At 39.1% G+C, this 144,179-nt stretch overlaps 2 protein-coding genes across 3 annotated transcripts; one reads left to right on the forward strand and one right to left on the reverse strand.

Moving 5' to 3' along the window:
- Positions 1 to 49,568: 49,568 nt before the first annotated feature.
- Positions 49,569 to 54,773, forward strand: CD180 (CD180 molecule). The gene is made up of 3 exons (XM_053457942.1): positions 49,569 to 49,686; positions 51,666 to 51,832; positions 52,862 to 54,773. The coding sequence occupies exons 1-3, from the start codon at positions 49,594 to 49,596 to the stop codon at positions 54,591 to 54,593; spliced, it is 1,992 nt and encodes a 663-aa protein (XP_053313917.1). The 5' UTR covers positions 49,569 to 49,593; the 3' UTR covers positions 54,594 to 54,773.
- Positions 54,774 to 58,720: 3,947 nt separating this feature from the next.
- On the reverse strand, positions 58,721 to 120,241 carry MAST4 (microtubule associated serine/threonine kinase family member 4). Of its 2 annotated transcripts, XM_053448003.1 has the most exons (26): positions 119,991 to 120,241; positions 104,805 to 104,893; positions 100,332 to 100,401; positions 98,791 to 98,869; positions 91,233 to 91,387; positions 90,399 to 90,474; positions 89,610 to 89,819; positions 87,575 to 87,676; positions 86,472 to 86,604; positions 84,765 to 84,832; positions 84,241 to 84,326; positions 79,704 to 79,912; positions 79,202 to 79,340; positions 76,461 to 76,593; positions 75,048 to 75,213; positions 71,509 to 71,610; positions 69,482 to 69,604; positions 69,259 to 69,371; positions 68,950 to 69,077; positions 68,340 to 68,557; positions 66,602 to 66,802; positions 64,874 to 65,100; positions 64,239 to 64,361; positions 63,980 to 64,116; positions 62,966 to 63,147; positions 58,721 to 62,536 (listed from the first exon to the last, which is right to left on the reverse strand). In XM_053448003.1, exons 1-26 carry the CDS (start codon positions 120,074 to 120,076, stop codon positions 59,148 to 59,150), a joined length of 6,744 nt encoding a protein of 2,247 aa, XP_053303978.1. In that variant the 5' UTR covers positions 120,077 to 120,241; the 3' UTR covers positions 58,721 to 59,147. The 2 variants fall into 2 exon arrangements, with proteins under 2 accessions (XP_053303978.1, XP_053303979.1); XM_053448004.1 differs by lacking the exon at positions 66,602 to 66,802 and having other exon boundaries at positions 58,722 to 62,536; positions 119,991 to 120,240.
- Between the last annotated feature and the right edge of the window lie 23,938 nt (positions 120,242 to 144,179).

Genomic DNA, 144,179 nt, shown 5'->3' on the forward strand with positions numbered 1-144,179 from the left:
TCTACTCATGTACTATATGACGAAAGTTTGTGGGCGCCTGACCATCATATATGAGATTGTTGGAGATCCCATACCAAAACCATGGGCATTAATATGGAGTTAGCACCCACTTGGCTATAACAACCTCAACTGTGCGCTCCCCCTCCTGTATATCATTTTGCTGTACATATTTGCAGGCTCTGACCAAACCTTAGGTTTGAGAAGCCCCTGCAGCCACACAGGCGACTTATTAATAGTGTCCAGAGAAGGTTTTAAATTGCATGAGAGTCTCATTAGGTTAAAAATGCAATGCAGTCCCACTGATTCAGCTCCTTGATAAGCAATATAGCCATGAAAAATTAGATAGGACACACCAAATTTGAGATTATTTGACATGGTGGTGGGCTAATTAATATATGACCATATAGCATGACAGAATCCCCAAAATGTGTCTTAGATGGGTGTTTTTAAATAGTATTCTTTGGGTATGAGCTTTATTTAAGGGTAAATCAAGTGTTTGTTTTTCAGGCAGCAAGGGATACAAAAAGGTAAAATGGGTAGAACGGGCAAAAGAAAGGGGAATACAAAATCCAGTTAAACAGTATGACATATCGAAAAGACATATCAGTGATACTGGTGTATATACAACATTAGAAACAAAGTACCATCCGCAATAGCAGGGACCTCTTCAGCAACATGACATTTTGAGCAGGGCATTGACAAGTTAGGGTCGTGTATCACACCGGAGGAAAGATGGGAGAAGAGAAAAAAAAACGGGGGGAGTCGGGATACTGCAAAGGAGAACACAGGATCCATCAATCCCAAGAGAATCAGGTAGGCACATTGGACAGTAAGGGTCAAACCTGAGAACCAGAGGCGAATGCAAGCCATAAAGGACTGTATGCATATGTGTATAGCAGACCAAAAGGGGACTATTCGGGGGCAGTGCCACCATAAGTGAAAGAGAGAGCCTGGGGACTCCCCACATCTTCTGCATTCATCAGGCATGCCAGGCCTATAACGTGATAGCACTGCAGGGGGTCTGTACCATTGGGCCAGCAGTTTATATGACATTACCTAATCCTTTTTACTTAAAGAACAGCGATGAGACAAGATACATATCTTCTCCCATTGTTCCTCCATGAGGACGACCTGCAGCGTTGTCTCCCATTTTCCCATAGATGCCGGGGGTACATGGGTTAGGGTGGATATCAGTAAACCATATAATTTGGATAAACTATGGGTTAGTCGAGTCTCAAAAACAGAGAGGTCTTGCAGCACATTGTGTCTCTGCACTAACGAGCAATAATAATTATGTAAGAGCCACTGATACAGTCACATGACATAGTCACATGACTGAAGCCAATCCTTCAGGCTTCCATAAAGCTGAGACAGACAAAGTGCCCTCTTCACAACTGAAGCAGACATGATGTAGTTATCACACTTTTATTCTGTGACATATTCACTTATTCATGGCTCCTGGCTTTCAGTTACTCGCTTGTTTTTGGGTAACTATTATATTGCTGCTGAACAAACTAGTATTGTAGCATCATTTCCCTAATAAGGGTATTTGTAATGAGAGAGGGTTTTTTTTTTTTTTTTTAATATGCTTGTTGACATTTTCCTCTCCCAAGAGCATGTTCAAAGGAGAACTGTCACCAGCACAGCTTTTAGCATCATCAATTTATTTACTAAAACTACCTATAGCTTGTGTTTTTTGTGTGTCAATTAGTGCAATAGCTTTGGAAACATCTAATTTAGAATTCAGTTAATAAAAGCTAAGAACGACAACATTACCTGACCAATTTCCTGTCACTAAGAACGACAACATTACCTGACCAATTTCCTGTCACTAAGAACGACAACATTACCTGACCAATTTCCTGTCACTGCAGTTCTTTCCCTTCTCTGTTCACCCCTCTTTAAAAAGCTTTCTAACCAATCAACAACAATCAGCAACTGTGTGATTTTGGAAAATGTGCACATCCACTTTGAAGTTATATGGACTTTTAAGATTTGGTTTGTTTGGGTACAGAAAAACAAACACTGTGGCATTTTTCCCCCAATATTTCAATATGGGGTGCCATTTATTGATATGTGATTTGTGGTATGTTTGGCCAGGTGATCACATGATTATTGCTAAATAAAACCCTGCCTTTCCTTAATCAACAAAATCTATTTGATGAAACAGTGTAAGAACCAAGGCAAGAACAACATTTTGCAAAAAGAGTTATACTGAAATATTTTTTTTTTAATTTGCAAACCGATAGCAAAATGTCCATTTATGCCTGGTTAGTTTGGCCAAATGTGGACACCACTTGTAAAAATAGGGAGGAACTATTTATGTAAGGACTTATTGGAAAGGGAGTGCATTTGAAATCTTTATTTCCAAAAGTTGTATCAAAATAAAATACAAATGATGCTACCAGTTCCACCTCCTAGATGGAAGGCTGACTGATGTTCACGAAGGTACTCACTGAACCTATAAAAAGACTTTGATAAATTAGAGGAAATACAAACACACAAGGATATTTAGCTAAAAAACCCCAGAAAACTATGCTTTCACTAAATATGGTGCTTGTGTTAACCTAACACAGTTTTGACCTCCAAAGTCAGGGGGATACATACTTCAATTAAAGAGTGATTCAGCAAGCTTTCACAAATTACTGATACATTAGAGTGGGTTCAAAACAGAAATGTTACTCCTTAAACAGCTTGATAAATGTCACTTCCAGGTATGAAGGACTAGTTCATTAAGTGCTGAGCCACACGAGAGTATAGTAGAAGCATTCATGGAGGCCAGGAATGTTTGCAGCAAGTGAAGTGCATGTTAATTGAGGCATAAGTGCCGCACAATATTTAGAGCGACAGAAACTTTCCTTGATCATGTGCAAGAGATACTGTGTTCTGTACTCGGCAAACACTGGCTGTTTCATTGAAAGATTCTTAACCATTTTTCAAGTATGAAATGAATAGTGTTGGAGGATTGTTTAAATGCTCAGTTTATTATTGCAGAAATTCAGTTACTCACTACTTCAGGAAATCCTATTCCATGCACATTTTAAATCACTACATTATTATGACCTTGGATGATGAATGTTATTCTCTCTATAGAAATATGAAGTCTGTAGCAAGCCATTAACGGTTCGCAAATGCAATCTATCTCTTTGCAGGTTAGCGTCACGTTTCCATTGTTAGCCCTTGTCCTTCTAAGGATATACTGATATATATATCTATTAAAATTATTATTGTTTCTAATTGATTATTTAAGTTTAGGAAACTAATACAGCAATAGGTCGCTGGGCTACAGGGACAGCCTTTTGATCTTGAGTAATCAGCAGAGTGACATTTAGCTCTGTCCTTCCACTAGTTGCAACTTATTGCCCTTTTCACCACTTTTACCTTAAATCCACTGCTAATCTCACCTCACCTGATCCAGGTTTGCTTTCTTTTAGCTCTCATAGAGAAAGGGACTATTATATTATTATAATCAAACTTAAGTTACAAAAATTGGCCACATCTTTTTTAAAAAAAAACTATTTGTTGTAGTTCCTCATTTTAGGGCATCTTGCTCTATACAACTGCAGTTAATCCCACTAGGTACATTCATTATTTCTTAATTTGTGTTTACATATAAATGAACGGTCGGTGATCCCCATAGCATTACCAGGAACCTGCTGCTTAGCAGTTAGATGACAGAAAAACACACAGAGATGGAGACCATAGAAGGAAAGTGAGTAACATGGAGACAGATAAGTGTTACATTTGTGTCAGTGATATCCAGAGCAGAGCATAAGGCAAGAACAGAAAATTGTGCCCCCCACTATATTTTATAGTGTTTATTTTGAGGAAAATAAATAAATAGCAAGGGAATCAATGATATTAGATCTGCAGAGAATTTTTTAAAAATAATAGTACACAAAATTTCACTAAACCCAGGGATTTATTTACATTTTGTGCTGGTCGTGGACTGAGCAAGTATTTTTTATTAGCTCAATGATAGAGGCTGTGTACCTTAATCCCCATTATGCAGGTATTATAGCCCTCATCAGTATACAGTTAGCCAGGCATAAATATGTTACAGTGTAGCTCATATATATATGAACTACATTATATAGTGATCCAGACACAGATGGTGGTAAATCATGACCCCTATCATTATATAGTGATCCAGATACCTGCGGCGATACAGCATAACTCCAATCATTATATACGGAACCAGGCACTCATGGCGTTAGAGCATGACTCCTATAACTATATAGTGAGCCAGACATTGACGGTGGTACAGCATAACTCCCATCTCCTATCATCAGGATTGGGCCCCAGCCCTGCAGACTGCCAGGCATGGCCGCCCCTTTAAGAAGTCTGCCTGGAATTGTCTGTATTTTATGTACCTTTGCCCTCTTTCCCTTATTCATTTGAGGATCTCGGTTCTTCTCTCCTCTCTTCGTGTCCCAGTTGAGATATCCTATACTTGCTTAAAGGAGAACTCCATCCCCCTGTGTTCCTTGCCTTGTTCCCTGTCCTTTGTGGCATCCTGTACCATGTATGTCTTGTCTGGTTATGTTTAGAATCTGTGCTCTGTTTATTTATGTTCAGATGTGTTACCTTTTTAACCCAGGCTGCCTATTGGATTTACCCTTTTTGCTTGCTAGCTGTCCCAGACCCTCACAGTGCTGTTTAAATAGAAAAGAAGGGACACTTTCTCAAGAAATACAGAAGACAAAAACACAGTCACAGATACAGAGAACGGCTGATAGAAATGGAAAAGGGGCTCAAAGTGAGAAGAAAGACAAAGAAACATAAAGAAAATCATACAACAGAAACAGAGAGTGAGTGATGCAGTGCTGTATGATTCCATATTGCCCTTCTCATGGATGGGAGCATCCTACTGATCTAGCTTGGAGTGCTGTTGTCTTGGCTTTAGTTTGCATATTCATCCTGACAACATTTACATTTTATTGTAATTGACTGGATACAATTAAACCTCTCTAACCAGCCAATTGTGCCATGATGAATCAGGGGGTAGTCAATGTCCTCATATAGGTTATCTGTCTCTATCCTGGAGTGAGAATTACATTTAAACTAAATTCTTTTACTGTTCTAAAACTTAAAAAACTCATTATGCCCTCTGTTCCCATCATCGTGCCCCCAGCTCTTGTGAGATGTGTACAATTTGATGACTTAAGGAAAGTTATTTGGTTGGCGCTTCAGTGGTGTAATTATTTAATATTTCTGGAGACGAGGTCCTCGTGTGAGCATTGAAATCCATATGTGAATAAACCACTGATCTGTGACTCATCCCTTTTCACCACCTACAGCATATCTTTATTTCCAATGAGAACTTTATTGTTAGCTATTAAGAGTTCTCAGTAGTTTGTCTGTACCATTTTCCAATTATGACATTCACCCCAGGCGCATCAAGGTTTTCCAATAATTTCTTGTGTGAGCCTATGTTCCCAAATTGCTGTGTTATGCAATGAGCTGGGTGGGTGCGTGTGATGTCCATGTTGACCCATGCAGACTGAGGTCAGGCACAAAACTCATGGAAAAAATGTTCTTTAGCCTACGGGGTCATCATCCTCGGCTGACTGTGCTTAAAATTAACTCTGAAAGAACTATTTTCTACTATAACTGAGCCAGTTATTGCAGGTTTTTCCTAATTCCTATTTTTCCTTCTAGTTGCACAATATGTTTGCATCTAAAAATCTTTAGCATGAGCGTATTATTAATATATTTCACGGTATACATCCCTGTTCTGTTTATACGATAGATGGAGAAGTGAAATCAAGCAAAGTTTTTTTCTGTTTAGATTGGAAGATTTCACAGAGTGTGATTCTGGCTGGGAAATGCTGGTATGTTTGCTTAGTGGTTTTGGAGATTGATAGTTCCAGCAGTTCTAGTGTATTGGCAGGCATGTTGCATGGAATGTGTTAGCTTTGTTTAGGGGTGTGTGCTAAGAGAAAGCCAAAAAGATCATGAGGTTCTCTCATATTGCACACAGGGATCCAAATATGAACTTAAGCAAAACTAGGTCAGGGGAAGAGATAGTGTGATATATACCAGCATCATTTTATAATTTCATCCAAGAAATTGACCCCTGAGACATTTCATAGCAGTGGAAGATTTCATGCAGCATAGGTGTGCATGGTGTTTTGTCAACTATGTTATATATATATATATATATATGTACATATATTTACATAGAGATATGTGGATAGATAGAAATAATTTCATTTTACCCCATTCTTTTGCTTAAGTGTGAGAGATCTCTGCACAGTACAAGACATGTAAGGAAACAGTCTCAGCTCTGACAGTGCACTTTCAATATTTTTGTTTTAAGGTGTATGGTTTACCTTATAGATCTATGGTATATGTCTCCTAGCCACCTTCAACAGCCACCAGCACAGACCTGTCTACTAGCAAGTTTCCCTTTACTATGGACCACTTGATGCAGTGTGGCAGCCTATGAGTTATTATTATCTTGGAGCCCCGTGTTCGTTTAATTATATTTAATGAACTCAGTGTGAAATGACTAATACTTTGTTTTCCTCTGTGCATTATTTTTACTTCTCAAATTCTCACTGGAGAAAAGTATAGTTAAAATGATACAATTTATTTGCTAACTGAGAGTTTAATTGCAAGCTTTCGAGACCAAGTTGTTAGGTACCTTCCTCAGGCAAATTCTCACTGCGCATTACACCATAAAACTAAAAAAAAACAAAAAATTCTCACCCCAATATAATTCTCGGTCTACCTTAGGCATACCAAAGTTCTTAGTAGTTTTTAGCCTAGAAATTTCATTAGCTTGCAGGGAGGATACCACCACGGGCATCGGGGCCTCTCTGGGTATGAATACAAAGTCTCGAAATATTGTGTGCAGGCTATAAACAGCAGAAATATGTATCTGTAGAAACGATCACGCATGCCAATATTAAACATGAATTTTCTACAAAGACCTTAGGCTGGATTTTTGCTTGTAATTCTTACAGAATGAAAATTGAGAACATACAGGCATAGGACAAACCCCCTGCAACGTCAGTTACATAACAGTTTAAGTGAAGTTATAGAGTGGTTTAAAATAGCAATTGAGACATGTGGTTGAAGGACTCCAACCACTTAGGTTAAATGGTGAAAATCAATTCAACAGATCCATTGTTAGTGAATGGAATGGTAAGAAGTGAACACAGCTGATCGGGCCATTGTAGCCCCAGATGTTTAATAGATCATCTTTCATGTTTCTAGCTCTCCAGAAATGTGCAGATGTAGACTGGCAGGCATACGCTAACTTCTCGAAACAAGGCTAAAAGTTATACATCTGGAAAGCATTACATTGAAATATTTTATGCTTCAGATGGTTCCAGTAATTCATCGTACACTGAATGCAAAGAACAAGACCTATTAACGCATGGACCTATAAACAGAAGAAGCACTGTATCTGTTTCATGCCGTGATTCTTATCAAAATCATATGAGCTGGGTTTTTTTTGGTATCATTTTAACCACAGCGAATACTTAAAAAAAGGACTTGTAATAAAGATGGAGAGAGGAGGGAGCTGGAAGAAAAAGCAAAGGCTCCACTGCTGAGAGAATTTTGGCTCATTACCAGGGAACAAAATGTTCTTGGACTAGATCCAGTGCATGAGTTAACTTGAGAGCAAAGCAATCCATTCAAGAGAAAGACAGGCCTCTGCTCAGCAGAGTTGTATACTAGGGTCACGCACTGCTTATTATGTGCAGAAATCTAAGAATTTTACATTGCTTTTTTTAATTCTTTCAATGCAGAGCTTTGCCTTCTCTCCAGAACAAAAGGCGTTTAGATTATGGTAGGTAATAGTTTGAGCATAAAACATTAATTGCAGGCCTGGGGCTATTGCATGGTACACGGTGTCAGAAAACACACAACGATGCACATTTACATTTACATTTATATTTATATACACGGAATGTTAACTGTGGTCTTAAAACCCACGTAGTAACTGAGGCAGGCAAAGGTAACCAATTGTGCATCTGGAGATTCCAAATCCCACATTGTTTAGCTAGAAAATATGTCCACAGCAGCTTGAGTTGGACAAGATGCCATGTACATTTTATACTTTTGAAGGAAGATTTTAGTTAATGTTTTCCGTGAAATCAATACAACAATGTCTTAGATTAACTATTTACCCTTTTTAGCGTTGAAAAATGAAATCTCATATATATATATATATATATATATATATATATATAGTTACATCTCCGACTCCACGGAGGAGAGGAAGATCTCCATCTAACTCCCATTTGTCACAGCCACCACCGCAGACACGAGGGAGACCATCCTCCAACTCCTACCAACCTCACAGCAGCAGAGCAGCCGCCAAGGAGGAGAGGGAGACCTCCATCCAGTAAGCAACAGCCGCCATGAAGAAGGAGACCCCCATCCAACAGTCTGCAACCTCAGCATGGTAGAGTGTGCCCTCTAGTGTGTGCCCTCTAGTGGTGCCTTTATATACTCCTACTGCTTATATCAGTAGGTTAAGGTCTTAGAAGCAGATGGAGGTGGAGTGACCCCACACCATTTTGGTGCCAAAACTCCTGCACTTCATAAATACCTTTAGAGCCCACTTAGAAATTGCTCTCTAATGTTTGTGCGTATACTTAATGTGCCTTTGCCTCAAGTGTGTGTTTTGTTATTGGATCCCTTTGTTTGACCCTGGTTTGTTATTTGGTTATTCTGATATCTGGCTCCCTGACCTTGGCTTGGACTTGATCATCCTGAAATCCGGTGCCCTGACCTCGGATAGACTTTTGCCGTTGTTTATATATACCTACCTTGTATGTGTATGAAGTCTCCACCTCACACTGTACGTGACATATGTGTGTATATATGTATTATTTATTGTTTTATATAGCGACATCAAGTTCCGTAGCGCTGTACAATGGGTAGACGGCACATAACAAGTAGTATATAACATAACAATTTGACTTACAGAAACAACAGGTGAGGAGGGCCCTGCTCAAACGAGCTTACACACATATATATATATATATATATATATATACAGTATACATATATATATCATGCATTAACAAGCTGCCATGTTAAATCACAGAATCCTGGGAGGCATTACTGAGGGTTCAAGGCATTAAGTATAAGGAAGTAGACCGCAGTGACTGGAAAATATTCATCTGGCAAAAATGCTGTCACTTAAACAGATGGCTGGGGCATCCTGTTCCGTTCCAATGCCAACCTTCCAAGTTGCACAAAGGCAATAGTGTGTGAGATACAAAGTAAGCTTTAGTATAAGAAAATATACACTTTTTTCCTATGCATAGTCTACATTTCAAGCACTTTTAAAAGACTGGAACGTTGATGCAATAACAATATTTTTTTAGTGCCTTAGGAAGGTATCACACTTATTTAAATGCATCCTATATCCGTTTCACTGTCGATCTTGGCACCTTTAGAGTTTTCATGCGAAATAAGTTTAAAAAATAGGTTGGTTCAAATATATGAAAATTACAAGGCCAGTAATTCTATGTGTAACCCTGCCAATGCAGACTTTTATTTGTAATCACAGTTTGGATGTCTAACCCAATGAAATATGGCCTAACACATGGAAATTAAATGGCTTTTATAGGAACAATTATGTGTACAGTAATGAGTGCAAAACTGTGACATGCTGTGGAGATCTTATGAGTGTTGAGAATACGAGAGAGAGAGAGAGAGAGAGAGAGAGAGAGAGAGAGAGAGAGAGAGAGAGAGAGAAGATAATACTGGAACTGGCTGCAAAATTAGTTCATTATAATTATGTATTGTTTTATATAGCCCAGTCATATGCCCTGTATAGCACTGTACAATGGGCAAATTGAACATGACAAGTAGTATATAACATAACAATTAGACTTACAGAAACAATATATATATGTGTAATGTGCAAGCTATTCGCCTACTTAAACGAACTTTAAACACTCATTAAAAAACATCTACTTGAAGCACACAGCCCATCCTTTCAATAGCCAACAATCTAGATTTTAAAAATAGTCTATTGATTCTTCCGATATTCAAGATCTACAGGTAACAGATTTCTCCATGAAACTTTTGCTATTCATCTTTATCCAAGCAGTTCCTTACCTGTAGACTGAAATCTGACATGATCAGGGCCCTCTTCTCCTCCTGTCGCAGTATGATTTAATGTGTGTTCGTGTTATTGTTGATTTTGTGTGCAGTTAATGCACTTTAATCTGTGCAAAATGAGCTCCTGTGTGCATTTTACTTTGTTGATATTTTATTATTACCTTTTATTTATTAAGCGCAAACAAATTACGCAGTGCTTTACCAATGAAATGAGGGAGTTAAAACGTATATAACACATATACATTAATACATACAGACACATTAAGAGTTGAGAACTCTGCCCATGAGCTTGCCATCTAGCCTTGTGGTACTTTATACAAAGTTCCTGGCAGGAATGGTGGGCTTATGAAGGCCCCGCTTGTCAGTTTACAATCTAAGGAAGTAGTATGGGTAACCGAAAGAAAGGAAGGGGTGAAAAGAGGGATTAGTAGCTCACTTTTAGCAATAATTAGGGCTAAGTGGTTCAGGATGCAAAAAAGGATGTATAAATAAAATAAAAAGAGAGGTGGGTTGGGTTAGTGCTAGATTTCAGATGGTGGTCATCAGAGGGCTTGGAATGAAAGCTACAAGAGAGGAAAGGGAGTGATGAATAAGAAAAGATTTTAGAAAAGTGGCAGGGTTATGGTTGTAGGATGCCAGAGGGAGAGGGAATTAAGATACACATTTGGCTAAAAAAGAAACAATGTCCCCAAAATACATTTTTGGTACAAATGCAGGAGAAACTTGCTTGCATTACTGGCAAATGTGGTTGAATACCTTTTTGATTGTTGCAAGGGCCTCTCTTGAGATGGTGGTTTGCAGAGGGCTTGGGGTGTGCCAGCAAAGCTTGTGTTTCTGTAGGGGTTTATTCACCAAACCCTAAGTAGTTCCAAGTATCTCAATCTTACAGCTTTAATCCAAACACACCAACACGACTATGCGGTCATATTATACTTTTTATGTTCTGTATGTGTTATATGAGCCCATGTAGAGAAGTAACTGAGATGTTTAAGAAGGGGAGTACGATAGAACAGAGTTGAGATGCAAGATAGAAGAGCTCAGTGCATCTTTACAGTTGGGTTTGAGTGTTGGCAGGTGCTGTTTAAAAACCTTGAAAGGGCACAGAATTTTAAATTCTTCATTTAACCGATTCCATATTCTTCAGCTTCAAATTTGCTATGAAAAGCCAATAATCATAATAAAAATACCACTTGTTTCCAAAGAAAACTAGCTACCCCTGCTCAATGAGAGCATTCATCTAGCAGTAGGTCTAAAAGTGTGCGGGAAAACTTTTTCAATGCCGGAATTTGGCAACTCTACTAGTGAAGCCAATTCCACGCAGAATCCTTAGGCTTGGTACTACGACTTGCTCTTGTCTTAGCATTGCTTAAAGCATTGCTTAAAGGCATAGCAGTGTGTTGTGACTAAGCCTGACCAAATGAACCTTCTGAGTGAGTTCATGAAATTCTGACTATCGTGGAGATCCGTGAAGGACAGACTTCCAGAATCCACGTACAGTGTAAGATTTTCACACACTGAGTCGTTCAACAAGCAAAAGTATTTAAATTAGAATTTGTATTTTTCAAAACTTGCAGTTACATGTATTTGTCCTGTTCGTAAATGTCAAACCTTTAACTGGATTTAACATATGCCAACTTGAACAGGATTATAAAGCATTATTATAGAGCATTCCTCAGTAAATGTGGAATTTGATGTGTAGACGGAGGATTTAATTCCATTGCATCAATTTAACTGAAATTCTGGTTGCATGACAGCTTGACATATACTCCTGTAATATAAATCACTTTGCTAACTTAGAAAATAGTAAATCCAGCGTGAAGGGGGCAGCCTGAGCACAACAAAAATAAAACACCATGCCGCTGTATACATAGCTTTCCTATTAGAATGTATTGTAAATATTTTATGCTAGCTAGATCGGGATTTTAGTAGAAAGAGTAGCAAATAGACCTTCAAGGGAACCAAATAAAGAAACAATTTAAGCATACCTGCCAACAGTCCCAAATTTTCCAGGACAGTCCTGTTTTTTGGGTCCTTTCCCCATCAAATTCGGGTCTATCCTAGCTTAAAAATACTTTCTATGCACAATGCATTGCATTGTGCACAAAGAGCCTAAACACTGGTAAATGAGTTCCAGATGCCCAGGGACATAGAGGGTGGGACTTAAAGTGGGTGGAGTCATTTTGCATAGCATAACTTTCCCTACTTTAGGCTCTGCCCCTTTATAGGTGTCTGGAGCAAAAGTTGGCAGGTATCGTTTTAGACATACCTCTTCCTGGAGGTACAATAAAGTTCTAAAACTGAGAGGTAAGTATGCTTTTAGTTATCCACATTGGCATTTTTCTATTCATTTGTTTCTAGAAACACTTCTGAAAGTTGTAAACCTTTATGAACGTTCACAAAATAATTTACCTACAATACTGCAAGCAAAAGCATATCCTGTGGTAAAATAAGCCCAAATTCCAGTCTTCCCTTCATCCATTGAGGAATGTAAGCCACAACGTCTGACGTGTATTTAATGCTGTTTTACAACGTAATGAGCTTATAAATAGTGTTATCGCAGCTTCAATGTACCATTAGGATTACTTTATATCTACGCTGGGAAAATGACTGCATGCATGTACTTATATTATCTTCCTCTTGACTTGTTATTTCTCTGGAGGAATTGCCATTCATGGGAATGTTCTGGGTCCCTTTATTTTTTCTCCAGGCAAGTGAGCAGCATGTTATGCCTGCTCCTTGTCCACCTTTCGACCCATGAAAGGCGCTCCGGGGCTAGCCCTGTGCCCAAACAAAGCCAGAAGAGGGAGAGCTGCAGGTAGCCTTTGCCTGGGATGTTTCCTCGAATGGACATTTCTCCCTGTACCACATATCCCAATGTACAGGCTTACAATATTCATGCTTGGAGAAGGCATAGCCAGGCTACATAGGTGGGGGCTAGCTTCACGCAAGCAAATGGATACATCTGGATGAGCAGTTAAGGGAATGGAGTGAGTAAAGCCAAGCATCAACCACCATGCCTGCGAATTAAAGGTTCTGTCAGGATTGGTTTTGGAGCGTAAGAGCAAAGGATAGTCCAAAACGATGTCAGGCACAGCCCAATAGGTCAGGGGCAGGCGGCGATCAGAGAAAACGGTAATCCAAGCTAGGGTCAGGAAACAGGGTAGTCCAGTATAAAAGCCAAAGGTCAAGTAATGTAGAATCCAATAGAGGGTCTGTAGCAAGGTGAGCAGAGAAGAACAGGAATCTCGAGTCCAAAAACACACAGAAACCAAAGTTCTGGAAAACAGGAGTAAAGTGGTAACAGTCTGAGGGGTTAGTCTATAGTGCTGCATGTATAAACATCATTGGTGTATAGCTGATGGTGGAGGTCCCCAGGTGTACAACATTATGCTAAGGTCTGGGCAACACCTGGGAGTATTCTGCTGTGACTTTAGGCTGTGGTTTTAGCCTACCGTGCTACCGCGATCACAGGTAGATGCCGCTACTATAGTCTGCGGCTTCGGTGGAGCTTTTAAGAGGCCTGCAGCGACGGGGGACAGCTGGGGAGAACAGGTAAGGGTGAGGGGGCATGACAGGTTCACCTAGTCCCTTTCAAGTCAGATCCCAGACCCACAGATATTGTTACCATTTTCTTTATCAGCTACTATGAAAGTAATTAAAGAGTTCTCAAGGAGAAAAATAGAGTTTGTGACTATTTATGTGCCAAAATCCAATCTGTATTTGATTACTTACTCCCACGGCACTTGGACCCATGATGTGTAGGGGTCTGTGAGAAAATATAGTCTTCCAATTCACAAATAACTGCCAGTGGACAAATTGTAAGTTCATGACCTATCAGCCTTCGCCTTTTTTCTCCAGCCCCTTTTCTTTCCAAATTACGCTACACTTGAACATCTTGGATCACTGAAATAACATATTTGTACAAATTAAAACACTTTGCTTCAAAAATAACTTCTTTGTTCCTTTCACAGTGTTTGCCCATTCACCAAAATACATATACTTGATGTTTTATTATGGCTAAAACACATACACTCTTAAGTTTTTAAGCTCTGCTTACATCCATCTTTTATACAGTGCTCTATTTGTGTTTATTACACGAATAGTCATTTTCCCTAATTTATTCAGCTTTGATGAGGGTGTTTAAGAAATTCTTGGACCAGCTGCATCATCAGTGACTGAAACTATTTGATATGCAGGGTAGGCAGCTGTTTTGGCCCAAGTGCTACATCTGAACTGGAAATCTTTATGAAGAGAACCATAGTTCTATGGAGCTAAATATAAAGTCACTCTATTACACCACGATCAAATAGAGCAAGTCTTGTCCTAGCCCAGCTATGGGGACAGGCGACAAAAACACAAGACAAGTATGTAATCCATCCATGTCAGACCTTAGGCCTTAAATGCAGGATTTAAGGATTTCTTTGCATGAGTGCGGTGATTTGTGCCAGAATTATAGAAATCAATGAACACCCAACATAAAGCTGGTGTTTCCATCCCTTTCGTCCTTAAATTGTAAGGTAAAGTACCACTTCCACATTTATGGATCAATTGGTCTTTGACCTGATGATTGAGTCTTTGAAATTTAAAACTGCCACAATAAATAAGTAAAATTGTTAAAAAGTATCCCAGTACACCTTTCCTTTTCAAAATGTACAATGCTTTCCCACTTTAAATTTATTACATCAGTGGATTCTAGTTTTCATATTCCCAATGTATGGTAAATACACAAGCAGTTACTGTATCCAGCAGATGCATACTCTCTTCAGAAACAGAAAGACCTCCACTATAATGAATGTGCAGGTGGTCTGTTTTCATGACTGAGGATTGTGTGTGCGGTTGCCAGATTTGCTTGATAAATCCACAATTCATATATTCTCTGGCATTCGGTACTAACATGTGCTCTCCAGAGCTGTGTACACAATGTATCCTATATTGCTTGAACACTCACCTCTTGCCTAAGGGTCTAGCTTAATAAAAGAGGAATGGAAAAGTTTTACACACGTTCAATGTAACAAATTTGCTACAGACCTTCCATTTTGTCGAATCATTGGGAGATATGCTTGCATAGTGCCCGGATGACCACTATTCATTGTAAAATGAGCTAAATCAAATTTCATTTTATAAGCTGTTACATGTACACAATACAGAATAAATGATTACTGATCAGTATATGAATTGTGCTATTACATCGTTATTTAAACGAAACTTGATTTAATGATGTATATTTATAGCTTTATTATGTACATATATATAAAACTTATATAAAACTTATATAAAACTTATATATATATATATATATATATATATATATATATATATATAAGATACGAAATACAGATAATCTCACGGCACAATAAAAGAACCATATTGGTGTATAAGAAATGTTCACTCACACTTTTTAGAGCAGCTTACTGCTCATTTGTGTTGCTCCTGGAGCCTTTGGCCACCATTATTGCTTCCTCCCAAACAGTAGCTCCGATAGGAGATGAACCAGAAATTAAAAAGTAATATTTTTAATTCAATATAAATTTTTTAAAAAAATTCTTACATAAAAGTTTGTGTTCGCAGTCCCACATTACCATCAATATTCTGGTTAAAATTTAAAAGTTCAATCCCATCCTCAACTCTTTCAAAAGGAAAAAAAGGAATGCATATTAAAGTACTTTATTGAGCATGCGCATGACAAGTAACCACAGAGTGGTGGGGCTGGAGTACTGCATGAGGGGCCTGGGCGCCCGTGGACACTGGGCCCCTTACATACTGTATCGGCTTTACCCCACTGATCGCAGCCCTGCTGGCTAGGAACTGTTAGCTGGCCAGTATGCTCCCGTGTTTAGGCGATCGTGATTAGTCATTGTTTTATTTCCCCACAAACAAGCATATGTTGTATCAAGAAGAAAAACTATTTACAGACAGTATTTGGCTGCCATAGGCTCTACCTACAGTTATTCACATCATCCTTCTGTTTAGGACCTGATCTCAAGTTACATCATGCCAGACAAAGAGAATCCGATAACCCCCTGGTTGTTTGGGGGTTTGATTACTAAAAGTATTTTTCCCCAAATATCCTTGGTGACTGTTCTATATTATTACCAGAGAATAACTGTCTTAGAATTTGAGTGTTTTTTTTAATAATTTATAACATTACTATATGTAGCTTAATTCTAAAAGCTTGAAGAGCTTCTGTTTTGTAGGCATCCTTTCTGATATCATAATCTATGTATGTGTGATTGGCAAAACTGGAAACTTGCTACCCATTGCCTAACCATGCTGAATGTGGCCAGGACTGCCAATCCTGTCCCATTTAAAGGGAAAGTGCGCAGGGAGTGGGGCATTTATGGACCCTGCTCTCATGATGCAGAGGTTGGGTGTCGAACTGGAGAACCATCAAATCTCCTGGAGTCTCGGGGCGAAACCCAGAGAGTTCCCAGTTTGGTGATTGGGTGGCACAGGGCAAGAAGTAGGAGGAGTCAGTCACCATGAAGGACAATAATCAACTACCAGTCGACTGAGAGATTACCCAGAACATATGGTTTTCATATTGATTAAACATGCTGTGTTTTATCTTTTGTTTTTATCACTTTATCTTTATGAGCTCTATAAAATGTTATTGCATACATAATACTTATACTAGAGTTTTGTCACTTACTGAACATACAATAACATAGCTGCCTTTCAAAATGACAAATATATTTTTTTCACATAGTAATCTTATGACATGAACATTATGCTATCAGCATGTTCCAATATGGGGGACAAACCCAAGTGCAATATTTTGCAGTAGAAAATCCATTAGTTGCTGGTAATTGTATTCTTTTTATTCATTACATTAAACAGAGTGCAGGTGGGAAATATATTTCTACAGTGGAGACATGCTACAAGAAGCGGTCATAGTCTCAAGCTGGAAAGTCAGAACCATCATGTAATAAAAGAATATTCACTGAGACAGAAGAGGTAGAAGTAGATACAGTCAGGAAATTTAAAGTGTACCTAATACTTTCACTAAATATTACATTTAAAGAACAATATCCTACACATAATTGAAAATGTTTTTAGCTTATTTTTACCATATAATAAATATTAATTTATTTGCGAAAAGCATGAACATCACCTGTAAGTATGAGAGAGTGCTAAAAAGATTTCTGCCATGTTGTGAAAGCTGTCTAGCTGCCTCATAGTTATACCTGGGAACTCTCCAGGTTTCGCCTACAACAACAGGTTCTTCTTGTGTGTATGGCTAGCCCCGCACACTACATCAACTGGACCACCGACTGACGTCAGCAGGACTACCCACCTGCATGCCACAAGAGGAGGGCTCCGGGTAGCCGGATGTGCAGAATAATTTATGGTGATGACCAATGACAATACCACACAAAATATTTGAACCACTTGAAAACAATTGAGGTACCAGGCACATCACGGAAATACATCACCATAATGAAAATTGATGTGCCTGGCACATCGTGGGGTTAAATGAGCGTAGAAAGCAACCAATGATTGCTTTTTCACTGGCTTGGTGTTGCTGCAATTCCTCAACATCCGAGACATCCAACACCAAAAGAAAATGTGGAGGCCCCTTTGATTCACTAAATTGAAAGCTTTGGAGCCGATCAAAGTTCAACATTGAAAAATGGCCACCTACCAAATGAGGCCCTTTAGCTCCCAAACAGCAAGGGAAACCTATGTACTCAGGAGATGATGCTGAACACATATTGGGCTATTGTTTGACAGTGACATATTGTCAGAACCCACGGCGGGGTCCCCGCCGGCATTACTTACCCGCTCCGGGTAGACGGTCCCGCGCCGCGGCTGTCCCGTCCTCCTCAGCCGGCCGTGTGGTTTGTTCTAAGCGCACGCTCCCTCATAAAACTTTGTGTTCCCCATCACAGCCGACGGGGAACGCGCACAAGTGACGTCACGTCTATGGGTGTGGCGATCACTAGCAGGAAGTTAAAAAACTGAGCACTGAGACTCTGGTTACCAGTCCCTGGCTATTCCTGACGTGCCGTCTGGTGTACCAGTCCCTGGCTATTCCTGACGGGCCTTCTCGTGTACCAGTCCCTGGCTATTCCTGACGTGCCTTCTTGTGTACCAGTCCCTGGCTATTCCTGACGTGCCGTCTGGTGTACCAGACCCTGGCTATTCCTGACATGCCGCCTGGTGTACCAGTCCCTGGCTATTCCTGACGTGCCGTCTGGTGTACCAGTCCCTGGCTATTCCTGACGTGCCGTCTCATGTATCAGACCTGGGCTTTTCCTACGCAGCCAATATTGGTGGTGTGCTCCAGCTGTTACCTGCATACCGGGTTTCCACCTGTATTTTCTGACACCTTTCCTACCGCCTCACACATATACCAGGAGCTGTGTATTCATACTACAAACTATGACAAAGGCTGGTAGTAGAAGTAGTGCATGGAAAGAGTTAAAATACTAGCATTTGAAAAACCCTGGGGTTTCTAGTTTTCAAACACATATGTTTTAATGAGGTAAATTGAACTGACCGCTTCAAAGGTGTCCCAAACATAGAACATGGGGGCAGAATGACTAGGGCACGCGGCAGAATGACCAGATGTCAAAATGCCAACTTGAAAAACTGAATTGCGCATTTCTCAAATGTGGCCTTTTACTTCACAAACAACTAGACAAACCCATGTATAGTTTACTGTACTCAGGCGATGTTGCTGAACACATACTGTTGTTTGACAGTGACGCATACCAGAAGCTTTAAATTCATACCAAAAGTACAATGTGTGTGGGGAGAAAATGCGATAAAAAAAATACTATCACAAAGTTTGACAAAAGCTGATAGTAGCATTAGTGCATGGAAATAGATAAAATACTAACATTTGAAAAACCCTGGGGTGTCTAGTTTTCAAAAATATGTGGGTAAATTGAACAGACAGCTTCAAATGTGTCCCAAACATAACACATGGGGGCAGAATGACTAGTTTTGAAAAAAATGGTTTTGAAATAGCACTTGTACTTATTGCCCTATACCTTGCAAAAAAATTGCAAAAAACATAAAAACTCAGGACAAATAGTAGAATCTATTCAGTAGGTATTTTCATTAGCTTTTGTAGATGAGTAAAATATTTTTCAAATTAAAGTGAGAAAAGGTTTTTTTTTCAATTTTTCATCACATCTTTTATCATGTTTTTCATCACATATTTTTTAATGGTAAATTAGATGATATGATCAAAATAATATTATCTAAAGAAAGCTCTTCTTGTCCTGAAAGAACTAAATATAACTTGTGTGGGTACACTAAATGAGAAAGAAGAATTTTACGGTTAAAAGGAGCACCTCAGAAATGTTATAACGGCTATTGTCACAAAGGGCACAAGAAATAAAATCAGCCATTGTCACGAAGGGGTTAAAGAAAAGAGGCATACTGAAAGTGTTAAATCACACATATAAAACATTCTGTCATCTTTATATGTTCCAAGACTGTGCTTGTAAAATTGCATTATTTCTCATATAAGAAAAGGAACAATGATTCAGAACTCGGTGAACTTCCTACAGAGTTCTTATGTTTACTTCACCCTTAAAGTTTGACCTTGTAAAGAAAAAGTTAGTGCTACTGTTTTATTGAACAATCATGTCTTGTTTGAAAAAATAAGCACCATAAATTTACTTTTAGGTCCTGTAAAATTAACACCAAAGTCAAGCTCTACCAGGTCATCCATAATAGTGGGCAACAAATAAGCAGAATAATGACAGAAGCTACAAATAATTTTCCTATGTGTATTACTTAGACCACATTGTCTCTTTCAAAGTGCTGTTCCAACCATTCTCATATCGGTCCTGCCGATGTCAGTGCGTAATCCCGCTGGGGTCGGTGTGCGGTCCCGCCGTTATCAGAGGGGAAGTGGGCGGGGAGTGGGACTTGCTGCAACCCCCCTCCTGCGACATGGAATTTCCTCGCAGTGAATCCAAAGAAGCAGCGCTTTACCCAGAGACTCAGGGTGAGTTCCCAGGTATGCTCACTCTGCTGAATTTAACAATTTGTTAAACACAGCATTCCAACATCATTCCTAGTGCTATTTTAGCCATTGGAGACAATTGAGCCATCCAGCAACACTTCCTGCTGCATCTGATCTGATTAGATATGACAGCAGCCGTGAGCAAACGTGTTACTGAAATGCCTTAATATCAAGGCATTCATCGACACTGAAAACCCACAATGACCGGTCCAGGGAGTGGCCACAAGCAACATAGCTGCTGTTGCCTCTCACAAGATGTCATTGCCCACTAACAAAAAACCTTGAGCTCCCCTACAGGTTGAATACAGGTACTGCATTCAACCATGCAAGTCAATGGAGGCTCATGTACTAATTGACGCGTACTCATTGCTCGCATACTCATGTAAAAATACTTCTCGGGTTTTGTCACCATCAGGGGAACCATCCAGTTAAAACAAAATGTAAAAATAAGTAAAATATATATATATATATATATATAAAAAAAGAAAACCGAAATACTGGCATTTGAAATACCCATAGAGTGTCTAGTTTATAAAAATATATTATTTCATGGGGTAAACTGAATTGGCCTGGTTGACAAGATGTCAAATTGAAAAAGCCTGCAAACAACCTGACAAACCTATGCATGGGGGTTTCACTGTACACTGTACACATATTGGCGGAAATTGTTCAGCTGTACCATATACCAGGAGCTGTAAATTCATACCTGAAATACAATGTGCTAGACAAGAAACACAAAAAAATACTACCACAAACTTTGTCAACGGCTGGTAGAAGAATTGGTGCATGGAAAGTGTTAAAATACTAGCATTTAAAATTCCCTGGGGTGTCTCGTTTTCAAACATATATGTGTGAAGGAGGTAAATTGAATTGGCCGGCTTCAAACATGTCCCAAATAGGACATGCAGGCAAAATGACCAGATATAAAAAATGGTTTTGAAATAGTAAAATGCTTCTTGTACTTATTGCCCAATAACTTGCAAAAACTCAGGACAAATATTCTAATCTATTTAGCATTAGGTTTTTTATGGTAAAAAAAGCAGATGATATAATCAAAATAATGGGATCTAAAGAAACAATATATAACTTACAGTTAAACACCAGCACTGCAGAAATATTAAAAGAGCGATTGTCACAAAGGGTACAAAAAATAAAAAAACAGCTCTGTCCTTAAGCCCACATCTGCAGAAAATAAAATGTAATTTCTAATTGTTCTGTCCTGTAAGGATTTGGCAGCTGATCTGGCTAACTGATTTTTGTTATGCAAGGGCTTTGCAATATTAGAGAAACAGAGTATTTTTAATGGTGTGGTCTGACATATAACCATGCAATATAACCTGCAAGCCCACAATTACTATGTTTTTAATCATATAGGTGTTATATATATATATATATATATATATATATATATAGATATAGATATATATATATATAGATACATACTGTGACAGTGTGAACCCCAGGGAGATGATTAGCATGGCATCTGAGTACAGCTGCTATGCAGATTATACATATGGGTCCCTGGGGTGGAGCAATTGGAGAGCAGGGTGGGCCAATGCTCCATTCCCCCATTCTGTGGAAACTCCATGCCGGGTTTTCCAGGAGGCAAGAAATCTGCAGGATCCGGTCCGGGATTTCTATGAGGCCGGCATCAGGCCCAGGTGCTGGGCATTAAAAACCCCTGGAGCCTGATACTCAGGGAGACTGTTGGGGGGAGAGGAAGTTCCCTGTGCTCCCAGGGCAAGGAGAGGCCCTGAAGAAGACAATCCCTGAGCCAAGTGAGGCAATACCTGCCTGGACCTTTTGTGTGCTCTCTGGGGGAGGTTTTCCAGAGCCTGGCCTAGCTGGGTCTGGCTGGGAGGTTGAGGTAGTGGGTGATTAGGCTGGTCAGTCTGGACCAGCGTAGTTTAGTTAGAGAGGGCTCCAATTGGGAGCTCGGTTTTATTTTTATGATTTGGTTTTTGGGGTTTAAGCGGTTAAAATAAAGTGCTGTTTTGTTCAAAGCTTAGGACCCCTAAAAGTGACATGTATGGCCCTCATGCTATAGGGTTTGTCACAATACATATACATATATACACTCACATAGAATGTCTCTGCATCACAACTGGCTTGATTGTATCTTACTTCCTGGTCATAATTAAAATGATGTCCCTAAACTCTCTAGCAGCACATTTAGGATATAAGCTTTGAAGCCAGTCAACCTAAGCTGTTAAATTTGGCTTATTTATGGATGCAACCTTTTCTAGAAAAACATATTTCTATATAAAAGGTTTTTATAAAAGTACAGGAGGGAATCTTATTTCAAAGATGAAGAAATGTGTGAACAACATGACATAGTTGTCAGATGTTTTGATTTAATGGGAAAGCCTCTAATCATATGTGGAAGAGGCTTATATAGAGGCTTATTTAAACATATATGAGATAGGCATAAACCTATCCCGAATCTACGACAATAGCAAAGTTTTACTTGGCAGACAAGATGGACCAAAAGGTTCTTATCGATCTGTAAAATTTTATATATAAACAATTTTATCCGTGGCCTGCCAGAAAGATGTAGGGATGGTGGGAACCCTACCTAGGACCATCTGTATATTTCATTGGAATATTTCCCTGTGCCTGTCCAAGGACAACACCTCTCCCTATTCAACTTCCCCACTTCCAAATACCACATATCAGTCCTCCTATTCTGAGCCCTCCTTATACCGTATTTGCTCGATTATAAGACGAGGTTTTTTCCAGAGCAAATGCTCTGAAAAATAACCCTCGTCTTATAATCAAGGTCGTCTTATAATCAGACCTCAAATAGGTCTGATTATGAGACTAAGATCCAGATCCCCCGCAGCGATGCAGGGGACCTGGATCCTCCTGTGTTAACCCCCGACCCAATTTACCGGTGCATCTGAGTCCCCGGTGCTTAGACCGGGCTGTGTGTAGAGCTCTACGCGATTCGCGTGGAGCTCTACATGCTGTCCGGACTAAGCACCTGGGGCTCAGATGCAGGGGACCTGGACCCTCCTGTGTTATGCGACCCCCCCAACTCAGAAGCACCGGTAAGTTTGGAGGAGGGAGGGGGAGTGTTAAATGGGGGGTGTAAGGCATTTCTGGAGGCAGAGTGCTCTGTGAAATGCCTTTTAACCCCTTTAATGCCACTCTGCCTCCTGAAATGCCTTAAACCTCCCTATATGCCACTCTTCCCCATAATATGCCTTTTAACCCTCTAAGTGCCAGAGTGGCATATAGGGTTAAAAGGCATATCATGGGGCACAGTGGCATATAGGGTTAAAAGGCATATCATTGGGCACAGTGGCATTTAGAGGGTTAAAAGGCATTTCATGGGGCACAGTGGCATATAGGGGGTATAAGGCACTTCTGGTGCAGATATGCATAACTGGGGGGCAGGTTGGAAAATAGAAGGAAATAAAACCAAAATATTTTTCTCAAGCATAGCTTTTATTAAAAAAAATTGTTTAAATGAATTAACATTTACTGGTAAAACTTTTGTCCTATAGGGTCGTCTTATATTCAGGCTTTTTCTTTTTTTCCTAAATTAATATTAAGATTTGGGGGTCGTCTTATAATCAGGGTCGTCTTATAATCGAGCAAATACGGTATTTAATGTGACTTTATATGATGGTCCATGAGAAGGTCACAAATCTTCACTCCCTCGCAAGCAAACTGGCAGATGGACTGTTGGCCCTCTGGTGGTTAAATGCTTAGTCAACCAAATTAAATCGCCGTCTAAGCCCCATGTGGTGTATACAAGCTTGTAACACTACAATTCCATTTTTATTGCTACCCCAGGTAAGTGATGACATATGGGATGGAGTTTTTCCAACAGAGATTTTACATGAGGATTAGTATCTTCAATACCTGTATTCCTTTATTTTTTCTGAGCTCTTGATACAAAATAGTGTGTACCTCAAAATACCTTTTTAAACTCACTTACATGCTGTAGGACTCTCAACATGCATTTTAAAATTATTAAAACAGTGCAGGTTTTAAGAATAATCCCTGCTTGCCTTAAGGACCGCGGTTTAATGTGCCTGGGCCAATCAATACTACACCTATCCAATTCCATAGATACCCTTATCTATTGGTGATCAAGTACATAAAACACTGCAAACTACAGTACATGGTATGGTAATTAAAAATGATTATAATTAACTATATTTCACTTAACATGCAGGCAGTAAGGTGAATACATATGATAAAGAGTCAAGGGAAGACTGTAGAAACTACACTTGCTCTAATACAGTACTTCATAATGAATTTAATCCAAAAAAATGTGAAAAGTGCAGATCTTATACACTCAAACTTATATCCAATGAAAATATTTATCTATTCAACAACTCATCTAAATTGTATTTTACAAAATTCGCCTTTGGTGTTTGAAGGCATAGTGCATGCTGCGAAACATTGGCACTTCAAAACAGGTTATGAAAAGAAAAACTATTTCAGTAATGTAGGCAGCTTCTATATAACCTGATATGAAGAGCAACAAGATGTCCCCAGTAAAAATAACATTTTAAAATGTTCTTGGGTGATGTCATGCTTCTTGTATATATTACATGGATTATTCGGGTGGCACAAAGAGACCCCTTTGAAATATATGGATGCAAATGGATTACAAACCATCCATGTCAAATCAAGACATAAACCTGCTAAATCTGTAGCGATCACAAAGAGATTTTAATAGTCAAATGCCTATCCCTTTAAGTTCCTTATTGTATTAACCTCTTCCCTTTCTGCTACAATGCTGTTCCATTTACCTACCACCACATCCGTAAAAAAAAAATTCTGAGACTACAAGCTCCTTTCCTAATGTTTCTCTTGCTTCGAAACATGCTTTTCTCTTGTAGTTTGTTGAATCCCTTTGTGTATTTAAATGCTTCCATCATAACCAATCCTCCACGCTATACATATTAAGGTTCTTTAGTCTCCTGGATGTTTATTCTTCTAGCCATTCAACATTTTAGTTACCATCCTGTGAACACTTGTATCCTTCTGGAGATGGGGTCTCCAGAACCGTATGCAATATTTAAGGAAAGGTCTGTCTATGGATCCCCTGTCATTGTTGAACACATGTAAATGAATCGATATTCTGCCTGTGCTTTATTTCAATGTATTGCTGAGTTTATTCCAGTAGTTAAAGAGACACTTTGTTGACAGTTGATCACCTCTTGATTCAGATTCTTTTATAAATCTTCCAAACAGATCTTCTTCTGCTACATGGTTACTGTGTTCATATGTTTTACATTTCGTGCCTTAGGCCTACAGATTGCTTCTTATCCCTATACTCAAATGTTTATTAAAATACTTATCCTTTTCCTAGATTGTGTGTAATATTTTTCATGCTTATCTATGTGTATCCAATAGTACTGCATTCCTAAATTTACTGTCTCTGTGGGAAAATAACTATTTGAAACTTCTGGTGAAAGGCAAAGCAATATTTTATAGTTTGTCTTCAGTTATAGTTGCGTGACAATCTTATAGACAGATAATTTTTTACCTTTGGAAACATGTATTTTTTCCAGAACAAGTTAAACTATTGTTAGATACCTAATGTTGGGCTACCTACAGGGCTGGTTGGGCTGGTTGGGGAGGTCACAGTTGTCTCTCTAACTGGTCAAAAATTAAGGGAATATGGGGTATATGCGTCCTTTCAGGCCTGTGCTTCAGTTCCACCTAGCACTACAGGTGGTGCGCTTAATTATGCTTTGGCCAATTTATATAACCAAAAACTCTCATTTATATTATGTTTATATATTTGTTGCCAACTTTATCAGGATGAGAAGAGCAGACAGTTTTTGATATATATATATATATATATATATATATATATATATATTGGTTCATCAAAGTATTGTTTAATGTTTTGTCTTTTGTTAGGTATTGGATATGCATACTGTATGTATATCCCTCTTTGCAGCTTTAACTGCTTCCACTCTTCACACAAGATTTTGGAGAGTTTCTGTGGGAATTTTTGCCCATTCATCCAGTAGAGCATTTGTGAGGTTGGGCACTGATGTTGAACAAGAAGGCCTGGCTCACAATTTCCATTCCAGTTCATCCCAAAGGTGTTCGATGGGGTTGAGGCCGGTCAAGTTCTTCCACATCAAACTCATCCAATCCATTCAGGACTTTGCTTTATGCACTGGGGCGTAGTCATACTGGAATAGAAAAGGCTCTACCCCAAACTGTTCCCACAAAGTCGGAACGCATAGCATTGTCCAAAAATGTCATGGTATGTTGAAGGGGACATACCAAGACATTTTGACCAATGCAATGCTTCCAACTATAATGTGTGTAAATCAAGAGAGCTATCTGAGGATTTGTGTTGCAAAGCTAAAATCTATGTCTTGTAACGTAGAGGTATTGTAAGAAGGAGTCTTTCTTGGCCTGGGCCTTTCCTTCATGGCACTTTCTCAGGAAACATAGAAACTGCTGGCAGATAAGACCCTTTGGCTCATCTAGTCTGCCTGTTTTTCCTGCTATAGATAATCAGACCTTTATCAGTCATTATCTTAGATTCAGGAGCCATAAGCCTATTCCATGCGTGTTTTAATTCCCTCACTGTATTCGCCTCTATCACTTCTCTTAGGAGTCCGTTCCACTTATCTACTACCCACTCAAGAGGGAAGAAGCCATGGATGTGTGAAAAAAATCTCACCATTGCAGGCCTCAGTGTAAACATGATTGTAGCTTTTTATTTTATGTTTTTAATCATTTTATTAGATTCATTTTTATTAAAATTTTAAGCAAATGTTTGGTCTGCCACATGAAGTGTGCTTTGACAGAATAATTTATTAATTTAATAATTAATTAGTTACTTGGATGTATTAAATGTATACATTTAGTAGTTATTCTTAAATTGGCGCAAGTGGACAATCTTGACCCTGCATGCAGTTGCCATTTTTGCTATTGGCAGAGATTATCATGGGGTGAAGCATTAACAGGAAGGGATGGGTATAGTATGGAAGGGGAGGAGAATACACAGGAAGGGGTGGGGACAGAAGCGTAGGCCATCACATGAGGCCACGATTAATGTTATAACCATGCCTCCCAATAGGGCCGCCGAGGAAATCCTGCACCCAGGTGCCATCGACCCTGGGCTAACCCCTACCAAATATTAAAAGTATAGAAAGTATCTAATTTACAACCTGGTAAATTCATCCAGTGGTTGATCTTAGCAATATTTTTGTGAGTGCAATATCATCCCCTCCTCTGAATTTCGAATTTGATTGGGTAATCTGCACTACATTGGTTGTGTTTTTCTTTTTTGTATAAGCCCCCATTGTGTATTTGTTAGATCCTGAGAATAGGCATATAGGATAGCTGTTCCCATGGTATACGCATAATGTGTGTGTGTTTTATGGGTTTTTTTGTGAACAATTACATATGTTTATTCAGTGTGTATAGCGGTACAAAACGGAATTTAATGCTAAAAAATTCACTGTAATTGAATTAAACGAATAATGATAATAATGTAATAGTGTGTGCTGTTTTCCATGGCAAATTACAAGCATGTATTTTTTATCAACAAATCTTATTTTTACAAACCCAAGCAGTTAGTTGTGTCCAACATGCAATACGATCACAGATAGGGTTAACACAATCAAGCAGTGCCAACAGATGTTGTGTTCTAGACATATCACAGAGCAAGACGGATGGATGTTTCCATTATAAATGTGTTCTCCACAGAAGTTACTAAACAAGGGGTTCATATTGCCTGGTATTCAGTATGTCAAAACACATTAGGCTTTCATTCACCCAATGGACTTAGAAAAGGATTACTTTTGATGGATTTGCAGTTAACCAGATACTCCTGGAATGTTGCTCAACCCATTGTCCCATGAATTCAAACACATGAATTGTCCAAAACCCACCTGTGCTAGATCCACTTTTTTATCAGAGCCATTATTAAATAAATGTTCTATGCCATTATACTGAAAAGTGATTTTTGTTTTGTTTTAGTTCCTTTTAATAGACATACAAACCATATTTAAAACTCTTATGCCATAATCTCACTTAATCAACAATCAACCTTACTTCTGTCTGCAACTATGCCACAACAATGTAGGAATAAGAACAGAACTTCCCTGCAGCCATAATCAGAAATTATTGCCTTAATAATAAATATCTTTGGGAGGGATCTGTATGTTTTCATGTCGTAACACGTCATTCAGTGTTCCATCCATATGGTTATCCTATCGTGGGATACCCATCATTTCACATTGTGGATTCATTATGAATCTATTAAATGTAGCTAGAAACATAGTTGGCAAAAAAATAGTCTGCCAATTTTCCTAATGTAAACACTCAAACCTTAACCCCTTCTGTCCCAGGGGTTTTTGGTACCTCAAGTCCCGGAGCAATTTTGCCATTTTTGCGCTATGTCGGTTCAGTGATTATTCTCTTTTCCTGTGAATAGTGTACCCATGTAAACTATATATTGCTTTTTCAAAGAGAGATAGAGCTTTCTTTTGATACCATAGTTAGATGATTATCTGAAAATTTAGGATAAGAAATTTAGTAAAAACTAGCGAAAATTAGAAAAAAACACCTATTTTTTTTTAAATGTTTGCTCTGAATCCTCACAAAATTAGGTCAAGTGATGGAAAATCCTCTCCAAGTTTATCAATTCAGGTGTCCTGATTTCAGAAATACCTAATTTATGTAGATTTCCCAGCACTTATAGGGAACATACTATAAGGTGTACATTATTCATAGATTTTTTATGCTTTTGGTGTAACGGGTTTGGGGGTTGTGAATGGGGCAGGAGGGTTATACTTTTTAGATGTTGTGTTAGGGCAATGAGATGTAAGGGTTTTTTTCTTTTTTTATTATTATTATCGTTTTTATATATTTTTTCAAAAAAATTTATTTTATTTTTGTGTATTTTTTATAGGGACCTCTTGAACATGTTATTAATGCCAGTGATGTCACAATAAGGTAAGATAAATTCGAGTTTTGTTGCTTTACAAATGTTTTGCAAATATATGTGTGTATGTATATAATATGTTTATAAATACGGCATGCGCAGTGACCACTCCCAAACCGACTCCATTGCTATCACATCTGCTGTGGGCTCTAGCCCCGGATCTTTTGGAGACCTAGCAACACCCCTGGTGGATGATATAAAATAAATGCAATTGTGGCTGATATACTTCAGAGCATTGAAGCAATATCAACAAAGTGCAAATTGAACAATTCTTTTTAGAAGTGCTAAATTTGAAATCGTTACGAGAAACATTTCTTACAGATTTATCTTGACCGCTGCTTGGAGGAAGTGACAAAATAATAGCAGGTATGTTTTGGAACGATCAACAGTCGGCATGCCAACAATAATCAGTAAACTATGTACTCAAGGCAGGTTCTAAAAAATACACATTTAGAATCAATAATACAGATCTGCTGTGCTGGTTAAAAATAGGGGTGTGGGAAGAACATTCTTTACACAATAGCCCACAACAAGAGGGGTTTGCTTGGGACCTAAGGACATCCAAACTTTATTTACAAAGCATTTAACAGCAACATAGAGTAGTTGAAAATCAATACCAATCTGTTTAAAAAAAAAAGAGCCAGGTGCACAAGGAGGGACATCTACCCCTTTCTCCCAATACTGAGATTTAGGACCCCTAGGGTATAAAAAAAATAATTTTGCTGTTTTTCCCTCATGTACTTCATGTTAAAGGGGCAGCATAATAATAATTACTTTAGTGTACATTGTATACTATATACAATAAAATAAAGGCCTTAGCTACAACCAAACACATAAAACAGTCCAACCAGATTAATTCCGGCAGGAGCACTGTTTTAAGTTTCAGATCAAGGAGGGGGTGGGGAGCTACTGCTCTGGAGCTGAAGCTTCCACCTAAGGTAAGCTTTATTTTTTTTTTTACTTTTTCAATAATAAAAGGTACTCAGAAAGTACTTTAAAATGCATTATTCTTTAGAATAGCTTCCCAGGAAATTATACTGTGCCTTTAATGGTTGTATAATAATGTACACTCTGTAAAAACAGATATTTGCATATTGTGTGTGTTAGATAATATATGTACGTATCGGTATAAACGAGTGAAAAAGTGTGTCAAAGTCTGTCTCCATAAATCATAATGCAAATTAGGAACGCATATGCAGATTTGATCAATTATTTCTTGATATAGCACATCTTGTTCTTCAATCAAGAATACTTAAAATTCTAGAGTACACCATGAACCACACTGACGTATTTAGCATAGACAAAAGTAAAAGACACAAGTAGTTGCATCAGACTATTTCTTGTGCCTGTGATGGCAAAACTGAGCCAAGCAAACAATGTTAATCTGTTTATATAGTTTATGTGAAGCCCTTTTCTTTGTAGGTTTATGGCTTTAAAATGACTAGTACGCAGGTCAAATTATACAGATCAAGTATTTACAGTAAAAGCTCAGCTGACATATGGAGCCTCATTCTCCATGGAACAATTCAAGCAGACTCTTTGCAAAATGTTTTTATTCTACATTTCAAGCTATTAAAAAAATTCACATTTATTCTAGAAGAATAAAAGTATCTTAAAAAAGCACATCATCTCCTGCTTTTCTCACTCACCGCTTCAAAAATATTATATGATATGAAATTAAAAAATTCAATAGGAAGTTGTTTCATAGCTGGGTTAAGAAAAAAAAACTGAAGAAATTGTATCTGAAGCAAGAATTCAGGATTATAATATTTATAAGGCATAAATATTGGGGATTCCGTCACACTATATGGCAATATATTGCTTAGCCTGTCACTTTGTCAAAGTACTGCAAGTTTGGCGAGTCCTATAATTTGCACAGCTATATTGCTCAAGCAATTGAAAGCCTTCTCTGGACACCATTAATGAGGCACCTATGTGGCAGGTGGGTGCTCAACCCTATGGTTTTGTCAGAACACATATGGACAGCACCAAAAATAATAACTATAGGAGCGTACAAACTAAAAAGTGCACTCCCCTACACACACACACAAACATATCCATGGTGCAAATACACTAATATGCACACTTTAACACACACTTACACAATCATGCTAAAACATACATTCATATATACACTCATGCTAATACAGACCCTTACACACACTCACATATACTCATGCATGCACATCCACATATACAAACTCATGCTCACACACAATTGGTAAGTCGGGGGGGTGCAGAGTGACATATCTAGGTAGCAGAGTGGCATATCAGGAGGCAGAGTGGCATATCAGGAGGCAGAGTGGCATATCAGGGGAGCAGATTGGCATATGTATAAGTAAGATGCATTATGAATGAAGGGGAGGAGGACCTTAAAATGGCTATTGGTTTTTCAAATGTATGTTTGTATATAATCTATGCTGACTATGCTGCATAATCGATACCACAAATGTTAAGATAAATGTATTCCTGTTCATTAGATAAAATACTATTTTACCATTCCACTCATGTGTATTTTTTCTCTAAAAAAAATAAATTTTTCTTTAAAATGGCACCTATATTCAAGCCAATATGGTATATAGATTCTGTTTGTTATCCTACAACCACTTACCTCTGATTACTCCATCAGATTGTAAGCTTACTCGCAGGGACCTCAGAAGCCCATCTTTCTTGCCAGAAATTTTGTATAAAAGAGCCATAAGGCTAGATGTCAAGCTAGGATAGGGCCTTCAACTTCTGTTGTATCTGTTTGTGTAAATGTGTCTTTGTGAACTATCCCATGTTAAATTGTACAGTGGTACAGAATTTGTTTGACATATAGATAAAGAATAACAATAATAATAACTTACTTGATTTTGCAGCACTACGGGAAGGTTCGTTATTAAAATAATGACATCAAATGCATTATTTAGCATTTTTCTATCTTGAAACACATGTTCCATTCTCCCATTTTGTCTAAATCTCTCTATAGTAAGAAGACATCTGTTTCTGATTCAATTACCTTACCTTAATTTTATGTCATCCACAAATAATTCTATTTTGCTTTAAGTGCCCTGTTCCAGATCATTGATGAATTAAAGGGGCCAACGACAGACTCTTGGGGTATATACGGAAATGGAAAACGTTGCATTGTCAGCAACGCTCTCTATTTTTTCAAACAAGTGATAAGTGATTACGATCTGCCAATAATTTAGATGGGGGGTTGGACAGAAAAAATGTTTTGAGACGAGAAAAAAAACATTTCTACATAGGAGCCCCGCATAGGACAGGAGAAACCAGAACTCATACCGTTTACCATGCTGCAGCAAGGAATAACTAAGTATGGCTGATCACTTCATCTCAGAGCCTCACCTAATTATGTTTCCACTGTGTCCCAGAGTTGGGACATTTTTACATTATTTTATTTATGATTCCAACAAGTTAAAGGCAAATGTGTAGAAGGTATACACTGTATTTTGTGAAGTGAAAAAGTATTCACAATAAAGCGGTGTAATCTATAATAAATTTGTTTACCTTGACATTTTGGAGGTTTTTGGCAGCGTCAAATAGAGAATAGGGACGCTACTCTCAATTAAAGATGGTGCACTGAACACAGACACCTATAGTCACCCTGATCTATATTTTTATGGCCCAACACTAAAAGACATAGCCCAAAAATCTGGACTGTGCTACTTGAATAGGGCGAGTTATGAGGTATGGGTTAATGTTTAAGCAAATACGTAAAAAGTATTCCGTGGATAATGGCAAAAATGCTGGTTTTCTAATAAAATAAAAACTAAGCTAGTCTGTTTGATCTCATGTCTGTTTAACGATTCTACCAGTCTGGAATGTTGACTGTATAATGTTAGAAATATGTGGTCGGTGACAAGTTGGAGGTCGTTTCTCTTCTTTGTTGTAGTTTGTAATAAGTGGTTAAACGAGTCACAGAATAGGTGAAACTAGACTTAACAGCTTGTCAGTTCCACTTCTTCCATCTCATTCCCCCCCTAAAAGATTGTAAACTTGCAAGTGCATTGTAATCATTTTAAATTATTTATTGTCAATTGTAATGTTAACTTTTACTGTCTTTCTATTGTAATAATGCTACAGAATGTGCTGGAGGTATATATAGAATTTAGGGCTATAAATAGAATAACATTAATATTTTAGAGCTTCTTGATCCAAGAAAAAATCCGATTGCCTCTTGGAGTCAAGAAGGATTTCTTTTCCCCTGATGGCAGAATTCGAAGTAGCTTAATTAGGGGTTTTTTTTGCCTTCTTTTGGATCAAGAATAGGGAGGTTAGGTAGAAGGGTTGAACTTGATGGACTTAGGTCTTTTTTCAACTTTATTTACTATATAACTATGTAACTATATAAGTCAATGTATTGTAATATACTGTATAGTCCTCTATATGTTTCTATAGCTCTGTATTGAGGGATTATCAGAGTGTTTGTACAAAGAAATGAGTGTCTGTAGTGAAGCTTGTTGAAGTCATTGATTCCAAGTAAGCATTTAGCCAAATGTCCACCTCAAAGCATGTTTCTTTGTACCCCTCTATAACCTACTAGGGCAGATCAATAGGATTGACCAGTGTTGAAGTGGCAATGACGAAACCCTTTAACACCAATGGCTGCCTGATGACAAAAGTGCAGCTGACCGCTGGATATGCACCACACGCGATGCAGTACCCAATCATTTGCCATGTGTGGAAGATGGATAGTCTGGGCCTGGATATCAGGTAAAATCAAATTATTGACATAGTTCAGAATGATTTGCAAGTCTTGACAGTATACCAATGGATTACCCCAACATTTCACGTGGTCAATGAGGGAAACTTGTTCAGGGGTGCAGCTGGAGGCATGGGTAAGGTATATGATGTAAACAAGACATTTTAGTTGACTTCTCCATCTATTGCAAGTTACCGTATTTGCTCGATTATAAGACGAGGTTTTTTTCAGAGCAAATGCTCTGAAAAATACCCCTCGTCTTCTAATCGGGGTCGTCTTCTAATCAGACCTCAAATAGAGGTCTGATTAGGAGACTAAGATCCAGATCCCCCGCACCGCTGCAGGGGACCTGGATCCTCCTGTCTCACCCGACCCCCCCCCATCATACACACACTTACCGGTGCTTCCTGCTGTGTTGCCGGGGCAGCGGGTTGACGTCTACGCGATCCGCGTAGACAACGTCCGCTGCAGCCGGAAGGAGGTGTGGCTAGCAGCGGGGGTTGTCTGCGTCCGTTGCATAGACCTTCCCCGACTGTCAGAGATCAGGGAACTCTGTTCTCTGACAGCCGGGGAAAGTATACGACGGACGCATACAAACCCCCGCTGCTAGCCACACCTCCTTCCGGCTGCAGCAGAAGGCGACGTCAACCCGCTGCCCCGACTGGAAGCACCGGTAAGAGAGGGGGGAGAGCGGGGGAAGGGGGGTGAGAGAGGGGGGAGAGCGGGGGAAGGGGGGGAAGAGGGGGAGAGCGGGGGAAGGGGGGTGAGAGAGGGGGAGAGCGGGGGAAGGGGGGTGAGAGAGGGGGGAGAGAGAGTGTGTGTGTGTGTGTGTGTGTGTTAGTTAAATGGGGGTATAGGGTGTGTGTTAAATGGGGGCATAGGGCATTTCTGGAGTGGCGTTAAGGGGGCATTTAATAGAGCACTCTGCCTCCTGAAATGCCTTATACCTCCCTATATGCCACTCTGCCCCATAATATGCCTTTTAACCCCCTAAATGGCAGAGTGGCATATAGGGGTATAAGGCATTTCTGGAGGAAGAGTGCTCTATACAATGCCTTTTAACTCCCTTAATGCCACTCTGCCTCCTGAAATGCCTTTTACCTCCCTATATGCCACTCTGCCCCATAATATGCATTTTAACCCCCTAAATGCCAGAATGGGATATAGGGGTAAAAGGCATTTCTGGAGGCAGAGTGGCACATAGGGGGTCAAAAGGCATACCATGGGGCACAGTGGCATATAGAGGGTTAAAAGGCATATCATGGGCCACAGTGCCATATTGGAGTGGCAAGCCTGGGGGCAGATGTGCGTAACTGGGGGACAGGTTGGAAAATACAAGAAATAAAAACAAAAAAAAATATTTTTCTCAATCATAGCTTTTATTAAAAAAATTAGTTTACATGAATTAACATTTACTGGTAAAACTTTTTTCCTTTGGGGTCGTCTTATATTCAGGCTTTTTCTTTTTTTCCTATGTTAATATTCAGATTTTGGGGGGTCGTCTTATAATCAGGGTCGTCTTATAATCGAGCAAATACGGTATATGTTAAGGCCATTCATTTAGGTTAAGAATAACATATTTTAAATGTAACACATTCCTTCAATTTAAAGAGACGTGGCCGTGAGTTTCTGTGATACACTCATATGAGACTCTCATTCGCAGCTCATATAAAAAAGCAAAGAGAGACATTTGGTCCCAAAATAGAAAACTAGGGAAGCATGCCAAAGACCACCAGGGGTTGTGTTAAACCATAACAAAAAGAAATGTATGCTGTGATATTGGCGATGGATGGATAAATGTTATAATGTTAATGAGGTAAATGCGGCATGTGCTATACTAGTCAGTCTTCTCACCCAACAAACCTTCACCAACCTCTAGAGACTTGAGGATTAGTACAATTTAATACATTTAACCCTTGCAATACTGGCAGATTGTGTAATGTATTGGTTTGCACAACCCCCCCATGGCTATGCCTCTTAGACTTCTACAGATCACAGTCTTTAATTTGTTTGACAAGCTGGGAAGCCAAATTGTGTCACTTTTTTTTATTTTCAAGCACTGTAAGGATTACGCAGATATGTTTATGTATGATTTGCAACAATATTTGCCCTTGCATCGTTTAGGGTTCAGTCTCTATTGGATTTTCGCAGAATATATCCTGATCTATTAATGCAACTTCATTATCGCACTGTTTTTGCTGACATGTATTTTTCCTGTTGATGATATGTGCAACAGTGCGATGCTGTTCAGCAATCTTCACTAGGTCATCTTCTAGGTTAGCACCGGTCGCAGCAACGACTCTGACTTCACTAAAGGGTTAAGCCACAGAAGCTTTTGCAAAGAATCTTTTAGATCCTCCTTAGAAATGAGACCATCTGCCCCACCTCCCAAACCAGCCAATCGGAGGCAAGCAGGAAATCAGACAGACACAAGGCATGCATAGCATGAAAGTCTCTGCATGATAAAGTTTATCATGGAACAAATAGATACTCTGTGTATAGGAGATATTAACAACTCATAGCAATGTCAATATTACATCAGCTAAACACTATACAGGGATTGAACTTGTCATGTGAACACAATGCAGAGCCTTTTTTTATTGCTTTAACCCTTTAAGAGTTGAAGCGCCTCACTCTCCTTTCTGGCATTTAAATCGTTAAACCAATTGTAGAATTATTCGGGGTTTTTAATATAGTATTATACTATTCGATTTAACATAGCTTTCTAATATTTGAGCAAAAGCACATAGATAATCTAAAAAAAACTGAACAGCCTGGTTTTTATTTTGGAAAGTGTTTTGGAAAGTGTTTTTTTTTTAATTAAAAAAATCAATGTTACTGAAATAAGTTTTTATTTGCTTAAAATGAAATGTTGAAAACCTTAGCCACTCTTTCCCATTGATTAGTGTGTTGCGCAAATTGCTGTGGCGATTTGATCACATCAAATAGCAAAGCTTACATCACTCTCTCCAGGGAATGAAAATCAATGTGTCCTGAATGTTCTAATAATTAAATACGAATAATACCACTCCCTAGTTTCAACAATGTTTTTCTAGGAAACTGAGTATCGCAAAAAAAAAATATCACATTAGTGGTTAAAAAGTGAATATTTATATTAAGGCATCTGTAATATTTGGTGGATTTGTTCCAAATAAAACAGCAAATCAAGGGTCATGCGAAGATCATCTTGTTGAAAAAGCATCCTAAGAGCACCACCTTGTGAAATTATTAGGTATAGCCTCATAGAATAATAATTTTAAACTTTAAATCATTAACTTGAAGGAGCTTTTGTCTCAACATGTAAAAATACTTCATCATGTTTAAAAGAATAAACTAAGAGTCGAGACATGCAAAAGATATTTTTATGTGGATATGCAATTCCATGGGATTGTTGTATATACCTAGTGTAAAATATACAGCTGGATGCCAGACAGCGAGACATTTTATTACAAACAAAAAAAAACGGAATAAAGAATATATGTGGGAACCTTTAATTTGAGTCGAGTCTTTTTCTTATTAAGAAATGCACATGTTATAATACGGAATTTTTTACACAATATTTTTCTGTAAAACAGATCTGTCACTTTTCCTGAACCTTATCTATAATTCAGTGCCCTAAGTAAACAAATAAAATGGTGTTTACGGATAAAATAAAATTAACAAAATATGCACTGGCCACCTTAACAATTTGCATGATTATTCCTTCCCGTTAAGTTATCTCTCCTCCGTAAAGTTTCTGATTTCTCTGATTTGGTTCAGCCAGCCTCTGAAGGGATGGGATGAGAAGATGTCAGCAAAGGAAATTGATATACTAGTCTGGCTTCCCTGGAGTAAAATAGTCCCTCCACAACAATTACATTGAGCAACACAAAACACAGAGGTTATTGGTAGATTTAATTTAATGTGCTAAAAGCCACAAAGATAACAGTTCCTCATTAGTGATAACTTCCAGGGCATGGCTGATAACTTTTATCCAGAGGGCATATCCAGCCAAGTAGCCCAAAACACATTTGGGAGTCCATACACTTACTGTGCACTATCCCGTACTATAAAACACACATTCCATGAGAAGAACCTGAGAAGAAAGCAAGAAAGGATCCCATCAGAGTGTAAATTCTTTTTTAGAGGATTTCATGGGCTATGCACCCCAGTGGCTATAGGTGGAATTGCAAGAAGAACACAAAGGCTTCAGGCAGTGACCCAAAATCTTCAGATTATCCAATGGGGCAATTGCCCCACTACCTGCCTACCCTGCACTCCCCTGCCAGCGTTGTCCTTCTTTTATACGCACTAAAGTTGATAGGCCCCATCTGCTTAATTTTTACATGTCTGAATATCAAGATCATCTTTGATGGCCATAGCTTTCATTTAAATGGATGCAGTTCATAAAACGCATTTATGTTTCCCATATGTCCATGTTGTGCCTTCAGCTTCCATATCTACATCACAAGTCTTTATACTTTTACTGTATGTATTGTCCTCAACTGCAATGGAAAAGCTATGGTAATAACAAATGTGAAGAGCGAACCTTTACTGTCAAAGAATAAATCATACCCGAGTTTTCATATCATCTCTGGGTCTTGTGTAAAGGTTCAGATGATCAGTATTACACAAATAACTCCTTCATATTGTACCCTGATTTTTTAAACAAATTGACTAAACACAATGTATTTGATAATTATTGTAAAGATTTAAGCAATAAAGAAAAGCAAATATAGATTTGTTGGAGATGAATATTGAAGCATCGGTACCCTGTTGAAGACAATATCAAGTTACCGTACTATGATTGAACAGTAATAATGAACCTTACAGTACATGACAAAATATACTGCCGGTTACATTTTACTCTGTTACCAGACTGCTAATCCAGTCCAAAGCTGACACTAACTATGTGCTATCTTTTTTATTTTCTCGTATTAAATGTATCTATGTTTTGTAGGGTACACAAACATGGATATGTAGCTGCGCATGTGTTTTTTCTGTTCATTTTTCTAAAGCAATTTTTGTGAGTTCATGGTACAGTGCAAAGGAACACGATGTTCTTTGTAGGCACATGTAGTTCTTTAAAAACAATCCTTTGTCCTCCTTCGGGACAGAGGAAATGTCACTTTAGTCTGTCCCTAACACCTATATCTATGTTTTCAGGTCACTGTACAAGTAAACCAATCTAAGTAACTCACTTAAATATTATAACAGCTATTTGGCCAGTCATATTTGTAAAGCATGGAATGATTTATGGTATCATTACTCAGTACTTTGCACTTTCTCTTGTTTCTTATCTTGGCATATTTACAGTGTTTAATGTACATATAACACACTGACAAAAAAAGCACCTACACACCCAACTAAAGAAAAGCAAGGAATACATTCGTGGTTCCGTCAAAGTACTGTGAAAAAGTATTTGCCTCCTTACAGATTTCTCTGCTTTTGCTTATTTGTCACATTTAAAGGTTTTAGATCATGCATCTGATCAATCATCATAACAAAGACAAAAGTAATTGCCCCCTAAACCTAGTAACTGGTTGTCCCCCCCTTGACAAGAGGTCATAAACCAGATGGTCAGGTTTCCATACAATGTAAAGACGTTTTACTTTACTGAAGGAGCGGTAGACAAATTAAAAAGCCTCAGAAGAGGTAGAGGCTAATAAAGAAAGGAAATTTAAACCTATCCTGATTCTATAACAGGATTAAGGGCTGATTATTTCATCAGGAAAAATGGGCAGCCTTGATGGGCTGAATGGTTCTTAGCTGCCGTCAACTTATATGTTTCTATGTTTCATCTGCAGTGGGAATCAAATTCAGACTTCAAAAAAGAAAGAACCTGGCATCAACACAGTGGTGTTTGCATTGGTGTATTTATCTTGGGTACTGACAGTGTCCCCCGCCATCCCCTCCCCGCCGTTAAGACACTGAGCGCCAGGATATAACTCATTCACAGAAGAGAATAAATAAAAGATACAGTTGCAGTGCAATAATCATGGGATTTCGGTACGAGAATTGCAACATATTTGTCATTACATATATATATATTAACCATGCTTAGTAGTGATGTCGTTGCCCTTAGTGGGTCATAATCAGGAGATTACAGTAGCTATTAGACTTGTGCATTCAGATTCTTACAAATTGCAAATTTACACAATTTTGGCAAATTTGGTGATTCATACGAAGGCCCCCCACAAACTGAAAAATGTGTCTGAATCGTTTTTGGCCCCATTGGACATATCTAGTAACTATCACCATTAAAGAGCAGGAAGTAAGAGGAAGGGGGAAGGCAATTAGAATAGAGGGGTATAGAGAAGGAAGGGCCAGGGGCAGAAAGAGGAGAGAGAAGAGGAACAAGACAACGAGGAGTGTAGAGTCAATAACATTAAATGATCTGCATGCAGAGTTCATGCTCGGCTATATTCAGCAACAGCCTCTATTGTCTAATTTATAAACATTTCCGTATATGACAGAAAACATTGGAAGGTTTCACGTTAAGTGTAAATTTTGAGGTTTTGACCCACTTTCCTCCATCCGCATACTTGATAACAATCCCAAATTTCCCAGGACAGCCTAGTTTTCCCCCCAGTCCTGTCCCGCCAAATTGGGGTTGTAGGTGAGTATGCCGTTGTAGGTATGTTGCAAATGTTAGGCAAGTATGTCAAATTGGTCACAAATTCCCTATGCAACAACTTCTACACATTCATTTATTGATTTCATCAATGTTTCACGGGATTTCCATGGCAACCAGCAGAAAAAAACAAATACGAAGAATGTATAAGAATGCAAAGATTTTTTGGTTGCCGAAGACGAGCGCAAAGAAGAACACAGATACTTCCCTGGCACCAGGTCTAGTATTTAATTTATTTCTTGTACCTGTGGTTTGCAGAATAAGAAGCCTGTCATGATTGTTAACACCAACCTAGGAGGACGCCCTGTTTGCAAAGAGTTAATGAAATACAAGCAAGTAAATGTGAACACAAAGGTCTCATACATATGTTCACCAAAATAGATATTCCCAATTGCTCATACAAGAGAGGGCCAAAAGTGCCTAGGTTTTCAGGAGAGCCACATTAATCCCCTTTCAGGCTCTCCTATATTACTTCTTGTCAACAATTATTCTAGCTTCCCAGATGGAGCTTCAGCACACAGGTAATATCTTCTAGTTTGGATGCCCTGTGAATAGGTTAACTATCGCCTATCCTGTCCCCCCACAGTACTGAAGACCCACCCCCAAAATACCCTGATGTCCTAGTCTTTAAAAACACTTCTTCGGGTTCAGACATGAATACACATGCCACTAACATCACAGCCATGAAAGCAGTGGCCCCCATGGAGGTTATGAATCTTTACTGTACACAGTGAGTTAGGTACTGTTCACAACCCTTAGGGGGCAGGTTTCTTAGACTTCAGGAGGAAGCTCGTGTCTCATATCATGTTCCCATTTTATCAGATATTGCTATTTTTAACTATGTCACTGCCTAATCAATCTTTTTATACCAGAATACTTCCTATGACATATTACAGAGCTGACGTATTAATGTATATAAATGTGTATATTGAATGCTGATAGGGTGACCACATCAGTAGGGGTAGCATGCATCGTTTCAATAAATGTATTCCATCAAGTGGAATCAGAATATTTTGCAAATGGTCACGTCAGCAGTTGAAATGCATGACAATGTACAGTAACAGTGCAAACACTGACATCAGTTTACTAGCAATGAATACATTGGTTTTCTAAATATAGTAGAGAACCTAGTTGCCCTTAGTGTAAGGCCAGACTTGCTTACAAGGCATGGCAATTTTCATCTGCTTGTATGAGTGAAACGACTCCTTTTGGGATTTCCAACTTTGTACAATATACACGATATGACCAAATGTATGTGGACACCTGGCCATCACACCTGTATGAGCTTCTTTTGAATTCTGTAGTCAGCGATGCTACGGAAGACAGGTGATTTTTACTCGCTCACTATGAAAGTGTGTGTGTGTGGTTAACCGCTTCATGGCTGAGCCTTTGTGACACCTAGACATATCTACTTCACAAACATAGCGTTTATAGCGGACCTGGGGAGATCTAGCAGGGCAGAAATTTCACAAACTGCCTTGTGGCAAAGATGGCATCCTATGACAGTGCCACGTTTACAGTAACTGAGCTTTATGGCACGACACATTCTACTGCCAATGTTTGTGGAGATGGCTGCCTATATGCTTGATTTTAAACACCTGTTAGCTATGAGTGTGGCAGAAACTAGGAGAAACTAGATTCAGTGTAGCTTTCATAGGTGTAGCTGACTGCAGTTTGGTAACTGAACACTAGGTGGCAATAAAATATTTCAAATGAAAACCAACTTGATTTTTGAGCACTACTCTTTAAAATGTGTTTTGTAAAAAAAGAAAAAAAGCTTTTGTTTAATGCTGCAAAATCAGCAGATTGCTGTGGCCCCACGATTTAGTGCAATACAATGGCATTGTTGGATTACCCAAAATATTAAAATCAAATTAAACATTTTGTCCTAGACTAAAATATTTATAAACGTTTATTTATATTGAACATTGTATACATTTAAATCAAGCTTAGTCAAATGATGAAATTAAATTGCATTATTCAATATTATTTATTCCTTATTCTGGTCAATTATAATTAAAATTTGGCATTTGTGGATAATTTTGTTATCTTTTTTTCAGGTAGAAATTAAGCAAAATGGGTACATCAAGTATCCCTTCCTCAGTGAAATCTGAACATCTAGAATCTTCACAAATGTACACAGGCATTAAGAGTGCTAAATCCCACCGTTCCAATTAATTCTCCCCTTGCAGCTGTTATTACTGTTGCTGTTATGATTTGTTTATATGGCACCGGCACATTCTATACAATGAGGGGAGAATACTAATTCAACAATAACAATAAAATGAAAAATATATAAATATTTACGATAACATGAACACGCATGTGACATACTGGCGTACCCATAGTAATAGAGAACATGTGCTACGTGCCCTGCAGAGGGTTTAAAATAAAAAAAACCTCTGACTTGATATTGCTTTTGAAAAAAAAGACAAAAAACACTTGGAAGTACACGTCTAGATAAACAGGGCCAAACTAGACATGGCTAGATAGCCCTGACACTTTAAGGCCAGTGGTCTCTGGCTGGATATATATAAAGGTGACTATGGGACATCTCAAAAAACAAGCAGACCATTGCCCTATTGCATCCCACCTACCTAAAGCCTCCTCCTACTGCCCTCTGTTCATTACTGAATTTAAAATAAATCTAGTCCAGAAAAGCTTTTGAGTCCCATTAAGTTAGGCAGAATCGTATATTTTTCTCTCCAATCACATTACATTTAATTTTGCCCAGCTCCCATTCACTGTGTATACAAATAATTAAAAGCATCTGTATAAAATTATTTATTAACGATCACAAAACTAGTGAAGTATAAAATGAAGGGAAATGAGGTGAAGCATTTGATGGGTTTGTTGAGTAATTGTGCTAGTGTTAATGTGACACAGTCAATTAAAAGGATTAAGTACACAATACTTCTGTAATTTTGTTTATTGTAACTCAGTAAATTCAAGTGTTTCAATGCTAAGTGTTGCAACCTCTGAATAACTCATACAGTTTACAACGTATTGTGTTTCCAGACACACCGGATTGTGTTTCCAGACACACCCTTTCAGGACTTTTATGTATTCCAAGGGACTGTGCGGATACACAGTGCATAGCGGCAAAGAAGACTTCATTCTTTCTGGCGGTGTCCATTTGGGAGCTATAGAGCTTGAGCGTTAGGACTCCGTTGAGAGAAAGTACCTCTTGTTTCCCTGGAACAGACAGAGAAGGTGCCTAATACGCTGTGTAGAGCAAGCTTGGGGTTCACAAGGAATCACCTGAGGAGGGGACAGATTAAAGCGCGAGACTCCTGTAGGCAAATCCGCAGCTTGCTCAGGGACTATTCTCTGGACAGCCTAGAGGAGGATGATCTGTTCCCATTCCTCTCTTGGCCCTCTCAACTTTTCGAGCTCCTTATTCACCCCACCACACAATAAAATACTAAATCCAAAGGTCAGCAAGACAAATAGTGTGTTTGATGCTCACTTATGGCAATGTGTGGTACTTCACGGCAAAATACTGCTAAATTGCTGTACCAGAGGCTGCAACCTGTCTCATGGAGAGCGACCTGACAGGGCCTACCAAAGGATGTGCAAAATGGAGCCCTGTTCGGATGCACATGACATGATGGAAGGCTAGCCTGCTAAACAGGCTAGTGGTGCCAAGCTAAAAGGTGCCAGGTCAATTGGCTCTGTAGAGTATTTCTCACAGAAACACCCCGCAGAGTAATCAGAGGCTGAAGGTTTAGTACCATGGAATGCTTGTCATAAATAATAACACTGATAATATAAAACACAAACATAAGAAAAGCATGATTTTAGTATGTGCAGTGAAGGAGTATGTTTATAGCATCTCTTCAGCTAATGTTTCCGTATAGCCTCCTTGATTGTCCTCTAAGTATCAGCTTGATAGACCTTGGGGTTGTAGCTACCTGTTGGCCAATCTGTGTGTTTTTTAGTTGTTTCCCTGTAAAATCACATTGTTTTATCTGTTTTCTAATTACCTTTTTTCTTTCATTCTCATTTATTACAACGTAGGTATCAAGGGTGGGCTGGCACCATTCATGCCAGGAGACAAGCCGAAGCTTTAGGCCCAATAATAGTGCCCCAGACCATTAGGCTAAGGGTGGCAAGGGGAGGATATGTTCAGCGCACACAATCCAGTCAACTCTTATATAAATGTACCAATATTTACTGCGTAAAAGGTTACAAACATCAGGAAAAAACTGCAGGGAAAGCACAGAAAATGCTTCTGGCAATCACCCCAAATCTCCTTTGGTCCCCTATACCCTTTGCCAGACTTCCATTGATAATACCACATCAGAAACTACTGCATAAAGATCTATGTAAAAGTAAAATTGGAAAACAATTAGACTTTTAAAAACATATTTTATAAAGCATAATTATCAGTCAAGTTTGAAAAAAAACCCTATTTAATAAAAGGTCCCCACATTACATTTACAAAATATTTAATATTATAATATAAAGTTATTATAACTTGCAACATTTTTTTGCAATGAACATACAATTGTTCATTACATATGACATGTAAGATTAAAAAAGAATACCATTTCATTTTTGAGATGATAGATACGTAACAAAGTAATAGTGTATAAACAACAAAAGAGGTTACTGCTGTAAAAAATGTAACTGTAAATATTTATAAAATTCTCCATTTCACAGATTTATTTGCTGCATCATAGTGGAAAAATCCATTAGACCCCCATTTAATGTTTTTTTTAATTTTTATTATATTTTAGATTATGTAGAAACTACATAAGTAATATATTACAGATAATAAAATAAAATAATTTATTGAAATATACACATCTTTTTTAGTAATTAGTTATTGTCTATTGTCGATATTTACCTGATTTTTTTGTACACAGATGGTTGTGGGATGCTGTAATCCCCATGGCTAAGTGTTAATGCGTCTTGTACGTGACAGGTACACAGGCAGAACTGACCAGCAATGATTGATTATTACAGTCCATGGTCAATATTCAGCAATGCGTGTTCAAAGTCCTATCTGTTCTCCTGACAGCTCAGCTAATCCTATTTATTATTCCTTCCAATACATAATAGTAGCTTACTTTTAATGTCAATTTTATATTGACACTTTTACATTTTAAGTAAAACTCCAGATGTGTGTTTTATTTAGATCAGTTAATATAAAGTATTTTCTTTAAATCATTTTTGTTCAGTGTCATTCTCAGGCCAGCTGCTTGGATAACAGGATAGGGAGAAACCGTGTGGCTGTTTGTATGTATGTACAGTATGTATTTATGTATGCATGTGTAAGCGTGTATCTATGTATGTGTGTGTCACGGTCTGCCCAGGCTGCGGAGCTGCATATCTGTCCTGCTGTAGTTTCTCTGCTTTGCTTTGATCCATTCCTGGATTTCCTTTTGCTTTGTTCTATTTTCCATTCCTTGCTTCTGCTCCGGCTCTTTGCTTCAGCTCTGCTTCCTTTATTAGGTGTGCCCCACCTGTGTTCTGTTTGTCTCAGTCTAAGGTATGTCTCTGTGCTGTGTTTGGTTTCCATGTGTGGTTTGTTTTGTATCTTTGTCTGCAGGGATTAGCGTTAGGACCCACCGTCATTGGAGTACTTTGGCGTAGTGGTGGGCTAAGCATACTATGGCCATATCATGTGACGGAATCTCCAATAGTTATCTTGTAGTCCTAGGCTAGTTTCTGTATTCATGTTTGTGTGTCTTTTATGTACCTTTGCCCTTCTTCCTTGAATCATCTGAGGATTCCGGTTCCTCTCTCCTCTCCCCATGTCCCAGTTAATATGTCCTATCCTTGCTTATAGGAGAAGCGTCCAAGGGTTCCGGCTCCTCACTCCTTCCCCTGTGTTCCTTGCCTTCTTCCCTGTCCTTTGTTGTGCCCTGTAACATGTATGTCTTGTCTGGTTATGTTTATTCCTTGTCTTGTGCCTGTTTATATCTTTCGCTATTCATGTCATGTTTCTAGCCACTTCTCGTGTATATCCTATATCATGTTTCTTGCCTGGTCTCCCTTTCCCTTGCTTGTTATGCGTCTGCTACATTAACCCTTTGCTTAGCCTTCATTCTCCCAGCCTGCAGCATCCTGCTCGTGATCCATGTGATATGCTTCATGCCTGCTCCAGGGTGCCTGCAGGATTCGTTTTGTTCTGGACTTCATCTGCTGCCATATCAGGGCGCTGGTGTTTGGCTGCACTACCCTAGGTGCTCAACGCCTGGGCGAGTGTGGTCACCCTGCACCAGGCCCTGCCCCAGACTCCGCTACTGCATCGAGACTCCTGCAAACAACCATCGGGCGCGCACAGTCCGTGACAGTGTGTGTGTCTGTGTTAGTGTATAGGGTCAGGTTTAAAGGATATACTGGAACGTCTAAAGGGTACCGAACGGGTTAATGTACATAGTAAGATTCCTTCTAGTTTTGTCTGGTTGAAGAAGCAAGGCAAGGAATAACTGGCAAGGAATAACCTTCATTGAAATCAATGGGAACACTAAATGCACACACAAACTGCTGGTCACTTTAGACCCCCTGGACATTTGGCAGAAGACAGTTAAGGATCAGCACACTGATGCCTGTGATGGAACACATCTCCTACAAGTCAACCAGCTGGGAGTGAGGAAACAATGGAAATACATAGGCACTTTAATGTCACTTAAAATATAAGCTAACATAGTCATCATTTGAATTAAAGAGAATAACTGGTTTATAACCCCTATGCAGGTCTTGGGGTATGACATACCAAGTCTTGTTAGATGACTATGGGCTATTGATGTCAATAGCCAGATGTGGAACATCTGAGGACACCAAAAATGGATATATGTACCTGGTTTCTTCTGGCATCTCCAGCAGCTAGGTGAGACAGTGGGAAATATGAATTATAATTGGTACCAATTCTCATTTATCACAACATAGGTATCAAGGTTGGGCTGGCACCATTCATTCCAGGGGACAAGCCTATGCTTTAGGCCCAATAATAGTGTCCCAGACCATTAGGCTAAGGGTGGCAAGGGGGGGACATGTTCAGTGCACACAATCCAGTCAACTTTCTAATCAGTCAACAAATTTACCAATATTTACAGGTTATTGACAGCGAGTAAATGCTGCCTATGTATAGAACTGGAGGTAAAACATAGAAACTGCTTCTGACAATCCCATTGGTCCCCATACCCTTTGTCAGACTTCCATTGATAAGTATACATTATAGCACATCAGAAACTACTGCATAAAAATCTCTGTAAATGTAAAATTGGAAAACAGAAATTAGAAATTTTGACTTTTTAAAAATTCCTAGGGGTAACTGAGTTGATCTGCCGCCGAGTCTTGAGGCGGGGGACTACCACTCCCAAGACCTGCCACCTTAGGCCTAGAAAACGTTGCCGTATACACACACATACTGTATTGTGACATTATAACAAGGGCTGGTGCAAGGATTTTTACCACCTTAGGTAAAACCTCATTTTGCCACCCCCTTGGCTCTGCCACCCTGTACCCTCAGAGGCCTCCAATTGGGACATAGGCTTTACCGCTATTTTGTTTAGGGTTTTTTTGCATGTAAATAAACAGTTTGCCAAAAACAGTGTTTTCGAGCCTTATTGTCCTAGAGAACTGCGCTTAAGATCCCTGAAGGTGACATTATTTAATATAACAACCTGTTTTCTGCAGCTTAAGGTAATTTCCATTTCTTTGCTTTAGAGCTCTGTACTACTCACAAATCCACCAAAAATGAAGGGACTCTGAGAAAAGAAAGATGAATAATTTCAACCCCAAAGAGAATTTTTCCCTCCAATACTTGAAGACTAAAATCTTTCCATGTAACATGTACTTCTCCAGCTGCTTTGTACCTGTCAACATCAACAAAACCATTTGGACTAATAGACGCAAAAAGCAAGGAGTGCCCTTCGCAAGTGATTTTAACATCTAAGAAGTAAGAACGTATAACACAAGAGGTGAAAATGCCACTCTTGGCTACAGACCAACCACATCCGTGTATCTTGTTGTAAATTGTAGCTAAATAAATAATAATAATGATATTGCTGGACACGAGTACAGGAAAGGTAAGGTAGACGTAATTCCAAAGGATTGCGGCCTTTGAGAAGCCGTTGTAAGCACACATGAGAAATAGAAATCAGAGAAGAGGAAAAAACATTTGCATACATTTTTTTTTTAAAGTATAAGAATCTACTATATACCGTCATTTCAAACAAACTCAAGCTTAACATTTTACTGTTAAAGTGCATTGATTTCATAATGCAATGTATTTGGGGTTTTTTTGTTTGATTTTTAGAATCAAATATTTTACATTTATTTTAGGTAATGTATACATCTGTAACAACAGATCAATGACCCCGAATTTACATTTAGCCTTAGTGTAGAGAAAAAGTTTGGAATGTGAAATATGAAAGGATATCAAAAATATATGTTGGAGAAGCCCCCCAGGTGAATCTGCTCAAGGTAGTTAAAGGGTCATTATGGGATGTGTTTAGTCGTGTACTTCAGCCAGTGGTACCAAGTATTTGTGCATCTCTTCCTCCCCTTTGTTGAGTTGGAGGATAAATCCAATGTAGCATTGGCGTGTGCTCTTATTGCCCAAAACAAAGCTGGTGATACCTGTCCCTCGGGGTTGTGAAGAACCCGTTGTGTATGTGGGTCTGGAGAGTTTGGAGCAGGTTCAGTACCCTTGGGAGTAGATACACTTTAATTATATGTATGCGAGCCAAGTGATGTATGGAATTTTTAGCTTGCTCAGATGATTGGATATAAGTGTGTTTAAGATTGGGGCAAAATTCAGTTGGTATAGATGTGTGAGATCCGATGTAAGCCACACACCAACATACTTTATCTTTTTAAATGAAAAGGCAGTCTTGAGTGTTGTTGCAGATTAGGGCAGGGATTGTTGTGTTTAGTATTTCTGAGTAAATGATCTCAAGTTTGACCAACTCGCTATAGCTGTGAAATTTAAGTATGTTTGACAGTGTAAGGTGATACTTGTAGGGTGTACCTGTACCAGATTTACTAAACATGTAGGGTGATGAGAGGTTGTTCTACTATAAATAACAGGTCATACGTATACGCAGAAACCTTTTGGTTGTATGACAGTGATTTTCTTATTGTTTTGTTCTTATGGCAGGGGGCTGACTATTATAAGGGCATAATACCGTGTCAGGAAGCATTAACCAAGGCAGTCCTAACACAGGTTCTTCCTCCTTCTGCAGTGAACAACTTCCGTTACCATTACAGAAAAGGCACCAGCAGAACTCCGTGAAGTTATGGATTATGCATTTCATTTAGTTGCACTGCTGACAGTGTGCCCCATATCCCACAAAGTGTCTGGAATTACGCAAGAAGACGTATGTCTCGAGGTAAGGTACAACGTTTGCCCTTTTCACTGTTTTATAAAACTTGTTTGCCGTATAACATCTATTGATTGCAACCGGATTTTGTGTGCAACTTTTCCGTTCTGCTTGTGTTGTGGATTCTGGTATGAGCATACGCTGAAGGTCATACAGCTTAAAGAGCTTAGTATCAAGCAGGGTTCTGCTCGGCTCGTACAAGATTTAGGGCTTGAGGCCATAGCAGCTTCAAAAGAACTTCAACAAATATTGCTATACACACATCATTCACCCCATACGCACACTACAATCTCTCTGATGTGCCTAGAAGAGTTGATTAGTATATTAACCCTTAATATACAAAGATATACAACATGCATATTTTTGTTCTTGTTTTTTATGTTGTTATACTATTGTTCTCTAAATTACAAGTTCAAGATCTATACAGAAGGAATTCACGTTCAAAGGTTTTTCTGATAGTTGAAAATAATCTTGGAGGAAACCGCTTTGCTGTTACGTATTAGTTGACATGTATATCTTGGACCAACATAGAAAAATACGAGATCAGTAAAGCTATATGGACCCGAAATAAGTTCAAATAAAATGATGTGGTTTCCGCATCTCTACTAGAATAGAGTGTTTGGATCAGGCATGCGTTTTAAGCATTGTTAAGGTAGATTGCTGATTTCAATGTTATTGCTGGTTTTGTATTTGCCCCTCATTTTTATAATGTTAAGGAATCTGTCCTAAAAATCTAATGTGGATAAATACTAAAGACATATTTTAATGACAGGAGGTGTTCTCAGAACACCACAAAATAGTTTTTTAGCTCTCAGTGCATGCTCCTTCATGAGAAGCTTTTAAACTTTTATTCAGACACGTGTAGATATCGTGGTTACAAAAAACTTTCATTTTTCTAAATACTTTTAAAATACAAATTAACACTTTCTAGGTTCTTATTTCTTCAAATAAAATTTGTATATTATCCTCACATAAAGGCACACACAATGTTGGATTGGTGGTCCTCACATATCCATAATAAATGGAGCCCTGGGTACAGCGTGCTCAGCATAGTCCTTCTCGTAACCAGCCCGTTGAGTTATTGTTCTCTGGTTTGGTGACAAAGGGTCTGCTACCCCTACCTACTCTAAACCCGCCACCCTAAACCTATTCAGCCTAGGCCAGAATATGCCACTGCTTGCAGAATCCTCATATTTCTGTCTCTAATACTGTATAATGGTTATGTTTTTTATTATGTGGCTATGATTATTGTTTTATATAGTGCCATCATACCACAGTGCTGTACAATGGGTAAACAGGACATAAGTAGCGTATAACATAATGGCTGTTTCTATCAACCAGAGAAAAGTAGGGAGACCAATGCCTCGCTAGATTACTCCAGAGGAAACCAGATCAGTAACAGCCTTGCCAACATCGAATACACAACATGATACAGATATGATAATTGGGGGTAGTATTGCTTTAAGATTAACACACATAGTGTTGTTGTTTAAACATCACACTTCCCCATTAGATAAAAGAGAAGTTCAGCAGATGTGCTCACATTCTAAAAGGAAGTTCAAAGCAAATTCTGAGGTCAATGATGTCACCTTACTTTTAATACGCACTGTACATTCAGGAGGCATACTGTAGGCAATCCAATCAGCCAGCCATTCAGGTTAAGTGTATTTTTGCAACTGGCCCATCTACGGTATATGCCTGCTTCTGTCCCAATGGGGGACACGAGGTGAGGCCATAATTAATTCATGATATAAAGTCTGACCCAAGCATTGTCTGAATCTGAAGCAAACAGCAGTGTTTTCTTTTTACTCCATGTGGATAATAAGCACCCTTGGCTCTTGGTCAGGGGTAGATAGAATTAGCTATGCTGTTATAACTGCCATATACCGACACCGTTTTTGATGTATAACGATAAAAACATCTAAAATATAATAAGCCATCACATATATGTATACAATATTTTTTTCTTTGGTTTTGTTCTCTTCTAGGTGGTTGCCAATGAGAGCTATAGCTGTGAATGGTTAGGACTGCAGAATATTCCCGAGAGCATCCCAGCAACTACAGAAATTCTGGATTTCAGTTTCAATTCCCTCTACGTTCTATACAATTCGACCTTCAGCCGACTGAGGAACCTTAAGCATTTAGATTTGACAAGGTAGAGCCATTTAAATCTCTCCACATTGACTAATCATGCATGCTAGTCACAAACTTTCATTTTGAGTCTCATTTTTATGCAGGCTTCTAGCGTTCCTTTAATCCCAAATATTTAAATCAGTTTCCGTAAGCACTGTATTGTGAATCAATGATTGGTGCCGGAGGCACTGGGAGCTAAAATTCTTACGTCCCAATTGGCAAACTTTGGGCAATGTTGGGAGGGTGTGAGATTTCGTCACATCTTATAGATGTAATTATTCCTATTCTTACACAATGCAAGCACTTATTTTAGTGATCTACAGATAAGTAGCTACTTTTGGGCTCCAGGCAATCTGCTTTTCAAGTTTTAAAGTCTAATCGATGCAATGGTATCCTGAAATCCTTACATCTATCATCCTATGGGGTTTGTTCACAAAAGTAAAATAAGTTGGCAACGTTTTCTCCCGTCATATTAAAGCATAACTGTCACTATCACAGCTTTTAGAATAACCGTGATATCTATTAAACCTGCCTACAGTTTGTGATTTTGTTTTTCCAGTCAGTTTTATTGTTTTGGTGATAATTGGTTTAAAAGCAAAGGACTGGTTTACCGAATGTTCTATGATCTATGAATAAATGTAGCAGAATTAATACATCAGCTGACATAATGTCCCAAAGTTCTATCCTCCACCCCACCTTACAAAGACTTTATGAGACATAATAGATGGCTATTCGATCTGCCCCATTGAGCGAGAACTTTCAGAGCCACCCTTTACATTTAGGTATTTATTAACCAAAAGAATAAAGAAGATGAGAAGATGATAGAGATGATGTTCACCCAAGGGCAACCTCAGTAGTAGTTTCTTCCATCTGAAAAGGAAAACTCTATGATCCTGAAAGCTTATATAAATCTTCAGAGGCAGCAGTTACTATTCTGAAATCTGTGTTTTTGATAAATAATGTGCTGTTTTATCCTAGCTTTACCAGCACAACAACATAATCTATTAAAAACCTGCTTATACGTTTTACTCCCATATACTTTTTTTTACAGATGCAACATTAACTGGATATATGACAATGTGTTTTTACATAACACGCAACTCAATACATTGGTACTGATTGGAAATCCTATATTGTTCATCAAAGATTTAGCATTTTCTGGAGCAGTGTCATTAAATCACCTCTTCATGGAGCAAACCTCTATAACAAGTTTATCGCATGTACTCTTAAAAGACTTGGATAATCTGGAGACTTTGAGTTTAGGTAATAATTTTATTTCTTCTGTGGAGCTTCCAAACACCTTCCAAACGAGGAACCTCAGAGTTTTGGATTTTCAGTTTAATGGCATTAATAAAATATTGGCAGCAGATATGGAAATGCTAAAGAAGGTTGAAAATTTAAGTCTAATCTTAAAGGGCAACAATATCAATTTTATAGAACCAAACTCTTTCAACTCAAGTAAATTGCACATTCTGGATTTGACTTCTTGCGCCACGAATACTGATTTGTCTGTCCTTATAGATGGGCTTAATGGCCTATCTACCAACATTCTTAAAATCGGGTCATTTGAAGACGTCAAAACGAAGAACACAGTTTCTCCATACACATTACGTGGGCTCTGCAATATCTCCATGAAGGCAGTGAGCTTACAGCACGCAGATCTAGATGACTTGTCATCGGATATGTTTTTCTGCTTCCCCAAGGTCCAGAAGTTAGATCTAACAAACACTTATATTAAATCGTTTCCTATATTTAATAACTCACTAACAGAACTAATATTAAATCACAACAAAATAGGAAGTCTTTGTGATATACATTCTGATGGGTTCACATTGTTGAAGAGTCTTCATATAAAAAGAAATCAAAATGAAATGAGTTTGGGGGCTTCTTGTCTAAAGCATCTCTCCTCGCTACAATATCTGGATTTAAGTCACAGTAACATCGCATCGTCAAGCAACTGTTGCAGTAGTCAGTTTAGTGGTCTTACTAGCTTGAAATACCTTAATCTCAGTTACAATAATATACAGATATTCTTTGAACTAGCCTTTTCAGATAATGATAAGCTTGAAGTCCTGGATTTAGCCTATACTCCCATAACTATTAATGGCTCTGTTGGTCCATTCAACAATTTAAAGCTTCTAAGTGTTATGAACTTGTCCCATAGTCTTGTTGACGTAACCAATGAACATTTACTGCAGGGTCTTCGTAATCTCGTCTACTTGAACCTGGAAAAGTGTGTTTGTCAATCAGGGGTTATCAACACTAGTCTCTTCTCACATGCTCTGAATTTAGAAATCCTAATTCTGTCCTCATGTAAGATAAAAGCCATAGAAGAACAAGCATTTTCCACCCTGAAGAAGTTGGTTTATATAGATCTTAGTGGAAACATGCTTACTGTATTTAGCATCAATATATTTGGAGAGCTCAGTCACATACACCTAAATTTAGCATTTAACATGATTACCACCATACAATTAGAATCTGTCAGCAATGTGTCTGGTACAAGTATAATCAATTTAAGTCACAATCCACTAGATTGCTCGTGCGCCAACATCCAGTTCATATTGTGGTATAAAGAAAACATTCACATCTTTGAAGATACTATAAGCACTTTGTGTTGGTCTCCTCAATCATCAAATGGGAAAGAACTTTCTAAATTAATAATAATTTGTAAGATCTCCTCCGGTTATATATTTCTTATAACCGTTTCATTTATTCTGATTATCATCGCTTTAATATTAGCTGCAAGATATTATCGGAAAAAGAGATACGCTTCAATTTAGCTTGTGAGTCCCTCGATACATGTCAATTATGTTGTTTACTACAGCAGTTTTAAGTAAGTTTTACATTGAGACATAATTCAACACAACAAAAAATCTTAAAACTCATGATTTATGATTACAGACAGAATCACAAACTCCTATGAACAGTTTGCATAATACAAAGCCAGCAACATTTTGGGGTTAAAATGCAGCTACAGGGTAATGTCTTGGTGGGGTTTACAGAATAATTTATGTATGTATAATTTCAGATATTTCACATTTTAATACATTAAAAAAAGGGTGTTTGGGTCCACGAAGTGTGAAGATTTTTGTGAAACTTTTTATACAATAAATCAATTTTACATGCTCACCAAAAATGTATTAAGGTGATTTGTATAGTTTTGTGCTTATTAATTGCCACAATATAAAGAAACATATACATAACTTTAAAAAATAAATACTGCCACATTTATTTTCTATTCTCTGTTGGTTATCACACAGTGCTATTATACTATTGAGAGTTTTATTGTTATTCCTATGTTAATATATTTTGAAAAACAAAAGGAAAAAATTAATGTGTATCACTTTCCAAGCAAAGAGAGGGAAAAAGCATCTCAGGCGTTACAGGTGCTGTTCCACTTAGGGGGCCTCTTAAAATATCCCCGGATAAATGCTGCATCGTGTGAAGAGAATTGGAGAAAAAAAATAGTTTTTCTCCTTAACGCTCCGTCTCACTTCTGCGCTTACAAGTTTATTAAAATACAAAAGAGTCCTGTTATTTTTTCAAATCCCTCCCGTATTATATAAAACACAGGCTGACCGCTTACAGCCACCCCCACCTGCGTTTTCATGCTTATGGACATACAAATACGCAATGATGGCCACTTATGGAGAGTGAGTTACAATGTGTGATGGAGTGAGGTGTTTTGTGTGATAGGTGTGACCGGTATAAGGTCCCTTTAAAATGTTACAACCTTAAAGGTAATGTTGCTTCTGCAATGCCAGAGATGGGCAGTCAGAGGAGTGCAGAGTGACAGGATCAGAGGCCCTGCTGAATATTTTCAACAAGGAAATACAGCAAAAAAAAAAAAAAGAATGTTTCAGATGCTAGGAAAGCTGGGGGGGGGACATCTATGTGGAACAGCACCTATAAAGGAGGACTACACATGAAGCCACATTGCTTCAGGAGGAGAACAATCCCTGTATGGTAAGTTACAATATATAGTAAGTTAAAAAGCGAAACTCCACTAGACTAGTTCAGCAGAGCCCCAGTCTGAATAGTCTCTATCACTTATTCCTGTTTTGCCCAGTCTCCAGGTGAAGTAGGTAATGGGAAGTAATCCAAGACTATGGTACTCTAGGCCACAGCTGTCTCAATTACGTCATGAGACTTAGCAATGCTATTGACAGAAACAGTACTTTATTTTCTAAGGTAAGCCTCCAAGTTACCAGAAGAGTATCACCAGCAACCACACCTTAGCACCACGACAGGACATTTTAATGAGAGATTTGCAACACCCAAATCAACTTCTTGTGAATAGGCAAGCTGCTCTTCGCATCCATGAGCAGTGCACAAGCACAACCACTGGAAGCGCTCTCAACTCGCACTCCCATTGTCCCTATGATGCTGGCATCACCGATTACACCTTGTCTCTCACATATATATAGTTACATAGATAGGCTTAAAAAAAGACATGCGTCCATCAAGTTCTGCCTTTCCCATATCTGTTTATTTCTTGCTGTTGATCCAAAAGAAGGCAACAAAACCCAGTTGTGGCTCTTTCCAATTTTGTACAAACTAGGGGAAAAAATCCTTCTTGACCCCAGAATGGCAGTCAGATCTCTCCTTGGATCAAGAAGCTATTTCCTCATCATATTGTGTTGAATATTCTGTATATTCCATACACCGGATGCTATGGTGACCAACCATAAATAAATAGACACAACAACCATCAACATTCATGCCGATTTTTTATTTCAGTGTTAGGCTTTTCAGCTTCATGTGTATAAATACTTGTCCCAATATACAACACAACATTCAGAAATTTTTGCTTTTTGTGTATTTTGTTTTATAAAAAGTTATGACAGCAAACACTTTATTGCACAGATACAAAGCTGGTATTTCTACAGCAGAGAATACTAGAAAAGAAGCACATAAGTACATAGAAGAGACTTAACAGTACACAAAGGCAACTTTTTTTTTTACACAGTAGTATTAAAGTTAACACTAACAAACAAGTAATACATGAACACATTAGGTACTTTAAGACTTTAATGCATTACAGCCAGTGACATGGGTGAAACACAAGATGTTTATAACATGTATGATTGTAAACCATGAATTAAACAGAAAAACCCAAAAGGCTGGCAATTAAGCGCTCCTGGATCGCATGACAGCCAAGTGAATTACTATTTGGTTAAGCAGATAACTGTAAACCCTGCAATGTTTAAAAGAAAAAAAAATGTGAATTGTATTGTGTATCCTCTGGAACGGTCAAGTGTGTACCCAGTTGGTTAAAAGGCCCCAAAACAGAGAGAAATTATGTCATATTTTCACAGTGAGAGGGGTATGCTGTGCATGTGTTGATGAGTTACTCGCCCCTCTGGCACTTATAGGTTTAAACTGTACCTTGGATTTGATGGTATGTAGCGCACTCGTATTGTGTAGGATATGTACATTCGTGAGCGTCACTGCTCCTCTGAAAATACCAATTCTGACGTTAAATTGTACGGCTAAACTTTATCTTGATCGTTTGAGAAACACTCTTCTCTCTCTAGAAACTAAACCCAACCGATACATCCAAGCACTCGGTATACTTACTACGCTGGTGGCTTGCAGGGAAGTCGCTATCAATGTGTAGGGTCAGCTGAGCCCTTCTTCCACGATAAGCTAGCTTCGTACAGTATAGTGATCAGGGAGTTTAAACATTCATCTCTCCCAGGGTAGCCAATACACTCTTCTATGTATCAAGCATCCTATATGGGATCCGTATTTTTTTCTGTTCTGCTTGGACATATACGATGCCTTTTTAACAAATGCCATTAGAACTCAAATGTAAATAAGGCTTCACTACACACAATTTTTCTTAAAAGAAAAAAAAAAGCTCCAGAATGATTGCTATATGCATACACAGGAAAATACCACTTCTATATTTGAATTATAATACATACAATATTTCCAGAAATGTATGGAGTGCATTGCTTTGTAACAGGCTGGACACACTTTCTGGCGCTCAGAGGTTTATGCTTTTAATCACACACATTGAAATCAAGCCCTGGAATAATTCTCTTTTTACAGTTATATAGGTTTGACATTAAACCTCAAAAATAATGCTTGTTTTTATATACCAATGAAACTTTGCTTAACAAAAAAAACAGCATCCAGTAAATGCAGGACCACAAAGCAAAGCAATTTTACATCTTATTCCAGGCTCAGTTTTAAGCGATGGAACATGTTAGATGTAAAGCTAAAGTTGGGGCAAACATTGTGACTTTTTTTTAATGCAGGTTTTAGCCAATTAGTCCTACAGGAAGCGTCAAAGATCAGGATTCCAAAATGTGTCTGCTTGAACACAGGTTAATTCATTGGCTTAGGTGTGTGTGTTTTATTTTTAAATCTTGAATACAAAATTCTGTCTTTACCGGTGTTCCAAACTAATCATCGAACTTAATGCAGTTTTACATTTATTCTACAACCCAGGGGTGTATTATACAACATGTCAATAGTGCTTTAATGTTTGCGGGCCGTATTGTAACAGTACAGAAGGAGGTACGTTTCTCAAGAAACATCTGTTGACTTGAAGAACTTGCAGAAGAGGCTGTTTTAATGCTCAGTGGGAGCAGGGTGTAGTAAGAAATGATTTATTCTGTGCGGCTTTCAGTAAGTTTTCACACTCACCAATAGGTGTAAGCTCATTGGTAAACAAGCATTATTTCTAGAATTTTTTTACCAAAATAACAGTAGGGACACTTGCATTCAGGAACAACTATAAGTATTGTTCATTTGCAATTTCCAGTATGCCATATAGAATCTGTAATGAATTAAATATAAGCACAGGGTAGCAGAGCATGCTGGGTATTCTTCTGATTTCCAAAATGTGTTATTTTTCAATCAATTCTACAGCATGACTACGGTTAAGGTAAACTTAGAAAATCACAATGCAAAGCCACTCATTTGCATTTTAATTTCCATCCTAAGCACCAACGTTCAAAAAGATGAGCTAATTTAAAGTAAATATGGTATTGTCAATTTTCTTTGAGTTTTAGAGATGCATATTTAGCTTCAGAAAACAAAGAGTGAAATTCAGCAGCAAACTGTATATTCTACATTCATCACAATATGCAACATTGATATTTTACACAGACCATTTTCCCATAGCCCTTCCAGTCCTCCGACTTATACACCAGAACAATTTACCCAAAGCAGACAGAAAACAGTGTGGGAGAATTGTGTTACATCCGTTTTGACCCCACCACATGGAACGTTGCATGGAATACACGACACAGTGCTGGTTTCTGAAGGTATTCCGAGGCTAGCAGCTACTACAGTAAAGAGGTCTTGAAGATGTTGGCCGATCATGCAGTCTTTTGGTTGGGGTTACTCTGTGATGCTTCCTTGCCTCGTTTTTGTCCTTTAATGTCTTTGTCAGAGGAAAGTGCACAGGAATTATCAATCGATGCTGGTGATTTGGGCAAATTTTTGGTTGCAGTTTTCTTACTGGGGGAGAGGGGAGGATCCCTCCGATTAATGACTGCATTTACAGTGTGTGTAACGAGGCATGGGTGCTTTTCAGAAACAGATTTAGAAGGTAAGTTATCTTCCTTTGATAAGGCATGACTTTTACCAGATAACGACAATTCTTTTTTAGCCTTGGAATTTGTAACATTCACACTAGCAGGTTGTTCGTTTTTTTCCTTACAAGTGCTTACCGAACATTCAGATGAATGCACTTTCACCAAGGACCCATCAGTTTGAGGTACAATGGTAGTTACAGGCAAAGCAGCAACACTATCTGCATCGCAGGACACCTTCTTAACCTCTGATTCTTTCCCTATTAAGTTTGGAGAGCTACCAGGTTTGGGCTTTTCAAAAGTCACTTCCCTTTTTGTAACATTGCATCCAAACTTAGTTTCTCTTTTGTCACCTGGGACATAAAGTGCTTCGGTGCATTTATTTTGTGACTTATCTTTAGCCGAAAGTCCAAGTTCCGACCCATCTAGAGATGGTCTGCTCTGAACACAGCTTTTGCCTGCTGTTGCTCGAGTAAGCTTAGGATGGAGGCTTGTTTTTTCTCTTAAGTGAGTCTTTGCAGAGCATTCGTTGAGATTGACAGGGTTAGAACATACTGGAGCCTCCGGGTTTGATGACTGGTTTCCATTCAATTGAAATTCAGATGCGGTTCCAGCCAAGGTGCTCTTTGTACTTCCTTTAGGAGCAGAAGCAATGGAATTCTTTTCTGTTTTAACAGTCTCTTTACCCTGGGACAGGGAATCGGTGCTGGGACCACTGCTCATTTTATCGGTACAAGATGATTTCTGCATAACCACTTCTTTCTTTGCCAAGCTGACACACTGACTTTGAAGAAAACTAGGTCTTTCAGTCTGTGTTGTTCTAAAGGAACTAGATTTATAATCAACTCCTTCTTTCGATTTATTGAGGCAGTCATCCAAATGCATGCGAGCGGACTGATGTTTTACAGGCAGAGGGGATTTTACTTGTACATGGTTACCCTCTCCGGAGCAAATACCGGTAGAGACAGACTGCGGTGTTCCACCACAGCTTTGTGCCTTAGTAACCGGAAGTGATACTTCCTTAGTCTTTGCTGCATATGAAATACTGTTTTGGAGGATTGTACTTTCTTGCGGCTTTTCGCTTTTGCCGTTCCTAATAAGGGGAGAAGTAGGTTGCATATTGGATGTTATTTTGTTGTGTACATTCTCAGAATGACTGGAGGAATCTGTTGTAGCCTTCAATTTGTTTACATTTTGGGTGAGATCTGTCCGTGTCCCTGCTGAATTTTTTAGATCTCCCAACTTGCCTAGTGCAGATACGCCTTGGTCTGAGTTACTGGATTTTGTCAAGGCATTTCTGACTGCATTCCCCGAGGATTCTCTGGATGAATTCGTTTTTTCAGAGTCTGAGTTAGCAAATCTTTGCTCCAATGAGCACTTGACTGAGGACAAGTCCTGACTTCTCATTTCTTGTCTATTACCTTTCATAAAAGCAGGCAATACATCAACCTCTGGACACCTAACTGTCGAACGAGCTGCCTCCAAATTGTGGTTGCCTCTAAACTCACTAGAGCTTGCCATGGAAATGGAAACTATTTCCTTATTTTCAGTCATCTCTGTGACATTGTGTTTGGACTGTACAGATTCTTTAGGATTCTCTTTAATGGGTCCCTGGTGTGCAGGATGCTGGCTTAAGCATTTAGAGCTTGTCTCAGGTATTAATGTGCTTATATTGGCTGATTTGTATACAGTTTCAAGCTTTGAATTAAATATTGACTGCTCAGTTTTAGATGTCTTATTGTAACATTGTTTGTCTGACAAGATACCATCAGACTCTGTTTTTGAAACTTTTGGTCCCGACAGCAATGCTATATCTAATGTTCCTTCAATTGGTTTCAAAGAAGAAACAGATCTAGTTTCCAACTTATATTCAGAAGGGCTTTTTCGGACGGATGCTTCAGAGGGTATGACCAGAGGTTTATCAGCATTGTTCTCTAATCTATTGGTAGTGGCTTTTAGTGATGTAAAGGAAAGTGACGTACTCTGAACAGCAGCCATAGAAGTTCTGTTATCAAGGGAACTCACAGAATCGCTGTGTAAGTATGAAGGCTTCAGCTGTAGTACAGCGCTAAGACTGCCATCCTTTTCATCAAATGATATTTTCTTTCTAAGAAGATCACCATTGGTTGATTTCTCTGGAGTCTCATCCTTTAATATTCTATCTGGTGAATGAGGAAGCCTTTCAAGAAGAGTGCAAGCAGAAGGATTTTTCTTTAATTCGTATGAAACAAGCGCAGTTTCGACAGGCTGAGACCCATGGCACAAGTGGGAATCGGATGGAACTCTGGCACCATTAGACCAAGGACCCATGCCTTTGGAGTGTGTGTCTTTAAATGTAATACTTCCAGATTGACTCTCGTTGGGAGTAAGTTTATTATCTGATTGATTTGATCTCTTATTCTGGGGTCCTCTTTCTTCCTTGTTCTGCACTCCTAATGTGGCCTGATTCCCAAGCTCATTACGCAGATCATGCATTATGCTTTGTTTCAAAGCAGGGTCTTTTCTTTCAGACAAGTCTTTTTTCTTTATGGCTATCTTGGCCATTAGTTTTTCTTTGTCTAATTCATCTAAAGACTCTTGCCTGCCTACCTTTCTCGACACTGGCCGCTTCAGACAGCCTTGTTCTACAGGCCTAACTCGTGTCGATGAAGGGGCATCACAAGTATTCACTTCTAGGCTTTGCAAAGCTATATCTCTTTGAGAGGGTTGCTTGTGTGCTTCTTCCTTTGTTATTTCAAGATTGTGCTTGCGGGGACATAAATGCTTTTTTTCACAGCAATACGATGGTGACAGTTTTTCCTCTGACTGGACTCTCTTTAACAACGGAGACCTAGGGGGCTCGGCACTTTTAGGTCGAACAACATGCCGTACAATGGTTGGAGGAGAGTGTGTTTTCGCAGGGAAATTTGGGGTTGCTTTCGAATTTCCCGCTGCATGCCCAGATAGAGGTGATGGAGATCGCTTGGGAGATGGCGGCTGTGGTGTTGGTGACGGCGTCCTGGCTAATGGTGAGAGTGGAATGCTACCAGCAGATTTACGTCGTCCAGACCTGTATCTTTGTCCTCCAATCTTTGGACCTAAGCCATGAAGAGTGCTTGGTCGTATATGGCCAGAACCCGCTGGGGAGTTTGGTGCACTAGAACTCGGAGAGCTGCTCTGTGAAGAGTTTGTTCCTAAAGAAGGAGGAGAAGAAATAATTTTTTTTTTTTTAAAATGGGAGCAATTTTACTAAGTTACAAATCATCCAAGAAGAGTTTTGCGTTTGCTTTTTATGAAATGTTGATATGTACGAAACTACAATAAATTATTCTAAAGAATGAATTTGCAGCCAAACAAATCACATTATGCAGCACTGGTGGAGTTGTGTACGTGTCTAATCTGTTCATGTTTTTATCTGAGCGTACCTTGGTGTTCAATGGGTACGGTTTAACTACTTTACCAATTTTTAGTAACAAAGTGTCCATATATCCAACGATAACCTTTATTTAAAATACAATAACACAACTTGCAAAAGAAGACTTAGGAAGTGCATCACGTTCGATGTTTCCAAGCATTAATACCTGTCGATCCAGTTAACTGATTTTGTGTCGAGAGCAACTTACCAGAAGGGAAATCTGGGGTGGAGCGGCAACTTGGAGTAGGAGATCTTGGAGACAAACTATGAGTTGGAGATGCAGGCAAACTTTCCCCAGAGGAGAGTGATCGGTTTAGGCTGGAAAAACTTCTGCTTGTGTGAAGGAGAGGAGATGGCTGCTTTGCTAGCTTTTTAAAGAAAGACCTCCTCCTGGAGAGGCAGAAGAAATGAAAATGTAAACAATCAGTATAACAACTGCTATTTACACAGAACAAGGGACTTCTAACAACAATTAATAGAATGTAACTATATTCAATTATTAAATTGTACCCGTGAGCCTCACCAATCACCCCCCTACATATCTCTTGGGTGAAAGTGGTTTTCCACCAGATACAGGTGGTATATAACATTTATTATGATTATATGGTTATATAAAAACTATAACAATTATTTTGGAGTGTTGAGGCTTCTTGTTTCCTAGATGTTTGCTAGGCACATATTAAATATATTTATGGTGAGCAAAAAAGTGATAGAAGCATTCCACGATACAGCCACCATAATAAAACTTATGACAATAAGTCTACATGGTCTCAAAACAATCCAGCTTTAATCTCACTAAAGTGCAAAGAAGCATGGACATTTTAGGCAGAGATATACAACTTAAGGACATAACGTTCATCATTTTTGACCAGTGATTTGATACTAAAGATTTATAAAACCATGCTCCCCTGTATCAGATATCAAACATTTTGTTGGGCCTCAAAAGTGTAGTAAAATTAGCATACAAACATTTCATTCTATAACAGTAATACTTTAAATCTGTTTTAAAATATTGTTCCAAAAATGTGCAATGTTTTTCTTTAAGATAAAAGTAGTCATTTATCTAGAAAACACAATTTAAAAACTGCATCATAATTTAATTTGAGTTTTATGAAAGACCACAATGCAGAAATAAAAGCAATAAAGCTTGATTTAGATTTAACAGACATGTGTAACGTACAGATATTACTTCTTTAACAGAAAATAAATAGCTGTAACTGACCTTTCCATATTCTCCTTCTTCTTGGTTTTCTTACTCCGTCTAACCATGCGGCTTTTGTAACTATTTCTTCTTGCAGGCCCTGTTTTGATTGAAGTATTCTCAAAGGCAGTTGTAGTGATAGCTACCCTGCGACCACTCTACAAACAAAAAAAACATTGAAAACAAGATTATTAGAGGATATTAATAGCTTAATAGCCAACAATTTTCTTTTTCTTACAAGGAATAAAAGAATAGGTTTGTAGCTACTTTAGTAAGTTACCTTCAGAAGTAGTTCTATGACCTCAGTGTGTACAAGTCCATGGACTGGCTCGCCATTTATGTGCGTAATAAGGTCCCCAGCCTTAAGACCTGCTTGATAGGCAGGGCTCCCTTCTTCAACATTCTAAGGTAAAGAAAAACAATATCAGTTTTCAAGAAACTGATGATGTGGCTACATTCAGACACAATTCACACTTCTCAAACATTTAATCTCTAAACATGGGTGTCTAGTATTTCAATGTAAACACTTCATCTAATTTCAAAGCAGCACAGCTTCAATATAGTCCTTTGATTCTTTAAGGCCAAAAAATCAAGATGGGTCACAAACTGGGCACATCAATCAATAAAAAATCTTGTTTTTCCAAACATCAGCATCTTGTTTTTGGTCGTCTGAGCATGGCTGAGTTCAGTGCATACCTAGAAACACTTGATGCAGGTGTCCCGGCCAGTTCCTTCTTTCCCAGGTAGGGGAGTGGGAATGGCCAATGTTACTCACCCAGAAGAGAGCGCCAGGTAACCCACAATAAACTGTGTCATGAATGCCTTCCTTGTGTCAAAGCCATTCTATTTACTCATTCCATATAAAATGCATTATGCTTTTCAGAATAAAGTCCACTGAGAAATAGTGTAACTAACCCAGACAATATGATGAACTGTGTAGACATCACTGTCGCCAACAAACACTCGAATGGCTTGAAGAGTGAATCCAAACTTCTTCCCAGAACTCTGAATAACGATTGGCTGTTTTGGAGTAAAAGAAGAGATGGAGGAGTCGCGACTAGGAGAGGAATCTCTTGAGGAAGGGTCTGAAGACATGGAGAGTGGAGATATGGGGCTTCCCAATGGAGATACGCTGTACACGTCTGCAAGAAAAGATGTCTCTATAAAGTATCTGTTATAACATCATGTAACATTGCTATTGATTCAGTTAATATTAGTTTGTAAAAGAGGCAGATGGGTAGAAAAACACAAGCAAGCAATGTCATGTGTGCTGAATGAATCCGAAAAATAACGTCATGCAAAACATTCAAAACGCAATGCAGAGTACAAACCACAGTCACACCTGTGACCACTGCAGGGTTTTCCATTTAGATAAAAAGACAAAGCTACGGAGGTATAACCAGCTCATTTAAGACGATTTCAAGATGCATCAAGAAGTAGAGAAGACCAGCCATGAGCTTTCTGATGTCTCTTGCTTATTTTTTACAGAAAGAGTGGTATTCCATTATCCATACCCCATAACATTATTAGTTAATTGGATCATTTGACTCTGCATATAGATGTTCTTCTGAATACAGGTGAGGCACCTACTGTCTTCCAGCTGTAAAAACACTAGAGGCCAACTGTGCTAATGGTAGCAAAAGCAGGTGCCCAGGCTCATTATACAGGCGGCTTTGGCAAAGTATTATATTTTAATAAGCGTCTAGAACAACTTGGATGCAAATGTAAAAAAAAAAAAAAAAAAAAAATCAACAAAACAAGTTACAGGGAGCTCCGCCATCGTACATTTGGGTTACCAATGGAAATGTGGCGAGCCATACTAATATTAAATGAGCATTATGGCAAGCAAAGCTCTGGGCCCCTACGGTACAGTTGTGTGAAAGTAACACAATTGTTACACAATGCAAAAAGTTTTACATTTGCCGAAGCAGCTAATGCCCCAAGAGCCACATGTGCTCAATAGTTGGTGCATATGAGCATTTCCACATACCAACATTAATACTGTGGGCAAAACAATAGAATTGACAAATTATGCTAAAAAAATGATTTTATAGCTATATTCCTTCAGGCCCGCCACTCCCCCGTCATGTCAGACATATTTGTGCGGGTGTTTGCCCATGTTTCACTCTTATATGTACTAAAATGTTAAACAGTAAACCAGTGTGTGCCTGGAGATTCGTCTTGACCCAGAATTAAGGGCTGCATGCTGGATCGCATGGCACCACTTCAGTTTATATTTTCACTCGCAGACTCGTGCATACTTTTAGAGTGGGGAAAATAGTGAAACCCCCACCCAAATCAAGGAAAATAAGAAATGTTTATCAGTCCGAGGTGGCACTCATTTTTCGTAACCCTTAATTTGCGCAAGGACCCCTGTAGTTTTTTTGTTCGCACAGAGAGGGCCACACTGCAATATGACAAAAACAGCGCAAATCCATCCACTATGGTCACATATACAGATATAAACAAGGCTTAGCGATTTTATTCCTGTCTGCAGTTACTCTGAATTCTGAAAGCACAGATCGCCCGATGCAGAAGTTTTAAAATGAACTTAAAGTGCATGGAGTTTATGCTGATGATTTGCAAATGGTAAGAAGGTCATGCAAGGTCATTAAAATATCATGCGGAATATTTTATTTCTACCTCCAGGGATCATAAGGGAGAGAGCGCTAGCAGAGATGGACTTAGTGACTTTTCCAGACAGTTTCTGTTTCTCTGTGCTTTCTAATCGCTGATGAACCGTATGAGACGTTGTTTCATCGGAGGGCTTTGAGGAATTATCTGTACTGTCCACACTCTCGCTTCTTCCATTTATCTGATCTAAGTGCTCTGAGAAACTACTCACTGTACAAGGAAGAAAGAACAGAAATATTAAAACAACTGCAGTTTGAAAGAATATATCTGTTCCGTTCTTCAAATCCAGAGGGGAGGGCAGCCGAGTGAGCCGGATGGAGCGATCAAGAACATAATAAAGTCTCTGTAGTTCCACTTAACTCAGACACGTGCAAAAATCTTTGGAACACGTTTAGAAGAACATTACAATGTCTAGCACCATGTGACCAGTCTGGATTAAATACACAGATTATAACACTGTATTACCAGTCTTTTAACACATAATAAATCAATGTATTCACAAAACATCTTTTATAATGCAAACATTACAGTGTAAAAAGGAGCTAAAAAGAAATGTATCCATCTCAAACCATGTGCAACAGAAAAGGGACCTACCCCTTACATAATTAAAGGAATACCATATGGAATATACAAAACATTATGTATTTTTTACAATTGATATTGCAATCATTACAAAAGGGAAAGAAAAACGCACAGAAACCTCAGAAATGAATGCTTTATGTGAGCATATAGGCATGTTTGCCAAATGCATATTTATTTATCATATATTTATCATGCCCAATATCAAAGGTTTGACGAGGGCCACATGAGAACAAAGATGGCCATGGCAGAAGAACACTGCGATACACCGATACCCAGCAAACCAGTACCGTACTAAGAGGGGTGTGCGAGAGGGTCCACTCCAGGTGCCACTCATCAGGGGGCTGCCACCAGGCCGGCATTGGGTGCGCACACTACAGAGATAGATTATATTTGTCCGCCTCTACAGAAGAAGGCTCTGTTGGGGAGATCAAAGATCTCCTTCTAACCGACTTAAAATCAGGCAAGGGAGCAGGAGGTCTGTGAATGCAGACCTCCGACCCGGCTCCTTTGCTGTGCGCGCAGAAAACTGATGCTGTGCATCGGGATTTGATGTCATATGTCTTCACACGACACTGAAGCCGTGTCCACCGCATCAGAAGGACACAGAAAAAGAAGAGCCAAGAGGAAGAACAAAGTGGCGGAGGGCAAGGAGGAAACATGACTGTGACAGAAGAAAAGTAGGGAGACATTCAGAGAGAGAGAGGGAGGGTGGTGATGGGAGTTATGCTCTAAAGTAGACCCCATGAGTCAGACATTATATTATACGAGTGTATATAGCGCCAGCATTACCACTGTCAATGTCTGTCTCATCGGCCATGTATACGTTTTCATATTCATGAACAGCACAGGAAAAGTGTTGCTCTGCAGTATGTGCGATGTATGTATGAAAGGGAATCAGTGCGTTATACATCATCCATACTGCAGGGCATTACTTTATGTAGTCTGGCCAAGAAATGTCCAAGGAAGAAGGAGAGATACTCATTGACATCGAAAGAGAAGCTTCTAAAGTGTTTAGTAAATAAAGAGGTCTGTTGCCATTATTAATATGTTAATTGACAGCCCAATATATATAGATTCCCACCGGTAATGCTAGTGATCGCTGTCATCATGACAATCTGTTAGATGTTAATGAAGTCCTGGTTTAAACACAAAATTAAAAACCTACCTGACACCGTAGAACTACTAATGCTGACTGGAGTAGTAGCATCTGGATCCTCTTGCAGGGAGTCCACAGATACTAGAGCAGGCTTATCTGGATTTTGTTGGGATTCACCAAGGTCTTCATGTTCTGTATCTGAGGAAATGGCAAATTTGGGTAGCAGGCTATTGTGCCGATCGGCGCGACTTTCCGTGTCAGAAGACGTTGATATAGACAGTTGCTGCCTGTTTTAAAAGAAAATAAGAGTTATTAATACATCACGGAGTTTAGATATTCACGGGGGGGGGCATTACGATCATCTACCTACATTATTTGTAGCATTACGGGAGATTCTGGCTAGTTTATGTGCAATAAATAACTTGAGACTCCTGCTTATTCCAGAGTTGTACTTTGGGGTGTTTTTAAATTCCATTAAATAGCTGCAATAATTATTTAACAATATAAAGTACACACAATTGCTTGATATTTCTTTCCGATGAGGTGACCTGTCCAGTTACGCAGTCCATAAGGGTTTTTAGGTCCAAATCGTCTTCTTGCTCGGTTTCCGTGCTGGAAACATTGAGTGCAGTGAAATGTAAGGGGCAGACAGTGCTCCCTCTAAGGCGCCTATACTCACATTTCTGAATACTCAGAACTCCAGCTTAAGGATTCCACGGGTGGTAAATTGAGGTTACTTGATTTTTCTGAGACATTGTCCTTCTCTTCTACTTTGCTTTGCATTAATTGGTCAATGCTACTAAATACCTAGATTAATTAAAAATGACATTGTTAAAAATTATATATATACATATGATCCTGGCAATAAGGTAAGTGATAGGTTAAGCACGATTAACTGGGAAGAAACAAACAATCTCTAGTGAAGTTACTACAGAAGTCCCACAAGCCTGTACTCTGCCATAGTTGGTAGACTTTATACTTCACATACTTTTGAAAATCTGTGGGAAGAAGAAGAAAACTGTCTAATTTCCATGCTGAAATCTTCATCATTTGTATCATCTTCCTCTTCAGTTTCCATATGATGGTACTTCTCAGAACGCGCTGCAAAACATCAATAGCAGTAATCATTAATAATAAGGCCCCTGGGATTATATACCCATTGATAATGCACAAAAACAAAAAAGATTTCATTTATATATGATTGGACTTACTGTCAAAATAGCTAGTGTCGTCCTCTGACTCCAGCTGTGGAATGAACTCTGCCTTTTGTCTTAATAAACTGTTCCAGTCTAAGGCACAAAAAAAGGGGTGCTGTTTTACTTCATACGCACCACCTGAAATAAAGAACAAAAAGGGTTAACATTAACAAGATATCTTTGATGTGTTGGGGGTCACTGATTGGAAAGCAAGAAAGCGCTATTTTTAATTACTGAGTATGCGCTATTTCTGCTGCCATTATACAAATGCTTTAACATTTCCAGTAAGGTAATTTAAACACGCATGGAAAAGACATGAAGCCATCCGGAATCTAAGACCAAATCAATTTATATATATATCCAGGAAAATAGGCAAAAAGACGGGCCAAATGGTTTTTACCTGCTAATAAATAACTGGCTACAACAGATACAATGTATTCACTACTGATTAGAAATAAAATGATCAAGCCAAGCCAACATCTCAAAAAGGGCTGATATCTGGAGGTAATGGCAAAAAACAGGACAACAGCAACAGCTCTACACATCGTCACATAATGGTTTGTCTAAAGAGGCCAGGCACGTGTTTTATATGTAACTTTCCACAATTTCAGTTAGATAATCAGCAATTTATAATCTGAAACCCATTTTATTTAATTGGGAATATGCAAAAAAATGCATGAGTGAAAACTCCTAAGCATATGCGTAACGGCAGCCAAAACCGCTGTAAATGCAATAGTCTTTTTTTTGGTTACAGAATAAGGGTGTTCATATATACAGTATAAGGGTGTAATATTCAACATATTACCATTATTTGGAACTATTTTAAAACCCCTGTGTAAAGTGGAAAAGTGAAGTGTCTGATATAGGTGGAAATTGGATCAGCATCATGAAAAGAACGTAAGGAGCTTCTTACAAGCGATGGTTTTCAGCTACGTGGACAGGAGGGAGGGAAACAAAACATGTTGAGGGCAAATACGGTGAAGTCTAAATCCTGTGAGACAACACCTGTCATTACCTTGCAACAAAAGAGCAAGGGCAAAAGGACAAACCATACATCAGCGTCTCTTGAGTCTATCCAGCAGGTCATGTTTAGGGGCATCCATGTCTGGGTCTGACCGATATTTTTACAGACCTGTTGCAGATACTTTATGAAAGGGGCAAAGATACAGAGCGGTGTCACAGTGAGCCGGGAACTAGAAAAGTTGAGCAGCTTCTAAATGCACATTGGCTAATATCAGTGGATCTACGGGCTTGCAATCTATCTTAAAATTTAGACAACTCAGCATTTGTAAATATACCTTAAATGCAGTTGTCTGGGTTGAAACATCTTAATCTTTTGCTGGGCCTAAAGTAACTTTTCTGCCCTTATGCTTGTAGGCACTGCTGACTATGAAGGGAAATAACGAGTCTTGTGTTTTTAATGAGGTTCGCATAAGGGGCAGATATGGCACCCAACGACCATAATGAGACCAATTGGGGCAGCCCTCCATCTCTTCCAGGGTCATTCGGCAAACTCTTATACTAGTTTATGCCACTTCATTTATTACAACAACCTTTTAGTAGACAAGAACAGCTAAACATGGCTGTTAACTTTATATAGGAAAAGAACAAAGGAAACCAGCAGGCCGGTAAAACAACATTAAAGATATTTAAAGACCGATTGTGTCTGTTTCTTTGGTGTAGTTTTATTAAATAAAACGACAGGGCATGGGGCAGCATTCAATGAACAAGATGATTAAAAACCGGTACCACTTTTCTCCAATTTCTTACAATTTGCAATGGGCAAATATGTTATGTATTGCATAACATAGGGCAAAGTTTGTGGGGCAAACCTTTTAATTTTACCCTTTCACCTTGTGTCAAGCCAATAACGTGGGTAATTGAGATAATCATACAGTGATTTACATAGTATTTCAGTAATGTAGGTGGAATGACAGCTTTCTTTATGCTGATCTGCCTTTGCAAAAGTAGAATTTTTTTTTTACGCATTTGTCCCATTGTACAGTGTTGTGAGCTATAAATCAATAAACGATGCACATTACCTGTCCCCAGTCTTTCCATAGGGTTTTGCCTGAGCAAAAAAGATATTAGATCCTGAGCATCAGTTGGCGGAGCATCTTCCTTTTCTGGCCAATTGATTTCATCTACAGAGACAAAAGGATATTTATTTGAAAAAAACGCGATAATACCACAATTAACCATAACCCAAAACCACCATAGAAAAGAAACCAGTTTTACTTCTGGAGTACATAGAAATGAGGTCAAAGCCTACGAACAGTTGTTTAGCGGGGCTCCGATAGCATAGATTGTTCTTTGGAACTTTTGCTAAGCATGGATATAAATCAATATGAAGACCACAGATACCATTTGTTTATCACCACTAAGACTGTAAGCTGTATAAAAGTAATCTAGATAGTATTGTGGTAGCAGAGTTAAATGCAATATGGCAGAAGTATGCATTTCTCGCATGCAAATGTACTGCTACATTATGAAATAATTTATCAACGCTATATGAATCATTAGAGAACGCATAAAGGAAACAGGAGGCCAAACAAAACTCTTTTCATCTCTTTAATCTATGCATCTACTTGCAGTCTTGCAAAACCTGTTTACCAGACACCTCCCCGTAGATTAGTGGTCAAGATCATAAATACGTATGCATAAATAACCAGTATTCTTACACATGGGCCAACACCGATCAAGATATTTATGACTAGGAGTAATAAGGCATATTTAATCTCCACTGTAGTGGCCTGGTTACAAGCAAACCCATAGGTGACCATAAGGTCAAGCTGAAGGAAAATAATGCTCTATCGGCACAGATCTCCTTGATCTGTATATGTGTATATATATATATATGTGTATATATATATATATATATATATATATATATATATATGTATATGTGTGTGTGTGTGTGTGTGTGTGTGTGTGTGTATATAGTATGTGTGTATATATAGTATGTGCGTGTGCATATATAGTATGTGCGTGTGCATGCGTGTGTATATAGTATGTGCGTGTGCATGCGTGTGCATATAGTGTGTGCGTGTGCATGTGTGTGTATATAGTGTGTGCGTGTGCATGTGTGTGTGCGTGTGCATGTGTGTGTGCGTGTGCATGTGTGTGTGCACGTGCATGTGTGTGTGCACGTGCATGTGTGTGTGCACGTGCATGTGTGTGTGCACGTGCACGTGCGTGTATCTTTTCTTCAAAGTAAACAAGGTAATTTTTCAGGGAGCCTGTCTTCATAGCTGAAATCTCCCATTCCATTAACTTGTTTTTTCCCCATCTCTTACAGTTCTGCAATGACTTTTTTATGTACTGATGCAAAAAAATGTACTTCTTATTTAGGGAACTGCCTTACCATTAACTTATACAGGGGTCATGCTATGTTCTTGTCCCATACACGCATTCCCTTTTAAATACAGGATAACAACCTGCTTAATTTTGCAGCAATTGCCCGAGATGGTGTGCTGCCGGATTAATACATTTTTATACGGCTTCTTTTGTTTTCTTTCCAGGTAACATTAATAACATAACTCTAGACATCTGTATATAGTATAGTGTTAATGTGTGACTGTATACAAGCTGTATACAAGCTGCCTTTATCAGAAACATTCTAAATGTGAACTCGTTATCCTGCGCCAGAACTATGTGTAGGAAAGCTCTGCTGCGCTATTTACACCAGACACTCAAAAGTTAAAATCAAAAACGAGGAGGTTAATAATGAAAAGAAAAAAAAAAACACATCATAAATGTAGGTTCATTAGAAAATAAGTATTTAAATTTGAGTGGAGTGAAGAATAAGATGCATGCATTTCATTGCTATTTGCCTAATTTCGGTTCACAGAAAAGGATCACATTTTAGAACAGGGGAACATGCACATCGATCTAAAAGAGAAATTAAATTAGGGGAAAACTCACAATCTCCATGCATACTTTGCTGTGATATCAGGTTAAATTGGATTTAAATTAGAATGCATGAATATGTAGAGGTTTCTAGGCAGTGGAGGGCAAAGCTCTGCCGGTTACCTTAATTAAACAGGTTGATTCCCTTAACAATTTGTACCATTAACCCTTAAATGTTCAGTTGGTTGAGAATTGCAATAAAATACATGCAGATGGTTCCTCTTGCATCCGAAGGGTTAAAGCAGCAGCTTGGAAACCACACGATTTACATAAGGGCATTTTTGAGTCATTCCATGAACTGTCTTTTCTAAGTCATACTGGAAATTTCAAGGGCATTATACTTTAAAACACATCTCCGCACTAGCTGGGCAAAAATCACATGGCAGTAAAAATCAGCGTCTTACATGCCACGATGATCATACGCTTGTTGGCATAACCTTAGCCTTTTAACGCATCTGGGAAATTTCTGGGAACAGCAGGTAGGGAAATAAGGGATTTTGTTTAATTATCATTTAGTTTTGCCGCAAGCTGCGTAGCGGTACTTCAGGTCAGCCTGCAGGTTCCGATCTGGAAGGTTATTGAATTTTAAATGAAAGGGGAACAGCTGTTATATAAATAACATTACCTTGTAATAACCCTCAGTGAAATCATTAAACTGTGGATTTTGGTGGCTTCCTTTTTGGCTCTGCGTTATTTGTAATAATAGAGAAACATTTGTTCCTCGGGATTAGTTGCATTAATGTAAATTTAGTTATTTGTGTCATTAACGCTAATCTTTCTGTGGCTGTAAATGCCCCTGATGATTGGACCATTGCGTTCATTACTATGGCGATAGGCCCATTTTTCAAATACCGCACCATGGTGTATTTGTGAATATAAAGCCCTATGTCTGAATTTGCCAGCGTTGACATGGAAATTATTTATAAACATGCTTACATTTAAGCTTTCAAATAAATTCTAGCAGTACATGCATTGTACAAATGATAGTAGCCTGGGCTACAATAGTAAATGTTCAGATCCAGTATCCATGTCGTGCGCCAACATGTTATGGCTCATCCAATTTCTCACGCCCCTGCCTTTAAAAAATTTTTACAAAAATTCATGATTTCCTAAAGAAAAAAAGATGGTTCTCTCCTTTATGACTCTCCATGTTACAAAACCTAGGAGGAAAAAAAACACTCATCTTCCCTCAGGGTTACTTTGTTAAAGAAAAGAAACAGGTAGAACATAGTTAGAAATGAGATGCTTCTCCATGTCTTGCACGCTGTTGCGTTGCGTTCAGATTGGAGATGTAGGGAAGAGACCAGCTCTGGGGCTAAAAAGTCCTCATAGCTTAGTGGACCCCTAGGTCTTTCTATGTCACGTAGAGCAGGGCCCTGGGGTCTTTCTTGGTCTGGTATACCTTGCATACCTCTAATAATAAGATATGCACGGTTTCCTGATCTCAGATATAGAGCATCTCATATTATAATCTAAATTCTGATTTAACCATTATGGGCACATTAGTTTTGTGATCAATATATTCCGGAAAACAGTTTATTTAAAGTACAGTATTTACACCAACACAACAACATTCTTGGGTTACTTATACACCACTCAACCAGAGCAACCTGAAACACGTATAACCTCAGTGTTGTCATGGACTGAAATTTACGCCTTTAGTTATACATACCGCTGATAACCTGCCCAAAAAGTTCTTCTGGGGTATCCCCAAAGAATGGCACACAGCCAACCAGAAACTCATAGAGGATAATTCCCATTGCCCACCAATCCACAGGTTTCCCGTAACCCTGCCGCAAGATCACTTCTGGGGCTATATATTCCGGGGTGCCACACACCTAAAACAAAGACAAAAATATACTTTCACATTTTCGGCAGAATAACTAATAGGTGGACATGAACAAACAGGCCTTTGGGGTGACTTGGAAAAAGTTTTCATCCTTTATTACATTATTTGGCATTTTCTTTTCCTTGCGAAAGGCTCTTAATTGCTTATTGGTCTGATGTAAAGCAATGGAAACCACAATTTATATTTCCCACACAGAGTTTGCCAAGGACAAGTCTTTGCAATAACATCATATTTTAGCCTTGTGGCTGTGAGTATAAAAAATGTGTTTCTGGGTTTTTCTTGACATGTGATGGATGAGGCTCTGCAACTTAATTACAGGAAGTATAGACACCGGAGCAATGGGAGATCGCACTTGAACGGAGCAGGTTAAAACAAATAAAACATCAATTATTTTTGGCGGTGGGTGAATTCACAAATTTCATAACATTTTATACGCCTAGAAAAACCTGTATTTTAAACACACAGTTGTCTATGACACTAAGCTATATTGGTGTAAATATGGTTTTCTCGCCCACATACTGTTTACATTTGACCAATAAAAAGTAAAATAAAAAATGAACAATTCACTAATGGTGAAAGAATAAAGCCAAATGATTCATATAGCCACGCATGTTACATTTTGGATGGATACATCCAAGTCACGTTAGAATAGCCGGATTGTAGACAAAAGGTAATGAAGCATGAACAGGGAAATGGTCCATAACTAGGATTTTAACAACTCTAATTGTGCCATGAATCACAAGCTCCAAAACTACCCTACTGAGAATCACAGGTGCTCCCTAGTTGCGTTATTCATACATCTGCCTTTTAATGCTGTCTGCCATCATGTTGGACAGGTGACACACTCCAAAAATCACTCATTATTGGGGTCCAAAATAAAATTATATATATATATATATATATATATATATATATATATATATATATATATAAATGAAAATTCATGATTCTAGAACTTTACTAATTTCAATTAGTACCTAAGGCAGAATTTAACACAAATACAGTTCACTTCAATACATTCGTCTCATTTGGTGATAAGTATTTGAGCTAGATGAATAACAAAATGAAAAGCATCTCCGTATAATAATACACATTGGTGCCTACAAGTGTAATCCATTAAACCCTAAAAATAACAAAGCTGGAAAAAACAACAAAAATAAAAAAAAAAAATAACTCCAGCAAACTATTAAAGTGACTTTCTTGGTTGCCTTTGGCCAACGTAGCTCATGTTTATACCTGTTTGTCAAGAAACTCGCGTGCATCTTTCTCAATATGTCCCTCATACAAGTTGGTTGTCATGCTCATAAGGCCCACTTTTGAAAGTCCAAAATCCGTAAGCTTGATATGCCCCATGGATGTCACCAACAAGCTGTGAATTAAAGCGCTCAGAGATTACACTATGGGCGATAATCCATAAATATACGTTTACAAATTCACATATTGATTTTTTGCTTAGCAAAAGGACACAAAAAACATTTTTAATCCTGTCACGACATTTCAAAACAGCATACGCTCCAATTATCTTTTATGTACAGGGAAAAGACGCGTTACATGTACAAAAAAATATAGTATGTAACCCAAACAGTGAGTTTTATTAAGAATGTGGTAAAGAATAAACAGGGGGTATGAATTATTTAAAACAGAAAAAGTACAAAAGGAGATATTACTCCTGACCTAGTTATGAATACACAATAGAGCGTTAAACACTTTTACAAGGTCATAAGTTGTCTTCATGTTTCAGTCAAACAACATTTTTTAAAAAGAATCACCAAATACAAACTTCTAAATATTGTACTTGAAATCTGGCGCTCTGTATATCATTTACAGATTTACTTACACTATTAAATATTAACTAGAAAAAATAAGGTTCGTATTACGTTATCTTGGAAATCTTTTTATTATTGTCTTTATTGATGTAGAACTAAATCCTGAGAAAATTGGTGCAGACAACCAATAAATAAATATTTAATGCAATTCAGAAAACATCAGAGAGGGCAACCATATTAGAATAGAGAACCATAGAGAATTTAAACCTTCTTCACCTTCTTAGAATACTTAAATGTTCTTTATGTTAACATATATTTAATGTACATTTATTTAATGTATGCATTCTCTTTTGGAAAGGGCATTTTGCCTGGAGCAGACTTGGAGAGCGATTTCCACCGAGTTGGGTGGGAAGCATAAATTAGATGAGCGCCAATAATGTTCACGGATAAAATAATTAAAAAATAGCAAAATGCCTATTTAAAAAATGAGGAATGAAAACACAGAAGCAGCTGTTTAGGTCTACTAATTAACAGATAATTAAGCAGAACTCACTGCATGCTTGTTACCTATGCTGGATCGCCGTATAATTTTACGCAATTGTTTACGCCAGGTACATGCGGGTCCGTGAAATAAGACGATAATCCTTTTTATAGTCGTTTTAAATATTTAGCAAGGTTCCCTAATTAAGGTCAACTATTAATGAAAGGATCTCTGTGTCCTGGCCCATATAATCCTAGTTATTATTTTTCTTGTCTGTTCAGATATATCAACTAGCAGTGACCATGCAATCATCAGCACACGTCTGTCATTTGCTTTGTTATTCCATCTCGCTAAGCTCTCTAATCACAAAGAGTCGGCTAAAGCCATATTGATATCACTACGGTGCTCTTCCAGCGTCCATACCATGCGCGCAGGTTAGCTATTGTGGGCTATGAAATGCAGAATGATTGAAATCTTTTATTGAGATCCTCTGAGGCAGCTCATCCTAGGCATTGTCTCATAGCTGCATATCCCATAAGAGTCCTATTAATAAAATATCAGGGAGCATGTTTATAGTATTAATGAACGCGAACCTGCTTAAGAGGTCTGCTAACTCCTTCAACACAAAGACTCACAGCGTCATCGCAGAGTCTCCTCTTCTAAATCAAACGTCATGCGATAAAAACGACTTCCATTATATTATCAGCAAAATAATAAATTAAAATACAGGCCTCCGTATCCCCAAACAGGTGGCGATAAGCGTACACGTGCTGTCTGGCACCTGAATTTTCTTTATATAACACTGGGTAATATGTTTTGCTATGATCACGGCACAGTGCACACATTGTAAAGCAAGGCATAGTGCTATATCTGCTTATAAAACATGTCAGCAACATTATAACATTGTTTGCCCATAATTATGCTACAGAAGAGCTTTCCACTTGTAAAAAGTACAGTTTAGATGTCCTGCTTCTAACAGCTTTGTTATTTGGCATTAACTACACTAAAGACTGTTTTACAGTTCTGGTTGGATTAAAAATAAAGCAAAAGATGGTCTTATATGCAGTATACCGGTATATTGTATATTAGTGCTGCATGGATAGACACGGGTCTATTGCACAATTCCTGACACATGGTGAACTGTTCCTTCTCTAAGACACTGTCTGATTTCAGAAAAAGAAAATGGATACACAGGTAACTTCTTGGGATGGATTACTTGATGTTACAATGTTTCATTTACAGATGAATAAAGGGCATGATAATGACTAACAGAGTTATAATTTATTTTGGCGGAGATGATTTCAATCAGTCCAGAGAACCGTCTACGCTGTATCTGCCGCACATTAGGTCATATGGAGATAATTGAAGTAACCGATTATATTTGGAGCACGCTGAATAGGACATTGTAGTGCTGCCAGATGCAGACACTCCGGATACAGAAAACGGTCTCTGGATTGTATTTTGTTTCCATGCAGAAAGCTAAAAAGACCCCACGAAATCATATAAAATATATTCAAATATTGTATATATTTTTAATATTTCATTTGCGGTGCACAGAGAAGCTTTGAATAGTTTCACTGATTAAAACGCCCACTGAAATACCATGAAGATCGGCCAAAGAATCTACTCTTTGGAGGCTTTGGAGAAAGAACACAAATGCATTATCCTCGTGATCACCTCTGAATATTACCACGTAACGTTTGGCAAGAAGATCAAAGCGTGTTACATACTTGTCAGGTTTCAGATCTCGGTGCACTATTCCATAGTTATGGAGATATTCCAAGGCCAGAACCGTTTCAGCAAAATACATCTGTGCCATGTCCACTGGCAATGGACCTATATTCTTCAATAAGGTCGCACAGTCTCCTCCTAAGTAAAGAAATAATTTCATGAATCTCCTCCAAACCTGAAGGCAGATATCCAAAGGACAACGTTTTTATTTTTAAAGCTGACACTTTTCTGAATTCCTATACTGATCACTGTGGATGCTTTCATTCTTGGCTAGTAATAAAATTAAACTGATACCCACATTTCGCACCAGATTCCTATGTCCATCCATTCTTTTATTACACGCAGTAAATATATAGACAGACACAATGATTCAATTCTAAAGTACAAGCGAACTAGACTGATTTTCTTTTGTCTATAACAAATACAGCATAATCTATGGGCTCCTTTTGAAATGACTTTTGCGATAGCAACTGAGAGACGCAGAGGCTTGAATGAACTTACCTTCAACATACTCCATGACCATGCATAAATGGCGTCTTGTCTCAAATGAACAATACATGCTGACAACAAATGGATTTTCTGCAAATGTTAGTATATCCCTTTCCACAAACGCCTGTTGAATCTGATTTCGGAGGATTAAGTTCTGCTTGTTGATCTTTTTCATGGCAAATCTTTGACGGGTTTCTTTATGACGCACAAGGTAAACAGCACTAAAAAAAAAAAAACAACAATGTAATTAATTACATTTGTCTTAATACATTATAAGCACATAATGCCTAAAAAGCATGGAGAAAAAATAAAGGGCATTTCTGGCATTCTAGAAGCTCAACTGTTGCTTTAATTAGTCACAAAGATTTGCACCTATATAAGGCATAAATATTGGGGATTTGGTCACACTATATAGCCATATATTGCTAAGCCCGCCACTACGTCAAAATACTCTAAATTTTGACGAGTCCTATCTCATTTTATATGGCCAAGGAGGTGAATTAGTGGGACTGCATCACATTTTAACCTGCTGAGACTCAAGCAATTTAAAGCCTTCTGGACACCAATGCACAAAGCAACCAAAAATATACAAAATAGGGGAGCGCACAACCTAAAAAGTTTAAAAAGTATACACACATTCAGAGTCAACGTACACACAACAAAGCAAAAGATCAGTGCACACCCAGCAAATACTATTTAAAAGCACCTAAGGCATATTATAATATATATATATATTGGGGATTCCATCACACTAACATTTCTATATATCCCTTTTAATACGAGATTGTATATTGAGGTACTGAATTCTATGGCGTTACCCCGTACGCCCTCTATGGCTGCATTAAGACCACAGTGTGAGCGATTGATATCCAACAGATAACGCAGTCCCGGAAACACCAACGGCCTTTATCTTCCCACGTCAAGAGCTGGACATATACTCTCAGCTCTGTGCGCTTTAGTATTTTCCATCTTTGCAAATGAAACCTCAAATTTTTCCTTTTATAACATTTTAAATAGATTGCTAATAATGCTTGTTAGCCATTCATATTGAAAAAGACGACAAAATCTATCGTTGTATCCACAAAAAGGTAATCAAGCCAGTGTTCCATTAGTGCTAGTATATCAATGAGAAACTATTATCACACTCATTTACAAAACAAGAACAGACTTCTGGTGGATACGTATGAATTCAAGGCAAATTTAAAAAAATAAAATAAAAAAGGCAAGAAATTCTTCAAATTTCCAGCAGTGCTCATTGAATAGCTTCTGTTCCATAAAACCACAGAAAAAAAGACTTCAAATCATAAAAACAAGTCTTGATGGACATCGAAAAAATCTACAAAAAGAGAAAGCATCACGCATCAGCAGACTATACTGCTGTTCTTTGCCGTGTTTAAGCCCATGCGCGAAAGGGGTTCACAATGAAGGACCGCAGGCAAGTAGAGGAGATAAGGATAAGCCTTTGTATACTAAACACAAAGAAACCAACGAGTTTTTAAAATTGAATATATATATATATATATATATATATATATATATATCACATCCGCGGTATATGTACACATATTACAGTTATCTATGTACTGAGATACTTTGTCACGTTCAGGTAATGGCAACAAGGGCTCTCCATTGCAGGAACAATATTTTATTCTACTATGGTATTCTCTTGTCTAGCCTGATATAATTTAAAGGTCTAAAAAATTAATATACATCCTATATATTAAATAAGATGTTTGCTGCTCCAAAATGCACCTGACGTTAATGAACCTTAACAAATGGTTAAGCCGTTGCCCCACAGATATCTACATACAGAGGGGGTCGTGAGCATCATGTATGGAGTAATGAACACTCACGCATGTCTGACTCCGATGAGTATGTATCCTTCCTGGCGCTGGAACACATTTATCTTATTCATAATGAGTAAAACTACCGCAGACGCGACTGGCAAGTCACACCTTCTATTAATACACAATAATCCTTCACATACAACCGTGTGTCACATTCGCTTAATGTGCAACGCAACATCTTCTTATAATGTATAAATCAATATGTACAGCCCCTTTGTCTCCATGGAAAAGGAAACTTTCTCTTACATTTTGTGCCATCAGTTCAATGTCCTCAGCACTCCTTCCCAGGGAAATTATATTATACATACTATACATAATATAGCTATTTATCTACTTAAAAATAAAATCAAACTATGTTTACATTTATAGCTTCTACAACAGAAACTGGTGCAAAGTTTAACGTTTCTGGTGGTGGAACCATTCTGTTGGTTGGTGTGTATATATATGTATATATATATATATATATATATATATATATATATATATATATATATATATATATACACACACACATATATAAGTCCACTTTGTTTTCTACAACCGAGGCTTTCTAAACAAAGTAAAGGAAATTATGTTTAGGATCCTCTATCCACCATGGCTTCATAAGGCAGCAGGGGGGGCTGGTGACATTAGTAGTAAGCCAGCCCATAACATGCTATATCTAGTGATGCACCGAAATAATGTAACTCTTGTGGCTATATGCAGAAACAGAGGAAAATACACCAAAAAAAAAAATAGGGTTTATTAATTACCCATTAACTACTTTCACCAATAACTCAATTGCCAAAATAAGGCTTAGGGAAATGAGTAAATCCCACAGAAAGTCTTATCCCTATAATTAAGATTCTTATGTGACCCACAGAAGCAAAATCTGTATCTGACAAGGGCACCAAAATGTTATGGGGACCACCGGTGTCTTCCCGCGCATGGGCCCATATGGGACACTCATTACTCCCATGGCCTCGCGGTATTATGGACCTCACCCGTGCCCACCATCAAATGCTGAAAGAAAATAGTTTTTTGGCATTTTCCGACTTAACCTGGGTTTAAGTTTTGATGTTCCAGCAAACTTAAGAATAAATTGTAATCACAGTGCGCTGACACAGTGCCGCTTTTAGTGCATTAGTAGCCAGACAGGCAGGGGTCTGCGATGAAACGGATCAAACAGCAGCTGCTATCTGCAGAACCCAACACACTTCATGCGGCCAAAAATAGGAGCCTGTATAGAACCAGACATCCATTACCCTGCCTTGTGATCAAACTAACGGATATTTCTTCAACCACATTACTGGCTATTAACTTTTATTAAGCACTAGAGTTACGCTAAACTATGATTTTCTGCTTACGCCTGGCAATGATCGCTCAAAACTAATCACCGAACAAAGCGTGCGGGACTAATCTATTAAACAAATATATTACTAGTGGAATAGATTACAAAACGCAAAAAGCCTATCTGGGAAGAAAAAAATCTTCATGGTCAAGTATTAAAATAAATGCGAAAAATAATTAGTTCTATTTTATGACTGCAAAGATACGATTTCCTTAAACCAACACTGGACCTCAACACTGGTGTGTAGATGAAGATGAAATAAGGTCTTCTAGGGGATAATTCATCAGTTACCTGAAGGGAATTCTACATACCAGTTACAGATCAAATGGTAGCCAAAACTACTGGTTAGAGCAAGTTCCACGGGGGCCGCATTGCTCTGTAAACTGTGTTTGCTGAAAATCACTTTCACGACAGTCTCTAAGCTCCAACAGAACTTTCAACTTAGAGAGTTAAAAGAAATAAGCTCATTAATGATTTCATGACGACAAACCATTTTCCAGCAAACACAAAAGCCATAAGAACCAGACAAAGCGCTCATGCAGAGATGAGGAAATACTAATTCCTAAAGATCTGGTTCTAGATCCTCAGCACAAACACAGCCAACGAAAGAACGAAACAAAGGAGAGGGACAGCTGATATTACAGCTTTATGAAACCAGGAATTTGGGTCAGGAAACTATTTCTTAATCACAAATTTACAGGCAAACTATGTTAACCCTTAATGCATCCATTCTTTTTGAAATCAAACAAGTTGGCAAGGAATGCTCATGGATTAAGCAGCTGCTCATGGCTCCAAGTGGTCAAAGGATAGATGTAGAGACAAGAGTAACAGAGACTACTTTTAAAATCATTACTGTGATGTATACATCTTCATCTGTATTTATTTATATTGAATCATGAAATCACCTAGGACCCTTAAAAATAGAATAATCCCTAAAAGGACGGAAAGTAAATAGGCTAAAATCTAGTTAAAGAAGCATTTCCCAACTTCCCAAACTCCAGTTCACATGGACTACAATTCCCATTATACTCAGCAACTGACCACAACAGATCAAATCAATACAAAAAACAAAGACGAGACTTCAACTAAAACCAAATGCACTGAACTTATTCAACGCAAACCTGCAAGCTCTTCTGACTTATCCCCCTTATAAACTGTTAGCTAGAACCACTAAAGATCAATAAAATGCGGTCCTCTGTGAAATGCAGCAAAGACAGTTTCTTGTTTGTAGAGTTCTCATAGGCTTTAGCACGCGCCCCTTAGCACATTTGTTTAAACAGCGTTTGGTGCTGTGCCGGTGCTTGTTAAAAACAAATCATTCTGCGCTGTCAAAACATGCTGAATCTTTTATAAAGAGTTTCCGTAAACTTACCCATAAGCGCCGTTACTAATGAGTTTCACCGCTTCAAAATCACTTTCGCAAGGTTTTCGTCTAATTTTCAGGGACGTATTTGAGCTCTTAAAAGAAGAATCGAGAAAAGCGTCATACATTTTATTTTAACAAAACATCTCTAATGTATACAATATGTTGGAGAACACCAGATAATGCTGGGTGCACACAGGCCCGTACTGGCCAATCAGGCAAAAGCCCAGTGGGCTGGTGGCCGATACAGCTGTACGTTTGCCTATGGGCTGGTAAGCCTTTTGGCCACCACATACCCCTTGAAGGCTTCAGTAGGTCTCCTCCTCCTATGTGCCCATTACTACTGTCTTCATTAACCTCTGGGTATGAGCAAAACCGTACAAGCAAGATCTATGAAGCTGCTTTATTAGATAGGCCATTTGACAGACAAATTTAAGTTTAAACTCAATTTTTAACAAAACAAATAATATTCTTAAAGAAAAAAAGCATTAACTTCTTGTCAAAGAGCAGAAGCATCATCCTCTGTGACTTACACTGACTGATTCATCCGTTTCCGGCGTTTCTGCGGTCCCACTGTCATAATTTGCCAGCAAAGCAATTTCTTAAAATAAAATAAAAAAAAAAGCTGTTCTTAGCTACAATTTGCATAAAAATATAAGGCAACAATCAAACTATTAAACAAACTCTTAACTAAGCTCTGATGGTACGATGATCGTGATTCAGAGAACTGCAAAATGAACATAAAATATATAATATATATAATATATTTTTTTTTTTCGTTTGTTTTAAATTCAGACTCATCTGTCAAACTACCCCCCGGTACAATGATTTATGCAAGTCTGACATCATTTTTAAAGGTTTGACTTTAACAGCTATATTGCAGATGCAAACAAGATCAATAGAATGGTGACTATTATGGAAATATTTTTTTTCATGTAAGAAATGTATTAATAATAATATAATAAATTAATAATACATAGACAAGTCTCTAGTGCTTATTTTAATTATTAAAATGTGTTGACATTTTGTGAGAAAGGGAAATAAAGCGAACAAGTCAAATCATAAATCTATTTCAAAGAGGATCGTGCCCAATAGTGGTTATCTGGGAAGCACATAATATTTGCAAACAGTGGGTATTAATGGAATGAATCCCAAAGTCAGCACTTAACGCGTGAAACTCATATGCCTGGAGAGAGATTTTTAAACTCATCTAAATACCATTAAACATCTGTCTATTTTATTTCATTGATTTCATCCACTTCTGGAGACTGGCAGTTCAAAAAAAGGTAGAGATGGCAATTTAAACACAACAGGGAAATTCTCCCTAGGGAACGTGGTGTAAATGCATCTTCTGGTATCTACTGAATGAGGAATCTGTTGCGGCAGCGTTTTCAGAACCAAGTATATTCATCTGCTATCGCCATCCGGTTATTCAAGCGTCCCTTCGCTAATCGGGATATTAGGTCACCATAAAAGCAGAAATGAATGGGTTTTTACAGCGGTTTAGGATCATCTGCTTCTGGAAGCTTCAGTGTATTTGTTTTTAAGGTGAGATTTTTGGCACTTTATTAAGAAAGGATTTTTCAATGCTTTAATAACACAAAACAATACTAAATTGCCAAGTATACCTAAAGTAGCACCGAACCAGTAAAATAATTAGGGACCAATATACAATATCCTGGTAGGTTGAAGGATTTATTTTTTCATCAGATATAATTTCCAGCCTTTTCAATCTGTCACTTCTAATGCAAGACAAATTCTATATACTATTACTCCTTATTTCCTTTCCTTGGCTATTTGGAATGAAGCACTACGGCTTTACTGTCTTACACTTCTCTTCATCAATCTGATTACTTTCTGTGCTAGAAACACAAAGACCATCATTAAAAGGAAAACTATAAGAAACAAAACACGGAAGGACTCAATAAACCATATAGTGAACAAGGAAAATGAAAAATGCAATGGGCTGTAAATTGTAAAACGTACCAAAGCACGTTTTACATTTATTTCAGAGACAAGCTGAATTCTATAATTCTTATAAAGTTTTAATGTGGACTCCAAAGATGTTCTGCTCTTGGCATGAAGGTGTGACGGTGGATTCCACCGGATGGATGGCAAGTATTGGATTGTTGGTCTGCAGGGTTATTTGCTTAGCGGGTTGGTCAGCACCAAAGACCCAATTTGCATAAAAAAACCTAAAAACACACAAGATAACACAAGAATACAGGGGGTTAACGTACCTTCGAGAGGATCCTTGTTAAGACCCAGCTGACTTATAATGTACCTGGGGATATCCGTTTTAATACCTTGCCCCTCTTTGGCATGGCCTTCCGCCGCTTCCAACAAGTAATAAAATTCTTCCGGATCAAACTCCTGGTATGAGAAATGAACCACATTGTGTAGTGACTGGTTATATTCAAACGTGTCTCCACTACATCATTAGCCGACACCAGTAATATGTATATACAATATTCAAGACTGTAAAAAGAAAATTCAGAGAACTCCTTCTACACCAAACAATCTATGATGCTCAGCTAAGCTCTTTCCACACATTCCTGGACTAGATTTTTTATGAAGATCTTATTTTTGGGGGGCAATATTCATAAACTGGAGATATAATTTGATGCATTTTGCCTTTATGAGTTTTGGAGCAACGTATACATTGGTAAGTTTAGAAACCGTGGCGGTAAAAGCGAGTTGACATAATAGAATAGGTGCAGTGTAGAATGCATGTGAATGGGTGACAGTAGGAATAGGTAGCAGAGTAATTGGGGGTAATTATATTAATTCGGGAAGACAAAAGGAAACAGTAGGCAGAATGACGCAGTGAACCGGCCAGCTATAGGGACCTTGACATTCACAATGAACTTGAGACGGGAAGGCTAATTTTATTGGCCTGAAAACTTAGTTGCACCCCGGGAGTGAATAGATTATACTCTGAAAATGGTTCACTGGCATACGGCGGCAAGACCTTAACAGCAGGGAGAAAACAGGAGAAATAAAATGAGATCCTAAATAGGAATACATGAGATTTTATGCACGTTAGGATGAATATTTGAACAACTATAAAATATAGTTTCTATATACAATTAAAATATAGTAGTAGTAGCACATATGTGGTGTACTGGTGTCTAAAGAACACAGTGTTTAGTATGAACAAACATGGGGCATGCAGAGCAACCATTTCATACGGCGAAAGACTTTTAAAACCTAGTATAGAATACAAGTTGAAGCCTTCAAACATACCCCTGCTATTTATTTTCACACCACTGGTGAAATAGCACAGACACTTAAAACGTCTAATTACTTGAATATGGATTCTCCAAAAAATAGGATCCCTTACCAGGCATTCCAGCAGTCGAGCGGGCCGAGAAATCACAATAAGAATTTTTTGGGCTAGTTGTTTAATAAACGCCAGGTCTCCGCTTTCCGATCGTTCGTGGGCCTAAAATATATACGTGAAAAAACATTCAATAAAACCTCTAAAAATATACAATTCTGTAGTTAATCAGCCATGTAATATAAAACCAGATCTTCTATTAGCAAACGCATAAAGATTTGTTACTTGGCGGATTACATGAACGGCTATAGATTGCATTTAAACAAACCAGAAGGACGCTCACAATTAATGGGAAATAAAAGCACTACGTACAGCAGTTAAAACTCATTTTTCTATTGTTTAACTTGTGAAAGTGCTTAGAGAGTAACGAGCAATGTATGAAATAATTCTTTATACGGCGCACAGAGGCATGAATAGGAACGCTTTGCGTCCGCCAATATTTCAGTTTTCATTAAAAGATGAGAGAGAGAAGAAATATAACCCCAGAGAGTCCGCCTGCTTGCGTTAATTAAATATACCACTGTCTGTGTGCTGAATGAAATGACTAATGAAAACAGAGGGGCAATTTACTTGTCTTTCACCAAAACATAGCATTTTGCTCCTGTATTTCTAATTGCTTGTTAAGTCTCCAGACCGTGTTCTCAGAGACAAAACCATTTTGGAAATATGAATAATTCAAAAAAGACAATTTGCTTTTTCAAGGGCTCCTATTAGTTTTATATCCTTATGTAAATAAAGCTCCATAATATCTACAGTCATTAAAGGGAAACAATCCATTAATATTACGTTTATTTAATGTGTGTCATAACTGAGTGCCCCTCATTAAATCAAGGTTTATTTTTTGCCCTTGCAATTATATGGAGGGATTCGGCAGAAACCCCATGCCTCTTCCCCAGCCTCCAATGTCTACGGCTTGAAAGAGATGCAGGCAAGATGCCCCGCAACACAAAAAGTGTCCCGCAGGGGGCGGCGTGCTGCAGCTTCTCCCAAAGAATGGATACCAACGTACTTAACTTTTACACAAATGCATGAACGCTCATACCTTTCTGTGATTTAGGTCAATGCAAAGAATCTTACGCCATTCAAAGCAGTAATCTGATGAGTTAAATGAGCACATTATATTAGATGAAAATAAACCGTATGAAACTCTTTTTACCAACACGCACTCTGAGCGAGGAGTCACTCAACCTTTGAAACTATATTTAAAATGTTTAGTTGCTGCCAGTGTTTGTCATTTGATATGGTTATGCTAATGTCGGATTCCCATTGCTCTGCGCACACTTCACCGCACCCTGCATAAAACCATAGCCAAATGCAGACGTTAATCATAATCATCATGCCGAGTCAATGTCAGCAATTTGGTAACTGAAATGCACCGAAATGCAAAGACAAAGTGCCCACCCTACGCGGGAGAGTAACAGAGTTACCATTTATTTCAAAAAGTTTCCCATGCCGTTAGACCCGAAGACCCCCCTGATGGTAATTTAGGTTATGGAAAAAAGACAAGTGCTTCAAGCTCAAGGTGCAAGAAGCTAACATCCAGAAGGCGGAAAGAAGCTAACATTGACGTTATTTCCAATTGTGTCTCAAAATGGCAACCTGATTTCCCACTGGATCAACAAGCTATAACTAATCCTGTCATTATAACCAATTACATCCCTGTATACTATTCTTAGCTAAAAAATCCAGCCCAGATGTAAAGAAATCTATGGGTAGTGAATTACACATCTTTATTGCTCTTGCTGTAAAGAACCCTTTTTGCTGCTTTAAGTGAAAATTTGTTTCTTCTGAATGGATAAACGCTTGTTCTTTGCACAGTTATATTACCCTTTCAAGCCCCAAAGGTTTTTAGTACACTATGTACCGTACTTGTTGTTAACTACAAGTAGGAACGAGAAAGATGCAACAATTCTTGAAAGATTTCTTGAATGTAGCCAATAAAGGAACTATCACTATATCTATATGTTTATATCGACAGTAGGCCAGAATGCAGTAGGTTGCTTGTCTACGATATGAACCCCCCGTGCCTGCCACTTACCTCCTGCAGCAACTTTTCCAGTTTTTGCTGTAACTCCAGAAAATATCGTGACGTTATGAGGCCTTGGTGGGATTTATCCAAACAATCCCGAGCTAGCTCAACAATCTGGTGGTGGGTGAAGCTAAGCACCCCATCTGCCAGGGGGAGCACACTGTCAGGAGAATAGTTGGTGATGATCTCCTGTAGTCGCTCTTCCATCTGAGCAGTTGCCTAATTAATAGATAGAAAGAAAAAATCAATTTGCCCGGCACTGCAAGACGTCAGCAGCATGTAGATAGACATCGTAACACTACACTTGAAATTGTGTATAATTCTCAAAGTATATTATATTACATATATAGTTTATTGCCAAGAATAAATATTCCATCCATGAGATCTTCAGCAGTCAAAATCACACTAAGAGGCATTTCATTGATTTTCATTAGCTGAACGCACTGCACAATCGTAATGATATTGCCTTAAAAGTCCAGAATTAAATCACAAAATACTTGTGAAGATATAGGATTGTATGAAATTTATATTTAATTAATGTATACAAACAGATAAACCTTAACTATATTGATTATATCAACCAAATGATTAACAAATTAAATGGACTTGGTAAAGCGCATCATGTCATAAAATCATTGAATAAAATCAGTAGTTATTAAGAATGTCACTGGAAAATCTAAGAAACAACAAACGAAAAACAATGAGAGCCTAAAACATCATGTCTGTGTTGTTCTAGCTTAACGACGTAAATGGGCATATTTGAGATAGAAATTCAGAGCGCGCGTTTCATAAAATTACCTTTGGGAATCGTTCTTTGTACACATGGTTCATCATAATTATTTCATGGTCACAGCATGCAGGCGTACGTCCAGGGCTGAAAACACACAAAATTGGCTCTTGAGTTACTTGGAAGTAAATATAGTTCATATATCAACAAAATCACTTCAAATAAGGATCACTTCTACAGATTTTTTTACAGTAACCTGCTGTTAAGTTCAAAAAGGCCCATTAGAAATAGTTTAACAACAAAAACTGGTGCTAAGCACAAGTGTAGGTACTGCCAGAACACGGGTGGATGGTTTTGCAAAGTCGATTACCAAACGAAGCGAGAACTCACTGAAGAATAAATGTGAAATTATTTTCAACTTGTTCCACCGATGATTTGGCAATTTACCAAGATACTCCGGCTCCAAGATGTTGCTGTCAGAGTCAACCAAACATGATTTTTATAAACCTTTTTTTCTACGGGTTTAAAAAGCATTTGGGACAGGAGTATTTTAAACTAATATTGTTTAACAATAAAATGTGTGTGTATATATATATGACCCCATTGAAGGTTTTGTCTGGCCACTATGTGTGTGTATTATATATATATATACACACACACACACACACACACACACACACACACACACATAGTGGCCAGACAAAACCTTCAATGGGGTCATTATTTTTGTTTGTAGCATATGGATCTATAGCAAAAAAAAGGCTGTTGGAATAAGGTCAAAGCTTATTATTGGATTTTCTTTGTATAATCTCATCTTCATTTCATAGTAACATTGTATTCTTAGCACAAGAGTGAGCTGTGTTTTGATTTGGTTTCTCATTCCAAATGGAGCAAACGGTACACACCTGAGACTTCTGGATCTCGGGCGCAGCTGAGCAGTCCTGCATCTGTCATCGCCAGCAATGCTTTCAGTGCAGAAATGTTTGGACAAAAAATGGAGTTCATCAGGTGTGGGTTGATACGGTAATTGGTGTAACTTCTCCTGGGAGGAGCAGGATGACTGCGGAGCGAACAAGACAACGTTACTACGTTTCTCATTACAGCCTGATGCGGAGATCAGTTTAACCTTCTGCATAGACACACAGGCATTCAGGCCATCGCAGAATGGACAATAAAGTAGTAAAAAACACCAAACACAGTAAAATTACAGTATTATTAAGGTGAGATTATTAAATGCTGCAATCAGATGTTAATTGTAAGAGAGGAAAAGTCACTCCAAAAATAACCTCTTGAAACCTCACAGCACCCTAAAAAAGGGAACTCGCTTAAGGAAAGATAATCCCCCAAAAACAACTTCAAAGACTCACAGCCCCATCGCGATAGGCAGCCAGCGCATCTTGTCACTATAATGTAATTACTGTACTCATTACCTGAACTGACGGGGTGCGAGTGTTTTACACTAATTACACTAATTAAAGTGTAAGCTGGGCATCATGAGGAGACCCTGAAAACCTGCACGGTCCTACGTTTAATTTCAGATATTTAGATAGAAAACCAGAGACGTGGAATTCACAGCTTAGTGCACTTAAAAATACATCATCATCAGTTTTCCTGATATAGTGCTACATATCTAGAGAGTGGCAAAGTTCAATGCAAGGAAGCGTGTTACCTGTGATTGCTTGTATATTACACCAGGACCCTTTGCCTCGGCATCAAATAATTTATTACTCTACAGATAGGCTATGTTGACAGTTTCTGATTAGCTACAATATTTGATTGTCAGAAACAAATCTCTCTTCCTGGTAGCAGGACATCTCAAGGATCCGGAGCCCTTGAAAATTAAGCGGGCAAGAGAACCTTCAAAAATAGGCAAGACTCAAGGTGGGCTCTCAAATAATCTATACATTCCAATGTTTTAGGAAATAATTTTGATAAGGTGAAAAACATGAGCATTTTAGACAGAGCAAATATTGATGTTATCAGTAGGATGTATAATGGTGAACTATCCATTTATATTTTACATCTTTATTGGTGGGTACATCGTTTAATAACTGCAAGCAGTTGTAATATGTGAGCTGGCTTGGAGTGTCTTTCCATTTAGGACACTTCAGCCATCATTTGCACTTTGATACATACTGAAGTTGCGCGTTCCCTTTAACTTTCCACAATGTCCCTTTCGCAAATGCAAAATTTCCAAACGCATTTGCCCCTTTTTCCTATTCCGCCAACTAAATGTCGTGCAGGGAATGCTCCGACTGACAAGTGACAGTCCTCCCACAGGTGGACCACGGAGGAGAGGGCAACTGCTGCAGTAGGGGTGCATTTTTTTGTTTACTTTATGACTGCTATTTCTGTCCCTGTTGGTGAATCCCAATTGTAAGGTTTGACCAGGTAGACCTAGTACAACATTATCAATTGTAATTAATCTCAAGGACATCTGGAACACTTTTTAGAGGAATGTTATAGAGTAAGCAATAGAAAGTAAGACAACCTTGTTATCATATATCCTTGATGTTTACACCTAAAGAAGAGTAATTTGATGTTTTACAGGCTTACATGACGCCAGCCAACGTCATGCACGTGATATACTGACTGTCGCTGAATGGATGAACCTATAAACTTACTATGAATTCTGGAATTAAAACACTGAAGTACCCACTTGGATGTATCTAAAAGAACCCCTTGAGGGACCTGTACCGCAGGCTGGCATACTCTAGTGTGTTCGATGTGCAGGGACACACTCCACTCAAAAGCAACTTAACAATGGAAAATAATACAGCCTACAGGATTTAAAAGCATAAATCGAAGTCTACAGACATGAGCCTACCTCACTTATTGCAGGGAATGTTTGAGCAGGTAGACCTGGTACAACATTAATGATCAATTGTACAGATCAAACTAGTCTGACACTTTTCAGTAGAACGTTATATTTTAAGATACAGAGAGTACGATAATGTGAAGAAGGGACCTCTGACGCTCTAAAAAGTTTACGTGACTTTCTCTTAGAACAGTACATTGGTATCTATTTGCATCAGGTAATCCTAACCAGTGGGGTTAAAACGCTTTAACGTTGGTGCGGGAGGTAACCTGACCACTAGAAGTAATGAAGTATAGTATAATGTAAGATTGACGTAACAGGCTTCAGAAAAGATATTAATGTCTGAAAGGAAACCGAGGGGTAAAATGCCAGAGCAATTATTTACATTATACGTAATCTACTGAAGTAATCCTAGCCACAAGGCCACTCATAACTGACGGCGCATGCAAGAGAAGATGAAATAAGATATGTTATTTTTTATGCAGGGGATGCATAAATGTTTCCCTGAGAAGAGGGCTGCTTATTACTTTAAGGATTTACTAACATACTAAAAGCCAGCTACAATCCTGACAGGCAAGCCGTGACTACACATTATGGTTAATACATGGTACAGGATGAGGAAGGGATGTGTAGATGGGACAGGTTACAGCATGCTGCTCCTCACTCACCGCAGAATACCCACACAGCTGAAGCACAACTACTAAGCTCTCGCGGCTTTGACACATCACGATAACATTTTATTGAAAAGAAAGAAAATGAATGCCTTTTCTAAATCAGGAACAGTGGCTAGAGAGCAATACCGTATTGTACCTTTGGGACAGAAGAAACCGTTCCCATTGCGTACATGTGTGTGCATCTCACGGGACGCGGATAAAGCATAGTATAGGATTCCTGTAATGAAGCCAGTAAGGTATACATAACTTTACTTAATTACAGGTGTTCAATTGCAATATTGAGAGCCAATTAAAGTGCGGGAGAATTAGGACGCGGAGCGGCGGTTCCAGTCTTATTTGGATGCGTGGGAAGATAAACACACAGCAGGAGTCAACTGGAGTGCAAGGTTTTGGCCGTAAACCAAACGGATTGAAGCGCTGGGTGTGCTCATTCAAGGCTGGTTAGAATAATCCCTCAACAGGTGTCTTAATACAGAAGGGAATGAAAATATAGTGTGATCTTAGTAGATCCAGAAATACAGGCATACGAGGTCTAGATAAACAGAGCACCTTAACTCAAATGGTAAGTATACTCGGATTCGGTCATTTAAATGACCAATTAACACGAATCCTCGTTAAAAAAAAAAAAAAAAGCATTTCTCTGGACCAAGGCTCACACTGAAGTGGATACTTGGAATAGATTTCCGGTGGAAGCAACACAGGCAAACATAGTAAAGGAACTCAAGAATGGTGCCTAAAGTATCTCTAAAGAATAAGTAAAACTGCTCCAAAAGCGGCAGACTAGAAGGCTAGAGAGGGAATATAAACATGCATGGCACAGCATCCTGAATCCAAGATGAGATCAAAGACTGATTAAGGTCTTTACATCAGGAAAACGGGCCGAATGGTTCTTATCTGCCGCCATGTTTTCTATGGTTCTAACGAAGGGTTGAAAACGCTGTCAAATAATATTTCATACATCAGTGATTCCCCCGTAGACCATCATTCAATGCGTTTTTTGGGATAAGGGAATGTTTACAGATACATTTAATACACATTGAACTGTTCATACACCTGGCCATATAACCAAACCACAAAAGCCCATTATTAATCCAATGGAAAAACGTAACAATCAAATCGTAAGGGAGGGGGGAGGAATAAGATGCTGCCAGCGAAGGGGCAGTTTGAAAGTTTAATGGAAAAACAGCTTTTGAAAGAGTTGAAATGAAAATCAGAGCTGGTTCATTTGTCCTTGAAGAGAATCCATTAGATACAGAGATTTGAAGTCAAGTGGAACAATTTACGTTTTTCACATGAATTGGCTTTAACCGTTCGGAGTTTTCGCTTCGGCATTTGAATGCAAATGATTCACACCCAAACTTCTCTGCGGGCCAGGCTGAACGAACATGGGCACGGCTCACGTGTAACGCGGGCACGGCCCTTGCCACATACTGCATGGGTTTGCCTCTCTACAGAGCCCTGTAATATACAGTTTATTCAACACCACTTGGCCACTCCATAAACAAACGTGATGAATAATAACAGTTTAATCAGCAAATGGAGGAAACCACAAGGGTTTAGGCTGATGTGCTCCTGCAATCTTAATGCCCCCACATGACAATATTTTATTGAGATATTTATTTCATTAATAGATGATACAGGCGCGTTAAGCACTGGCTTTAATTACTAATATCCAATAGTTAAATTCCCTGCTCGAAGTGACAAACACAAGGATATAGTTATTCCCCGGCATTTAGCTTTTCCATTAGCATGGTGCGAGAAACTGACTTTGATAGCCTGGTAACATAGAGGTTGTAAGAATATTAACTATTAAGACTAGTGTTAAGAGTATTAAGGGCACTACAGTCATCAGGCGGCTTTGGGATCGGTGTACAGAGCATCTCGGACTCTCGTTTTATTGGGAAAAAGCCCCATCATTTAGAACGTGCCCGGCTATTACCCTTACACAGTTTAAATGGCCCAGTCAGTTTATTTAAAAGGCATTCTTCTGAAATCCACAGCGGTAATGATCATTGTGAAAGATGTGGCTGGCAAGCGGCATTACTAACCTAATGGACCACAAGATGCACTCAGACACACGCACGGCGCTCTGCAAATGAAGGATACTGAAAGACAAATGTATTCTCAGGATAGGTAAACAGCAAAAGATATATGTGAATGACACGCAGTCACCTCTGTGCAATGATAAATAGTGTTGGCGAAGATGACAGCTCCATGCCACGTGAAATACAGCGACACAAATTCACAAAAGCAACCTTTTCATACATCATATTGCATATCGTGTATCAATTTGATGCATGCGACTTCCTGGGTCAGCGGCTACCGAGGGAAGCAAAAAGTCTAATTTGTGGACAGAACGGGAAAATAATGACGTACAACCTATGGCCATATTTATAGTTTATGACTTAACTACATACATTCTTTCTCAAATCTCTCATTCTTAATATGTTGAGGAGTCACATATGTTCTTAAGCCACGAGGCACTAGATTATGTCTCTAGCGGTTCTCTCAACTAGAGATTTCCCACCAGGTCTGTATTTCAAATGTCTATTTTTATTTTATTTTTTTAACGTTTAAAAAGGTTACAGTGGACGTTTTAGAATTTATTCAGAAAACATATGGCCTAAGAACTTATGCGTTTTACAGACACCAAACTACTAGGATCCAAGTACCTCAGCTCCTTCCCACTTAATCATGGAAATGCCCCCCAGGTCAGATTCAGACCCCCCGAAGACATACACAAACACTGCACATACAAAAACCCTCCACCGAATCCTCAGCAACGGGCGAGTATAATATTCTTTTTTTAATTAGACTTTCATAAATAGCAGGACAACAAACTAGACACGCTTAACGCGTTTCGCACATAAGTGCTCAATCATAGTCTTGCAAGCGTTCCAACATCTAGAACCGTATAATCTCAATGCAGCACCCCTCAAACAAAACAAAAGTAAAAATGTAAAGCATTAATATGAGTTAAGTATTTCATACACCAACTATGAATATTTACTAGAAAGCGTACGGAGATGGAAGGACGAACTATTGATGAAGCACTCGGAATCTCTAAAGAGCGTTATACAAAAGATCCAAAAGTCAGGGTGCTACATGGAGCAAAGCTAGTTAACGAAAAGCAGCAGATTTTTCTTCGCTGCTGCTTAGTCCAGTGGATAAAGATTTACACTGTATTATTTTTTATGAAACATTAAAAAAAATTCAATATCACAAGATTAAAAAAAAAAAAGAAAGCACAGGCCGTTCCTTGTTCACCAAACAGAACAAAAAACACAAGATCTCTGCAAAGTTGCTATGCAAACACCACAAAGCACTGTTTTGAACGGGGATCAGTTGTTTCCCCTCCGCCAATAAACGTTCTTGTGATAGAGAGATAAATCGTGCAGCCCAACAGCCTGAAGATCGTTAAATTTCGCAGGCCTAAGACGTGCTTTTAAGGAATAACCGGTACATAGTAACGGAGATCAGAACCTCTGATTGAACGTGCTCTGTAACGTACATTCTGTACTGGCTCGGTTAGCGCTGTGATTAGAAGATGCAGATTATAGCTGCTTTTCCGGTTCTCCTAACAAGCTCCGGAGTCCATCAGTCAAGGCACAGACAGGAAAGGAGTGGCTGGGACAACAGCACAAAAATCCACCGTGAGAACAAAACGCTCACTGCAGAGGCACTGGCAGCAGCTCATTGTAGATGGAACGTTATTCTCCCTTCAGGAGCCACAGCTGGTAGTAACGCAACCTCTGAAAGGCTGTGTACTTTATACTGCCCCCCAGGAAACCCTTATAAACAGGGCTGGGTTTGGACACAGCATTTACTCCTAGGCACGTTTACCCGAAAAGTGTACTGCCGGTATCCTCTCAGCCAAAGAGGACACGTATACAAAGCAATTAATATGCAACATGCCTGAATTTAATATACATTACTTCCATTGAAATCCTACAAAACAGCATAAAACATGCTAAGGTGGGGCAGTCCAAGTGTAAACAGAATAATAGCTTGTCATTAATAATAGGTGTCAATAAAAGCAAATATATCTAGTAGCAGGGCAACAGTCCTATTGTAGGTATAATATATGGAGGAAAACACGACTAGGGTCAAGGGTCTGTCTGAAGGTCTACTCGGGGGTCTATTCAAATAACGGCTTTGTAATTCATTATGTAGACCTGTATTTTATTTAAACAATGTATTATGAATACTGCTGCTTGTATGCATGCTATTAAAACTTTTAGGGTTATAGAAACAATCTGAGGAATTAAGATGTATTCATGAAAGAGAACGTACACAGGAGAGAGTGCAGGAGTGTAGTTTCAACAATCGCATTACACTATTCAATTTAATTAAATGAGTGAGGAGACTGAAGTCTCACTGGTTAAACTATACATTATACAGGGCCAGCCAAGCTTTTCCTGCAGCAGAAGGTTATTGTGGCTCACTATTGTATAGAGAAGCCAAGAAGCTGCATCACAACTGTCTCATAATAAGGAACGCTAATTGCTGCTGACAATACATAGCCAAAGAAATACCGCAGCGGACAACTCCTTAAGTTAACTTAAACTCAGCTGGCCTTATAGTGCCTGAGCAGATAAAGCCCACCAAACCTGGTGCGTCACAGGCTGGGCACAAAAGGTGCATTCATATAAATCAAACCATGACCCTATAGTTCTGGTATAATCAAGAATATGTGCCAAGGCTCATATATTTTATTATACTACTATATGCTCTTTTATTGTGATTCATATAAATATATATTGTTAAGAGGCTCTTGAAACCAAACTGGCATCTTAATTTGTTTTATTGGCTCCCGAAAATCACACACTGGTGAGAAGTGCAATCAGCCTTTCTCTTGCTCTGCAATTCAATCTGTACAGATTATATTCTGAAACTGCTGTATTATGTCATAAAAACTGTATGAAAGATACAAAAGGAACAAATAATCTAAAGCATTTTCATGTTACTTACAGAAACAGTAGAGCTTGGCGTGTTTGTTCCATATCCAGACGAAGGCAGGGATGCCAAGGACCAGCGACGTCCATCAGTTCTGTTAATTAGAAAAGTGATTTAATAATATAGCCCACAAATTATTGATATTTACATAAAATACAAACAATAAAACCAATGACTGAGTAACCTAAATTAAATTAGTTATGAATAAGTCATGTTGCAGATACAAAATGCAGGGATTATTCTTCCATAAAGCCAGGGGGCATGAGACAAATCAAAGTAAACAGATCAATGAACATTATTTACTCAACAACCGTAAGAAGGCTGTGTTTTGGAATTTTACATTACAGCAGTAATCTAGAGACTAAAAGAAAAAAGTTTAATTTAAATAACTTTTACAAGAAGTATTCATCTATCAGCTTCCATTGTACGGGTAATCAGTGCATCTGATCACGACTAGTTTTGGTAAATTGTTACGTGACTCGAGCCGATGCCAAAGCTGAAACTTTACTGCTATGGAAATCTTGAACTGGAAAATTTTGGACATAATCATTCTGTCCACATGCAACTGATTTCCCCTATTCTTGAAACCTCTGCTTGGTTTTATCCCTGATCTTCCTTCCTATTTGCTCACAAAGTCAGGTGCCTTTGGGCTTATGGGTGACTGGGATACAAATGCTGCCCTGATTTACAAGCCTAATTGGTTATCCAACACAGAAACAGCATTCTAATGCATTGGAGGTCTCAGATACTTTATTAAAACTATTAAAAAAGTGTTCTTATTCAAGAGAATAGAGCTGTAGATATACTAAAACTCCTCTCCTACAATCCAATACACCAACATGAAGTATATTTAAGTAAAAAATAGCCTTTATTAATTGCAAACTAAAGTAACCTGATAAATTAACAAAAACCTGATAAATTAACAAAAATGGAATAAGTAGAAGAGTAAAACTGTAGACTTCAATCAAGAGGTCCCTACCATCTCGAACGCTCTGCCTACCATAATGCCACTGCATAAAGACTTTGTAGATTGTAAAGGGATTTTCTGGGTGTTTAATGAATATTCGCATAAAAGTGCTACCCAAATTGGAATTTAACTTAATTCTACCGAAAAGACCTACAATGGCAACATTTTCTTGTTACCAAAGATACATAGGATTTAAGATAACACCCTGGATGCCACATTGTGTCCTATACAGGTCTTAGAAAGGATTTGTGTACCTTATTCAAAATATACTTATTTTAATAAAGTTAAATAAATACATAACCTCCCTCCAACATTGACATTAAATCATCAAGTACTTGGTATGTAAATGATATGGTGTTTAAAAACCAAAAGTTGTCATGAAGTAGTGTGATGTTGAGAAGCCTCCTATGAAGTAGAACATAGCATGAGCATGTGGAAGACTAACTGTGCATGCAAATGAATAAACGTGAACAATGTGTCATAGCTAGCATGCGTTAGAAAGCAATTAAGTGAAATTAGGATGCTAATTAGATGATATTGGAAGAAAAATTGTTGCCTGGTGTACGTTGGGACCAAACTCCTACAGTACCTTCGTGCAAATGAAAAATGAGCAGATGCGCTGGGCGAGAAATTCCTCGGGCTGTCTTGAGGGCTGCTACCTATTGGAAAAATACGGAAATACGGACAGAAAATGTTATATTTATTTTAATTCAAGCATAACATTTAGTCGTTTGCAGCATTTTACAGCTTTGAAAATTATTAGAATGAATATATCACGATGGAGTTTTATTCACAAAGTAGTTCCAACATAAAAATGTACTTTGTTGCTTCAACCATTCATGGTCGGACTTCATAATATTTCGCTTTTGAACAAGCAGGATTACAAACCTAGCAGAGTATTTATTTATTTACTCAACAATCTTCCCAGCCTCTACTGAGTCAGAACCAGCTTCACAGGCTAATATCAGAGAGGCGGCTCAAAAGTCTAAGCAGACCATGCGCAAACTGCTACAAAACCATGCAGGCAGAACAGACGCTAAATCCACTTCTGTAAAGCCATTAGGACTTGTCCTGACAACATAACTAGTAACATTTCATATAATCAGCAAGCGTGTGTTTATTCAGCTGATAAATTAACTCCAGTCAACAGAATTCAAAAGAATGCTTTAAAAATAGACATGTTAATAGTTTACTTTTATCATTTAACAAACTGCAAAGTGAGTGAACAGATAAAAAAACTAAATCTAATAAATATTTGGTGTGATGACCAGTTTGCCTTCAAAACTGCATCAATTCTTCTAGGCACATTTGCACGCAGTTTTTTAAGGAACTCGGCAGGTTCCAAACATCTCGGAGAAATAACCACAGTTCTTATGTGGGTTTAATCTATATATATATACAGCACTGTATCTGTGTATATATATATTTGAAATGACTTCCCTTTTAAAATCAGTTTAACATACAACAGTCTGCCCATTTACTAGTTAATTATTTTTCCTCATGTCCAAAAATGCTCAATCACGTGTACAACTTTCCCCCGTATTTTGTTGGAGATTTTTAGTTCTTGGCCAAAGAGTTTACAAAGAGCATACAACGATCCTAGTCCGATCCGTGACCTTGCCGTGAGTCTGCGCTCGGAAATCTATTCCACCCATCTGCAAGTCAGTACCTGCGAGACTTTGAAATGAAATCTGATGCCAGCCGATTCCCTCCCCATATGTGCAGAGCGAACTTATTACTTAAACCCCGCTGCTCCCTGGGATTTTGTGAATGGTGTAGGTTTTTTTAGTAGAACGTTAATGTTGATATACTGCAGAGATTATTGCTGGTGCTTCTGACCTGCTAGAGTAAAACTAAACGCCGTCCAGGCGTTAGGTAGATAATTAACTCATCCTTCCTTGGGGGGTTGGGGGGTGGCATAATGAATAGGTAATCAGCATCTCAAAACTGTGCTTCTCACAACAGCAATACACAGGGTGCCTCATTTGGGAAGCGCTTATTGTCAAGGAATGTATATCCAGATTAATTAAACCGTTTCATTGTTCAGTAATTAGCCATGAGGAGTAGTACATCTTTACCCGGGATGGAACAAATGCAAATCTTCGGAAAGAGACATATGTTGAACTCACTCTGTTCATTATTAATGTCCTTTTAATAGGCGTCTGCTTGCAAAAACAAGAGCTTTTGATGCGTCGAGTCTACCTTAGCACCCAGGGAATAAGAGGATTGATTGTAATTGATACCGTTAACTGCTGACAGAGACTAGGGTGGTAACTCAAAACAATCGGAAGTGGCCGACTGCACTTCAATTTATACTAAAAATCATCTTTAAATGAAAAAGTGAGCATGCGGCAGCTCATAAAACGGCCTCTGATAGACAATGTATCTAGTCTTGGTGAAGTACGTTGGCTTCTCTGTATCCTTTTAAGATAATGAAGTGTAATGGGTTTCTTCTCTGAACTGTACACTGATAAATGTTGGCTCTTCTTTATGGAGGATCTCTGGAAACCCACTTAAGCTTTTATTAAAGAAACCTTGCATTTAAAAACAATCATTTGTTTTTTGGTTATTTTTTAAATGATACTGAATTATATTTTCCAGATCTGGCTTCGCCAAAGCCATGGCCAAAATATCTCATGCAAATTTATTTTATGATCTCTCTCTTACGTTCTGCATTGGAATCTTACTGTCAAGACAAGGGCCGAGTTTTTCAAAGCACAAGGAAGATGGAGAAATTCAGAGCTCAGAGGAGAGAAGAGGGGGATATGATAGTTTAATATTACTACAAAGTACACGAGTCAAGTGTATTTCAGGAGGAAAAAACAGAGGGGCAGAGGGTTACATGTAATGTAAGGAGGATTTATTTCACTGAAAGGGTGTTAAATAAGTGCAATAGCGTCCCAGCAAAAGAGGTTAATACAATGAGGGAATTTAAGCATGCACAGATAGACAAAGACCGAGGACCAAGTAAAGTTTGAGGTTTTACATCAGGAAAAACTGGGCAGACTAAGTAGCCAAATGGTTCTTATCTGCTGTCAAATAATATATTTCCATGGGACATTTCTGGGAAGCCTATGGCATGATCCTTTGTGGACAGCTGGTGTCTTCCACAAACAGATATTAATCTTTAAAGCGCACTCCAGATTCTAGGGTGATTTTAGTTCTAAAATGTAATGGGCTTTGGGGTTCATAGCTCCATACAGAACATCACACAAGGTCATGTTCTATTATCTGTGTATGTTCTAGTAGGCATAATACGTTTGTTCTTTGTTAATTTCTTTCACTGATGCTATCCACATTTCCATTTTGGGTTTTTTTTTCATAGTATTGTTTATCACTATTATTTTATGGGGTTTTTTTCCTGCTCATCACAGGCAAAGGAAAACATCTTCTGAAACGTAAACGCAAAAACAAAAGCGCTAATGGAAAAACAGATTCATAGATTCCTGTTCGTTGTGAATATGCCTAAGGAGTGAGAGATATGGGGCAGAGAATGGGCTTTTTCAGAATTAGATCATACTTTGATTTTAAAAGGAGCCTTATTTTATTTAAAAAATAATGACCTGTTTAATGCCATTCAAATTGAAACATGACAACGTAATAGAAAATAAAAAGTTAATATATATATATATATATATATACGCTTTTTGACATGTCATAAAAAGTGATTTAACAATTATACAAACCCCCGGCAGATAGATTCCCAGGTTGCAACATGTAAACGTGTATACAGACCAAACCATCATTTATATGCCGTAGAACAGAATGTCTTTTGCAATACATACAATTCATTATAAATCAACAGTTCTGGTTTTGCAATCTGCCTCCACACCGCCGATTCAGCTAAAACACGAGACGTGCAATCTGTCCCAACCACAGAACTACATGCCTCGCTGGGCTGCTGGGTCTGGGAGCAAAATGTAATGCGGGTGGAAAATATATTCACAGAACCAGGCTACAGATAAGAAATTTAAAAGGAAATAAACACACGCTTATTTTCGACTAGATTTGCCGTTTATCATGGGAGTTACTTCACAGGACACACAGAGTGTTTTCTATTTGGAGATTATATTTAGATAAGTGCTTATTTCACAGCGTTGGTAAGGCTTTCGCTATTGTTTAATTATAGAGAAGTGATCTGGGAGAGCTGAAATCTAGATAAGGTCCCTCCAGGTGGTTATTGAAGTCAATGAGGCATCCATTCCAGGTAGCGTGGAGTTTCAGAAGACTCTCTGACCTTGATGTGTTTACCTGCATGGTGTGAGCAGAACGGCAAGGCTACACGCTTCAAGTACGTTATAAAAACAGGGCAAGAATAAAACCTTACAGGATGACCCGTGCTCCGTAGAAATACGTCGCCGGTACCGCTAAGCCATTACATGGCCAAGCGTCCTCCTGAAACAGGTATTAAAAATAAGGAGGCAAATAAAGATGTTAATTTTTGGGCTGGATATGTAGTTTATTACGTCATATGTGGTACCATAGCAGCCAAATGTTTCCGTTGGGTCAAAATACAGCACTAAGGACCAATTAATAATGAAGTGTTAAAAGAAATGATTGGCTTCCAAAAATGCTGTGGTTTCTGGATGATTCCGTTGTTTGCCCAGTGAGTAACACGTACAAGCAGCAAGCATTTTTAAAGGAAACCAATAAAACTGCCATTAACGGTGAATAAATGTTGCCAGAATTAGTGATAATTTGTAACAACACTAGCCTTATACATGCCAGCTAGCTTTTAGACTTATAACAGCTAAACAGGTGCCAGGCAAAATGCTCCAATTTCAGAAAATCAGCTTGAACGCTAATTGATTTGGATATGCCAAGCAGCGCTCTTATGGTTCATGTATCAAGAATAAAGTACATTTTTCCCCACTTAAACGTTATTTGCAGATGTTTTATTTCTTGCTAGGAAGAGACGCCATCAACTTTGGAGATTGCGCTCATAAGAAAGTGAAATCATCTGGACAACCATCTAGAATACTGATCAATGACAGGGGCAACAGGGAAATATATCATCATAAACAGGCCAACCTTACCAGATTTATCAAACAGACGTTCCTACCTGTGTGAGCCGAGAGAGGAGAATGAGGTCGGGGAAGGGCAGGGGATTGAGTGCTGCCAATTAAACTCTTCCTGTTGCTTGTCCGACAACTGTGGAAAAGAAATAATATTGTTAGTGCTGGTTGAATGCACAGCTCTCTGTATGCCGTGGGGGCTTCTGATAAAACCCAGTAATGCTCCCAATACTTGCAGAACATCCATGTGTCCAGCTGCTGTATGTCAGAACCCTTTAAACAGCCACCTGCACAGCTTTTACTATCAAGACATTCAATCATTAAAAGCTACTTATAGATTGTGTTTGCTTTCCAATCCGTGTAACTGATTAGGAGATAGTTGGATTAAAAGTTAAACTATTACATCTGCGGTCAACTATGGGAAAAGTGGAAGTTAGGAGACTCCAAAATACATTTACTTTGTGCTGTTCTTCGCTCATTAGTTCCAGAAAAATCCCCATAAAACACTTTATTACTGACTACATATGTCCAACCTATGGAGTTTTCCAGGTATAGTCTTTGCATATATATATGTACACATGGGTTTCACAAAGTTACTCAAACTGTAACCGCTTTGGTTTCAATAATAAGAGACATTCGCTCTTTAAGAGATGATTACGAATGACAGATTTGGAAACCTAAAACACTTTGTTTATGAATTTCTGCAGAACCCACAAGAAATAAAGTGTTTGCAACCGTGCAATATAACAAAGATGTTAGCACAATACTTAATACCTATATGTTTTGTTAAGTGGCGCGCTATGGAAGCATATGGTACAGAAGATCTAAATTTGCTGTATTACCTGTCAGGAGATTCACGGTTTACTAGAGTTAAATGTATCACGGAGCTCGGGCTCAAACATTGTTTATGTATCAAATTAGCCTGGGCAGATGACTAGACACATATTTCCTATAAAACAGTTTCTGTTTTGTGTATTTTGCATGATCTACGCTTAATAATTGATGGTGCCATTTGCAATGAAGATAAATGGCGCCTGTAAATCTCAGACGAAGCCAGAACAGCTTGCAAACATTAGGAATGCCCAACAGAATTGGTCATGAACCGAGTGTTCGTAAACCATGTGGGTTCACATTCAAGACAAGATTTCATGCTATATTTGCCTCATATTAACTTGTGGAGTCCTTAAGGGCCAGTGGATGAAGTCTACTAAGAAGTAAAATTTGGATTTTTCGTTCTAGTTTATAACATTCCTTTGGGTCCAGTATAATAATCACAAAGCATATAAAGTGAAGCATTGAAAAACCGTGATATCTTCTAGGTTTGCATATATATATATATATATATATATACACATATATATATTATACACATTTACACACACTATAAAAAACAAAGCCACAAAGACTGTCTAGGACATTCCCTGTTTTTCTCCTTTTGGTTCGGATTGTCCGCGTATCAGGAAACCATGATAACATATACTGCAGACAGACTCTTCTATTCCGTCCTCGGTGACAGCGCCTGAAGTGGGAGAGGTTCTTAGACGCAGGAAGAAGGCCGTCAAGGAAGCGGGGAGGTCAGGCTGTATACCGCCACGTTAATGAAGTATAAAGGCAAACGGCTGGACTCTCTTCTTTACAAAACAGGAAAATGAATTGCAGACACATCCCGTGTTTTATTCACTCAGCTGTTTAGTCAGACTGAGTGTACAATCAGGCTTTGTTCTGTTGGTCTCATGTAAAACTATGCTGTTCCTTTGCTCAGACAGGCCTTTTCCTGGCCTTTCCAAGCCTTTTCATGTGATGCACTATACTAGATCTAGGTGTAGCTGGGGGAGGGGAACATGTCTACAGAATATAATGTACATATCTTATATACAATCACCCCAACAGCATTAGACCTCAGCTACGTGTGGCTACCCCAAAGCTTTATTCCAACTAGCCACATAATGTTAGTCAGATGGTACAAACATTTCTTTAGCTGCGACAGGTATGAGCCTCTCTGGTTGGCTAGCAGCAGATCTTGATTTTCTTTTGTTCATTAGACATTGTATAATACTTTATACCATTTCAAGTTGATTTTTGTGTATTTTGTTGAATATAACCCACAGCAATAGCTTCTATTTTGTGACAAATGCATCTACTGTCTTCTGTGACCATAAATGATAATTGACAAAAATAAAAAATTGAAACTAGGAGAAGTGCTTTTTCAGGTGCGTCCCTGCCTTTACTTTTTGTTCACTCAGAATAGGATCCCAACTCCAAATCTATACCAACCAGCAGACAAGAGAGATCCCACAAATGTTGGCTAATTATACCAATACACACAGATACGGTTACAGAAGAGTTACTATCCACTTAAGACTTTAAATGTCAGAAGAAAATCTAATCTTCAAGGCCAGCTGAGAATGCAATCAGAAGTCTACAAGACAGCGGTGTGTTACACCGAGAGCAAACACAAATATAAAACAATTTCAAAACAAAGTAATGTATTCATCTTTATCAAAATGTGACTGAGAGCATTTAATAAACACACCCAGACAGAAGTAAAACTTGATGCCAACATGAGTCAATTAAAAAGGGCATTATGGGCACCCTTTATGGGCTCTGTGCGGTTAACACAAAAATGAAATTCAACATGGAACTAAACTGGGAGCGACCATGCAAACAGACAATCAGTGAACACTTAGTGGCGTTTAATTGTTGCACCGATTACCACTATACTTTGATGGCTGAGAGTGATAGGAGGTGTAGTCCAGAAAGTTTGATGCCTGCATTCACAGAGTCTCTCCAGAGTGCAGAGGAACAGAACATTTGAACGCACTGTATATGGATACATATTGTATATTTTGGAATATTTGCTTATAAACACTCTATTAAAGGGGATCCCAAATACTGTATTCATAGTATCAAATTAAATTGAGTTTTTAAATATATATCAATATTTTATTGTTTTTCCATAACAATGTATTCAGACGGTTTCATATTGTCGTGTCATGTGTTCTCGAAGAAACTCTGACTTTGTATCATATTGCCTTGGGGTAAAGTCTTATCTAGCTGGACACTTCTTAATGAAAGTCTATGGAGGAATTGAATTCATTAACATCGCCATAAAGAATCAGCTCAGTGTGGTGTTTGAGCAAATAAAGCCACGCAAAATATCACAAGACTGACAAATGGAGTTTATTGGCACAAAATAGGATAAAACAAAGCTTTATTCAATGCTAAGTACAATACTGTTTTAAGTACTGTTTGTTATTCTCAAAAGAAAAATATTTGTATTGCCATGTGATTTCCTTATTAATATAATCTCTGTGTTTCTTTGTTCCGCAGTTTAATCATTCACAAACTATTGTAAACTCATTGGAACAAAAGCTTTAAGAAACGCGTTGGGCTATTTATAGGCTTTAAGGTTTAACTGCTGTAAACCGGTCACTGGCACACAAATACATTGCTGGACCAGTCAACAAACACTGCGGTTGGAGTTCATATGCCAGAAAGGAACTGAATATTAGCAACACCTAAAACATTAGTGCACAGACACATGGTTCTGTTAGCCAAGGACATAGCTAGGTAGATGTAATGTTTCCAAATACTTTAATTCCTATCACTTTTTTATTCATATAGTTGCTATTGGTCTACAACTCAGCTTTGATAAATATGGTCATAGATATGGTATTTCTCTTTCAGTTTGTAGGCGTAGAAAGAGATATGGTATATACAACCAAGGGTGAAAATTTACAACCCTGCATATAACTCTCTGGATGACACCGGACATGGGTACTACCAGTCCAAAAAGAACAACGTGTTCAACTCCCATTGACTAGCGTGGTAGTTCTACTGGGCACGGACAAGAAGCATACTGAGGTATGCCACCTGCTTCCAGTAGAGGCAGTAGGGGGAGGAGTTTTATCTTATTTCCTGTCTCTAATGAATATGCGCAGATTTAAAATGCAAATATGAATTTGACATGGAAATGCTCCTTTAATTTATCCTATGCACAGTTTTAAACATTACATAACACAATGTTTAATAATAAAGACTGATGCATTGATTGGCATCAGTTATAAGGAACATAACCAATGAATCATTAACGTGCCTCTGTGAAGCAAAGCAACACAAAAGATAAGGTGTGCAAGCTGCAAGATGTTTATCTCTTTATATTTTAAATATGTAAATAATATTAAATATGCACAAACAACGAGAGATCAGTGTTAATTCTACTGAGAGAACCAATCACAAATCTTAATTGTGAACTACAAAGTGGGTTCACTGTCCATGATAGGAAGGATTGACCTACAATCGTCAGTTAGAGTCCTCGAATTGATCCCTACAAGAGCAATATGGGAGCTACAGTCATGTACAGCATAAAGTTAAATGTATTTATACACACTTTCATTTGTAAACAGATGTCTGAATATTCTTTATGAATAATCTAATTTGCGGTTTCATACTGACTTGCACTCTGCTAATTTAACTAATTAAATTATTAAAGTACTCTTTCCTATGAAGGTATATAACGTAAAAATAAACCTTTTAAGTTATAAAGGTGTTAAATGCAGCCGAGTAGGTGTCCCAATGCAGAGTAATAGACAGACAGACAATTCTTATGTTATTCGAAGTTGGATGTGAGCATCGGACCATACGATCGAGAGGAGAGAAGGTGAAAGCATATCACATTCACAACTGCCTGCAGAGTTACTGTCGAATGAGTCACCGCTGTAAAGATATGTCACATCAGGGTCCCGGCTCATTCCATCTCTTTAATCAGGATACAAAAGCATTCTCACTATGTGATTCTTAAAAGCACATCAAATCAATAAATACAGAGGACACACAATCAGATTGGCTGGTGTCACGCAGAGCTGTTCTTTCAAACAAAGGCACCATCAGGGAAACGGATCACAATTTACGGTCTAGAGACAGGCCACGGAACGCAAAAAGAGAAAGTGTTATGCCGAGGTAAAGACTAGTATGAAAACAGTCATGTAAATTATTAAACAAGCTTCGATAGAGGGAGATCGGCGACTCAGGGAGATCGGCGACTCAGGGAGATCGGCGACTCAGGGAGATCGGCGACTCAGGGAGATCGGCGACTCAGGGAGATGTCAAGAGAGGAGAGAGGGAGATGTCGAGACAGATATCAGCATATGTAGCACTGTTTTCTGATTAAGAATATACAATGTATATACACATGTTCAGACAGCCTTTTAAAAGACAGGGTGGAGTAGATTGGAGAGGACGTATTAGCTGTCCATGAGTGCTGATCTGGCTACTGCACCTCTTATCAGAGTTTTGTCTAAAGGCTGTCCTGTACAGCGGGCAATTACTTTCAAGGGTTCCATGTATAAAGTGGATATAGAGGCAAAAGGTAATCATTGTTGACCTTATTTGCATGCGCCTACCCAGAATCCCTTGTGGTTGTGGCAGCACCATGAGATTTCTGAGGGAAAAACAAGCCTTCTGGCTTGTCCAGTGTCTGTAGATCAAGACAGGAAACTCATTTGTTTAGCCACATATTTCCACTTCCTGCGGTAAACAGTCTCTTAAACAATTACACCAGAAGAAAACCTTAAAGCTCAAACGAAACAAATAAAATTGCTAATGTAAAGGCAGTGACAGTAAAGATTTCCCTTTAAGTGATTGAAAATGGAATAAAACTAAACGGACAGGGAAGCGATAGGATCTATGGTTACGTAGGCCGTTCAGTTTAAAGGAGTCATGTAATCCCTCCTAAGCTCCTAACTACTACATCAGCCTGCTAAAAGCAGAGACTCAATGACTTCATAGAATCCTGGCAAAGAATGAAAACGATGTGAAATTTCTTAATGAGCAGTTTGTCGCGAGTGAACCCAAACATCATCACTCAGCTAATTAAGTCTGCCGCGTCCTGAACCCACAGGGGACCGGGTGGGATAGGGAAACTACATTCTAAATACTAGAGAAAACACAATTAATACATGGAAACAGAAGACAGGGGATCAAAAGACGCACACTTCTGCTGAGAGCGAACAATAAGCAGTGACGGATTTCCCGGAGCACTGAACAATCACAGAGAGGAGACTCTCTCCTTATGCCGGAGTAAGAAAGGCAGCAGACATTTACCCTGGAGCCCGTCCAAATCTTTATCGCTTATCTAGAAAAGTCAGCATGGGCTCTGCTACTGTGAACCGCACCATTCACCGAACTTGCCTATTACTCAAGTACTATTGTTTATGGCAAACACTGTCCGTCACGTCCTAACAGGTTAGTTTAGTGTCACAGTGTGTGATCAACATGCAGAGTTTAGTTACACAACATAGAATTAGCAGAAATGATCTATTCCTCCCATCTAGTCTGCCCATTTTTCCTGATGTAAAGACCCAGGCCTTAACCAGTCCTTGATCTTGTCTTAGATTCAGGATAGCTATATGTCTATCCCACGCACGTTTAAAGCTCCTCGCGGTATTATCCTCTACCACTTCTGCTGGGAGGCTGTTACATTTACTAATTAAAGCTGTCTGATGAATACAGAACACTGCTTAAACTATTAACAAAAATATGGGTGCAGCCATTTTTTGCAAGAGGAGTAAAGGCAAGTTAGTTAAAAGTGTCCATTGCCATGAAACCGCTATAGGCCAAGGAAAAATAGTCCCAAGCACTGAAAGTCTTCATTAAAGTGTCCCTGTAAGTAAAGGGCACTCTTTATATCCAGATATAGGTAGCAAGTACCTAGTTTTGGGTCTGCCACTCAGCATTTTCTTGACTTGAGTTCCATGCTTTACAAAAGATGTCACTGCTGGTAGGTTTTATTTGACAGAACTCCCAAACCTACTGTTTGAGATCACCATTTTTTTCACATTAGTCTGAATAGAGTTGCATAAATCTAAAAAGTCATTAGCCCACAGTTAGCATAAGTAACAAGTAAGTAACAAGCACCAGAACACAGATATCTTAGTTTGATTGAAATTCAAGATATTACATTTTGAGAACCAGAAAGAAACGGTGTAGATGACCCTCTAATCATGTCATCTGTCCCAGGCATTTTACTAGTTCTTTTGAGGTTCACATTGATGATACAATACAACCCAACATAGCCATGTTTACAAAGTCAGGTTTACTATTTGTATCTATACAATTTAGTACAATGTTACAACTAGGGCCTCTTTGCTGGTGCCCCCAACTTGGTCTCCTGATATTATACTAGCAACTACCCCCTCAATTGACTTTATATTACCCAGAATTTGACCCGGTTGTCCCAGGTTTTTATGGGGCTGCCTGTTTTAGATGGCTGTCTCTGGAGGTTACCGAGGAAGCATACTGAATGACTTCAACAGATAAGCAAACAGACAAGCCTTTCTCTTGTTTAAAGCATGGGGATCTCCAGGGAGTGGTGCGGGAAATTAATAGACAAGCATACACTAGATTTATTCAATGCGTTGTGATGTTAACGCCCTCAAAGGAGAAGATTAAAGCTTTAATTAAATAATCATTATCCAAGGCCCAGATCCTGCCTAATAAGCACATGTAACTGATGAGACGACACCAAGCGAACCACAAAAGTCCTTTAGAGCCATTTCAGACTGGATTACATTGTTAGTTTAGTTGTGACGTGGACACAATTAAGGCAGCAAATACAGTACAGGTGACTCTCCCACTTATAACGTATTATTTAGATTGGGAAATTTGATATTACAAAAGGTATCTTTTTGGCCTAAAAAATAATCATATTAATTAGAAACCTTGGTGAGATGGATGCATCTTCTCAGAACAGCAAATGGTTAAGGTTTTTTTAAAAAAATTAAAAATATAGTAAATTGGGAATACGGAGGCAGTTAATCGTGCTTTAAGGTCATCTGACAGTACCTCGCTCGCAATCATGTTGCTACAATGGGTCACGTGGTCATTCATGCCAGCTGGGTAAGTCAACAGCACAATGACAAACGAGGTATAAAATAATTGCAACAAGTGTTTAAAGGAGACTGGAAGACAATTCCAAACATAGGCACAAAAGGATTATACCCTCTCGATATTTACAGGTTATGATAAAGAAAAAATATCTAAGTGTGTGTCCATATATATATATATATATACACACATATATACATATATATATATATATATACACACACATATATACATACACACACACATTTTAATGTTCTCTGAATACTCCAACAATAAACCTCTCCTTTTGGATGAATATACTTTTTAGTAGCGGAGTGGTTTGTTTTGTGCTTTATTCTGGTGGAAAAAAAAGGAAAAAGTCCCTGTTAATCTAGTAACATCACACAATAATTGTCGCTGGAGTTTTTGATCTGCAATTGGTTATAGTATCTTTCAGGTCAAAAGTAGCAGTCAGCAGTGACCCAGACACCTTTAGATTAATAAGATTAAAAAGATAGTTGAAATCTTCAGTTTTAATTAAAAGATTAGATGTATTCCCCAGAGCTACACAAATTATCTGTGATTAATCCAATCACCTTTCCAAAACAATCCACTAGAATAAAGGGTAAATGTCTATCAGTTGCATCAGTTTTCCGAAATAAAAATTAAGAAACCTCTGGAACCATGACCCAATACAGAAAAATATCCACATATAACATTGTGTATTTATATAGCCTAAACCTATATTATGTGGTATACCGTAACACAAATTTTTCATTCCGCAGAAAATTTCTTACAGAAAAAAAAAAACAAATCAACATATGTATATAAAAAAGAGAGAATTCTTACCTGGGAATTCCTTTTCCTTGTCCATTTCCAGGTGGCACATGAGAAGTAGGCTCCGCCTACCAGGTAGGGCAGGAAACACTATAAAAAAAGGATACCTCCCCCTTCCTCCCCAGTGTGGTTAAAAAGAAAGACTCAGACAAATAATAGCAAAACCCAAATACATTTTAATGGGCGGGAAAAAAGTGTGCCACCTGGAAATGGACAAGGAAAAGGAATTCCCAGGTAAGAATTCTCTCTTTCCCTTGCCATTCCAGGTGGCACATGAGAAGAATTAGCAAGATAGGGAGGGAAGGATTCCAGTCTGAAGGACACGACGACCAAATTGAGACTCGTCTGAGATGAAGGTTCAGCCTGTAGTGCCTTACGAACGTATGGATCGACCTCCAGGTCGCTGCCTTGCAAATGAGAGACGGAGACACCCCGGAGAGTTCGGCCCAGGAAGTTGAGACGGATCTGGTCGAGTGAGCCTTCAGGCCGGAGGGAGGTACTCTTCCCGCGGAGACGTAACATAAAGCGATAGCGTCCTTAAGCCAGCGGCTCACGGAAGCCCTGGATACTGATCTGCCCTTGCGGGGCCCCGCAAAGGACAGAAAGAGAGAATCGGATTTCTTCCAGGCCGACGTACGAGAGAGATATGACAGGATACATCTCCGCAGGTCTAGCGAATGGAGTTCCAGTTCTGTGGGATTCTTGGGATCCGGACAGAGTGTAGGTAGGACGATCTCCTGATCCGCATGAAAAGGGGAGACCACTTTAGGGAGAAACTCTGGAGGCAAACGAAGGATAATGCAGTCCGGCAGAATCCTGAGAAAAGGTTCAACTCTGGAGAGAGCCTGGATTTCGCTCACCCTCCTAGCGGAAGTGAGGGCTACGAGGAGGACAACCTTGTAGGTGAGCAGCTTAAGAGAGGTATCTACTAGAGGCTCAAATGGAGACAAGGTGAGTTGATGCAATACGAGATTAAGGTCCCAAGGAGGGACCGACGGCCGGATCCTAGGGCGAAGTCTACACATTCCCTTAGAAAATCTGGAGATCCACGGATGAGAGGCCAGATTGAAATCCAAGAAGTTACTCAGTGCTGAGATCTGGACCTTGATAGTAGCAGGTTGAAATCCTTTATCAAAGCCATCTTGAAAAAAGTGCAGCACCTCGCGGATAGATGGAGTGGATACTTCATGCACATTGCACCAGGCGATGAATGTCTCCCAAACCTTTTGGTACTTGGTGGCCGTAGAAATTTTGCGGCTGGAAAGAATGGTGTTCACCACAGATGCAGCTAATCCTTTGGAGGACAAGATCTCCCTTTCAGAAGCCATGCAGAGAGGTTGAATCGGAATGGATCTGGGTGGAGAACAGGACCTTGAATGAGAAGATCCTTCACCTGAGGAAGAAGCAAAGGTTCGTCTATGGCCAAGGTGGTAAGGTCCGAGAACCAGATCCTGCGAGGCCAGAAAGGAACAACCAGGATGACTTTTTGAGGGTTTCCCCGAATTTTCCGGAGTACTCTGGAGATAAGGGGAAGCGGAGGAAAAACGTAAGCGAGGTCGAAATCCCAGGTCTGCGAGAGTGCTTCCAGCGCTCTGGGATGACCGACTGGTGAAAGAGAAAAAAACTCCTTTACCTGAGCGTTCAGGTGCGTGGCCATCAGGTCTATCTGAGGAGTGCCCCATTTCCTTGTTATGAGGGCGAAGACTTTTTTGTTTAAGGACCATTCTCCTGGAGGTACTGATTTCCTGCTGAGGTAATCCGCCTCCTGATTCAGAGACCCCTTGATATGAACCGCAGAGAGTGTGCAGAGATTGAACTCCGCCCATCTGCAGATCTGAGCAGTCAGGGTCTGCAGGCGTCTGCTTCTGGTGCCACCTTGTTTGGAAAGGTAGGCCACCACGGTGATGTTGTCTGAAAGGATCCTGATGGACTTGTGCCGCAGGATTGAAGACCAGAACCTGAGAGCCCTCCAGACCGCCAGTAGTTCTAGAAAATTGATGTGTAGGCTTGATTCTTGGGGAGACCAGGATCCCTGGGCAAAATGGCTTCCCATGACGGCACCCCAGCCTGTCAAACTGGCGTCGGTGGAGATTACCACCCAATCTCTCGTCTGCCAAGGGAGACCCTGCGAAAGATTCTTGGTTGACAGCCACCAACGGAGTGACTCCCGAACGAGGGGAGAAAGCCGGACCTTCTTGTGTAGGGATGTCTGGGAGCGATCCCAGTGATCCAGTAAAAATTGTTGAAGGGGTCTTGCGTGAGCCAGTGCCCAGGGAACCGCCGGGATGGAGGAAGTCATGAGACCGAGCAAGGACATGACGGATCTGAGGGACACTGACTTGTACTGCAGGACTGTATGTGAGAATTCCCGTAACCTTAGGATCTTGTCCTGCGGGAGAAACGTCTTCTGTACTTCTGAATCGAGGATCATTCCCAGAAAAGACCGACGTCTGTTTGGCAGAAACTTTGACTTTAGGGGGTTCACTAACCATCCCAGTTTGTGGAGCGTCCTGAGGGAAAATTCTAGATGAGATTGGAGCAATGATGCCGAAGCTGCTATCAGGAGCCAATCGTCCAGGTATGGGACCACCTTTATGCCTCTTTGCCTCAGGAAGGCCACGACGACTGACATGAGTTTTGTGAAGATTCGTGGTGCTGAAGCCATCCCAAAGGGAAGTGCCCGAAACTGAAGATGCCGAATCCCTTGAGGTAGTGGAACGGCCAGACGGAGGAATCTTTGGTGGTCTTCTCTGATGAGGACATGTAGATAGGCGTCTCGCAGGTCTATAGTGACCATGAAGTCCCCCGATGAAACAACCTCCGTGGCGGACTTCAGGGATTCCATCCGGGACCTGTTGTATCTGATGCAGGCATTTACCAACTGTAGATTGATTATTAGTCTGAATTTCCCGGATGGTTTTGGTACGACAAAGACGTGGGAATAAGTTCCCTCTCCTATTTCTTGAAGAGGCACCGGGACCAGAGCCCTTTCGTGAATAAGGTTGTTGAGTGTGGAGAAGAATCCCGCTCTTTTCCAAGGATCTGTGGGAGGCATGGACAGCAGGAATCGCTGGGCAGGTAGGTGAGTAAACTCCGGAGCATAGCCTTGATTGATGATGCGAAGAACCCAGGGGTCTGAGGTGATCTCTTCCCAGGCATGCAGGAAACCGGATAGCCTGCCCCCTACCTGAAACCTGCTGGCGTCAAAACTTCCCTGATTTGCCGTCCCTGCCTCTGCCTCTTCCTCTCTGGAATCTGCCTCTCGCGTAGGGTTTACCCCGAAAGGACTGGTACTCTTGATAGGATGTTGAGGGCCTGTAGGACTCCCTGTCTCTTGGAGCTCTGAAATAATTGGACCTGAAACGCGGTGGTCCCTTCCTCTGAGGTAACCAGTGCTTATCACCCGTGGTGGATTCCAGAATCGTGTCAAGGTCGCTGCCGAAGAGGTGGTTCCCCTGGAACGGAATGCTGCACAGCTTGTGTTTGGAGGCGTTATCTGCAGACCATGACTTGAGCCAGAGCGCTCGTCTAGAAACCGCAGAAAGTGCCGTAGCTTTAGCAGATGTACGGACAGATTCAATGGAAGCATCGGAGATGAAGTCAATAGCTAGGCAGGTGTCGGACAAGTTTCTTGCGACCTGCTCAGACCCTGGGACAGCTGCCAGATCTTCCACCGCTTGTTGGAGCCAGATCTTAATGGCTCTAGAAGTTGACGCTATTGCAATGGCTGGACGAAAGTTCGCCGCTGCTGCCTCAAAAGCCCTCTTGGCGGCATTCTCAGCCCGCCGGTCCATGGGGTCTTTGAAGTGGGACGCGTCCTCCATCGGAATGGCTGTTTTCTTCGTAGCCTTGGCTACTGCGGTGTCTACTTTCGGGACTTCCCAGGCCTCAGAATCCTTGCCATCAAAGGGAAACAGCTTTTTGGTTCTGGAAGACGTGAAGAATCTCCGGTCCGGATATTTCCACTGCTCCGTGATTATGGCCGAAAGCGAGTCGTGAACTGGAAAGGTCTGCGGCTTCCTAGAGTGACCCTGAAAAGGATCCGGTTTTGAAACTGGTATATCATCCTGTAGATTTAGAGTAGATCTGACTGCAGAGATTAGCTTCCCTGTTTCTTCGACTGGGAAGAAAAAGGTTTCTTCTTTAACTTCCCCCTCCTCATCCGAAGACTGGGGGTCATTAGACTTGTAGTCGTATTCAGAAAAGGGTGCCGAATAATCTTCCAGGGTATCTGGTAGAACATTTGGAGGACCCTGCTGGAAAAGATGATGCTGCGACACCGGCCCCTGAGCGGAGCTTGCCATGGCACGAAAACAGTCAAAGGTGGACTGCAGCTCCCCCTTCAACCAGGAGGTAAATTCTGAATTGGAAACATCTTTAGGCCGAGAGCAGGAGCTGCACATTTTGGCCGTAGGGTCGTGTAGGGTCTTTTTACAAGATGAGCAGGCTTTATGTTTCGTTTTCCCCACAGACTTCTTATGTGGGGAGGCCTCGGAAGGAATGTCTGGATTTTTGTCTGACATAACTGAGGAGAAAACACAAAAATTATAACATCAGAAAGCAATGGAATAGGCCATAGAAATCTCTCTCTAAACTAGGAGAGAAAACACCTACTTGAAAAGGCAATATACAGTCCTCAGGCACAGGCAGGCAAAAAAAGAGGAGTAAAAAATCCAATAAAACAGTACAGGTCGAAGAGCATGGAAAGATCTTACCCATTCTGGCGTTTTTATAGAGGCATTTAGGCGCCAAGGCCCGGAAACCGTCACATCCGGAAATTCCTCGTCAATTGACCTCTCGTGACCCCGGACGGAAGCCGGAGTAATTGCAGAGAGGAGATAATAAAACCGGGTGCCGAGAGATCGGCACTGCCGGCTAAAAGAAAACTGCTCGCGCCGGAGCGCTCTCCTGCCGCCGCACGCTGAGGATTCCCCCTCCCCGGGACGGAGAGAACCGGAGCCCGGGGATGTACGTCCCAGTGAGCCCCCTGGGCTGTGGGCAACGTATAACGAGGACTGAGCCTCGTGTTACCGCGATTACCGCGGAGTTTACAGCCTCCGAGGCTGCCGCATCACCCTGGATCCACCGGGACCACTACCGGGTGTCGGGAGAGAGGATGCCCCCCCGGGGCTCCAAGAAAACAAAAAAAGAGGTAAGCTTCAGCCTAACCGCTACCTGAGTAGGGCAGGAAACAACACTGGGGAGGAAGGGGGAGGTATCCTTTTTTTATAGTGTTTCCTGCCCTACCTGGTAGGCGGAGCCTACTTCTCATGTGCCACCTGGAATGGCAAGGGAAAATTACATGTCAGTTTGTTGGGACATGTTTCAATGTGCCCATGTCAACAGTTTTCAACACCTGTTCCCCAGAGAGAAAAATGTCACATGTTCTACCGAGTAAAATGCTGCCACATCACCTGGTATGATGGTGGAGGTCACTCGGCTGGACCAGAACCTGCCTGCTGCTGCACCATTTCTTACAGCAGAGGTTGGCAGCCAATCAACGATATACGTTCCAGCAAAGAGAGTATGTGAAGGGCACAGGTGGAAGAAAGTCTGAATAATAATGAATGGTGACCCATCAGCCTCAGTAGGCTACTTTACTAGACATACCTCTCACTCGGGGTCTCACTGTTTTGTTGAGATTACAAAACTGTGCGTGATGTTTCTATTTACTTTTGCTGCATGTAAAAAATAAATAAAAAAAATCTACAGCTGTCAGGTATGCACTCGCTCGCTGAGATGTGGATCGGTGGACTACTGGGTTTATGTCTGGTGGAAATTGGACCCAGCCCAAACTCAGCACTGGTTTTGGATGCTCTTGGCACTAAAGACAGAGCAAACAATGTTCAACATCACACACTCAGAAACGTCACCAGACACCGACAGTCCCTTCAGCTACCAACAACCAGAGTATAATGGTTATAGCGGTTATAACGATGATGGGAGTTGGAGTTTTAAAAGCAGAGGGATACCAGTTTTACCTGTAAGAGTATTTCCTACAGGCTACAAAGCCCGTTCCTCGCTGTAGAAGTGGGAATGTCTCTGTAAGAGCGAGGCAATGAGCTGCAGTTTACAAAAAAAATTGACACATCAATCAAAGTGATAGGAGAGAAGTCGACCGAGTCCAAAGGGCAAGACAGCAACGGCAATGGCTACAATATCCATGGTGGAAAATAGTGAAGTTACATTATTTTATCCTGAAACTTTACATCCAGAACACAAAATGTCACAACAATCACACGTGGGCTGAAGCAATCTTGCCTTAAAATGAAATAATCCAGCGTACACAGGCGATTTAACATTCCATAAACTTTTTGAACTGAACTACTGCTTATCCTGAAACCCAATTCACTACACTAAGGGAATACTGGCATGATACACGAGCAGCTTTACACGTATATTAAAAATGTGGTATATTCTAAAAATCAGGTGTTTTAAAATTGTTAAATAATCCCCCAAATACACAAAAATATTATTGATCTGGCAAGGCACAAAGCGCTTAAGTATTCTATGAGCGGATTTGTGTACATTACCTCTGCGTGCGTCGGAGCCTGTTTCGATTTCTTAAATGAGGCAGCGTAAAATTAGAGAGGACCGTCCAGAAATTGGAGTCTGACATGCTGAAAGCGAATCCCAACTTAGTCCCTTCAATTCAGGACACGCTGCAGCCCATAACTCACAGGGAAAAAGTCCCAGAGATTGAGGTGCGAGAGACTCTCCCCAACGACGAGTCCGGGAAGGCACTTTACTTGCAATTCCATGCGTAGCCGGAGAAATAATGAAAAGCCCCACGTCTTGCTTTGTATCGGCAGAGGCTTCAATGTGACTCTCGTCGTTCTACTGTGACCTTTTGTTTATAAGGCGTATCCAGACTACAATTACCATCGCTGAGCTCACAGCTCTGCTCAAAACCTTTACTCCGTATGCAAGTCCGGCTGAGGCACCTTGTCATATGTTTGGCAGCTACCATTCACACATTCCCACGGGGGAGATCCGTGTTCCTGTAACCATTTCACTTTCAAGAGACCTTCGCTGTAATCTGCACACGTACTCCTTTAGTGCAAGTTAAAGGGGAGAAACTCTTCCAAAGACACATTCAGTAAGCATGCCTACCTTTCCTAACGTTTGATCGCTTAAAAGCACAGAAAACATACACCCACACTGCTCTCTCTTGGAGTCTTTCATGAGACTTAAAGCCGTCACCTTTGATCTCGTATCGATGTTAAAATAAAAATGAGGGCAGGCATTAAAAGCCTCCGATAATTAGTGGCAGCGACGGCTCAAACGTAAAAAGCATTACTTTTTCATGCACACCGACGTGGAAGCCTCTCTCACTCTCTGGCAGTGATGTTTAAACAGCAAAGGGTTATGGGGAAACATGGCACGCAGCAACTTGTTTGCCATACGGTTCATCAAATTATAAATAGAGAAACAGATACAATGTTTTGCCGACTTTCCGGTATTTTGATCCCTACGTAACTTAGTTACTAACATATGTTGTGGTACACAGGTAAAAACAAACAAAAAAAGACCACACGTGGAGCAAGGTTAAATATTGTGATAAAAAGCGATGAAACCTGACCTCGGCTACTTTACTATCTGCAGCACCTCATCTGTTCTACTCAACTCCCAACATTCCCAGCCAGAGGCTGAGGGTACTGTGAGCTGCAGGACATGAACATGCATGCTGTATAAATCTGATCTGGGTTGTTTTGAAAAATCACCCCAAAGACTGATTACCAGGAAATTTGGGGCTAAGGAAAAATAAAGGGGGTACAATAATGGCGGTAACATTTGAAACGGGTTATACTTCTGGTTTAAATGTCTTCAAAATGTATTACTCGGCGAAAGTACGCAAAGGGTTAATGTTGTAGTAAAGAATGATTCAGTCCAATTTAGAGGAAAGTACAAAATGCCACATTTGCAAAGGTTAATGTAATTCCTAATCACTGCTTCAAGCTATGCTCCGAGCTATACTGCAAATCCTATCATCCTCACCCAGCAATAGGATAATCAGAGTTCTAGAAGGTAAAGTACGCAGTGGTGGCCAGCAGGTTACCAAGCATTAAAAAACATTTTTGAAGCAGGAGTATTTGAAGCTGACCATCACCTCCTGTTTTGGAAAAGAACCTTCTCCATTTCAACGACTTAAAAAATGTTATTTACACCTTAACTTGAAAACCACAAATCACTTACATTCCAACCATAAGTGTTTAACGGGTTATTTGGAGTCAGGAGGAGGACCGATCTCAGAAAGCCATTCTGGGAAAACGAACTGTGGTATTCTTATTCGGAAAACACCTTCCTTGTTCAGCAAAGAGGTAATTGTCGGGCATTCTAAAAACAAATCATTACTGTAGGAGTAAATGTGCGCCAGCAATCAATCCCGGCACCTCAACGAGCACCTTGGATTGATTTGCTAATTGGTGTAGCTTTGGCTGCAGATTTCTCTTCCTTTCCATAACCCGATCATAGAGCACACACTATGTGAACAATGTTACGATATCAAAATATTATACATTGTAACCGACTGGAATGCTCACGCAATGAAATAACGTGTAAGCGATCAACACATACATGCTTCTGCTTTCATCCCGTGTCCTCTCCGCGAGCTGAGATAATTCAGACACGCTCCAGACCGCATACGCACATGAATGTATATGGATAGTAGAGCGCCACTATTAAATGAACAGGGCTGTATGGGACATTACTCTGTCCCATCACAAGTCGAGCCATATCTACTACATAATGCTAGTGCATCCGACCGCAGCAGACGCAAGCAAAACAGCTACGGGTTTGTTAATTAAAAAAATTTAGATTGCAATGGTTGCATTGTCGTTAGAACCATCTACGTGATTAAAGGCCTTATTAAAAAAATTTGATAAAAATAAATGGCAAAATCTAGCAAACCTTTCTATCTGTTCTACAATGCAGAATCATAGAATTTGATTGCAAATCATTTCTTCTGCTCTAAAGACTCACCCCTTAACTTCTTGGTCTCTTCTATGATTCAGGATAGCTACATGATTATTTTATGCGTGTTTAATTAGCCTGTATTAGCCCCTACCACTTCTGCTGGAAGACCATTCCGCTTATCTACCACCCTTTCAGTAATGTAAAGTTATTTAACACACAAAACACGTGTAAAACATGCCATCTCCACATCTAGTGTACAGAGACCTTGTTTTACGCTTATCGTTGTTGTGTGATTTTGTTGTGTAAAGAGTGTCTGGCATTCCATTAAGATCTATGTCCCTTTCTTACTTCAACTTCACAGAGAAGAGGAGATGCACAAGGAGGAGCATAAAGCTCACCGGAGTAAAAATAACAAAAGCGGAAATTTCCATCTGACGGAGCCCCGAGATGCCGAGACACCTGTTGGCGCATGTAGGGTGATCCCAGCGCTCTGCTGCACCCTGCTGTTCTGCCTGCCTCAAGCCTTCATCTCCGCTCTATAGAAGCAATGGGGGGGGTAACCTGATGCGAACAACTTATTAAAGATCTCATTTGGTTGTTAATGTCCGTGACCTCTGGTGAGCAGGATCTTGTAGCAATCACAGGATGACCTATTAAAATGTAAAAATATATCTGCTGATGGACCCAACATTAGTAACAGGATAATGATCTCCTCACCCCTGTTAGCGATTGCTTATACAGTTATTAAATCTAATAAAGGGCACGCTGGAGTAAATGACACAGAGCTTATGCCTCCAGCCTTCTTTTCATGATTGAGCATTGTAATTAAATATCAATGCTCTTCCCTATAATTTGTGTCCTTCCCAGGGTCCTTATTCAAACAAATCAAGGCAAACATACACATCTTCTCGGGTAAGTTAAAACGGTACACTTAGCTCTTATTTATTCTCATTTATGTTTTGGGGATTTTTTTTGCATCCAAATGCATAGCAGACATTGAGGAGATCTGGGATGTTCCCCACACCCCAGCTCCTTTGCCTTGCAGGAGACTGAACACACACGGCACTCGCCTCCATTCAGCTGCTGAGCTGGCTCTCGCAAGATTTACAGACAGTCTAATGAGACCTCCACAAGCATACACATTTGGTGCTTCCAGTGATTTCAATGAGAGCACTTTCCTGCTAGCTACTGGAGTAGGAATTGGCTATAATAACGAATTCCAGGTAGCAGAAGTGGTGCTGCTGTGCAGATCTGGAGCTGAAGCATTTTCAGCATTTCTATTGACACAAATTAAGAAATGTATATTGTACTCACTAAGTATGTTAACTAACATACATTCATCTTTGGTGCAGTATATCTATATCTATATATATCTAATGTAAATGGGTGAAGCCGTATTAGTCCAGTAGACACGATGTCAAAAAATAGAGTATTGCAGAGTATGCGGTGATACCTGTTTTTATTGGACTAAGATAATATTTAAAAGACAAGCTTTCGAGAGCTATCCTCCCTTCATTAGGTCCGATGCTTTCTATATATATCTATATATGTGCTTTGGCATAAGTATATATATTATATATAATAAGAACAATTTAGCATTGCAGGAGGGTCACACAACACTTTGCAAGGGGAACAAACAATCATTTTGTTTTTGACCTACATTACAAGAAAAAGCATTTCTATTACAGAAAGCAGAATTTTGATATACGATACTATGGTTTTAGATGTTGCTTCACTCTAATTGATGCAGGAGAAAATGATTTACCTACAAAAGGTCCATCGTGTTTACCCCTTCAGAAGATAAGCTAGCTAGAGGCGTATCACAGCTAATTTACTAAATTACGTTTCATAAAAATGCTCCAGAGCAGCAATTAACTTTCGCCATGCTATCATATAATGTGACAAGCGGGACAGTATGACACGTATATATATATATGTGTGTGTATGTGTATGTATATATATTATGTGTATGTATATATATATTATGTGTATATATATATATATATATATATATATATATATATATATATATATATATATATATATATATATATATATATATATATATATATAGGCCGATAGGATAGATATGGGTTTGCAGAGCCACAACTGCTGAAGAAAAGGAAAAGGCTCGGCTGCCAGTTTGTCTCATCAGAAGCCGGACGGCAGCCAGTGATTTCACACTCAGATCCCCCTCTATCAGCACCTAAACTCCGCCAGCTGGAAGAGCGTCAGGAAGCTTCCTGGCTAAGGGAGGTCGAGTTAATCTTTAAAGCGGATCTGTTGGCGCATACAATTGGGCCCAGGTGAATACAGATCGAGGTTAATTTTTAGACTATATGCAAATTATATGGGGAGGACAGTGGCAGCATATCTCGGGGGGGGGGCAGAGTGGCAGCATAACTCCGGGGGGCGGCAGCAGGTCTATTAAAAAAAAGTTCTTTAAAAAGCACCAAACTTTTAGGGTGCGGCCTATATCTGAGCCAATACGGTAAATGAAATAATGAGCAATAAGTGTATGTACAATAAAGAGAAATGAACAAATATGTGAATTCAAACAGCACCACACAGATCTGCTATGAACGGATCAAATTGTACCGTCTGTACTAAAAGAAGCAAAGTAACAAATAAAAGCCATGACTCAGGAATGTATTCATATAATATATATCATTATATAAATGAGTTTCATGCATCATAAGAAAAGTAGTTCACTGCTGTCACATTCTAATCTAACACAGTTTAAGATGAGTGTTAGCCCATTAAAACGAATGTCTCACCAGTTCTGTCTCAAATTAGGTCATATATATATATATATACATACATATACATACACACACACACATATATATATATATACACACACACACACATATATATATACACACACACATATATATATATACACACACACATATATATATATACACACACACATACACATATATACAGTGTGTGGTCACGGCCATCAGATGCTTGAAGCAGCCAGCAACCAGTAAATATCAAATTGGCATCAAGAGGCCCTTACATGTTGCAGGTAACTTTACGGGGTAATATTAAAGGCCACCCTAAAAAGGTTCTTCTGCAACAGCACAAGTGGTAGTTTAGCAATTGTCATACTTTGGTAAATTGTGATAAAACATCAAAAGTTAGGATTGGGGAGACAAGATGTTGTGTAACTTTTCTCTGTTGGGTATTCCAGGCCTAACACAAGATGTTGGCCCTAAGGTTCTCCAGAACTAGACAATTTGATACTATAACCCTAGTATATGCAGTTACATTTTATTCTGCCGTTCTCCTTTGATTCACAAAGTGAATGTGTTGCTTGATATTCATACTTTACACACACACACAATGTGTATTTCAACATGATCTCTGTGGGAGTAAACAATTCAAATTTAACCCCCCCATACCAACAGACATATCCACCGATAAAAGTATACGCCAATAATGTATACAACCATATAATTACAATTCATATATTATAAAAGACACCTAGATAACCATATATAAGCAAGGCTTAGTCATGTGAATTCATCAAACTTGCAGGTCCCTCTAGTGGCTGCTGCATTTTACACAGTATGTCTATGGACAAATCCTTCTACCACACATATTTTGTTTTTTATATGCCTTCTTTATTTGATACATACACTAGCAGAGTGGTATTGTTTTTAATGTCATATATTAGGGCTCAGCAGCTCCTATACTACATTGATTAGCAAGACATCAGGAAGCAAATGCACAATATGTCCCCTCCCTTCTTTGTAAGAAATTACTTACATGAAAACTGGAGGCCTTTTGCTTTGTGCACCGGGCAAAGTCATGCTGGAATAGAAAAGGGCCTTCCCCAAACAACTTTGGAAGTGTAGCTTTGTCCAAAAAGTCTTGGTCTGTCCCCTTCAGCCCACTTTGTGGGAACAGTTTGGTGAAGACCCTTTTCTATTCCAGCATGATTGCCCCAATGCACAAAGCAAGGTCCATCAAGACATGGTTGGACGAGTTTGGTGTGGATAAGCTTGACTGACCCACACAGAGCCCTGACCTCAACCCCATCGAACACCTTTGGGATGAACTGGAACAGAGATTGTGAGCCAGAACTTCTCATCCAACATCATTGCCTGACCTCATAAATGCTCTAACTGGGTGAATGGGCAACAATCCCCACAGAAACACACCAAACTCTTGTGGAAAGCCAGCCCAGATGAGTGGAAGCCGTTATAGCTGCAGAGGAGGGGACCAACTATATATTGTATTTAGAATGCAATGTCATTCATGTTTTCCCCAGGTACTAATCTCTGTAAACCCCCTTGAACAAAAGGCACAATAAAAGAACTGTAAAATAAGTAACAAATGATTATCAATACTATGGGTGGGGGGGGCACTAATCTAAAGAAAAGCTTTAAAAAGTGCCAGTCCAGACACATTGAAGTTAATTTTAATATTAATACAGCAGGGCTGTGTGTGAATAGGTCCAAACTTTTCTGCTTACTTCAATAAAAAGAAGTATAAGTATGTTTTATGTTTTCATGCACTGTGGTGTTCTGGAAGCACACAAAAGGAGGCCAAGAGAAGCATTGAGAAGCTAAGAATGATTCACCGCTTCAAAACGCCATATAATGTTGGGCATAAAATAAAAAATGCATGGCTGATGCATAGAATAAATAGCGTATAAGGCCAAAAGCTTGATCATAAAATTCAGATGAACGTCTTCAGGGGCTCACTAGAAGAGATTATGCATACTCAGGGACTGATAGCCACAAAAGAAGTCAAAGAGAGGGGAAGGAACTAGAAAATTCAAAGACAAAGATATGTACAGTTACCAAAAGCCATCATTCTGTAAACACTAATAATCTGCATTACGAACATTTTGGGACTAATAATAGGATGATTTAAAGGTACTTTAAAGCAGCTGGAAAGAAATAGCAACTGTAAATAATTACATACATTGTCACGCCATCAGTTTTAAATTTAATTGGCCCAACAGGAATATAAACAAATTTAATTGGAAAAAAGGTGCTACACATGAACTGGAATTTTAATTTTATGATCACAATAAATATGACGGCACTTTATGGTTTTATCAGCAAACAATATAGTTGTATGGTATTTTATTATATTGGTAGCGAAAGCACAAAAATACAATGAAATCTTATTCTAAAGGCTGTTTTTGTTTTTCCTGTTTTATTAGGATCATAAACAATCAGGAATATGATTAGAAATGTGGTCATATTAAGTGGAAACAGTAGTACTATGTAGCCTGCATAATAATGTTAAAAACTATGTGGGTTAGTCAACGGCTAAAGATTTTTTTAGATTTTGCAACTTCTTTGCCAATGTTACATGAGAAAAAAACATACATCATTCGGTTTGGGCATGTACAATTAGAATATTTCAGTAGCCCAATGTACCATACACTTTTATTGTTACTATAAAAGTGTCTGTAAATAAGGCGAGTGGGCATACATTTGCCATTAGTATTTGGTTCCAGTCATTAGATTCATGCAGTGCTCATCATAACAGAATCATTTTGGAATCTGTGGTCATCGAGCAGTGATTATGGTGACATTGGCTAGGTTTTTCAGAACACAATTTATGTATTTCTGACCACCATGGCTACAATGCTTCCATATGGAAGCTGAAGTTAAGTCCAACTGGTGCAATTACAAAGTATTTTTTCCCCATTATGAAGGAAAACATTCAACGGTAAACTGACCCTTTAAGGAGTTGACCTCATGATCCTATCTTACATGCTTATATTTTAGCAGTTGCTTTTTTTTCAGATATTTTTTCACTTAATTTCCTCTCCTCCAACTCCATCCTCTCCACTTTACTGGAATGGCTCTAACATAATATCCAATGACTTGGTCTCTGCCAAAGCCAGATGTCACTTCTCCCTGGATCTCTCTGCTGCTTTTAATACTGCTGATCATCACCTTCTTGGCTCACGTTTTACTATAGGTATCCCAGATACATCTCTTCTGGATGTCATTGTATCACTTCAAATGTTCTTTCTCTGTCACTTTCTATGGCAAGACATCTTCATTTCCACTTTCTATTTGCATTACTCAAGGATCAGTTCTTTACACGGCATCTCTTAAAAACTAATCAACTGATCTTGCTTCCAGTATTACCTATATGCCGATTATCCACCTGTCCCCCACCTCTCTCCTTCAGCCATGTTCATTACTACCAACTGCTTGTCTGTTATTTCTACTTAGATGTCATAACATCATAACCTAAAACGTAATCTCACAAGAACTGAACTTATTATCTTCCTTCTATCTCTACCCCAATAACTGTTTGTAATATCCATTATCTCATAATGGTAAAGGTGTATCAAGCTGCACATCAAAAATAATGCATACCGAAAAAGCAGGTCATTTAGGTCCAATGTAAGGATAAACAAAAATAAAACATACCACCCACAATGTATATAATAGCAAGAGCAGACATTCTGGCAACAACCCCTAACCTTCAGTAACTACAGCCCAACATCAACCTGGTAGACTGACTTTCTACTCTTCTGCAGGGGCGTACCTAGAGTATTTGGTACCTGGGGCGGATCCTGTATGTGGCACACACACACACAACACACTGCATTACTACTGCCATTATATACTGAGGCAGACATCACAGTGGAACAGCATAATTACTATCACTATACACTGAGCCAGACATTGACGGTGGTACAGCATAACTGCTATCATTATATACCGAGAGTAGGGTGGCCACATCAGCCATGTTTTCCAGGACACATCATTTTTACATATTGCTGACCAGACCAGATAAAGCACTGCCCACACACTTACTAAAGCTTTCGGACCCTCCCTCTCAATGTCTTCCTACCTTTTCTCTGTTACTGTCACTCTTCCTCCTCCTCTTCGCTCTTCTTCTTCGGTGTCCTTCCGGCGCAGTGAGTGCAGAAGGCGGCAGGCGCGGCTTCAGTGTTGTGCGCCAAGATATGACAGCAAAACCCTGTGCACATCAGCAGTTGCCGCGCGCATCGCAAGGGAGCAGGATCGGAAGTCTGTATTAACATACCTCTCGCTCCCTTGGTGACACCCCCCCTGATGAGTGGCACCTGGGATGGACCACCCCCCACCCCCCCTAGGTATGCTACTCTTCTGATTCCCCATTATTGACCCACAGCTGTGATAATTCACAAGTGGGTGCAGGGAAACAACAACATTCCAGTGTTTGTAGATATTGGTTGCACTTACACATAACCCAACATCTTTTCTCCCATTTTCTATTTTAGATTTTTTTTTTTATAACATTTTTAACAAATAAAAAGCACTATTCTATAATGAGAAATAACTTAATTGCCAGATGATCGCCATCAAGTGAAAAGCAAATAAAGGGCAAAAATATAAACATGCGTTGATTTAATGATCTACCTTCCAATCCTGTGCTCAGTAAGTGCCTCATTACGCTAAATGATATCTACATCATTAAGTACAACATGCAGACATAAAACTCAAAGAGCACTTTAGAGAGGTCCCATGATATAGAACATAATTCGGTTGCCCCTGTGTAGTGGCACAAAGCTAGTACAAGGCTCCACGAGGCCCCTAAGATGTTGCGCAAAGTGTAATATAGAGATAGACGCACATTTATTGAAGATGTTTTGTCTGCAAGCATACAAGGTTATTTACACAAGGACAGCATTTTCCATAGAAACATGTAGTCATGGGGACCATGAAATCGATATTTAACATCCTAATTCAGGATTGCAAATCCATTAAAATATTGTTTTGTCTTTATTTTCTTAGGAGGATTTAAACAAAAAAAATTATTGAAGTTTCTAAGGCATTTAAATAAAATTGGTGGAGAAAAAAAGTTTCTTTAAAGGTTTTATGGGACATGTAGTGACTTTACAGTAAGCGTCTCCTCACTTCTTTAGATACAAAATGTTTGGCAAGTGAGTGCAACGGAGGATTTGACAGAACTAACAGAAAATAACAGCAGTGAAAGGGGTTGTGAACCAGTTTAAATAAGTTAATATAATTCTTAATTACTTACCCCTAAACACACAGGTCATTCATTCGTAAACCCTAGCACGTAAGTACATTGCTGAGAATGACAAACCTGCTATTTTTATTTTGCTTAATACCGGTTTTTAGACAATATTTATACTAAGCATAAAGGAAGTCATTTTCTGGCACTTCAGTTACCGAGCCTCACTTTATTGGCTGAACTGTGCCGGTCCTATTGCTTGCCTATCCAATGCCAGGGAAACACGGTCCATTGGATGGATATGATGAGAGAAGCAGTCCACACCTGACCCATAAATCTATGCACCTAGCTAGCAATGTCACTTTCATGCCTAACATGACTTCAGCAAAAACGTAACGCACTCCTTTATGGGGGGCTATGATATACAAGGTTCCTGATACAAAATTAATTTTATACAAGAGGTCAAGAAAAAGGAAGAAAAAGGCTCAAAACACAAACCAGATAAGTACAGTGTTCTAAAGGGTAATCAAACCCTAGTACGGACTTATCCCAAACAAACGACTAGAATCCTGATACTAAAACAATACAATGTATTTCAATTGTAGGAGCCTTGATTCTGCAAACAGGTTACCAGCAGCAGACTATTTATGTAACTTCTCGTTCAACGAGTGTTCCCTAAATCCTATATAGCATCTATCCAATAAAGATTCTACCCCAATTAGAACATAATACAAGGCTGCTACAGTTAAGATACATTGTATTGTTTTAGTAGCCATTTGTTTGAGATCTATAGGAGGTCACAATTATAAAGGACATGTAAAATGAAGCACAAAATAAAGCCATCTCACCTCCTCCTTGCTGAATAACCTCTGTTTAATGGGTATGTGTTAATAAATAAGGCTATGGGTGATTTTCACTGATCACACAATGTATTGTGCAGAGTTAGAGTAACCCCTTCTTGCAGAGAAAGTTTCAAGGGATAGCCAACTGATTTCCGGGAACTGAAACTTCTGGCAATGGACATTTTAGTAAATAAACCCCATAGAAGAGCAAGTAAGAGCCCATGATTGGCATCACCGTATTGCTAGTGAATGGCTATAAATTGGTTGTTATAGCATACTAAGATACCACTCAAACAACCTAAAGCTAGGCAATGCATTACCAGAGGGATGTGTGAAATAGTCACTGTTCTTATGAACTTAATCTGTAGCACAGTATGATGTTAAACGAGTGTGTGTGACTCATATGGAAACATTTCATACATGCTACGGAGCATTGATAAGATTATATACAGAGATACCAGCTCTTATTACCTATACTTGTACCACGGCAGGTGAGCCGTAATAAATGCAGAGCAGACATTACAAACAGAGTCAGAAAAATGCGTCTTTTAGGACAGATGAATACCATTTGCAAAAGTTACAGTAGAACTTAACATTTAACTTACTGTCTTACCGTCATTTAACTTACAAGACTGCAGGTGTGTATATATATATATATCTTACACACACACACACAACTAAATTCACATAATAGGCTGAAATATTGTAACCCCTGTACACTAAAAACCGTGCTCCTATAGGAACAAAGAGAGGACGAAATACCCTTTGTCATACCATGAGACTTCACCTATATAGCACAGGGGAAGACATAATGCTCCCCAAGAGCTATTGGGAGAATCAAGTTGATCTTTGATTCACCAGGACTTGGTGAGCATTTTCCATATTGCATATGCGATTTAGACATTGTTTAACAATTTATATAGCACCCTATGAACTACTGAGATCACTTCTTGTTACAGAGATCCTACAAACCCCTATACATTATACTGCTGATGTTGGAAACCACATCGCATCTTAGCCGCTAGTGTATCTATGGACTAATTGTGATATTTGTCAGTTGTTAATCATTTTGCTTTGTATTTGGTGTACTGGTGATATGCACCACATATATGAGCAATGGATTATTTGATATTATACAAAACCTTTTTGGCGACCATCCTGTGACATTCGTTCTCAGGGACATTGGTATAACAAAGGATTCTTCTGAAAAGCACTTGTACTGATTAAATATAGGACACAATTTGAGGATTTTGTATTAAAAACTGATTCTGGTGTAGAGCCTGAAGTGTTTTTATAAGCTTAACAACCAACTGGTGCAATCAGCAAAACTTTGTACCAGAATCACTTTACACATAAACCAAATGTTGTGTACACACATACAAAATCAAAACCAATAACCAAAATCAACCAATAAACTATCAAGCCCAAAAACTTTAATATATGCATTTGTGCAGCTGTGCTTTATCTGAGCCCTAATCATGTCATAATAAAATAAAATAAACAAAAATCTCATGACAATGCTATATAAATAATAATAATATTGTTAAAAAAAAAAAAGTACACCTATAATTTCTCATGTATGCAGAACAACTTTGTTTTATTGTTCACATCATTCTACTTGACTCCAAACTTTTTTAGGGTTGAAATCTTGTATTAACAAACTGTTTGTATGCAAACTATACAAACAACACAAACAATACACACACACAGTGGTAGCAAAAAGGAAATGTCCTTACCTCCAAAAATGGAAAGCATACAATGGGCTACAGGGACTGCATGGGCTGGTTGGTGTTGGGCTCAGGCTTCTTGGAGTGAGACTGCAAAGTCAAAATGTCACTGGCAGTGAGCAGAGCAGGTATAAGCAGGGGGGGGTGACAAAATCAACTCGCACTGGATTCACATACACCAGAGGGTTCTGAATCCTGATGAATCTGGGTATAGTTCACAACAACTATACTATGAAGAAAATGAATGGCGTGGAAAAGACAGACATTTAGGGAATTATCTGTGACCACAACTATGGTATGAAACCTCACTGAAGAACAGAGACTGTAAAATTATTTTTGCTTAGTGAATGGGCGATGATCCAAAACTTTCATCACACTGCAGCAACTTCAGCTCTCAAGTTTTTAAAACCGATGTGGCATATCGAGCCAGCGAGAAATCTTCATTCATATAATAAAACATTTACTTGCCTGCTAACATTTCAAGGCCAAAGGAGTAATTTATTTGGCCAGACTTAGATTTTTAGACAAACTCACCTGTAGAACTAAATGTTTCAGTATTACAGACTCATCAAATTCCTATCAAATATCTAATGGGAACAGTCAAAATATATTATATAATATATTACTAAATACTGTCGGGTAATGGAGCTGCTTAAACAAGTCATTAATGTTCACATTTACTCAAATTACAACTCCTGGGAGTCTGGTTCTCTGTCATATACTGCTATATCAGGACAATAACCCAAAACTACGGCCAACCCAATGCTGATTGAGATGCATTTGCATTGGACACTAATTTGGGCTGGAGGGCAATGCCTGAAAGGCCTTTTTAATGTTGATGGAAGCTTTTGCTCCTTGTCATCAAAACTACCTGATTCCTCTGCTACATTTCATAAATCTTCAATACAGAATAAGACATCTGAGGGTGTAAAGGAACAGCTAACTGAGGATTAGAGAACCTTGTCTGGACATCTATTCTTGGATTCTACCCAACATCCTTAACTAGCACTAGCCTCCAAGCAGTAAAAGTTTAGAATTAAGCCATACCAAGCTTGTAAATAGTCACGGAGTAAGAGGGAGCTGGTACGCACAAAACAACGAAATATTCTGAAAGACCCACTTAAATCCTTGCTCTTCATTTAATAATCAGTCACTAGTTTCCAAAGCAGAAACTTATTTTGTTCAGCACCATACAAGCATTTCACCGATGTGGCAACCAAAGGACTTACCGTATTCCTAGACTGTCCATAGTCAATAGTCTACAAGTAAGTCCTATGAAGAAAAGTTACCCCACAAACAAAACGGGTCAGAATGTATGGAATGTTGCTGAACAAAAATAAAGTTTCAGTGATCCAGCCTATTGATTATCAAAAGAGGAGCAAAGATTGCAACGGGTCTATTCAAATAATTTGATTGTTTGCCCAGAGTAAGGCCCCAGTCTATCTGTATACACCCAGTGCACAAATTCATTAACTTTGGAACTCCGGCTTTACTTTTTTTTTTGTATAGGGTCCAAAACTAATAAGGACAAGGAAAAAACAAAATACAAACTTACAAGAAAGTGGCATAACACAAACAGACAAGGTGAGATATTAAGGGGGCAGACAGGGGGTCAAAGAGAGGAAATTTAGGAGAACCAAAAGTTCATCGGTCAAAAGAATGACAACACAGAGAAAGATATGGAGTGAAGAGATAAACCCAAGCTTTGGCAACACATTCAAAAGTAGCAGAGACAGTCTGAATATTATTATAGCCTCTATATACGGTAATTAAAAGACCAGATCACATGTTTTATTTCATAGGCCCAGGAATATGTTATAAAATAGAAGCATTCTCATTTTTTGCTCATGCAGTGTGTTTTACTCTGAGTCCATATATACAAAAAACATATGGGCTTTATGATATTATATGCTCTCCTCAATTTGTACCGTGTAAATCATAGATTTTGTTTACACAGGTGAAATTCACATAGACGCACATATATGTACACAGAACACGCAGCTCGAAGCACTCACTACAAAATCATTTCACACAGAGTAGCTGGACAAAGAAATGCACACAAAACACAGCATTACAGAGAAGCTGCAACAAAAAATACATAAAAAAAATAAATGTATTCCCTTAAAAATGATTAACAGAATTACTGCTAGTCGTGATGTATTAAACATTGATTAAGGCCAATACATTTTCATGAGCAGCATTTCAATGACGCCTCGACGTATTGTAGTGCTGTTCATTATTCAGGAGACACACAGGCCTTGTGTGAAAGGCAGCTTTGGGACAAACACGGAGGGGGAGGGGGAGGGGGAGAAGGTAGACAGACAAATACACACATTCACACCACGGCCTACAAAACCTATCTGCCACAATGAAACGTCAAAACATGGAGGTCTCTGGATTTGCGGGTCTTTGGAAATGGAAATCGCTGGCTTGTGTTCTAGCAGTATTAGGTGGGCAGCATCCCCATCATACAAAAGCATTAAGAATGCTCCTTCATCCCCCTGGGGCTGTCAGTATAAATGCTGCCTAAACGGCTATTGGTGGCACAAAAGCTAATGTCATGCAGAAAGCATCAAAATATTAAACAGAGACAATACTTACTCCAAGGTCAGCCCCGGAATTCGCAGCCTCTCCCGCTGGGCTTTCATGGCTGTTATATTTTAGAGCGATCTACAGAGACCATGACACACATCCACTGGCAGCATCCTGGAGCTGACGGAGAGCCAAAACGAGCCACTATAAAGGAATGGACTAACAATCTCAGGGGGGGATGCTGCAAGTTTGGGTCCTTCCACATCTAGCTGTAACACGGAGATGTCAGCTGCTGTGCTCAGGTTAACACGGAGAATGCAGCACAGATTTTTGCAAAGCAAAGTGCACACTAACAGAATCGCAAATGAGGCTCTGAAGAGCGCATAATAAGCGGCGTCTCGCACAGACCGGGATATTCACTGGCAGGTTTCCTTCCTCGGCTCCTGCAGACTGACAACAGCTCTCACACACACACAAAATACCCGCAATGCACATTAAAAGCTGCTCACCTCGGCGCACGTAATCATTAACCCTTTGCCTGATAAGCACAGGCAAGCACAAAATACACCTTTATTCCAAAAAAAGGCTCACAGCCAGCCGATGAGGTTTGGTACTATTCCTGCTAAACTCAAAATCACGTGCAACAAACATTCAAAAATGCATTATCTGATGGTTTACGGATAGTTTTGTTATCTGCCTATATTGCTTTCATGTGGAAAGGCCGCTATAATTCAAAGCTTTAAAACAGTCAATTACATTTTAATAGGGGTGGCATTTTGGAATGTATTACTCTGACATCACAGGAAATATTTTAATTCAGCCCTACAATTAAACAAAATGTTAATATGGATATTGATTATATGCCCTGCAAGGACTTAAACCATTCTTTGACAAGCCTCAGCAACTCATTACTGCAGCTTAAAAACATGCGCCGTAGTAAGCCCTTCACTACACAGGAGCGCACTGTGCAGAAATGCAGTAAATAAAAACAAGGGGAACGGCAAAGCGGACTGTGTCTTACATTAGAAATCATCATTTGCAGATCATGCAATGGCAGAGCTGTTATCTACGATTCCAAGCACAAACTAGACACGAAAGGTCCTCACTAGACAGCGCCCGTCAAGTCTGACCTTAACCTACCCTTAAGAACCGTGCAGAACACGTAGGTAAGAGTTTGGGTGGCAGCATAAGTGTCTGCTGCAGCTGATTTTATGACCTTGTATCATACATAGTTACATATAGTTCATAAGGTTGAAAAAAGACCTAAGTCCATCAAGTTCAACCCTTCTACCTAACCTTCCTATTCTTAATCCAAAAGAAGGCAAAAAAAAACCCTAATTAAGCTACTTCGAATTCTGCCATCAGGGGGAAAAAAATCCTTCTTGACTCTGAGAGGCAATCGGATTTCTCCTTGGATCAAGAAGCTCTAAAATATTAATGTTATTCTATTTATATCCCTGTATATCGTGCCTTTCTATGAAAATATCCAGGCCCCTTTTGAAGGTATCTAATGTATTGGATAACACTACCTCCCTTGGAAGTGAATTCCATACCTTAATTGTCCTCACTGTGAAGAATCCCTTCCTTTGTCGTCTATGAAACCTGCACTCTTCCAGTCTCAGAGGGTGACCTCTTGTTCTTTGTATATTTCTGTTAATGAACAGGTCACCGAAGAGCTCTTTATATTGGCCCTGCATATATTTATATAATGTTATCATATCCCCTCTGAGATGCTGTTTTTCCAGTGTATATAATTTTAACTTTTTTAGTCTCTCTTCATAACTAGTATCACCCAATCCCCTTATTAATTTCGTAGCCCTCCTTTGCACTTTTTCTAATTCCATAATGTCCTTTTTAAGGTGCCCAGAATTGTACCGCATATTCAAGGTGAGGTCTTACCAATGACCTGTAAAGAGGCAAGATAATGCCCTCCTCCCTTGAATGGATACCTCTTTTTATGCATCCCAAAACCTTATTGGCCCTCGCAGCTGCTTGCTGGCATTGCGCACTGTTGTCAAGTCTGTTGTCAACCGTTATTCCTAAATCCTTCTTATTGGTAGTTTTCCCCCAAGGATATTCCATTTAAAGAATAGGTTGCATTTTTATTATTTTTACCATCAGAGCCAGCCTTATGCATTTTGGCGCCCTGTGCGGACTACTCCTCTGGTGCCCCCCCACTACCCCCCCCTCTGCCCCTTCAAACTACCCCCCCTCTGCCCCTTCAAACTACACCCCCCCCTTTACCTTGTTGCTGGAGTCCTGCGGTGAGAGCGGGAGGCATCCGTCTTCTCGCTCTGCTGCGGTGCCGGCATTTCATGTTGAGTGCTGGAATAGTCCGGCGCTCAACATGAGATGCCGGCACCGCGACGGAGTCACGGAGAGTAAGGGGCGCCGAGCGGTTGCTGAGAACTTCACGAGCAACCGCTCGGCGCTCCTGCCCGGGACTTAGATTAAAGCATCGTTTTTTCTATTGTTTTTTTTTTTTTAAAACTTTATTTAACATGAATGATGTTAAATAAAGTTTAAAACAACAACAAAAAAAAAAAACATGCCATGTTTTAAGTTAAGTCCCAGGCAGGCACCCCTGCTACCATGGTTCCCTGTGCAGTCGCACAGGTCGCACACCCCTAAGGCCGGCCCTGTTTACCATAATGCATACCTTTGCATTTCTCTATAGTGAACCTCATCTGCCACTTGCACGCCCAAGTCCCCAACTCTGTCTAAATCTTCCTGCAAAGAAGAAACATCAAGATTAGTCTGAATTACCCGGCCTAATTTTGTGTCATCAGCAAAAACTGTGACATGGCTGTCAATGCAGCTTTGGGAGATAATTTATAAATAAATAAAAAAGAAGAGGACCGAGGACAGACCCCTGAGGCACTCCACGTAATACCTGCGTACAGGCTGAGAAACATCCATTCACAACAACCCTCTGCATTCTATCTTTTAGCCAATTTCTGATCCACATACAGACATTTGCCCCTAAACCTATTTCTGTTAATGTATAGAGTAGCCTTTTATGCAGGACCGTATCAAATGCCTTGGCAAAGTCCAGATAAATCACATATACAGCCACCCCCAGGTCTATATTTTTACTAACTTCTTCATAGAATGCTAATAGGTTGGTTTGACAAGACCTGTCTTTCACAAATCCATGTTGACTACTACTAATTGGATTATGGAGCAAGATATGATCTTGAATGTATACCTTTAGCAACCCTTCAAATAATGTCCCCACTACCGATGTTACGCTTACTGGCCTGTAATTGCCCGGTTGAGATTTTGATCCCATTTTAAATATGGGCACAACATCTGCCTTGCGCCAATCTAATGGAACTATCCCCGAGCTGAAAGAATCCCTAAATCCCTATTATTAGTAATAATGGTTGGGCCAGAATTAGGCTTAGTTCCTTCAGTACCCTTGGGTGTATACCATCCGGTCCAGGGGCCTTGTCTACCTTAACAGTATTTAATTGCTTGAGCACTTTTTCTTGTGTCAGCCAATCCCATGTTTGCTGCAACGGTTCCTTAAAATTAGCCAGCAGGGGCTCCGTCATTGGTTCTTCCTTTGTGTAAACAGAAGAAAAAAAAGCATTTAAGATGTCGGCTTTCTCTCTGTCCTCACTAACCAAATTTCCAGTTTCAGATAATAACGTACCAACATTCTCTACCTTTAACTTTTTTCCATTCACATACTTGAAAAATTTCTTGGGATTGGTTTTACTTTCCTTGGCAATAAGTTTCTCATTTTCTAGTTTAGCCATTTTAATTTCCTTTTTGCAGGCTTTGTTTGCATCTTTGTATGCCATAAATGATACTACCGACCCCTCGCTTTTATAATTGTTTATTCCTTATTTCCTGTTTTACTTTCCAGGTAAGCCACATTGGTTTTGATTTGTTTCTTTTGTATTTGTTTCCCATAGGTATATATTGGGATGTGTAACTTTGCAATATGTGCTTAAAGGTATTCCATTTGTCCTCTGTGTTTAACCCAGAGAACAATCCATCCCAGTCTATACATTCCATGGTGGACCTTAGCCTGTCAAAGCAGTTACCCATTTGCTTTTTGGAATTAATCTCAAATGAAACCATGTTATGGTCACTATTTCCCAAGTGTTCTCTTACTTTAATGTTTGAGATAAGTTCCTCATTGTTAGTTATTACCAGATCTAGACAGGCATCCATTCTGGTTGGGGTCTCTACTAATTGCGACATAAATTGGTCATTAAGCAGGTTCAGAAAATTGCTGCCCTTAGTGTAACAAGTTCCACTATTCCAATATATATCTGGGTAATTAAAATCTCCCATGATCAAAACTTCATTTCTATTTGCAGCCTTTTCAATTTGAAATAGCAGCTGATCTTCCCCCTCATTGCTAATGTTGGGTGGCTTGTAGCATACGCCCACAAGTAGTGTGCGACTCTTCTTACTATCTAGGTTAATCTCTACCCACAGCGTCTCCACATTACTACTGTCATCATGCACATCTTCCTTAATACTGGGCTTAAGTTTAGGGTTTGCATATAAACAAATCCATCCCCCTTTTCTATTTACTCTGTCCCTTCTAAAAAGTGAATATCCTTGTAAGTTTACTGACCAGTCATGTGTATCATCTCACCACGTTTCCGTGATACCGATCAAGTCATATTGTTCATTACTTACCAATATTTCCAGCTCACCCATTTTGTTTACCAAGCGTCTCGCATTTGCTAAAAGACATTTAAGGTTACTATCCATTTCTGGTGTAACAGTGGACAAGTAATTCTTGACAGCAGGTTTTGTACTATGCAACACCATATTGTCTGTGCTAACCCCACCAGTGCTCTCACCCCCTTTTCTCATAGCTAGACCTCCTTCCGAGTCTACTCTAGCTAGCACTTCATTTATATTTATCCTCCCCCCCAGAACCTAGTTTAAAAGATCCTCAATTCCCCTAGCACTGCAGCCCCCTCCTCATTGAGGTGCAGTCCATCCCTGCTGTAGAGTCTGTAGCCGACTACAAACTGGCAAACATGTAGGGGTGATCTAGCCCAGAACAAACCTCCCTAGCTCTCCGGCCCCTGCTGCCCCTTACACAACTAACCCAGCTCTCTGCCCTCGAGACCTCTTCTTCCTCATCTCCACCCCCCTCAGCACTGGCCCCAGCCAATGCCTGCTCTGTATGCAGCAAGCTCCTCTCCATGTTGTCTATGTCCCTCAGTGTTGCCAGTTGCCTCTTTAGATCTATCACAATACATTCCAAAGAAGCAACCTGCTCACATTTGCAACAGCGGTATGGCCCCTGGGGAGCTCACTCCAAGAGCACATACATTTTGCAAGACATCATGCATTTGAAGTTCCATGTTTTTGGGTAGCATCAATAATGGCCATTCAGGCAAAAGGTACAACTGAAAAGAATCACAGACAAAACTATTAGTCTAAGAGCACAGGGATTTAAAAGGCATACCATGGGGCAGTGTGGCATATAGGAGGGTATAAGGCATATCAGGGAGGCAGAGTGGCATATAGGGGGTATAAGGCATTTCTGGGGACAGAGTGGCAAGACTGGGGAGAATGTCAGGGTGGCTGTCTGCCAACTCAAGCTCAGTCAATGTTGAGCAATGCAGCAGGACAACGACCCTAAATATCAACGGAAATCTACTACAGAATGGCTAAAAAAAAAGAAAATCTGGCTTCTGGAGCAGCCCAGTCAGAGTACATACCTTAACCCAGGGGTGTCCAACCTGTGGCCCTCCAGGACCACAAAGACATGGTTGGATGAGTTTGGTGCGGACTCGGCTGGCCCGCACAGAGCCCTGACCTCAACCCCATTGAACAGCTTTGGGATGAACTGGAACCGAGATTGCAAGCCAGGCCTTCCCTTACAATATTAGTTCAGGACCACAGAAATGCTCTACTAAATGAACGGGCAAAAAATCCCACAGAAACCCTCCGAAATCTTGTGGAAACCCTTCCCAGAAGAGTGGAAGCTGCTATAAGCTGTGGGGGGGGGGGGGCAACTACATAATTTATTTAGAATGCAATGTCATAAAAGTCCCAGTTGGTGTAATGGTCAGTATGGACAATACTTTTGTACATATACTGTATCTTTAATCAATTTATGGGAAGCAGTAAAACTTAAAACGGAACAAAAAACTATATCAAAAACATGGAACATACTAAAAATATAAGTATTCATAGTACTGATTGACTAACAGTTTAATATTCTATCCTCTTTACTCTTGGCTTTTTCCGGCTTCCCAAACCATTTCTACATTTTTAATAGGTGAAAGAAAGTAACAGCCGTAACAACAGCTCTTGGCAGCTAGGGCATGAATGGAGGTCCCGCACCGACGGTCACATCTGTTTCAGGAAGCGGATGGGTACAAGGGGTCCCGTCACTGGGTGGCTCAAGAATGTCCCTTGACCTGTCCCATGGAAGTTACAGCCAGGGGGTGTAAACAAATTAAAATAACTAGAGAAAACAATGATATGCAAGACCCTTTATTGTTATATAAATCTGCACAAACATGCCCTGTTCTGTGGATTTGGAACATCATTCTCAGCCTGCAGCTGGTCCTCTTTTGCCAAGTTCCCCACATATTTTTATTTTTTCAAATACTACAAATCTGCAGCTGCCGATGACATCAGGAGAAAGGGATTACATGTGTTCCATTTAAAATACTCCTTGTTATAATGAGCCACAAAGGCAGATGAGGGCAGAGTTCGAGGCTGACGGCAAGTCTGGTCAAATGGCCCTAATACCACAACAGACCAAAGTATTTTAGGAATGCAGCTCAAGAGAAACTAGACCATGCTATCCAGCACACCTTCACCCAAAGCAATTCTAGACACCCCAGGTGAATTGAAGGTAAAAGGATGGGTACTTAAAGTAGTAGTAAAAAAATACAATACAAAAAAATATGGAACAGTTTTATGTGTAGATGATTAATATAACGTTCTGATCCATAGCAGTTCCTTGTTAATCCTTTCAAATACCACATTGATACATTTGGGAGAATTATAGGGCACTACTTGATAAGAAAAGACATGTATCACACACTTTGAGAGAAGACAAATGCATGCAAATGGCTTTATAACCTACACATTACATAGGCCAGAAACAAGTGCAATGGCTTGAAGATTACAAACCTTCATAAGCAATGAACAAATGCAACATAATGTCAGGAAAGTTTACCACTCATCCCTGTTTGCTGAAGCTCTTTTTACAGTATATGGCCACATCTTTCTGGCTCATTTAAACATTATAATGGACCCTGGATATTGTAACCTCATCAATAATAGATTCAATTCATGCACTGGATGCAACTTTAAGTGGGTACCCAACCCAACGCTTCTATGACAGACATCTAGACATGTTTTATGCGCCGAGTTATACAACTTTTTCTGTTTCATTCCAGATCCTCAGCATAGCATCTAAAACCTTCATTTTACAGGTGACCTGTGATAAGAACACCCACAGAATACTATGAAGATCTTGTATGCGCAGTGAGAGAAGGATGACATATACTAACAATGTATGCACACACACACACACATTATATAAATAGATAGATATATATATATATACACACACACACACACACACGTGGCTTTTACGTGTCACTAAGAACGAGTAATGTCAGTGTGGCAAACACAGCTAAGGTTGCTTCTAAAACAGCCTTATGTGCTAAACACAATTTAGCTAAAGATCCTTCTTTGGTTAGTAACAAGATGTTATGGCATACATAATATAGGGTGTTACTATTTGCACATCAATGAAATCATACCATTAATGACTTCATGATATATTCAATATGAATTTTGGTTCCACAGACCAGATAATTTTATTAGGAATTTGATAGCCCCTGATGCAGATACGTAGACCGGTGCATGTTGTTGGTTGTCCTCTTCGGTGGGTTTATAGCTTATTTTGTTTGCAATCTATCCATAACAGAACACCTGCCGTTTACATTTCAAAAGGATTATTTTATACTCTGTATTAACATTTATACTCTGCATTAGCTTTATGTTCCCAAGAATTATAATGACTTCTTTTACTGCTCTGTTGATGCATGTGTGACATATCTGCACCGAATGCCTTGACCTTTCGAGGATTCACATGTGAAGGGAAATTAGACTATTCCCACCATAACAAAATAATCTTTTGAGCATCAGCTTCTCAATGCATTTCTTGCCACAAAAGGTACAGCTATATACTTTCCACAATATTATCTTTATAACAGCCATAAACAAAGGGGGAGACCATATAAGCGGATAAAACAAAACTTGTAAAACAGAAATAAGAAAATAAATTAATATATCCTCCCACCATCTCCAATTTGTACTTGAGCTTGGGAACATGTTGTGTTGTTTACAAGACACACGCAATGCTGGTCCCCACAAGGCTTTATTAAGCCTAAATTACATAAACTAGCATGTAATCGCACAGAATATTACCTTTTTATATGGTTAAGAAAGGGACTTGAAAGAGAAAAAAAAATCTTGTATAAAGGCCAGCTTAGAAATCCAAAATATACTCCAAAACCCAAGCTGCGGCCTTGCCAAGTTTCTACATTTTGCCCCAGGAGATCATGAAAAGGTTTGACATGCATTCATTTGCATCCTTTATTTAATAAAATATTTCATTTGCATCTTGCTTGATTTTACATTGTATCCCTGAGGTTTTGTTGACTGACATTGTTCATTAGTAAGAAGCAGTTAATTCTCAATGAAAAAAAAAATATTGTAATTACACCTTAATCAATCTATT

The sequence above is a fragment of the Spea bombifrons genome, chromosome 1 (genome assembly GCF_027358695.1).
Source record: "Spea bombifrons isolate aSpeBom1 chromosome 1, aSpeBom1.2.pri, whole genome shotgun sequence".
NCBI lineage: Eukaryota > Metazoa > Chordata > Amphibia > Anura > Pelobatidae > Spea > Spea bombifrons.

Bases quoted from the DNA above. Each gene is read 5' to 3' on its own strand.
- CD180 (XM_053457942.1), top strand. From the start codon at position 49,594: ATGGATTATGCATTTCATTTAGTTGCACTGCTGACAGTGTGCCCCATA. The intron at 49,687-51,665 runs GTAAGGTACAAC...GTTCTCTTCTAG, and splicing joins AAGAAGACGTATGTCTCGAG to GTGGTTGCCAATGAGAGCTA. The intron at 51,833-52,861 runs GTAGAGCCATTT...TTTTTTTTACAG, and splicing joins AAGCATTTAGATTTGACAAG to ATGCAACATTAACTGGATAT.
- MAST4 (XM_053448003.1), bottom strand. From the start codon at position 120,076: ATGTCAGACTCCAATTTCTGGACGGTCCTCTCTAATTTTACGCTGCCT. The intron at 98,870-100,331 runs GTACTGTAGGAG...TCTAATTAACAG, and splicing joins CATTTTTCATTTGCACGAAG to AACTGATGGACGTCGCTGGT. The intron at 89,820-90,398 runs GTAATTTTATGA...TCTATTAATTAG, and splicing joins ACAAAGAACGATTCCCAAAG to GCAACTGCTCAGATGGAAGA.